The sequence below is a fragment of the Vulpes lagopus genome, chromosome 21 (genome assembly GCF_018345385.1).
Source record: "Vulpes lagopus strain Blue_001 chromosome 21, ASM1834538v1, whole genome shotgun sequence".
Taxonomy (NCBI): Eukaryota; Metazoa; Chordata; class Mammalia; order Carnivora; family Canidae; genus Vulpes; species Vulpes lagopus.
The window spans coordinates 29,461,784-29,587,218 of NC_054844.1; the positions used below are offsets into that span (position 1 = coordinate 29,461,784).

General features: G+C 39.2%; 2 protein-coding genes across 9 annotated transcripts; one reads left to right on the forward strand and one right to left on the reverse strand.

Moving 5' to 3' along the window:
* Nucleotides 1-19,927: 19,927 nt before the first annotated feature.
* On the forward strand, nt 19,928-72,711 carry DNM1L (dynamin 1 like). Of its 7 annotated transcripts, XM_041735976.1 has the most exons (21): nt 19,928-20,172; nt 44,539-44,686; nt 47,890-47,928; nt 49,427-49,473; nt 49,907-49,978; nt 52,887-52,973; nt 54,754-54,916; nt 55,728-55,848; nt 57,572-57,703; nt 58,677-58,883; nt 61,922-62,042; nt 62,260-62,415; nt 62,663-62,752; nt 64,370-64,462; nt 66,823-66,879; nt 67,788-67,865; nt 68,185-68,217; nt 69,862-70,038; nt 70,205-70,314; nt 70,444-70,603; nt 70,885-72,711. In XM_041735976.1, exons 1-21 carry the CDS (start codon nt 20,071-20,073, stop codon nt 70,939-70,941), a joined length of 2,250 nt encoding a protein of 749 aa, XP_041591910.1. In that variant the 5' UTR covers nt 19,928-20,070; the 3' UTR covers nt 70,942-72,711. The 7 variants fall into 7 exon arrangements, with proteins under 7 accessions (XP_041591910.1, XP_041591911.1, XP_041591912.1 ...); XM_041735977.1 differs by lacking the exon at nt 68,185-68,217; XM_041735978.1 differs by lacking the exon at nt 47,890-47,928.
* Nucleotides 71,862-95,545, reverse strand: YARS2 (tyrosyl-tRNA synthetase 2). 2 transcript variants are annotated; one of them, XM_041735983.1, is made up of 5 exons: nt 94,558-95,537; nt 92,952-93,119; nt 77,252-77,407; nt 76,780-76,950; nt 71,862-74,191 (listed from the first exon to the last, which is right to left on the reverse strand). In XM_041735983.1, exons 1-5 carry the CDS (start codon nt 95,334-95,336, stop codon nt 74,032-74,034), a joined length of 1,434 nt encoding a protein of 477 aa, XP_041591917.1. In that variant the 5' UTR covers nt 95,337-95,537; the 3' UTR covers nt 71,862-74,031. The 2 variants fall into 2 exon arrangements, with proteins under 2 accessions (XP_041591917.1, XP_041591918.1); XM_041735984.1 differs by lacking the exon at nt 76,780-76,950 and having other exon boundaries at nt 94,558-95,545.
* Between the last annotated feature and the right edge of the window lie 29,890 nt (nt 95,546-125,435).

The following is a 125,435-nucleotide window of genomic DNA, read 5'->3' on the forward strand; positions in this document are numbered from 1 at the left end:
AATCACTGAGCCACCCAGGCGTCCCGCAACCTTCCTTTTCTTTATCTCTTGTAACACAAGTAAAAATTGTTGCATAAAGATATATAAAGAAAAACAATTTCAAATTGTTCCAGGAAAAAGTCTTCAAGAAATAATTTATCTTGGGGCGCCTGGGTGGCTCAGTTAGCTAAGCCGCTGCGTTCGGCTCAGGTCATGATCTCAGGGTCCTGGGATAGAGCCAGCCCTGAGTTGGGCTCCCTGCTCAGTGGGGAATCTGCTTCTCCCTCTCCCTCTTCCCCTCCCCAACCCTTGTTTATGCTCTTTCTCTCAAATAAATAAAATCTTAAAAAGAAGAAATAGGGATGCCTGGGTGGCCCAGCGGTTGAGTGCTTTTGGCTCAGGTTGTGATCCTGCAGTGCCCAGATTCAGTCCCACATCAGGCTCCCCGCCTTGGGGATCCTGCTCTCCCTCTGCCTGTGTCTCTGCCTCTTTCTGTGTGTCTCTCATGAATAAATAAATAAAATCTTTAAAAAAGAAGAAGAAGAAATAGTTTGAGTCATTAATTTGACATTTAAATACTAATTGAATGCTTTCTATATGCTGGTTGGTTATTGTATCCATACTTAAGGTCTAGGATTACTCTGAATATACTGACAGTAGGCTTCTTTTAAAATTTCTCTAAGCCCATAAATAACTATCCCTATATTTTGTAATTCCTCTAATCAGAAGATGTGTTCTTTGTAAACAAAATGCCTTGGATTTTTTTTTTTTAAATACATAAGCTGTAGTGTCACAAAATGTGTATATGTCAACAAGGAAAATTACAAATACTACTTTCTGCTGTGGTTCAACCTAATGTAATATCTATAAAATGAAATAAAAACAGGGGAAGCATTCTATTTTACCTGCAGTGGAAATATGTACTAACCAATATCTGGAATGTTAGAAAATTACACATTATTTCTTTTTTCCTTTTTAAAGCAGACTCCATAGTAGGCTCAACATGGGGCTTGAACTCATGACCCTGAGATCAAGACCCGAGCCAAGACCAAGAGTGGGATGCCTAACCAACTGAGCCATGCAGGCACCCCAAATTGCACATTATTTCAAATAAAAGCAACTGGGGTTGATTACTTAAAAAAGTATCTCTTTGCTATTTATTAATGATTGGCTTGTTTATGAGACCCAAGAAATGGTAACAATTTTGGGAGGAAAAACTGTGAGAGTGAAAGAGTAACAGGCTGAGTAAATCTGTGACCTTTCTAACTTGTTGTGTGCATTTGGGCTTTTCACAGACACCAAGGGGCTGCATAAATGACATTCATTAATGTATTTCATTTACTTTTAAAATGCCAAATCCAGAGGATTCGGGCTTCTATTGTTTTCAAATGACATTAGAAAAAGTACAATAGAACAAGTTGTACATTTCAGGATTCAGAAACCAAAGCAAGAAAAACCATGAAACCAATATGGGATTAGAGCACAAAGTTGACTTCAAGGAGCCAACATAACGATCAATGTAAGTTTAAAGCCATGGGATCCTGGGTAATTTCATCTTAACTTTTCTTCTCTGTATCTTCCATTTTTTTTCTCAATTCTAAAAATATATTCAGGAATTAAGAAGAAACATGCCATTATTAAGGACCTGCTGACAGCCACCTAAGAACACACTACCACTAGTAGCAGTCACCTGCCAGCGTTTGCCAACAGTGGTGGCAGCCAGGCAGATCCAAGCTACCACTCACTTCAGGGTCTTATCTGGCAGTAACTTTGACTCAAAACAGAAGAGAGAGTCCCCAGCTCCCATACTTTGCATTAGTATTTGTCACCTCAGCCCCAGTAATAGGATAGGAGTTGCTCAGATCTTAGTATGCAACAGATTCCTTGGCCAACATAACAACCAAAATGCAACAAATAAAAATTCTTCAGCTTCTGCCAATAATTCTGTTCGTTATAAGCTCTGAAGAAGGCCAGAGGGACTGGCCTGGGATCAGGGCCAGACCGGACATGCAGGCTCCAGGGAAAGTAATAATTTGGTGCCTTTTAAAACTAATACTATTTAAATACTTGCTTACCACTGATTTAGAGAAACAAGGAAGGCAGAGAGGTAAGACTTCTGGGGGCAGCTGGCAATCTCTTTTATTGTATTCTGGGTTCTCCAATTTGGCAAGAGAGTTGCATTACTTACTATTCACAAAATGAAAAGATGAGAATCAGCTGGACCCAGTTTTCCACCAGAAAGCAGTGGAGGGATCATTTACTCACGAGTGCCTCCTGGGGGTTTCAAACTGTGACAAGTGACTTTAACCACATTCTATACTCTGAGAATTCTGGTAAATACAATTTTTCCGAAAACACTGTTTTCCACCACAACTAGTGCTCACTGATACTGTAGCATCCCCTGTTCAATGGCAACATGGATGGCTCACCTGCTTGCCCATCCCTTAGTCCAGCTCTGCTGGGAAGGACAGTCTGTAACACAGCTGCTTTGCGAGCCTCCCAGCTAGTTATCTTCACCCCCTCCACTCTGTTCTCTTATCCTATTTAACACCAGAGGAAACTCCTCATGCATGTCTCCCCACCAGTCATAATGATATCCAAGAGATAGACTGTCTCAGCTCAGTCTTGAGCTGAGATCCCCAACTTATAGGCATTTCTTTATAAAATAGGGACTTGTAGACTGAGGTCTTATGCCTTGCATTCAGTATCATACCCTAAGCACTTCTCTACCTCCAAAAGCAGTTTTCATAGTAATAGTTAGCATTTGAGGTCTCATTGTGTTCTCAGAACTTTATACGAACTATTTCATTTATATTCCACCACAATTTGTTTAGCAAATCTCCTATTTCCAATTTTTCACTAGTTTAGATAAGTTTTTTAAAGTTTATCTTTTTAAAAAAAGATTTTATTTATTTATTCATGAAAGACACAGAGAGAGGCAGAGACACAGGCAGAGGGAGAAGCAGGCTCCCTGTAGGAGCCTGATGTGGGACTCGATCCCGGGACTCCGGGATCACATCCTGGGCGGAAGGCAGATGCTCAACTGCTGAGCCACCCAGGGGTCCCAAGTCTATCTTTTTTAAAGTTTATTAATTTATTTTAGTAATCTTTACACCCAAAGTGGGCGGGAACTCAAATCCCAAGATCAAGCATTGCAGCTCTTCCAACTGAGGTAGCCAGACGCCCCCAAGGAATATCTTTAACTTGCTTCTGAAAGCCCACCTGTGACTGAGGTTAGACCGTGGTTCTTAGGGAGGAGAGAGTGGGAAGAAGTAACACCTGAGAACCGCGTGGGACGTGTTCAAAACATACATACCCAGCCCATGGGCACCCATTGAGCTTGCTGGGAGTTTGATGGGCCTCATGCTACAGGCCTGCAGGTGGCCATGGTTGTGTCATTTTCTCCCAGAGGATTCTGATTCATACCCTTCTTCCTCCACTTGCTCACCCCCATTTTTATGAACCACAGTGATAGTAAAAAATTGAGAAGATGGGCTCCCTGCATGGAGCCTACTTCTCCCCCTGCCTGTGTCTCTGCCTCTCTCTCTGTGTCTCTAATAAATAAATAAATAAATAAAATCTTAAACAAAATTGAGGTAAGAATGTTAGTGTTCAGTGTTGCGATCATGCCCAATACCACAAACCGTGTCCTGAGGAGACCTTGATGCTCCGACCTGTGCCCTGTGCCCTGAAGCCCTCCTGCTCTCTTCCCAGATGCCTGAGGGCTTCATCAAAGGTCTCTTGAGTAAGTCACAACTGGTTGTGGGAGGACTAGGATGAAAACAGAGCTAGCTCTCCAGCTGAAAGAGATCCATAGAGGGCCTTTTAAGGCACCCATAAAAAGCCTTTCTAAAAAGGCCAAAACATTTATAAAAGAGAAAGGACATTTTTATAAAAGGAGAATGGGGGGAGGCAGATGTCCAGGGTATGTTCCTTTTTTGGTTGTTGTTTCCTCACACCCAAGAACAACGGCTCTCAGCCTGGTTTTCATCTCCATTCTCCCTCGTCAGGGACATTTGGCAGAGTCTGGAGACCTTTTTGGTCTGTCACAACTGGGAGGCGAATGGTGCTACTGGCATCTAGTGCATAGAGGCCAGCGATGCCGCTATATATACATCCTGCAATGCACAGGACAGACCACACTCCACAATTATTCTCCAATCCAAAATGTCAATAGTGCCGAAGCGGAGAAGCCCTGCTCAAGAGCCTTTACTTCCCTGCAACCCTCTTCTCCTTTCTTCTGTCCCCCTGTCCAAGGCTCTACTTTCTTTGGGTCCAAATGGAAAGATGGGATCTAACCAGAAAGCTTTAGGGGCCTCAAGCAGTTTCCTTATGTCCTCAGTCTGTAGGTTGTATTGAGCAATAAGGTTCTTTTTTTTTTTTTAAGATTTTATTTATTTATGACAGACAGAGAGATAGAGACACAGGCAGAGGGAGAAGCAGGCTCCATGCAGGGAGCCCGACGTGGGACTCGATCCGGGGTCTCCAGGATCCGGCCCCGGGGTGGAGGCCGCGCTAAACTGCTGAGCCACCGGGGCTGCCCCGAGCAATAAGGTTCTTTTTTCAATTCCTTATCTCATCTATGGAAACTGGGAACTCATGGAAACACATGAATAGTCTAAATCCTAGTGGGCTGGGAAGGTGATCTATGACCAGCAGAATTTGAAAATTACTGTCCTTAAGTGGCCTTTAACTGTGATTGCTAAACTTTTCTTTTTCGGAGCTATCTTTAGTTCTCTACCTTCACATCTTTTTAGGATGTTTCTCAGCTTTGCATTCTTTGGGCTATGATGTAGTCACCTATAATCACCCCCCACCCCCCCATGTTGTTATAGTTTGTGTTTCTATTGAACTTGTAAATTCAACAGAGAAATAGAACTGGGATTAGTTGTTATTTGATAACTTAAGAAATTAAATTGCTGAGAAAATCTATGCCTTGAAGGAAAAAGAATCCTCTGTGGATTTTTTTTTTTCTTAAATGATTAACATTCTGATTGAATACATTTTATCGCTATTCACTACATCTCATTACATTTCTTTTGAGCTGTTGGGGAACACTGAGCCCAGTGTTTTATAAAAAGGACTTTATACAAAGGACTTTAAACAATTTAAAGGACTTTAACAATTACAAAAGGGTACAGGAGTTTTTACCTTTAAAAGTCATCTTCAATACAGCTACCCTAGAGGTTTTTTTTTTTTTTTAATGTTTAAAAGATTTTATTTACTTATTCATGAGAGAGACAGAGACATAGGCAGAGGGAGAAGCAGTCTCCCTGTGAGGAGCCCAAGGCAGGACTCGATCCCAGGACCGCAGGATTCTGCCCTGAACTGAAGGCAGACACTCAACCACTGAGCCACCCAGGCGTCCCTACCCTAGAGTTTAAATACATTTCATCTGGGGGCACCTGGCTGGCTCAGTTGTAAGTCTCAGGGTTGTGAGTTCAAGCCCCATGTTGGGTGTGGAGCCTACTTAAAAATAAACAAGTATACTTCACTTGTGTGTGACAGTGAAGGGAAGGACCTGATGTGTCCAAAGACCTGAACACAAGTGCTAAGTGCTGGTATGTACCATGTTTTGGGAATGATGCTAAGCATCTTATTTCATCCTCACAATCCTATAAGATAGGATGAGAAAAGTAAGGCTCAGAAACTTTAAGAGAACTCCTCAGGAACACAGATCTAAGGAATGCCAGAGGTGGACTTTAAGTCTAGAATTATCTAGCTTCAGCAGTCACACTTAACAGTAATTGAGCACATTTAATGAAAAAGACACTCTGTTAAGCCCTTTATCTGCATTATTATGTTTTGAATCACACAGCTATTTTTCATGTGTTTTTTAAAAGATTTTATTTATCTGAGAGTAAGCATGGGGAGGGGAAGCAGCAGGGAGAGGGAGAAGCAGAGTCCCCACTGAGCAGGGAGCCAGATGTGGGGCTCCATCCCAGACCCTGGGATCATGACCTGAGCCAAGGCAGCCGCTTAACCAACGGAACTACCAAGGCGCCCCTATTTTTCACATATTTTGTTGATGAGCAAATAGGCTCAGAGAGTGTACATCACTCACTCATTCCAGGTTAGAACTAGTAAACAAAACTGGGCTTCAAGCATGTTGTGTCTGCCTATAAAACCCATGCTTTGGGACACCTGCGTGGCTCAGTCGGTTGAGTGTCTGCCTTTGGTTCAGATCCTGATCCCCGGGTCCTGGGATGGAGTCCCGCGTGGGGCTCCCCACAGAGAGCCTGCTTCTCCCTTTGCATGTTTCTGCCTCTCTCTCTGGGTCTCTCATGAATAAATAAATAAAATCTAAAACAAAAACATGCTTTAAAGCATACAGTACTGCCCCCAAAACACTTTCCCCCTCACCAAGTTGCACTATGTGCATTATCTCATCAATGCTACCATTACCCTCTTGGCAAGAAACGGTCTGTTTATGCAGATGGAAAAATTGAAGTTCAGAAACTTAGGTAACCTATCAAGGCCACACATCTTTCCCCGTACATGGATTATATTAGGCAAGGAACATTTACTAGTACTCATTCCGCCAATAATTTTCAAATCTTCTCATTGTGGGTGCCTTTGAGGCACCAGTGCAATTTTAAAAAACAACCTAAATCATAAACAAATTGTGTTCCACATATATACATACATTTAAATATATTAAAAAGAATGAGATGTTGCTACATACATTGATTTGGAAAGATACCTACGAGATAGCAAGTAAAAACTAAAACAATTATTTTTTTAAACTTAATTATAAAACAGTGCAACTCTATTCCCCCATGTGTGGAAAGTTTCTGAAAGCACACACCAGAAACCTTTAATGGTGGTTATCTCTAGAGCAAGGGATTTGATGAGGTACCAAAAGAGTTTAGGTGACTTTTACCTTCCTCTTTATACCCTTCATTATTATTTTAAAAAGTATTACCATCCTTTCTTTGTGAGGTGGGGAAAAAAATCAAATCTAAAACAGCCTTTAGAGTATCTCTTAGCTTGAGAATGTACTCTAGTTTGGGTGTGATAAAAGTAATCCAAAGTTTGTCAACATGCTAGTGTTTCATAACAGGATCTGAAGACTGACACGTGCCAACACACAGTTGGCAAGATGGGTAAGAGGAGGGCAGGAAAGTGGCTTTTAGAGAACCTAGAGATTAGGTACCAGGCCACAGTTGCTGATCCTAGGAGTTGATTCTCAAGAATGCTACCTCTTGAGGCTTTGAGTTGGCTTCAGGGCTTGGGTTTACCATCTACCAAACAGTGCAGCTAGGTGTTAGATGGGAACATAAAACATTTATGAAAGCCTGATAAGTAACTTATCAAATTTTAATTCTGCAAAAAGTCACGTTTTAAAATGTATGAGGTTTGCCATTGTCTGGTTTTAAATCCAGAAATATAAGAACTCCTTAATTAGGGAGTTTTTTTCAAATTGAGGGCCAAGAGAACTGAATTCTAATCCTGTCTTTGCTAGTAACTAGAGCCATGAACCTGGGCATATCATTTTACCTCTTTGACCCTTGCTTTTCTTATTTGTAAAATACTAAAGTTGAACTAAAATTTAAAATGATGAAAATTGCTGGGGCACCTGGGTGGCTTAGCTGGTTAAGCATCTGTCTTTGGCTCAAGTCATGATCTCAGGGTCTTGGGAGCAAGTGCCCACATTGGGCTGTCTGCTCAGTGGGGAGTCTGCTTCCCCTTCTCCCTCTGTTCTCTCTCTCATTCTTGCTCCTGCTCTCACCAGATAACTAAAATCTTAAAACAAATAAAATGATGAAAATTACTAATGTTCCTTTAGATTCTAGTACTGTAAGTTCTTTTCAAAGTCAGTTTTTAATTTTTTAAAGTTATTAATTAATTAATGAAATTCCAGTATAATTAGCATACAATTTTGTATTGGTTTCAGGTGTACAACACAGTGATTCAAATTCTGTACATTACTCAGTGCTCATCATGGTAAGTGTATTCTTTTTTTTCTTCCCTAAGATTTTTACTTACTTATTCATGAGAGAGACAGAGACATAGGCAGAGGGAGAAGCAGGCTTCCTGTGGGAAGCCGGATGCAGGACTCAATCCTAGGACCCCAGGATCCGTGAACAAAGAAGCCTGCTTCTCCTTCTGCCCTGCCCCACCTCCACCCCCTCCACCCTGCTCATGCTCTCTCACACTGTCACTCTCTTAAATAAATAAATAAATAAATAAATAAATAAATCCTTAAAAAAAATCAATGCAAAAAAAAAATCAATGCAATGGAAAAAGTGGACAAAGAATATGAATAATAACTCACAGAAAAAGAAATACCAAGGACTAATATGTGCAAAAATTCACTAATAATTACAAATAAAATGATTGCTATTTTACCTATTAAATTGTCGAAGCTAGAAATATTGATACCGCCCTAGGGTGGATATGGGGAAATGCTTTACTACATATGCTTTACTACATTTATAAACTAGTGTACAATACCTCCCATTTAAATTTTGACGGTATATAGCTGGGCAGCCCGGGTGGCTCAGTGGTTTAGCGCCGCCTTTGGCCCAGGGCATGATCCTGGAGACCTGGGATTGAGTCCTACGTCGGGCTCCCTGCATGGAGCCTGCTTTCCCTCTTGGAAATCCACACATAAATTTTGACTCCCCAAAAGTTAACTATTAATAGCCACTCTTGACCAGAAGCCTTACCAATAAATAAATAACATATTTTGTTATATATATATTATATAATGTATTATATAATGAATTCTTACAATGATACCTTATTTATGAATGAAAGTTTTCTTATTTTTTTCAGTATTTCTAGGCTATGTGGTTCATCTGTGAGTTTTTTTAAATTATCACAAATTTTCTGCAACACTGTCTATAATAAGAAATTTGAACTGATCTATTATCTATCAAGAAAAAAAACCTATGTAAATTATCACAATCTTTTTTTTTTAAGATTTATTCATTTATTCATGATAGACACAGAGAGAGAGAGAGAGAGGCAGAGACAGAGGAGGAGGGAGAAGCAGGATCCATGCTGGGAGCCCGACACAGGACTCGATCCTGAGACATATGTTAAGTCCCAACCCCCAATATGACTGTATTTGGAGATAGGGCCTGTAAAAGACAAACAGACCTTTAAATCTTAGTGTCTCTAAACCACAAAGATTTATTTCTTCCTTATGTTACGTGTCTAATACATTTTGGCAGAGGACTCTATTCTACATCAACACTCAGGGACCCAGGCTCACTAAAGGTTGACCATTTCAGTAAACCACTTTTTCAACATTTGTCTTCAGAGATTGCCAAATCAGAAGAAGGGAGCTAGAGGGCTGGACAAGGCTTTTCACTGACCCAGCTCAGAAGAAACACATGCCACTTTTATTCACAGTGATTTGGAGAAGTAGTCACATGCCCCCAACCATACTGCAAAGGAGGCTGGGAAATATAAGAACTATTAAATATTTTTAAAAAGATTTTATTTATATATTTATTCATGAGAGACACAAAGAGGGAGAAACAAAGGCAGAGGGAGAAGCAGTCTCCATACAGGGAGCCTGACATGGGACTCGATCCCGGGTCTCCAGGTTCAGGCCCTGGGCCGAAGGCAGTGCCAAACGGCTGAGCCACCGGGCTGCCCAGAACTATTGAATATTTAATGAATATCAAATGTTCCTGTCATATCCCTTGTTATGGATTGAACTGCATGCCCCCAAAAAGGTATATTCAAGTCCTAACTTGAGTACCTCAGAATATGATCTTATTTGGAAATAGGGTCTTTACTGAGGTAATCAAATTAAAATTTCTTTGAGTTAAAAATCCTTCCTCTGTCTTCTCTCTCTCTCTCTCTCTCTTTTTTTTAAGATTTTATTTATTTATTCATGAGAGACACACACACACACACAGAGGCAGAGACACAGGCAGAGGGAGAAGCAGGCTCCATGCAGGGAGCCCGTTGTGGGACTCGATCCTGGGTCTCCAGGATCACACCCTAGGCTGCAGGCGGCACTAAACCGCTGAGCCACCAGGGCTGCCCCTAAAGATTTTATTTTATTTTATTTATTTTTATTTTTTAAAATTTATCTTATGATAGAGAGAGAGAGAGAGAGAGAGAGAGAGAGAGGCAGAGACACAGGCAGAAGGAGAAGCAGGCTCCATGCACCGGGAGCCCGATGTGGGATTCGATCCCGGGTCTCCAGGATGGCGCCCTGGGCCTAAGGCAGGCGCCAAACCATCCAGGGATCCCTAAAGATTTTAGTTTTAAGTAATCTCTACACCCAACGTGGGGTTCGAACCTACAACCCCAAGATCAAGAGTCTCATGTCCCACCAACTGAGCCAGCCAGGCACCTCCTTCAGCCTTCTCTTAATATGAGATCATTAGAGTGAGACCTAATCCAACAATGACCGATGTCTTCATAAAAGGAGGACATATGGACACAGAGACAGACACGCACGGAAGAGGGATGGTGTGAATATATGCAGGGAGCAGACTGCCATGTGAACGTGAAGGCTGAGATCAGAATAATATTGCCATAATTACTTGCGGTCACTGAAAGCCAGAAAAAAGGCATGGAACAGATTCTCCCTCATGGCCCTCAAAAGGAATCAATCCTGCTGACAACTGGATTTTGGATTTCTAGCTTCTAGAATTTTAACAATACATTTCTATTTTTCTTTCTTTTTTTAGAAGTAGCCTCTACACCCAACATGGGGCTCAAACTTATGACTCTGAAATCAAGAGTCACACAGTCTACCACCTGAGCCAGCCAGGCTCTTTAAATTTCTATTTTTCTAAACCAAAGGGTTGGTGGTACTTTGCTACAGCAGCCCTAGGAAATGAATACACTCCTCTATCAAGTCTCTCTGCAGAAAGAAATTTAATGCATGGAATTACGTGTTTAAGAATCTGCTAGAATGACTTGAAAATGAGCTCTAGGTTATATATCCAGGAATTACCCCCAGAAAAATTGGGGCACCAAGAGTTCCCGAGACATTCACCACAATTAGAAGCTGGTTCTCAGGCTCTCCTCATCTTAGTCACTATCTGAGAATCAGAGGTATCATCAGAACTATTAGGTCTAGAACCACATCATGCCTCCTATACCTGCACAAGCAAAATGGATGTCTTGTGTAACTCGTCCATCTTCTCATAATTTAAAGATTCATTTACTCATTTATTTATTTATTAGAGAGAGAGAGAGAGCGTCAGATAGTGTGCACAAACAGGAGGGAGAGGGACAGACTCCCCACTGAACAGGGAGCCTGATGTGGGACTTGATCCTAGGACCCTGGGATCATGACCTGAGCTGAAGGCAGATGCTAAATGGACTGAGCCACCAGGTGCCCCCATCTTCTCATAATTTAGATAAAAAATTAAGCCTTGAATGAATGCACCTGTGTTATGGAACTAAAATTATATATGGAACATTTAGTTGTAAAGATATTGAGAAATGTAGTTTTTAGCTTCTGAAGCAAAGAAAAGCCCAGAAGAAGTAGGTTAAAATACATTTTGAACAAGCCATTCTTTTTTATTTTTCCTTTTATGTTTTTTTGGTCACTATTTTATGGTTTCTTACTTTAACATCCTCCTTTCTTTTCTCAGATGTTCCTATTGCCCATTCTGCCCATGGCCATTTTTTTCTTTATATTATCTGGACAAGTTCTTCTAGTCCAAATTTTTCCAGTTCCACCAATCTATCTCCATTATTACCACCCTGGGATACATTACCATTGTCTCTGACTTGGATTACTGTTAACACTCCCTCTTTGGTTTCTCATTTTCCCTTACCTTGTCCCCATCCAGTGGGATGTGGCTGACCTTTATAAAACTCATAAGATAATGTGTCTCTTTGCTCACTCTTTTGATTTTCTCCCTCAGGATCCATCCCTAGCTCCTCACTCTCATGAGCTCACTTCTGACTGAGGAGCTATTAGTCTAACCACTCAGGACTCCTGCATAGACCCTCATGTTCTATATTTAGCAACACTAAACTATTTAAAGCATCTAGAATGCATCATGCGCTTTCCTTCCCCTTCACTTTTGTACAAGTTGCTCCTTCTGCTTGGTTTGGAAGTCCTTTCTCTTCCTCTTTGGTCAACTTCTATTCATCCTTTAATCCAGAAAACCTAGACGAGTTCTCTTTCCTAAGTGCTGACTTAGATTAATTCTGGCCACTTGCCTTTTCTCGAGAAAGGGGAAAGAGAAAAAAGAAGTTTTGAGGGATGCCTGGGTGGCTCAGTGGTTGAGTGGCTGCCTTTGGCTCAAGGCGTGATCCTGGAGTTCTGGAAGTGAAACCCATGTTGGGCTCTCTGCATGGAGCCTGTTTCTCCCTCTGCCTATGTCTCTGCCTTCTCTCTGTGTCTTTCATGAATAAATAAATAAAATAAATAAAAAGAAGTTTTGAGAAATGACAGTGGATGTGTTTTGTTTACTTTTGTATCTTTAGTAGCTAATACAGTATATTTAATAGCTCTTTTTTGTTTTCATTTTTATTTTGTTTTTGTGTTTACTACTGGTGTGAATAGTGACACGCATTTGAAACTGCTGTCTGGGTTTTGGGTACAACATTTTCTCTCTTTCATTTTCTATCTTTCCAGTAACTTACCATTACTACTAATTCTGTTTAAAAATTCACTTCTGTTTTTGTAGTAGGTCACACCCTTAGTAGTTACATTATTACTCCTATTTCATAGATCAGGGGTTGGGAGTAAGACTTTTTTTTTTTTAATTTTATGTATTTATTCATAGAGACAAACACACACAGAGAGAGAGAGAGAGAGAGGCAGAGGGAGAAGCAGGCTCCATGCAGGGAGTCCGATGTGGGACTCGATCCCTGGTCTCCAGGATCAAGCCCTGGGCTGCAGGCGGCGCTAAACCGCTGCGCCACCTTAAAGAGGTTGATTAATTCAGAACTTTCCCCCTCATTCTGTATTAGTTCTAAAATAACTTGTTAGTCTCTCAGTAGCCCAGATGAAGTATATTTAATATACAAAACATTTATTCAATCATTTATTCATCCATCCATCCATCTATTCATTCATTTAGTCAAAATTCAGTAACTGAAGAAAAATTAGAATAAAATCCATCAGGGGCAGCCCCAGTGGCTCAGTGGTTTAGCGCCACCTTCAGCCCAGGGTGTGATCCTGAAGACGCAGGATCAAGTCCCAAGTCAGGCTCCCTGCATGGAGCCTGCTTCTCCCTCTGCCTGTGTCTCTGCCTCTCTCTCTCTCTCTTTGTCTCTTATGAATAAATAAATAAAATATTTTAAAAAAGAATAAAATCCATCAGAAAAAAACGAAGTCAACTGTTGGATAAACTTTATACATATCATATATACTGTACTTAGTACTTTATGATATACTGTCCTATTCACTAATTTTACTAGTCACGTCACTGATGTGTAAGTTTTATCATCCATCACAACTGTGTGGCAGTTTTAGAAAATTGGTTCTTATAAACTCAGATTGACTCAGGCTACCCAGTACTGGTTAGATGAACTGGTTGGGCAATTAGAAAGGAAAGATGTTCAAAGTCTATATTAGGCCTGGCTACTAAAGGAAAAAATTCAGAATAGATATCCCTTTTGTTTACCACGGTGTCTTAGTGAGCCTTCGGATATGCAAAGGTAGCTAACCAAAGCCTGAAAAGCTAGATTTCTCTTCATCAAAAAGTGTGAGCTAATCGAGTTGGTGTAGGGAAGACACAAAGGAAGCCTGAAATCTAGAGGACCAAGGAGATTTTCAGAGCTTCTAAGAATACCAGACAACATTTTGGGAACCTGGAATGTAGGTGTAAAGAGGCCAATGAGAAATTCCCAGAGACAAGGTAAGGTAGTTCAAGAATGGGGATATCTAACGTGTAATTTTCAGTTGTTGGCATTACTGCGATGGGAAGTCCCTTTATATCTCAAATAGCTAGTGAAATACACCTGTTTTTAGGATATGAGGATTAAAAAAATGGCCAAGTTCCATTGGTGTATGGGTATGGAGAAAGAGAAGAAAATCAGCTAAATAGAGGAGGTGGCTCTATTCCTCTTAATTGTGTTGTCATACTGCCCCCTACTGGGCTGCCAGTATCTCCCCAGATTTACCTGCTGGCTGCTGTTAACCCGCCCCACCATCTGTGGACAATTTTCTGCACCTGCTGACAAAGTATGTGTTAAGCTTGAGGCCTAGGGAGTAGTGCAAATTGATTAAAGCTGTTAACTTACCGTCTTTGCAAAATACAGGTAGTTTCCAAAATATAACAAAGAGGTTTCCCTATTAGAGTTGTGTATTTTATGTTAACGTTAGATCTGTGTGTTCTAGTATGATTTGAAGGCATGGATAGCGGCAGCTTGGCTATGATTGATGATCAAAATGTTAGCATAAAACAACACTGGAAAAGTATGCTAGAAGTAGTCTGTGTGATTTGTAAGAGCTATTAAAATAATTTCTAGCTATTAATGTAATTCAAAATCAACTTTTTCTCATTAGGGATATTAAGTTAGAACAAAGCCAGCCTATCCCTAGCAAAATAATTTGGCAGCTATTCTGATGAGTCCTATGCCAAGGCCAGCCTCGTATGTTTTGGCTGGGTTTAAGTGCAAATCCTAGTTGCAATTCAGACATGCTTAAATCCTTGTAATTCCAGACTTTCCAAGTAAAACAAAAGGAATCCCCCTCCTTCCCCACTACATTGTAACAAGCATCATACTTGGTAGTGGAGATAAATAGCCACACAAGACATCACTTATGCCTCCTTGAGCTCACTATTGACTGGGGGGGAAGGGCATACTATCGTCATGGCCACAGTACCCCTTCCCTTTAGCAAGCACACTGCCTGGCTAAGACCCATATGTCTTGTCTAATAGGTACTTGATAAATATGTGTTGAATAAATGAGGGAATGAATGAAGAAGCTAGGCAGTATGTGTAAAGGTTAGGAGTTGGCCCAATAGCCTGTTTTGATGACAGCTCTGCTACATACAAGCTATGTAAAAGTATCACTTTATAAATAAACCCCTAAAGCTTCAGTTGCACATCTATACACCTACCCCACAAAGCAACTGTAAAATGCTTAGCACACTGCCTCATCTCCAGAAAGCATGCCATTGAATGTTTAATCATATAATGTGAAGAGGGCAAGGAGAAAAAGGAGTGATTAAATATGGGGATTAGAATTCCTAGTTATGTCTGTATATGTACATTTAGAAGTATGGGACAGTGTTGGACTTGGGAAAATTTTTTATGGTGAATAAGGGATTTATTTTCCAAAACCAATTTATCCCATGTGGTAGGAAATATGATCTCTGGAGACAGTGACTCACATCCTTATAATTCCATAACCAGAGAGAGAAAATTCTTGGGTTAACTCAGGTTAAAAAATTCAGAGCGTGGGCACCTGGGTGGCTCAGTTAAGTGTTTGCCTTCAGCTCAGGTCATGATCCCAGGATCCTGAGAGCAAGCCCAACATTGGGCTCCTGGGTCAGCGGGAAGTCTCCTTCTTTCTCTTCCACTGCCCCTCCCCCCACTCGTGCTCTCTTTCTCCCTGCTCTGTTTCATATAAATAAAATCTTTGAGAAAGAAGAGAAAAAATTCAGAAGGAAGGCTTCTAAATGGCACTACATGGGTCAGTCCATCCCCAGAGCAATCACCTTAACATGATGTGGTGGGCAGAACAGTGGCCCCTCAACCCTGTCCATGCCCTCATCCCTGGAACCTGTGAATTGTCCATGGCAAAAGAAACTTTGTGGATATGATGAAAGGTATAGACTTTGTGATGGGAGATTGTTTTGGGATGTCCAGGTGGACCAAACTAATCATGGGTTCTTTTTTTTTTTTTTAGATTTTATTTACTTATGAGAGACACAGAGACAGAGACACAGGCAGAGAGAAGCAGGCTCCATGTAGGGAGCCTGACATGGGACTCGATCCCGGGTCTCCAGGATCACACCCTGGGCTGAAGTTGGCACCAAACCACTGAGCCATCTGGGCTGCCCTAATCATGGGTTCTTATAAGCAGAGAAAACTTTCTTGGCTGTAGTCAGAGAGGTGATGACAGAAGCAGGCTCAAAGACATGGGACGTTGCTAGTTGTGAAGATGTTGGAAGGGGGATAAGAGCTAGGAATGTATTCTCAAATCTGCTAAAGGCAAGGAGATGGATTTTTGTTGTTTTAAGCCACTATGTCTGTGGTAATTTGTTAAGGCAGCAATAGGAAACTCATACACCAGAGAAATAGGGTGGAAACCTAGTTGCAGTTCCTCTCCAGATTTGCTCAACAACATCTGCCCTAAGGAGGCCTGCTCAGTGAGATCCCTATAGCTGCTACCACTGTCTGCTCATCCGTAGGGGTATATTGATTTGAGAGAATGAAGTAGATTATGCAGACAGAATCAGAAATAGGAGGTAGAAAGATTTTTTAAAATTTATTCATGAGAGACAGAGAGAGGCACAGACACGACACAGGCAGAGGGAGAAGCAGGCTCCATGCAGGGAGCCCAATGTGGGACTTGATCCTGGGTCTCCAGGATCACACCCTGGGCTGAAGGCAGAGCTAAACCACTGAGCCACCCGGGTTGCCCAAGGTAGAAGGACTTCTGATTCCATGTGAGCCCCCAGCTCCAGTTATTTTTGCGGCCAAGGTCATGCCAGCCCTTTGGTTATATAAGCTAATCAATTCCTCTGTTTGAGCTAGTTGGTTTGAGTTAAATGTCTGTGACTTGCAACCAAATGATCCTGCCTAAATCATAAACCTATGGTAAGGGAGGGATGGCTAAAGGAGAAGAGTTGTTTTTTGTTTTGTTTTGTTTTTGTTTTTTGAAACCCTTTGAGACAGGAGCTGAAAATGACTTAATGTGATTTCATAACAACCCACTGACCACTGAGAAACACTTTATTCTACTTTAGATGAGAAAAGTCTTATTTATTGGCTACGTGGCTTTCCTACAAACAAGAATATTCTGAATTTAAAATATTAAGACCCATATTGGTTTGCTTTGTCTCCAGTGAAACACATTGCACATAGAGCATCCTATGTTTTTTTTTTTTTATTATTATCAAAATAGAGCCACACTTTTTCAAGGCCTCACCATTTCCTGTTTCTGCAGCCTCAAACACTTTTCTTTTCCTCTGTACCTGATAAACTCAATGCTCTAGAGTTTAGAAAGTACTGGACAAAGCTGCTTAAACCTAACCAGGGGTGGTGGTGATAGGAGGACTTTTGAGCACTGGCCATGTAGTCATTTCTCCTAGAAAAAGATAGAATTAAAAAGCAGTCACTATTATTCCTAAAGTATGTATAAGGCTCTGGATGTTCCTGCCCAAGAGATATTTCATAATTTTTTAAAAAAGATTTTATTTATTTATTTGACACAGAGAGTGAGAGCACAAGCAGAGGGAGTAGCAGGCAGATGGAGAGGGAGAAGCAGTTTCCCCCGTAGAACTGGGAGCCCAATAGTGGGGAGCCCGACAGTGGGGCTCAATGTGGGGCTCAATCCCAGCACCAGGGGTCATGACCTGAACCGAAGGCAGATGGTTAACCGACTGAGCCATCCAGGTGCCCCAAGATGTTTCATAATTAAATTGGAAATATATAATGTCACAAAAAATCTGTGACATTTGTCTTTCTTGAATATATGTATACTTGTTCTTTTAATTTTTCAAATAGAGAAAGACTATATCTATTAGTGCCACAAATAAGGTAAAAACATTTGGAGTTGCACCATTCTTGCCCTCGGGCATCTTGCCCCTATGAAACCGTTACTGATTATGCCCATGGAGCTTCACCATGAGCCTACCCTCTCTATCTGCTTTTTCTTCTTAGAAGGAATACAGACTACTCAGAGGAAAAGAAGAGATAGAAACCTCTATCAGTAGAGGGCTGAGAAGCAAAGTGGGTAAAATCTATTATATTGCCTTTGGTAGAAAATAAAGGGATTTGGAATTTATATCTTATCTCATCTTCATTTTTTGGGCTTCTGAAATTTTTGTCTTGCTCTGTTTCTGAAGCTTTTGTTTTTGAAAAGAGAAGGGAATGTTCATAATACTTGGTAAGATGCCAAAATACTACTAGTGGACCTTCAGCTTTTAGCTTACATGATATTTTATTCATCTGTCCAAAAATATTCAGCACTTACCATGTATCTTGCTGAACAAATTGAGCATGTTCTCAGGGCTACTGTGTAGGGCTGTGCAGGTGAATGGTACCCAGTCCGGTTGTATAGTGCACAACTTCCATTGCAGGTGGTCCTTACCCTCCTGGGGATTAAATCTGGTGACTTCTAGAAAGTCTTGCTTGAATTTTCATTCTTTCCCCTCAGAGTAGAGAAAGTGCTATTATGTGTTCTATAGTCCACCCAGTCACAGCACTTTACCCATTTATAATGGTGTCATCCTGTGAGACTGTAAACCCAGATGGGACTGGGATTGGACCTATCTTGTTTGTCACTTTCTAGGGGCTAGGGATACATCCATAAATAAACCCAAATCCCTGGCTTCTAGGAGTTGATAATTTAGCAAGAGCAGAGAGTCAACCAATTCAATATGTAGCATGTGAGATGGACACAAATACTATGGAGAAAAAAAAAAATAAAGGAATGGGGCTTTTTCCTCACCTATTTTAAGATTATTTGAGAGAGAGAGAGAGAGAGAGAGAGAGAGAGAGAGCAGGAACTGGGGGAGGGGCAGAGGGAGAAGCCAACTCTTGGCTGAACAGGGAGCCCCACTGGGCCTCCATCCCAGGTCCCCAGGATCATGATCTCAGCCCAAGGCAGGTGCTTTACGGACTGCGCCACCCAGGCACACCTCTTATCAACTACTTTAGATCTTTGCTCAAATGTCACCTTTTTTTTTTTTTTTTGAGATAAATCTTTGGAGGTTTGGAGTAGAGGAGAGGTATCTGTCTAAAAAGCAAGGCAGGGATCCGTGGGTGGCTCAGCGGTTTAGCACCTGCCTATGACCCAGGGCATGATCCTGGAGTCCCGGGATCAAGTCCCACGACGGGATCCCTGCATGCAGCCTGCTTCTCTCTCTGTCTCTGTGTGTCTCTCATGAATGAATAAATAAAATCTTTTTAAAAAATTAAAAAATAGGGATCCCTGGGTGGCGCAGCGGTTTGGCGCCTGCCTTTGGCCCAGGGCGCGATCCTGGAGACCCGGGATCGAATCCCACATCAGGCTCCCGGTGCATGGAGCCTGCTTCTCCCTCCGCCTGTGTCTCTGCCTCTCTCTCTCTCTCTGTGACTATCATAAATAAATAAAAAATTTAAAAAATAAATTAAAAAATAAATATAAAAAGGCAAATTTTGACTACTACCGTAGGTGCACTTAGCAAAAAAAAAAAAAAAAAAAAAAAAAAAAGGCAAGCAAGGCAGTTATCAGATCGATTTCCACTTTGCCAGGAGTCAGGGCAAAATAAAATTCTATACAGAATATAGAGAACAAGGGCTTAGCCCTTTCCCCTCCAAAAACTCTTCACCTAAGATTCTTTCTGAACATGTTATTTTGAAGACGTTTTTACAAAAATCTTGGGAGAACCCGCGTGTTCTAACTGGGACCGATGTTCTGTTTGTTTTGTTTTGCAAAAGAGCAGCGCACGCCCTCTGCACAATCAGCCTACACACCCCCAGCACCTGGTTGGGGAGCCAGAGGCGATGAGCTATTCCTTTAAGTCTCTTCAACCCGTCCCTGGTAAGCAAGCTTCTGCATAAGGAAATGGCATCTGGGATCATCAGGATACTCCGCTGTACTTAACACATATTCCTTGCGCCCCGAAAACGGGCGTAAATGGGTCTCTTCCTTCCTGCCCTCGGGGCCTGGCTCCCCAGCCTTCCGACGGGAGCCCGTGCAGCCCGCCCTCCCAGCTCCCCCTTCCGCCCGGCGCCGCACAGCCTTCTGGAAGCCGTAGGCCCCCGCGGTCCTCCGCCCCCCAGAACTACAACTCCCGGCAGACCTTGCTCCCCTCCACCTTCCTCTTAGCGCACGGCCCGCCGGGAGGGGGCAGGTAGCGGGCGGGCGGGGTCCAATGGGTGCCGGCTCCCGAGGAGAGGGCGGAGGAGAGGAGGAAGGAGGCGGACTCTGGGCCCCGGCCCCATTCATTGCCGCGGCCGGCCGGGCGAGGGTCCCGCGTTCTCGGAGTCATGGAGGCGCTCATTCCTGTTATCAACAAGCTCCAGGATGTCTTCAACACGGTGGGCGCCGACATCATCCAGCTGCCTCAGATCGTCGTGGTGGGGACGCAGGTAAGCGACGAGGGCGGTGTCCGCTCAGGCCGGAGTCCGGGCGCGGGCCCGGTGGGGGGCTTGCGGCGGCGCCCGCTCCCGGCTGGCCTTTGCGGCCTTTGCTGGCGGCGCCGGGGCTCCCCGGGCTCGGCCGCGCCTCTCCGCCGGGGGCTGCGTTGCTCCGGGCCTGGGAATCCGGGCCCGGTCGGGAGGCGAGGGGCGGAGCCGGCGCGGCGGGCCCCGCGGGTCTCGGGGGCGGGCTGGGGGAGGGGCCCGCCGGCGGGCGGAACTGGAGCCCGTGGGGACCGGGCGCGGCTGGGCCGGCGGCGGCTGCTTGCAAGGGCACCTGGGGGACGCGCGGGGCACGCGGGGCCACCCTGGGCTCGTGGTGGGCCAGCTGGCCCCTCCTCGGGTAGTTTTAGGGAGCGTGGCTTTTTTTATTCCTCTCCTTGGCTTGCTCCGGGGATGCGGAGTCAGTTTTGGAGCCGCCGGGTCGGGGCCGAGAAGGCCGCAGCTGTCTGACAACCTGAGTGTTTGCCTGCAGTGCAATCCCTTCAGGGTTCGAGATCGCCGAAGCAATTACAAAAAAACAAACAACAACAACAACAACAAAAACCCAAAAAGCAAAAGAAGCCCTCCAAAACAAACAAACAAACAAACAAACAAACAAAAACATCCCCCTCGAAACCACCTGTACTTGGGAAGGAATAACCAGTTTTTCTGCATAGGCTGTGGTTTTTGTATTCCATCCAAATTGGGCATCAAGGGTCTCAGATCTTTTCGTTTTTGGGTCTCCTAGATAGCATCATAATTAATAGGCAGAAATGTTGAAGAAATAAATTATTTCTAGAGTGACAGAGAAGTAGTACAAGTTTCATTTTTTTCTGCCTGCTGTGTTTCTTGGTTTAAGAATCATAGGACTCAGAGAAACACATTATAGAGATTACTTGATATATTGATTTTAAGTGTTTTCATTTCTTAATCTATTCGGTTGAGAAGGGGACGGTTTACTCATTTTCTGTTGCTGTATCTTGCTACAGCATTTTAGAGTGTAAATATTACGAAAGGGAATTTAATGGTCAAAGTACTATAGAATATTTTCAAACACTTGGAGACCATAGACATTCTGCACTTTTTCTTGCTTTTAAATCAAGTGATAGAAATTATTTCAGAAACACATTTGCTTGGTCTGCTGTAGGATTACTATAGGTCCTGGTTTCTCCTGCCTATATATATTGTAATATTTGTAACTCGATATTGGTAATGATTGGACACTGAATCATCAATATAATTTTGTGAGAGGTATTTTTATTTAGCATAGTTTTTCACTGCCATATTCCTGTTCCTAGCTCTGAAATAGTCTGGGGGTATGTAGTGAATGCTCCGTAAATACTTTAAATGAATGAATATTGCTTCAGTAATTAGATAATATTTTAAAACACTGGGGCTTTTATTTTCAAAACGTATCTGCTTTTGAAAATAGAATTAAATAGATGAAATAAATCTTCTTTGGTAGTAATTTCTAGATGTTTCCTGTCTGTGGGCCAGAAACTTTCCATTTACTTTTAAGAGATTCTCCATGCTTTTTAAGCTTGAAGCAGTAACAGAATCAGGGCTATTGTGTATCAACATAAATAGTTTAAAATCAAGGACTTTTCTTACACAAATTTGAGTTTATTTCAGTGAATAAACCTGTTGGCAGAATTGGGAGGGTCAGAGTAGAAAAGTGAAGACTGTTAAGGAAAGTCATTAACATAATGCTAGGAAGAACCGTCCTAGTAGTGACAGATGTATGCTGCGTCTGTATGTTGTTTGAAATTACTTGGAAATTTTGTTGTTTTTTTAAAGATTTATTTATTTATGATAGAGAGAGAGAGAGACAGGCAGAGGGAGAAGCGGGCTCCATCCTGGGAGCCCGTTGTGGGATTCGATCCCGGGACTCCAGGATTGCGCCCTGGGCCAAAGGTAGGCATCAAACCACTACGCCACCCAGGGATCCCCTGTTGTTTTTAAGTATGCTCTATAAGACACCCAGCATGCTTTTTTTTTCTTTTCTTTTTTAAGATTTTATTTATTTATTCTTGAGAGAGGGAGAGAGAGAGAGAGAGAGGGAGGGAGGGAGGAGAGACACAGGCAGAGGGAGGAGCAGGCTCCGTGCAGGGAGCTCGACGTGGGACTCGATCCCGGGTCTCCAGGATCACGCCCTGGGCCAAAGGCAGGCACTAAACTGCTGAGCCATCCAGGCGTCCCCCAGCATGGGGTTTGAACTTAAAACCCTGAGATCAAGAGTCACATGCTCTACTGAGTGAGCCAGCCAGGCAACCTGGGGAAACTAGTTTTTAAAGACTTGATTCAGTGAAGTTTCTCTCCGTTTAGGTCTTTATTAGTTGAAATTCAATGCTTTAGGGATCCCTGGGTGGCGCAGCGGTTTAGCGCTTGCCTTTGCCCCAGGGCGCGATCCTGGAGACCCGAGATCGAATCCCACGTCGGGCTCCCGGTGCATGGAGCCTTCTTCTCCCTCTGCCTGTGTCTCTGCCTCTCTCTCTCTCTGTGTGACTATCGTAAATAAATAAAAATTTTAAAAAAAATTCAATCCTTTATTATTCAGGTACAGAAGAGATAAGATTAGAAAGTGTCTTCCTTTTTTTTTAATAGTATTTTCTTTCTTTAAAAAATTTTTTTTTATTTATTCATGAGAGGCACAGAGAGAGAGAGAGAGAGAGAGAGAGAAACACAGGCAAAGGGAGAAGTAGGCACCATGCCGGGAGCCCGATGTGGGACTCGATCCCAGGTCTCCAGGATCACACACTGGCTGCAGGCGGCACTAAACCGCTGCGCCACCGGGGCTGCCCAGTGTCGTCGTCTTTTCCATGTTTTTCTCAGTATGTTGAAAAAAATCTGGTCATCTACTTTATATCTATGCCATTTAATGTTTTGCAGCATGCAACACATGCATTACATTCATATTTAACAGAGTAGTGTATCGTGAATGGGTTCCAGACATAGTGTTCTGATAGGTGAACTTCTCAGGGCAGTGATGACGTCTTCATAACACAGGTAGTCTCTATCCTACACATTATCTATACCTTAAATGGCTGTTGGTCCCATTTTGTCGAACTTTTTAGAACAGTGATTTGCAATCTTAGTGTATGTAAGAATAACTTTGAAAATAAGTTCATGGATTCTGTCCCCAGAGATTATGATTTTCTAAGTCTTCGTTGGCCCAGACACCGCAGATGGTTCCTAGAGCCTAATTGAAAAGAATTTTAGTGCATGTTTGATTTTAAAATGCACGAAGCTGGAAAAGACAGGGAAGCTGAGCCCAAGGGCATATCACCATCCAGTATAGCATGTTCATCTTGGTGGCATTCTTGCTAATCCTTTATATTTTGATTTCTTAAATTGCCCAAGTAATATTTATTTCAATCCAGAGAGTTGGAGGAGTTGAGGAGAGGGAATCATGTTTATAGCTGTAGATCATTCACAGCTTTTATGATTTAGCTAAATAGTTTTCTTTTTTCTCCGATCCGTGTGGAAAAAACAGAAGAGGGGAAAGAAAAGGTTGATACTTGTAGACTATAGTGTACTTTTCAGGTGGAGAAGGAGATAAGACTTAAATAACTTTTGTGACTCAATTTGGGAAATTTAGCCACTCTTTTTAAAGTTGAGAATTAGAAGGGGGAGCCCTCCCACGTATGTAATCCAAACCACCACCTACTATAGGAATCCCAGTGCTAATGACATTAACCTGAGACTCTGGCTCAGTTGTTAGTAAGGAACTTTTTACTTTACCTTTTATTTCAGTGATTTAAGCACTCCAACTTTAGTAATTCAGAAAGGAATCTTGTGTTTTAAAGGACCAATTTGCAGACCTTTTTTTTTAATTTAACATTTAAAAAATTAAAATATAATTCATATAACAAAATTCACCTTTTTAAAGTGTATAGTTTGGTGGTTTTTAGTATACTCACCAGGTTATCCCATATCACCACTATATAATTCCAGAACATATTTTTTAAAAGGAATTTTTAAAAAAGATTTTGAGTGAGAGAGAAAGAGAAAACATGCAAGTATGTATGCAAATGAAGAGGGAGAAGCAGACTCTCTGCTGAGCAGAGAGCCTGACTCAGGGTTTGATCCAAGGGCCCTGTGATCATGACCTGAGCTGAAGGCAGAAGCTTAAAGGCCCACTCAGGTGCCCCTAGAACATTTTTTTCCCCTCAAAACATTTTTATGCAGGAAAGAAACCGTACCCATTAGTAGTCTCCCCACTTCCACCCTTCTGCCTTCAGATCCTCTGGTAGTCACCAATCTACTTTCTGTCTTCTATGGATTTGCCTGTTCTGGACATTTAAATATAAATGAAATCAAAAATATGTGGCCCTTTGTGTCTGGCTTCTTTTGCTCTGCATGTTTTTTAAGTTCATCCATGTATTCATTACTTTTTATTGCTAACTAATATTCCATTGTATAGATATGCCACAGCTTGTTTATTCGTCATTAGTTGATGAATCTTGGGTTGTTTCTGTTTCACTTTTTGGCTCTGATGAATAATGCTCTGAACATTGTTTACAAGTTTTCAGTGGACATGTTTTCATTTGTCTTGGGTACATACCTATGAGTAGAATTGGTCTGTCATTTGGTAACTTGTTTAACTTTGAGGAACTGCCACATTGTTTTTCATTGTGGCTGTACCATTTTACATTGCCTCCATCAATGCATGAGGGTTTCAGTTTCAGCACATTCTCACCAACTCTTGTTATTATCTTTTTAAACAAGTGCTAAATCGGGGTATCAGGATGGCTCAGTGAGTTAAGTATCTGGCATGATCTTGGGGTCCTGGGATGGAGCCCCACATCTGGCTTCCTGCTCAGTGGGAAGTCTACTTCTTCCTCTCCCTTTGCCCCTCCCCCTGCTCATGTGTGTACTCTTTAAATCTTTTTTTTTTTTTTTTTTTTTTAAGATTTTATTTACTCATGAGAGGCACACAGAGAGAGGTAGAAACATAGGCAGAAGGAAAGGCAGGCTCCCCACAGGGAGCCCAGTGCGGGACTCCATTCCAGGATCTTGGCATCACCACCTGAGCCAAAGGCAGACACTCAACCACTGAGCCACAAAGGTGCCCCATCAAATAAATAAAATATTTTTTTAAAAATGCCAAATTATTGTATAATTCTTTATCTTTTTTTAAAAAATACCCCCCTCCCCACACTGCTGTCTACATTTTAGTTCCTGAAATTTTGTCTTCTCCTGCTGGATAGGCCTTCATTTGTCTTTTTTTTTTTTTAAGTTTATTTATTTATTTATTCATGAGAGACACAGAGAGAGAGGGCAGAGACGTAGGCAGAGGGAGAAGCAGGCTCCATGCAGGGAGCCAGATGTGGGACCCAAACCCAGACATAGGATCACGACTTGAGCCAAAGGCAGACGTCCAACTGCTGAGCCACTCAGGTGTCCCATAGGTCTTCATTTGTCTTGTGTTCATAGAGGTGATGACTTCAGTTTAGTAATTTGGTGCCAAATATTGATCATAGTTTTCATTCCTATACTGATTTCTTATGAATGTTCTTAGGTAAACTTATATATATATTTTTCTAGTTTCTTTATAGAGTTTATATGCTGCTTCCTTTTTTTTTTTTAAACTTAAAAGTGAGGTGAAATTGGGATGCCTGGGTGGCTCAGTTGCTTAAGTGTCTACCTTCAGCTTCAGATCATGATCCCAGGGCAGTGGGAAGTCTGGTCCTCCCTCTCCCTCTGCCTCTCCCCTTCTGATTATGCTCTGTCTCTTGCTTTCTCTCAAACAAGCAAATAAATAAAATCTTTTTAAAAAATGAGGTGAAATTTATATAACCTAAAACTTGTCAGAGTGTACAGTTCATTGGCATTCAGTATTTTCATGATGTTGTGCAATCACCACCTCTTTCTACATCCAAAACATTTTATCACTCCAAAAGCAAACTCCGTGCCTATTAAGCAATCACTTTTTGTTGTCCCTCCAGTCTTCTGGCAACCACCAATCTTCTTTCTTCTTTCTTTCAACCACCAATCTCTATGGATTTACCTATTCTGGATATTTCATAGAAATGGTGTCATAAAACGTGATCATTTATGTCTGGCTTCTTTCATTACAAATTAAAAGTTTAAAAATTAAAAATACATTTTTATCTGTTATATTAATATCAAAATAAGTAAGAAGTCTGTTTTATACATGAAGAAAAGCTTAGTAGTTAAAAACTGAATCAGTTTTGGGTAATGTGTTATGAATGAATATTTACTATTACCTATTTCCAACTGATGGTAGTTATCAGAGAGAAAAAGCTAAAAATATGACAGTCTTTTCAGTGAAAGACTCAGTTTCAAAATATAAATCGAAAGCACTATAAATTTCAATACAGTACATTTTGTAAGAAACTAAAAGACACTGAGACCAGGCACACAAATCTCTAACCCTTCAATAACCCTCTAACCCAATCAACCCTTCAATTGATTTTGTTTTGTTTTTTGTTTGTTTTTTTTTTTATTTATGATAGTCACAGAGAGAGAGAGAGAGAGGCAGAGACACAGGCGGAGGGAGAAGCAGGCTCCATGCACCGGGAGCCTGATGTGGGATTCGATCCCGGGTCTCCAGGATCGCGCCCTGGGCCAAAGGCAGGCGCCAAACCGCTGCGCCACCCAGGGATCCCCCCTTCAATTGATTTTGAATCAATTTGGGAGTATGTGAATCTGTTGACAGAATTTCTTATAATTGAGATATAATTGAAATACAGCATTTTATTAGTTTCATGAGTACAACATAATGGTATGGTTTGTTTTGCTTTTTAAAATATTTTATTTATTCATGAGGGACACCGAGAGAGAGAGAGGCACAGAGACACAGGCAGAGGGAGAAGCAGGCTCCATGCAGGGAGCCTGACATGGGACTCGATCCTGGTACTCCAGGGTCACATCCCAAACCGAAGGCGGCGCTATACCACTGAGCCACCCAGGCTGCCCTAATGATTTGATGTACATATATACAGTGATCACACTAAGTCTAATTAATATTCATTATCACACATAGTTGCATTTTTTCTTTATGAAAACTTAAGATTTATAGTCTTAGCAACTTTCAAATATACAGTATTATTATCTGTAGTCACCATATTGTATATTACATCCACAGGACTTAATCTATTGGAAGTTTTTACCTTGACCACCTTCACTCATTTCACCTAACCCTGCTTCTGACAGCCAGTAGTTCTCTATATCTATGACCTTTTTGTTTTTTAGTTTTCATGTGTAAGTAAGACCATATGGAAATAAGTCTTTCTCTGACTTATTTCAGTTAGTTTAATGCTGTCACGATCCATTTATGTTGTTGGAAATAGCAGGATTGCTTTCCTTTTTTATGGCCAAATAGTATTCCATTGTGTGTGCGTGCATGTGCTTGTATGTATATTAGCATATATTAGAGTAGTCTTTTAAGGTCTTTTGTATTTCTGTGATCATAGTTGTAACATCTCTTTTATTTCTTTCTCATTTTGAGTCCTTTTTTTTGGGGGGGGCAAACTTAGCTAAAGGTTTGTGTATTTTATCTTTCCAAAAAGACCTTAGTTTCTTAGTTTGATTTTTTTTTTTTACTGTTGTCTTTTTATTTAGTCTCATTTCATTTATATCTGCTTTGCTCTTTGATATATTTCATTCTTTTACTACTAATTTTGGGCTTAATTTTTCTAGTTCCTTGAGGTGTAGTGTTGATATGTTTTTAGAGGTTTTTTTTGTTTATTAACATAGGCACTTATCACTATGAGATTCTCTGTTAGAACTGCTTGTGCTGCAATCCTGTAAGTTTTGGTATGTTTTATTTTCATTCATTTCAAGCTATTGTTTTTAAAGATTTTTATTTATTTATTCATGAGAGAGAGAGAGAGAGAGATACATTGACAGAGACACAGGCAGAGGGAGAAGCAGGCTCCATGCAGGGAGTCTGACATGGGACTCGATCCCAGAACCCCAGGACCACACCGTGAGCCAAAGGCAGATGCTCAACTCCTGAGCCACCCAGACTTCCCAATTTCAAGCTATCTTTTAATTTCTTTGTTCATTTATTGGTTGTTTAGTAGTATGTTGTCTAATCTCCACATTTTCACAAATTTTTCAGTGTTCTTTAATTAATTTCTGGTTTCATACCATTGTGATTAGAAAAGATGCTTGTTATCATTTCAGTATTCTTTTTTTTTTTTTAAAATTTTTTTTAACTTATTATTTACGATGGTCACACACACACACACACAGAGAGAGAGAGGCAGAGACACAGGCAGAGGGAGAAGCAGGCTCCATGCACCGGGAGCCTGATGTGGGATTCGATCCCGGGTCTCCAGGATCGCGCCCTGGGCCAAAGGCAGGCGCCAAACCGCTGCGCCACCCAGGGATCCCTCATTTCAGTATTCTTAAACTTATTAAGATTTGTTTTGTAGCCTGGTATATGATCTATGCTGGAGAGTGCTCCATGTGCACTTGAGAATGATGTGTATTCTGTTAGTTTTGAATAGAATAGTCTATGTATATCGCTTGAGTCCATCTGGTCTAATGTGTTTTTCTTAATTTTAAATACAGTTCACTTAAGATACAGTGTTATATTAGTTTCAGGTGTACAATATATTGATTCCACAATTCTATACATTACTCAGTGCTCATCATAAGTGTACTCTTAAATCCCTTCACTTATTTCACCCCTCCCCCCACCAATCTAATAACCATTAGTTCTCTGTATTTAAGAGTCTGTTTTTGTCTCTTTTCTTCATTTCATTTAGCCACATATGAGTAAAATCATAGGGCATTTTTTTCTTTTTCTGACCTACTTCACTTAACATTATACTCTCTAGATCTATCTATGTTATTACAAATGACATGATTTCATTTTTTTGTGGCTGAGTAATATTCCTTAGTGTGTGTGTATATATGTGTGTGTGTGTGTGTGTGTGTGTGTGTCTGTCCTTTTATTTTTTTATTTTATTTTATTTTTTTGTTTCTATCCTTCTATTCTGTGTATACTCACCATCCTTTCTTTGTCGATTTATCTGTCACTGGAAACTTGGGCTGCTTCCATAATTTGGCTATTGTAAATAATGCTGCAGAAACCAAAAGGGTGCATATATCTTTTCAAGTTAGCATTTTTCTATTCCTTGGGTAAATACCCAGTAGTGGAATTATTGGATAATATGGTAATTCTGTTTTTAATTTTTTGAGGACCCTCCATATGGTTTTCCAAAGTGGCTGCACCAGTATGCATTCCCACCAAGAGTGGGAGGGTTCCTTTTTCTCCACATTTTTGCCAATACTAGTTTCTTAAATTTTTAATTTTAGCCATTCTGAAAGGTGTGAGATAGTATCTCATTGTGTGTGTGTGTTTTTTTTTAAAGATTTATTTATTTATTCAGAGAGAGAAAGAGAGAGAGAGAGAGAGAGAGAGGCAGAGGCAGAGACGCAGGCAGAGGGAGAAGCAGGCTCCATGCAGGGAGCCTGATGTGGGACTCGATCCCGGGTCTCCAGGATCACACCCCGGGCTGCAGACAAGGCTAAACCGCTCTGCCACCGGGGCTGCCCCTCATTGTGGTTTTGATTTGCTTTTCCCTAATGAGTATGTTGAGCATCTTTTCATGTGTCTGTTGGTCATCCATATGTCTTCTCTGGAGAAATATCTGTTCATGTCTTTTGCTCATTTTTTTTAATTTTTTTTTTTTTATTCATTTATGATAGTCACAGAGAGAGAGAGAGGGGCAGAGACACAGGCAGAGGGAGAAGCAGGCTCCATGCACCGGGAGCCCGACGTGGGATTCGATCCCGGGTCTCCAGGATCGCGCCCTGGGCCAAAGGCAGGCGCCAAACCGCTGCGCCACCCAGGGATCCCCTCTTTTGCTCATTTTTATTGGATTGTTTGTTTTTTGGTGTTGTATAAGTTCCTTATATATTTTGGATACTAACCATACTAACCCTTTATTAGATATGTCATTTGCAATTATCTTCTCCCACTCAGTAAGTAGACTGGCTTTTAGTTTTGTCAATTGTTTTATTTGCTGTGCAGATAATCTCAATAGTTTATTTTTGCTTGTTTCCCCTGCCTTAGGAGATTTGTCTAGAAAAATCTTACTCTGACACATGTCAAAGAAATTACTGCCTGTGCTCTGTTCTAGGATTTCTGGGTCTCCGGTCTTACTTTTAGGTCCTTAATCCATTTTGAGTTTATTTTTGTGTACAATGTAAGAAAGTTGTCCAGTTTCATTCTTTTGCATGCAGCTGTCCAGTTTTCCTAGTGCCATTTGTTGAAGAGACTATCTTTTTCCCATTGTATATTCTTGCCTCCTTTGCCATAGATTAATTGACCATTGTGGATTTATTTCTGGGCTCTCTATTCTGTTCCATTGATCAGTGTGTCTATTTTTTGTGCCAGTACTATACTGTCTGGATTACGATAGCTTTGTAGTATATCTTGAAATCTGGGATTGTTTTTTCTCTTTTTTTCCAGATTACTTTGATTATTTGGGGTCTTTTGTGGTTCATACACATTTTAGGATTATTTGTTCTATTTCTGTGAAAAGTGGTGGTATATTTTTTAAGAGTTAAAAAAAATTTATTTATTTCATGAGAGACAGAGAGAGAGGGAGAGGCAGAGAGACAGAGAGAGAGAGAGGCACAGAGACACAGGCAGAGGAGAAGAAGGCTCCATGCAGGGAGCCTGATGTGGGACTCGATCCCGGGTCTCCAGGATCACACCCGGGCTGCAGACAAGGCTAAACCGCTCTGCCAACGGGGCTGCCCCCTCTCCTCATTGTGGTTTTGATTTGCTTTTCCCTAATGAGTAGTTGAGCATCTTTTCATGTGTCTGTTGGTCATCCATATGTCTTCTCTGGAGAAATATCTGTTCATGTCTTTTGCTCATTTTTTTTAATTTTTTTTTTTTTTATTCATTTATGATAGTCACAGAGAGAGAGAGAGGGGCAGAGACACAGGCAGAGGGAGAAGCAGGCTCCATGCACCGGGAGCCCGACGTGGGATTCGATCCCGGGTCTCCAGGATCGCGCCCTGGGCCAAAGGCAGGCGCCAAACCGCTGCGCCACCCAGGGATCCCCTCTTTTGCTCATTTTTATTGGATTGTTTGTTTTTTGGTGTTGTATAAGTTCCTTATATATTTTGGATACTAACCATACTAACCCTTTATTAGATATGTCATTTGCAATTATCTTCTCCCACTCAGTAAGTAGACTGGCTTTTAGTTTTGTCAATTGTTTTATTTGCTGTGCAGATAATCTCAATAGTTTATTTTTGCTTGTTTCCCCTGCCTTAGGAGATTTGTCTAGAAAAATCTTACTCTGACACATGTCAAAGAAATTACTGCCTGTGCTCTGTTCTAGGATTTCTGGGTCTCCGGTCTTACTTTTAGGTCCTTAATCCATTTTGAGTTTATTTTTGTGTACAATGTAAGAAAGTTGTCCAGTTTCATTCTTTTGCATGCAGCTGTCCAGTTTTCCTAGTGCCATTTGTTGAAGAGACTATCTTTTTCCCATTGTATATTCTTGCCTCCTTTGCCATAGATTAATTGACCATTGTGGATTTATTTCTGGGCTCTCTATTCTGTTCCATTGATCAGTGTGTCTATTTTTGTGCCAGTACTATACTGTCTGGATTACGATAGCTTTGTAGTATATCTTGAAATCTGGGATTGTTTTTTCTCTTTTTTTCCAGATTACTTTGATTATTTGGGGTCTTTTGTGGTTCATACACATTTTAGGATTATTTGTTCTATTTCTGTGAAAAGTGGTGGTATATTTTTTAAGAGTTAAAAAAAATTTATTTATTTCATGAGAGACAGAGAGAGAGGGAGAGGCAGAGAGACAGAGAGAGAGAGAGGCACAGAGACACAGGCAGAGGGAGAAGAAGGCTCCATGCAGGGAGCCCGACATGGGACTCGATCCCGGGTCTCCAGGATCACACCCTGGCGACGCTAAACCACAGAGCCACCGGGCTGCCCAAAAGTGTTGGTATTTTGATAGGGATTGCACTAAATCTGTACATGGCTTTGGGTAGTACGGACATTTTAACTATTTGTTCTCCCAGTCCATGACCATGGAATGTCTTTCTATTTTGTTTGTGTTATCTTTATTTTCTTTCATTAGCGTTTTATAATTTTCAGAGTAAAGGTCTGTCACTTCCTTGATTATATTGATTCTTAGGTATTTTATTATTTTTGATACACAATTGTAAAGTGGACTATTCATCTTTTTCGACTGCTTCATTGTTAGTGTATAGAAATACAATGGATAACTGTGTATTGCCTTTAAATTTTGCAAATTTCCTGAATTCATTTATCTGTTCTAGTAGTTTTTTGGTGGAATTTTTAGAGTTTTTTATATATAGTATCATGTAATCTGCAAATAATGGAAGTTTTACTTTTTCCTTACCAATTTGAATGTCTTTTATTTCTTTTTCTTGTCTGACTGCTGTGGCTAGGACTTCCAGTACTGTGTTGAATAAAAGTGGGGAGAGTGGACATCCTTGTCTTATTCCTGATCTTAGGGGAAAAGCTCACAGTTTTTCCCCATTGAGGATAATGTTAGCTTTGGATTTTTCACCTAGGGCCTTTATTATGTTGAGATATGTTTCCTCTAAACCTACTTTGTTGAGGTTTTTCTTTTTTTAACCATGAATGGATATTTTAAAAAAGATCTTATTTATTTTAGAGAGAGGAAGAGGGAGAGTGAGAATCGCAAGTAGACTGCCTTCTGAGCATGGAGGCCCACATCATGACCTGAGCTAAACTAAGAGTTGGTTGCTTAAGCAACTGAGCCACCCAGGTGCCCTGATGAATGAATTTTTTTACTTTGTCAGATGTTTTTTCTGCATCTTTTGAAATGATCATATGGTTCTTATTTGTTTTGTTGATGTGATGTAGCATGTTGATTGATTTGTGGATATTGAACCACCCTTGTATCCTGGGAATAAATCCTACTTGATGGTAGTGAATGATTTTTTTAATGTATTGTTGGATTCAGTTTGCTAATATTTTATTGAGCATTTTTGCATCTCTATGTTCATCAAAGATACTGGTCTGTAGTTTTCTCTTTTTTTGTAGTGTCTTTATCTGGTTTTGATATCAGGGTAATGCTGGCCTCATAGGATGAATTTGGAAATTTTCCTTCCTTTTCTATTTTTTGGAATAGTTTGAGAAGAATAAATATTAACTCTTCTTTACATGTTTGGTAGAATTTTCCTGTGAAGCCATCTGGTCTTGGACATTTATTTTTTGGGAGGTTTTTTGTTTGTTTTTTACCAATTCAGTTTTATTATGAGCAATTGGTCTATTCAGATTTTTTCTTCCTGATTCAGTTTTGGAAGATTGCGTGTTTCTAGGAATTTATCCATGTCTTGTAGGTTGTCAATTTGCTGGCATATAATTTTTTTGTAGTATACTCTGTATAGTATTCCTTTTATTTCTGTGGTATTGGTTGTTCCCTTTCATTTCTGATTTTGTGTCCTCTCTTTTTTTCTTGATGATTCTGGCTAAAAGCTTATCCATCTTCTTTATTTTCACAGAACCAGCTCTTGATTTCATTGATTTTTTTTGGTACTATTTCATTTATTATTCTATAATTTTTAATATTTCCTTCTATTCATTCTGGGCTTTGTTCTTGTTCCAGTTATTTTAGATGTAAGAGTATATGAGATTTTTATTTCTTGACGAGGCATGTATCACTGTAAATTTTCCTTTTAGAATTGCTTTTCCTGCATTTAAAAACTTGGACCACTATGTTCTCATTTATCTCCATGTATGTTTTGATTTTTTTCATTGACCAATTGGGTGTTTATTACCATGTTGCTTAACCTCCATGTGTTTGTGTTTTTTTCCAGTTTGTTTTTCCCTCATAATTCATTTTTAGCTTCATACTGTTGTAGTCAGAAAAGATGCATGATATGATTTTGGTCTTCTTAACTTTATTGAGACTTGTTTTTATAACCTAACATGTGATCTATACTGGTGAATGTTCCAACAAAAGAATGTGTATTCTGTTTTTGGATGGAATGTTCTGTGTATATTTAAGTCCATCTGGTCTAACATGTCATTCAAACACACTGTTCCGGGGGGTGCCTGGGTAGCTCAGTTGGTTAAGTGCCTTACTCTTGATCTTAACTCAGGTCTTGATCTCAGAGTTGTATGTTCAAGCTCCAAAGACACTGTTCCTTTAATGAATTTCTGCCTGGATGATCTGTCCATTGATGTAAGTGGGGTGTAAAAGTCCCCTACTATTATTTTATTACTATTATTTTTTCCTTTTGTGTCTTAATATTTGCTATATGTATTTAGGTGCTCTGATTTTGGGTATGTAGATAAGTTATAATTGTGATATCCTCTTGTGGGATTGACCTGTTTATCATTATGTAATGCCCTTCTTTGTTGTTTGTTACAGTCTTTGTTTTAAAGTCCATTTTTTTTTTTTAAATCTTTATTTATGATAGTCACAGAGAGAGAGAGAGAGGCAGAGACATAGGCAGAGGGAGAAGCAGGCTCCATGCACCGGGAGCCTGATGTGGGATTTGATCCCGAGTCTCCAGGATTGCGCCCTGGGCCAAAGGCAGGCGCTAAACCGCTGTGCCACCCAGGGATCCCAAAGTCCATTTTTTTCTGATAGAAGTATTGCTACTCCAGCATTTTTTTTTAAATTTCTATTTGCATGGTCTGTCATTTTCCATACTTTCACTTTCAGTTTTTATGTATCTAGGTCTGAAGGGAGTTTATTGTAGGTAGTGTATAAATGAGTTCTTTTTTTTTTTTAATTTATTCATGAGAAACACAGAAAGAGAGAGAGACACAGACACAGGCAGAGGGAGAACCAGGCTCCATGCAGGGAGCCTGACATGGGATTTGATCTCAGGTCTCCAGGATCACACCCTGGGCTGAAGGCAGTGCTCAACCCCTGAGCCACCTGGGCTGCCCCCAGAGTAATTTCTTTATAAAGTCCATTTCAACACCCTGTCTTTTGATTGGAGTGTTTGGTCTATTTACATTTAAAATAAGTATTGGTAAGTGTGTACTTTTTGCCATTTTGTTAATTTTCTGTTTGTTTTTGTGGTTCTTCTCTGTTCCTTTCCTTTTCTCTTTTTCCTTGTTATTGATGACTTTGTATTGTTATGCTTGATCTTCTTTCTCTTCATTTTTTGTGTATTTATCATAGGTTTTGGGTTTGTAGTTACCATGAGATTCATGTGTAGGATCCTAAGTATATAGCAGTCTTTATTAGGTTGATGGTTATTTACATTTGAATACATTCTAAAAAAGTCTCTTTTATTCCCTCCTTCATGTTTTATGTATATATTTTACATCTCTTTTTTCATAATTTTATTATTTCTGAGTATGGCTTTTTCCTCCTCAGAGAAGTCACTTTATTACTTTTTGTAAGGCTAGTTTAGTTTGATGAACTTCTGTAGCTTTTGTTTGAGAAACTCTTTATCTTTCCTTCAATTCTGAGTGATAATCTTGCCAAGCATAGTAGTTTTGGTTATAGATTTTTTTCCTTTTAGCACTTTGAATATATCATGCCATTCTCTTCTGGCTGTAAAGTTTCTGCTGAAAAATCTACTGATAACCTTATGAGGTTTCTCTGCTATGTAACTTTTTTCCTTTCTCTTGCTAATTTTTAAATTCTCTTTTTGGGACTCAGTGGTGGAGCATCTGCCTTTGGCTCAAGTCATGATCCTGGAGTTCTGGGATCAAGTCCCACATCAGTCTCCCTGCATGGAGCCTGCTTCTCCTCCCTCTGCCTATGTCTCTGCCTCTCTCTGTGTCTCTCATGAATAAATAAGATCTTTAAAAAAATAAAAATTCTCTCTTTAACTTTTGCCATTTAAATTATTATGTTGTCTTGGTGTGTGCCTCCTGTGTTCCTCTTGTTCGCAATTCTTTGTGCTTTCTGAACTTGGATGTTTTTGCTTCCGTCCCTTGGTCAGGGACATTTTCAGCTATTATTTCTTCATATCATTTTCTGCCTTTTTTTTTTTTAAATTTATGATAGTCCCACACACTAGAGTATATGAGAGACACACACACAGAGAGAGAGAGAGAGAGAGAGAGGCAGAGACACAGGCAGAGGGAGAAGCAGGCTCCATGCACCAGGAGCCCGACATGGGACTCGATCCGGGTCTCCAGGATTGCGCCCTGGGCCAAAGGCAGGTGCCAAACTGCTGAGCCACCCAGGGATCCCCATTTTCTGCCTTTTTCTTTCTCTCTTCTCCTTCTGGGACCCCATACTGTGACTGTTAATTCGCTTGATGTTTTCCGGGAGATCTCTTAGTCTAATTGCCACCTTAAAAAATTCTTTCTTTGTGCTTTTCAGCTTGGGTGCTTTCCATTACCCTGTTTTCCAGATCACTGATCCAGTTTTCTGTATTCTCTAATGTGGTGTTGATTCTCTCTAGTGTATTTTCTATTTAAGTTATTGTTCTTTTCAAATGTGATTACATCTTTTCAGTATTTGCTATTTCTTCATTGAAGGTCTCACTGAGTTCTCCCACTCTTTTCTGCAGTCTGGTGAACATCTTTTGATCATTACTTTAAACTCTATCAGGCTTATTGCTTATCTCTGTTTCATATAGTTGTTACTCTGAGGGTTTGTTCTTTTGTTTGAAGCATATTCTTTGGTGCCCCATATTGCTTGACTTTCTTTGTATGAATTGGATAGGACAGCTACTTCTACTAAACTTGAAAGTGTGGTCTTGGGTATAATCATCTCTTGTATAGATTGTGTGTGCTTGGTGACTTTGGTTGGCTGGAGCTGTGTCTGGAGTAGGGTCCTGGGACACTCTGCTGGGGCTGCCCCAGTGGGATAGCCAATGCAGAAATGGGCATGGGCCAGAGTGGTCTAGGGGCTTTCCATTCAGAGGGTGCTCTGGCAGCACAGCTGAAGATGAAGTGGGTGCAAACGTGGGGTCCCTGGGTTCTCCACACAGAGGATTCCCTGGCAGGATTGCTGAAGCTGAAATGGGTGCAAGTTGGTATGTCTGGGGGTACTCAGTGCAAGGGGTGCCCTGCCAGGGTGTCCTAGAGCACCCATGCAAGGGATGCCCTTTTGGGGTGACTGCAGCCAGGATGTGGTACAGGACGGAGGATCTGAAGTGCTCTACTTAGGAGATTCCCTGGTGGGGTAGCTGGAACTGAGGCAGGCATGGGCCAGGGGCTCCTGGGGTGCTCTCTTCAGGAGGTGCATTGGCAGAGTGGCTGGATCCAGGAAGATATAAGCCAGGTAATCCTGGAGTGTTCTGTGCCAGGAGTCAAAGTGGTGTGGGTCTGTAGTGTTCTGGGGTACTTTGTGCCTATGCCACCTTGACATGACAGCTGGAGCTATACTGACTGCTGAGCAAGGGTGTTTTGGTGCGTGCCACACTGGTGCTCTCTTAATGGTATGGCTGTGACTGGTGTGGGCTAGGGACCCAGTACTCTCGGAGGTGGCAGGTTGACTATGACACCTGGAACCCTGCACCCATCATCTGCACTGTCAAGGTAGAAGTTGAATGTAAACTGTGGCACTTGCCAGCCTCTCCAACCTGGAGGGAGTTCCAGCAGCTCCCTCACTGTTTGGTGGAGTTGTGTGGCTGGATCTTTTATATGCTAATTGCTTTTTTAAACCAGAGCTTTTTTCTGTGCTCCAGGGCAGATGAATCTGCGCATTGTTCCTTTGTACTATCCTTTTCTACTGCAGTTCACAGAGTTGGAGGTAGAGGTTCCCTTCCTTATAGTGTCTAGTTTCTTTGTCTCTCTTGCTGATGTGGCCTTTCTGTGTTTTGTCATGTAGAAGCTATTTAGGCAGCCCTCAGTTCTTCAGAGGAAGTGGTATATAATTAGGTGTAGATTTGATGTGTCTGTGGAGGAGGTGAGTTCAGCATCTTCTTAAGCTGCCATCGTGGACAGGACTCTTGTTTATTGTCATGTTTTAAATTTATGGTATTTAATGGTGATTCTTATTATACCTCCCTAATTATTGAGTGTGGGCATCTTTTCTCTTGTCCCTTTGTAGTTCTACTTTTGTGAGTTTCTGTTCCTATCTCAGCACATTATTTTCTACTAGATTATCTTTTTTTTTTATTGGTTTGTAGACATTGTTTTGGCATTTTGCTTACTAGTTCTTTTTTTTTTTTAATTTTTTTTAAAAATTTATTTATGATAGTCACACATTGAGAGAGAGAGAGAGAGGCGGAGACACAGGCAGAGGGAGAAGCAGGCTCCATGCACTGGGAGCCCGACGTGGGACTTGATCCCGAGTCTGCAGGATCGCGCTCTGGGCCGAAGGCAGGCGCCAAACCGCTGCGCCACCCAGGGATCCCCTTGCTTACTAGTTCTTGTCAGTTATGGGGATCACAAATATTTTCCTCTAGTTCTTTTGTATGAGTAAAAGAAATTTCAATTTTACTGTGTTGAATTATCAAGTTTTTCCCCCTAGTTTATACATTTTACATAATAGGGAGTAGTCATTCCCTATCTTAAAGTCAGAAAAGTATACTTTAATGTTTTTCAGTACTTTTAAAAATATGTAATTCATCTGAAATTATTTTCTCCTTTGTTTTGTCATAGCTTTATTGATGTTGAGGTTTATATACCATAAAGTTCACCCACTTGAAATGTATAATCAGTAGTTTTTAGTATGTTTGTAGAATTGCAGCCATCACCATAATCTAGTTTTAGGTATTTCATCATCCTAAAAAGAAACCTTGTATCCATTAGCTATCACTCCCCATTTCCCTCCATCTCCAGTGATTGGCAGTCACTTCATCTATTTTCTTGCCTGTTCTGAACATTTCATATAAATAGGATCAAATAAATACGTGACCTTTTGTGACTTACTTTCACTTAGCAGAATGTTTTTGAGGTTAATCCATAGTATAGTAGGTATCAGTACTTTATTTTTTTCATGATTGAATATTGATTGTAAAAAAACATAATACTAAGCATTAGTCTCAATATTTCCAAGTGGGCTAAATTTCCCAATTATGGTTTCTGAGATGACAGCAGTGATAGAATGGTTTCCTAATCTCTATTTGACTTTCCCATAAAAATGGGACAAATGGAATAGGAAACCCAAAACCCATGATTGTTTACAGCATTTTTTAAAAAGATTTATTTATTTATTTTAGAGAGAGAGAGAGAGAGAGAGAAAGCACACACAAGCAGAAGGGAGAGGGAGAGAGAATCTCAAGCAGGCTCTGCAGTCCGCATATGTGGGGCTCAATCCCAGGACCCTGAGATCATGACCTGAACTGAAACTGAGAGTTGGACACTTAACTGACTGTGCCACTCAGGTGCGCCTACAACATTTACAAGAAAATTAGTTGACTGTGTTTCTTTGTAAATCCCCCATGCCACTAGGTTGGGGACAAACCACAAACAGCTGCAAGACCTGTGTATTATTATCTATTCAAGAAGAAGAAGAGGGAAGCAGTGGAACATCAGATGAATCTGGGAATCGTAAAATAGGCAAAAGGCAGTCACTGGAAATCTTGGAGGGCCAGTTTAAGAATACCAGCTGAAACTGGGTGGCATTTTGCACACACAGATAATGGATGAGTGAGAGAGTCTGTGGTGAAGTCTTAAGGGACTTAAGTCTTTGCACCTTTGTGAAACTTTGAAAACTATCCAACCAAAGCTTCTTTCCAGGACCAATTCTCACAGTGCAAAGGAACTGAGAATATAACTGAGCTTCCCTTGAAGAATACAGACAAAGGAAGAGAAGATCCTGATAAAAATTATTGTCAAATCTCACAAAGTATTTAAAGAAGAATGAGGCTCAGAATAGCCCTGTAGACAAGAAAGGACACCAGGAAGACATATCCAGATGAAAATAATTAGATATTAATATTAAGGCAAGACAAGACATTATAATCACAACAAGGCATTAAAAAACAAGTTTGCATAAAAGAAAAAACCTAGGTGATAGAACTTATTAATAAAATAATAGAAATGAAGAAAATTTTGGAAATGAAGAAAATGGAAGGAATACAAGAGCAAAAAAAAAAATGACAGTACCCTAAGAGAGGAAGATGAAAAGGAACAAGATGTTAAGAATAAGGGTTAGATAGAGTTATAAAAATAATTTGAAAGAAGCTAACAGGGCAGCCTGGGTAGCTCAGCAGTTTAGCGCCACCTTCAGCCCAGGGCCTGGTCCTGGAGACCCAGGATCGAGTCCTACATCAGGTTCCCTGCATGGAACCTGCTTCTCCCTCTGCCTGTGTCTCTGCCTCTCTCTCTGTGTGTGCGTCTCTCATGAATAAATAAATAAAATCTTAAAAAGAAAAAAAAGAAAAGAAGCTAACATATTGAATACAGGTAAAGAAGATCCAACATGTGTATAATGGGAGTCCTTCAAAGAAGAAAAAAAGATAGTAAGGTAACAAACAGCTACTAAACATTTAACTGAATTAAAAACACATTTGGAATTCCATTTTTTAAAAAGACTATCTATTCATGAGAGACACACAGAGTGAGAAGCAGGCTTCTGGCAGGGCACCTGATGCAGAACTCTATCCCAGTGCCCTGGGATCATGACCTGAGCCAAAGGCAGATGCGCAACTACTGAGCCACCCAGGCATCCCTGGGATTTCATTTTGAAAAAGCACATCACATACCTGAGGGCATTGACACAGAAAGACCAACCCTGAGACAAACATAGTCTAGTAAAATTATTGGACTTTAAAGGAAAAATAAAAAGTCCTTAGATGTGCAGGCAGAAGTCACAAAGTCTCTTGGAAGGAAAATCAGATTATTGTCATAACCTTTCAACAGTAACCATTCATGAGAGAAGATATGTTCATAAAATTTATGAAGGAAGATACAATTCATTGTGGAATTTTATACCTAAGATATTGAAGAGTATATGGGCCCAAGCTTTATATGTAATCCAGCTGATTTTCAGGTAGAAAAGTCACAAACTTACATGTATGCTAGAATTTGAAGAATATTAGCTCTTTCTGAGGAATCTATTAGAGAACAACTTCAGAGAATCAAAATGACTAAAGGCATTAATGTAATGACTGATGTTAACATGATACATACTTGCAGAGCCAAATGATGGTTAAAAAAGGGGAAAACATGGTCTGTAAAGAGGTGGGAAAGAATGGAGATATCATTTGCAAAATATATAAAAAATTATTCTCAGCTATCTTATTGGTAGTGGTAGCATTGGTAATATTTGGAGCTTAAGCAAATAAGTAATTGTGAATTAGAATACACAATTGTTAGAATATACATTCTTGGTATAGAAGAAAAGATAGAGACAACTCAGTTTGAGAAATGTATGTATGTGTGTATGGGATGGATGAGGCAAATGTTGGTAGCTGAGATAGAGAAATAAGCTAAATGTTTAACTTCAGGAGTTTGAAAAGAAAAGCTAAATAACTCCTTTTATCAGGAGGGGGGGTAAGAAGAAGTAGAAATGAACAGTATTAGAAAGATGACTACAAGATGAAATCAGTAAAAGATTTGACCAATAAAATCAATTTAATAATCAACTGGAAAATCTGATTATAAGAAACTACAAAGACAAAATATTAAAATAAAAATAAACTATCCTAAGAATATTATAAGCAGTTACGCCTGTAAATTTGAAAATGCAAGGAGTTAGATGGTTCATTTTGTTTAACAGACAGGTTCTATCAAAATGCATAAATTAAAGAACAGGAAATTTACATTTTGCTCAAAGTGAGTACAGAAATGATGGAAATCACTTTATTTTTCTTAATGAGAGGAATAAACTGAGACCCTAAAATCTGGCAATACCAAGTGTGACATGTAATCTTCAGTTTGACCATTCCAGTCAACATTCCTGTTCTTTCTGAGATGAGACCGTTCTGGACAACATGAATGGGACTCCATGTCCTCTGGCATCAGATTGGATTTGGAAATGGAGAGCCCTGGATATTTATTCCTGTGGCTCAGGCTCTGTATGTGGTTTCCTTGGGCTGGCTCTCCCTCTTTTCAAAGTTCTAGTCTTCAGGGCCTTTAGGTGGTAACAGCTTCTTTGTTGTTATTACTCTGGGTTATAGTACTATCCCTTGTGATTTCCGAGAGTCTTATTCACAGTTTTATAAACAGTCTGCTCATAAATAAACCCTTCTTAAATTAACCTAATTTGAGTGGACCATCTGCTTTCTGTAGACTCTTTCTGATTCAATAGATGAATTTAGGATTTTTGCCTTTGTAGAAAATATGAAAGTAATAGTTATACTAGTTTTGACTAAGAAGTATAGCACAGAGAAAATGTGCAGAAAATATTTACTATGAACTAAAGAAAATTATAAACATTTAAGATGCATAGGTTAGGGATTTATATATTATTTGATAATCTACTGTTTTTTAGTATTCTCTTTATGCTTAGTTTCCGGAGTATGATCATTGAATATGGTTGTATAGAAGAATGACCTTATGGATCTTCTTAGAGACAGATACGCTACAATATTTAGGGATGAAGCATCATGATATATATAATTAATTCTCAAGTAGAACAGAAAAAAAAGTGTGTGTGTTTAAGAACAGACATAAAGCACATATGTCAAAATGTTAATTGGTGCATCTTTGTTAAGATACGAATATTTCACTGTTAATATTCTCAAAACTCTTGTGGCTTTGAAATTTTCAAAATGAAAAGTTGGGAGATACAACAAAAAATGAAATACATGGATAAAGAGCTGTGTAAGCTAATAAGAAACATAAAGTGCCAGCATTTGAATAATCACTGAAAAATATAAAAAGCCTTTAAACAAAATGATCTTTGACTTCAGTAATAAAGAAATGTAAATTTATTTCTATTTATTTATTTATTTTTTAGGTTTTATTTATTTATTTGAGAGGGAGTGCATGCCCAAGAGCAGGGGGCAGGGGAAGCAGACTCCCTGCAGAGCATGGAGCCTGTTGGGGGTGAGGGGGGTGGACCCTAGGATCCAGTACCCCAGGATCTCGACCTTATCCAAAGGCAGATGCTTAACTGACTGAGCCACCCAGGCACCGCAGAAATGTACATTTAAATGAGCTATCAGTGTGTTCATCTATCAAAGTAGTAAAGGTTCAAAAAAGCGATAATGCCCAGTGCTGATGGGGTTGCAGAAAATTACAAGGGGAGTATAGTAAAATTACATGGGATCCTGCCATCTTGTGTGCAGTCTGACAGTATCTGTGAATGCTTAAGATCTCTATGCTCTTTAATCACAGCCATTCCTTTAATGAAATAAATCTAATAAGAGAATAAAATAAGTGAGTAAGGTTATATGTATAAAGCACATGTACTGCAGCATTGTTTTTTTCTGTTTTTGTTTTAAAAGATTCTATTTATTTATTCATGAGAGACATACAGAGAGAGGCAGAGACACAGGCAGTGGGAGAAGCAGGCTCCCCAGAAGCTCCCCAGCATTGTTAATAGTAGCAAAAACCATTTAAATGTCCAAGTCAGTGTTTGATTTGACTTTACAAATAATAGAATACTACTTAACTATTAAACACAGAAATTACTATATTGATATGAAATAATCCATTTGCTACATTAAAAATCATGTTAGAGAAAAATACATATAAAACTACCCTATTTAAAGTAATTACTTTCATAGGCCTAATGTTATGTACCAATATTATACAGGCTTTGAAAACCTGGTTGAGAGAGTATCAGAAAAAGTGGGAAAGTTATAGGGGAGTGGGACTTTATTTTTTATTTTAAAAATTTTTGCAGGGGGGATCCCTGGGTGGCACAGTGGTTTGGTGCCTGCCTTTGGCCCAGGGCGCGATCCTGGAGACCCGGGATCGAATCCCACGTCGGGCTCCCGGTGCATGGAGCCTGCTTCTCCCTCTACCTGTGTCTCTGCCTCTCTTTCTCTGTGTGACTATCATAAATAAAAATAAATAAATAAATAAAATAAAATAAATAAAAATTTTTGCAGGGGAGTGAGATTTTTGATATTCTCTCTTGGGAGTTTTTTTATTCTAAAGATACAAAGATGACATAGTAGAAAATGTAACTAAACTTTGATTTTAAACATCTTTGCAATAATTTTCCCTTTAATTTATTCGTATGGTGCTTTCTTAGTATAGTCTTACTGAGTTACAAAAAAGTCTGTGGAGGGGTGCCTGGGTGGTTCAGTTGCTTGTGTCCAGGTTTCCACTCAGGTTGTTGTCTCAGGGTCACGGGTGAGCCCTGTGTTAGGCTCTGCACTCAGCGGAGAGTCTGATTGAGATTCTTTCTCCCTCTCCCTCTCCCTCTGACCCTTCTCTTACTGAACCATGCTCGTGCTTGTTTCTCTGTCTCTCTCCCAAATGAATAAATCTTAAAAAAAAAAAAAAAAAGTCTGTGGACACACTAATTTTGCTCCTGTGTATTCTGTTTTCAGAGCAGTGGAAAGAGCTCAGTGCTAGAAAGCCTAGTGGGGAGGGACCTGCTTCCCAGAGGCACTGGTATTGTCACCCGGAGACCTCTCATTCTGCAGCTAGTCCATGTTTCACCCGAAGATAAGCGAAAAACAACAGGAGAAGAAAATGGTAAATTTTAGAATTGGAATAAAAACTATTTAAAAATTCTTCATATTTGCTTGAAAAATTTGCTTAAAAAAATACATGAATTGATTAGACAGAAATCAGTGGCTATAACAAAAGCAGAAGTCCTGTGAAGAGAAGTGGAATGAATGCGTCATTTCTCTTGTGGAAAAAGAGTAAGTTTTGTTTTGAGGACCATGAGTAGACATGTTTGGAATAGTACCTTTTTCATGATTCAGCTTATTAGTATACTGTCTTTAATACTTATGGAGGATTTAGTGAGATACTTGATAACAGGAATCAGTTATTTTAAAGAAGTTTTTGTATCTTTTGGAGGTTTTTAATAAGCTTTTCTCACTTGTGTTGAAAATAATTTTATTTTTTAACTTTGATTTAGAAATTTAATCATTTTAGATATCTAGTTTAAAGATTTTAAATACAATTAAAATGACTTGCTTTTCAGTACAGCGGTGTTACCTCACCTTCCCTTTTCTGGTCTCACCATGTACCTGCTAATTTTGAAATCTTTTGCCCTTCAAGCTAATAAAATATTATTTTTAGAAAGAGTTTTAAATTTTTATTTTTTTATATCCTTCTCTTGCTAAGGCTTACTTACATCTACGTAGCACATACTATTCTGATTTTTAAGATCCACCCACTCTTACAATAGTAAATGTAGGACATTAAGATAAGAAAATATGTACTGTCCTTTATAGCAGTCCTCCTTTGGTTAAACTGAAAATATTTTGAGAAATGCTGTGTCTATAAACAGATATTAAATTGCTTTGTAAATATGTGTCCTATTTATATGAGTGGAGTTGAAATGTTTGGTGAAAATATATTTAATCTTCCTTGTTCAGTGTTTGACTCAGACTTTCTTATTTATGTAAGTCTGTAAAATGCTCTAATTATCACTGCAGCAGAGTACCATGTTTGTTACTTATCTGTAGAGATCTGTTTTTAGTGCAGTTTCATTCTACTTCTTAGATTCTGATCTAAGAAAGGATGATAGTATTAATGATATTGAAGTTCCTTTAATTTGTATCTTATTTTCCATTATTATAGGAGCATTGGTGGTGATGACCTGATTTATTTTTTTTTAGGGAAATTAAAAAAACCTATCATGATGTAGAAAGTTAATTACTGAAGCAAGTTAATGGAGTTGTACATGTTAACAAGTAGTATTTTTGGATAGACTGCCAGAGGATAGGTAGGAGCCTCTTAATTATATTAGGTAGTGTGTCTGGGTATATTTTTCATCACTTTCCATTTCTGTAATATTTCTTAATTATTGAAATTCTGAGCCTGGAATTTAATCATTTTGTACTAACCTATGGTTCAACTTCATATATGTAGAATAACGCTTAAAATTTCATTCCCACTAACTTAGTTATCAGATCCCTTAAACTAAGACTTTAAGAAACTATATGGCATTAATTAGGTCTCTCTCGTTTAACTTTTTATTTTCTTCAGTCACCATGAAAAGGACAGATGATAGATATCCTGCATGTCAGAAACTATTTGCAGAGGTGGGCAGTGTTTTTAGAAAAGACTATACATTCCAACTACGGAAGTGTCAATTCCTCAGTATCTCTGCTTATATGGTCACTATGTTTCGTTGATGTGTCTCCTCTTGGTGGTGGTCAGCAAATCTGCATATCTTAACGGATATTTATATTTTTTTTTCAAAGCTTAGTACTTATATTTTATGTAAAAAACATAAAACCTCACTTAAAATGACAACTCAGCTACCGAGAACACAAAATAGATTTCATAAGTTTTCAGTATTAAATTTCGTATGTCCTATTAATAACTAGCATAGTTCTTCAGTTTCTCATCAGAGCCTCTTTATCCTCAGGATAAACAGTCTATCTCATAAATCATTGTAATTCAGAGAAAATCAGAAACAATGAAGCAGATAAATATTTAGTTAGCCAGAAGAGTATGAGCTCCTTGACACTCTGACAACTAGAGGGGAGAAAGGGAAGAAAACATAACCAGATGGAAGAACTTTCAAAAAAGAAAAAATCAGTCTCTAACCATCTTGTATAGGGATTTATAACCTCAGAGGGCTTTGTTATGTAAGAAAGGCCCAAGTTATCAATAGTAGGTTAATTTAAGAGCAGTATATTTTAGGATGACATGAAGTAGTATAATCCATTTTAGATATGGGTTCATCAAAACAGACTAAAATAAAGTATTTAATGTTTAATATGTATAATTATCAGGAAATTTTATTCAATGTGGAATCCTTCATTCTGCCAACCAGATAGGATAATTAATAATTGTCAATATGTAGAATTTCTCAGCTTGCACCCCTTTGGCCAGTTAAAAAGAATTTTCTGATAAAATCTTTTTTTTTCTTTAAAGATTTTATTTATTCATGAGAGACACAGAGAAAGAGAGGCAGAGACACAGGCAGAGGAAGAAGCAGGCTCCATTCAGAGAGCCTTGACGTGGGACTTTATCATGCCCTGGGCTGAAGGCAGCTTGAGCCACCCGGGCTGCCCTTTTCTGATAAAACGTTATTAAAAACATATTCACACTGTTTTAGAATAAGATGGTGGTTTAATTTGAAATTTGAACTTCATAATTATCTTTCATATATTTTAAAGAAATAAATCAAGCTTTCCTTAGATTTCTTTTTAGGTGAAATCCAAAAGTAGCATGCTGATTAAAAACCAAAATTGTTTTTATGGTGTTCTTTTAAATTGAGTATATATTTCAAAGAATATAATAATCCCTTATAAATCTTAATTTTTATGAATAGGGTAAAAACTTGTATATATTTACTTTCAAGGTTTTGAAAGATATGTTTGGTATGGTTTGTAGATTTTTTATACCAGGCAATTTCTCTTTCCCCATAGTCATAGATCAAATATATTAATACTTAAGGCAAATTTTTGGAGAGTGAATTAATTTTAATACAGTTGTGTTAGAACTAGAAACCAGAAGTAAAACAATTAGTTGTAATGGAAAATAAGTAAATTATGACACATAGTATGCTTTATTCATATCATTAAAATCTATACATCCCTTTAATTATAATTAATTATAATGGGAATTATAGTCATAAATTTTTAATAATTGAATGCTCTGTGCATTTGAAATGTGTTCAGGTTTCTACACATTTGATTTTTTAAAAAGGTTTAAAATATTAGGGATAAGCATTAAACTTATCATTCTGTGCTGTTTCTCTTTAACTACAGACCCTGCTACATGGAAAAACTCAAGACACCTTTCTAAAGGTTTCCTTTATCCATTTGTTTTTGGCCCTTCTTTTTCTAGTATGCCTGCATGTGTGCTATGTACTCTTACAGGCTGTGTGCATTATTTTTCTTCCATTTTTATTTGCCTATCCACATTGATTGATTGCAGGTGGTTCTTGTTCCCTTTTGGCATTGCATCAGAATGCAGGCTTTTTTTGGTGGTGAATGTATTTTATTTTTATTTTCAAAAACATGCTTGTTAAGCCAGGCCTCCTTTATACGATAAGGTAAATTTAAAACACCCCTTTGGTATGTAGTACCTCCTCTTTGAGTTCTGTTCACCTAGATTACTCCAGTCCTCCAATGAGACTTCTTGGAAGAAGGTACTAAGCTTCAAGTAGGTGAGCATTTTACTTGCAAAAAGGATCCAGTTTTATTTACCTTATTTCCACCAAAGATCAAATCACCTTTTCTTCAATATTTATTTGAATATCTTTAGTCATTTTTATTTTGATTTCAGTGGCTGATATGCATTATTCATAAACTCAGTCATTAAGATATTTAAAACTCTAAATTTGGCAAAAGCAGAATAGCTGTGCTTAGGGAAGGCAATTAGGTTATCTTTCTACAATTAAACATGTCCAGTTTCTCTGAGAAAACTAGAACAAAATTTGCTCACCAAGATTTAGACACCTTGAAAACAGTGGCTACAGTGAATATATTTTCCTTTTTTTCAGCAAGTGCAGGAAGGACAGACCTATTATTGGAAACTCATGTAGAGTAGCGATTTCATACAATAGTTATGATAGGTCTGTCTCTACCCGCCTCCCTCTCCCCCCAACCTACATTCATTTCATTTCTTTCCAACCTTCACTTCCAGGGGAAAACATAGTCTTGGCCCCGGGGGTGTGGGGTGGGAAATCACCTTGAAAGTGCATATAAATTACATAATGCACTACTGAGAGAGTTCTTTAAAGGAACAATAAATTGTGACTTATAGGTAACCAGTAGGAAACCAAATTAAAAACAAAATGGATTTTTTTTTTAACAAAATGGATTTAATATCTGTTTCATTCACATATTGCAAATTTTTACCTTGAATTACATGTGGAAATCTACTATATGTGCTTTTCGCATTACTCAGTAGGATTCTTAGTTTTTCTTCTTTTAGCCATTTGCTTGAGTTACTTTCCTCATATAAACTGCTTTATGTGTAAGATATTTAAAAACAAAGCATATATTTTTACTATGATATAATTACATACAGAATATGAAGAGAAGTGAACAATTTTATTTGTAGAATCTAGGTTTCAGATCTAGATTTCAAAAGGAAGACCTGTGAGTAACTCTGAAAATAGTCACTTTTTGAAATATAGGATAGAGTTTTTAAAATACGAAAATATAATTTAGTAGATCCTAAAAAATACTGTTTATCAGTGGCAAAAAGAAACAAATGATACTATGTTGCCTTTTTGAATTCCTAAGATAAAAAGGTAATTGCCATAGTTTCCAATAAATGGAATTTTTCTTTTTCCAGGGGTTGAAGCAGAAGAATGGGGTAAATTTCTTCACACCAAAAATAAGGTAATCAGTCACACAAGAATATTATGAAGAAATAACATGTTGAAAAATTTTTTTTGTACAGATAGTTGATCATTTCTTATCATTGGTGATGTAGTATGTTAACTTGAAGCAACTGCTCCTTGTAAAATAAATATTATCTTGGTAACATGTCTAACCATAGCAGTTTATTTGGAAAACACATTAAGTTGAGTCTTACTGTAATTTGGAAATTAATTGTTGTGGGATCAAGCAGCTTTGAAAAGCTCATATAAAACTCCTTGGCTCAAAAAAAAAAAAAAATAAAACTCCTTGGCTCAGCAAATACATGTGTATATTAGTATTTACTAATTCTTTTAAGCAGATCCATGGGCCTACTTGAAATTTATTGACTCCTTGCTTAAGAACTGTTGATCTTACTATGAGTTTTGTGCTTTTTTGTTTCAATAATTTTCAGCTTTACACGGATTTTGATGAAATTCGACAAGAAATTGAAAATGAAACAGAAAGGATTTCAGGAAATAATAAGGTAGGCATTTTTTAGAGCTAGAACATATAAACGTTGTAAATATATCATTCAGAGTATTCTGTATATAATGTATGATGGGCATTGTAAATTCATAGTCTTGGTATTTGAAATTAATGGAGATTTTCACAAAGACATAAAAACTTAAATCCCTTTTGTTTCTTAGAGCTTTTATGTTCTACCAGATATTTCATTTAGATGCTTATTCTTGATCTTGTGATGTACATACCACTTACATAATTTTTCTATTTAATACTGCTATAATAAGTTACCTTTTCCTAACAGATTGATTGTACTCTAACTCAAGAGGCATTGTGTAGCTTCTGAGAGTTTGAAGAACCTTCTTCTTTTTTTTAAAATTTATTTTTATTTTTATTTTTTTAAAGATTTTATTTATTTATTTATGAGAAACACAGAGAGAGGCAGACACACAGGCAGAGGGAGAAGCAGGTGCCATGCAGGGAGCCTGATGTGGGATTCCATCCGAGGACCTGGGGATCAGCCCTGGGCCGAAGGCAGACGCTCAACTGCTGAGCCACCCCGGCATCCCTCTTTTTTTTTTTTTTTTAACATTTTATTTATTTAACCATGAGAGACAGAGAGAGAGATCGGCAGAGGCACAGGCAGAGGGAGAAGCAGGCTCCATTCAGGGAGCCTGACGTGGTGGGACTTGATCCCGGGTCTCCAGGATCATGCCCTGGGCTGAAGTCGGTGCTAAACCGCTGAGCCACCCGGGCTGCCCCAAGAACTTTCTTTCTTACCTGAATAATAAGGATAGAGGTAGTTATGAAAGCAAAGAGAGACTGGCTTTTTTTCAGTGAAAATGAAAACCAGTGTTAGCAGCTTAATTATTTTCCTGTTTTCTAACATTGTGAGAATTTAAAGTAAATTTGGTGTCTAAGATGCCATTAACCTGACACAGGCACTGTCACTGCTTCCTATAAATGCTTCTGTTTTCTCTTTTTTTATTCTTGCTACCATTCTCTGTTCCCTTCCCCCCTTTTTAAAAATCTCCATTCTTGTATTATCCAGAGGCTCTTTATTTTTTATTTTTTTAATGATTTAATTTATTCATGAGAGATGGGGCTGCTGGAGGGGCGGACACTGACACAGGCAGAGGGAGAAGCAGGCTCCATTCCATGCAGGGAGCCTGATGGACTGAATCCTGGGTTTCCAGGACCATACCCTGGGCTGAAGGCAGCACTAAACCACTGAGCCACCGGGGCTGCCCTCCAGAGGCCCTTTAATCCCACAAGTGGGCCATAACCCAGAATATTCAACAAGTATTCATTGAGCCCTTTAATCTGCCAGATGCTGTGCTAGAGAGGTTGTCCTGACAGGCGTTTTTGGAGCCGTATCAATTCTTTATGCCTAGTAAGGAGATTATCTCTCTGACTAAGCTTTGTTCGTTATTAAACTGGTAACTGAGTTACTGCTGCTGCTGCTACCATACTTTCCTGAATTTCTAACAATTGTGTTGTAAAAAGAAGTAGAAGAAGTGGCAAGAAACTAGATTAGCTTCTCCTTGGTCCTGTTTTCAGGGATAATTTTGACTTTGGGGGTATTATTAATCATAATACGAATCTGAATTCTCCTGCATCCCCATGGATTTACTGAACTTAGGAATTGGTGGTAATTTCACATAGGGCTAGAATTGAGTGGATGTGACTAATGTTTCAGAAAGTTTTAGTTACATTAAACTGAATGTCATGAAAGATAGAGCCTGGATACCAACAAGATGTTTAATTTATGGTGGGGATGTGATATACTTACCTAGCAGGTTTTCTTACCCAGTGTCCAAAGGATGAGAAGTCCCCTACCCCCAAATCTGTGAAAAGTCTCTTCTTTCCTAAGTCATATTTGTAATGAAGTAAATACTTTGATCTTATGTAAGTAATATGTAAAAATATCTGTATTATATGTACAAATATCTCAGTGATTTCATATGCCTAACATAAAACCCTGAAGGATTTAAAATATCTGTGAGATTGGAATTACAGAAGCAGTTGAGGAAAGCTTTGTATTAAACATGATAAGGGAATGCCTAAGAAGCACACAACCTAGGTAGGTATGCTGAATATCAGCATATGACTTTGAACACTGGTGTATTTGAAGTAGAAAAGTAGTTTGGAGTAACCCAATATATCTCAGAGTAAAGGATGTTCCAGAAAAGCTTTCTGGGAAGTTAGAATTTTCAATGGATTAATGAAAGAAGATAGAAAGTAGGTAAGAGAAAAGGACATTTAAGGGCATGTGCAAAGACAAGTTATGCATATTTTCTGTATGCCCTTTAACTTGTAGCTGGCTCAGCTTCAAAATTTTTAGAGGGCTAATGGTGAAGAGAAGGCAGTCTGTGTAATAAATAATCTCAGTCCAGGGGAGAGAAAATAGAGGTATCTCTCATTATCCAAATTCTTACTACTTGGATTCAGGGATCTGAAGATTTAGGTAAATTTTCTGAAGAATCTCTTAAAATACACACTCTTGCTACTTGATAGTCAAAGATTAGGAACCAAGTTGAAATGGATAACTTGTTTGCCCATGCCTCACTGTCTGCTCAACCTCATAAATTTGGATAGTGATACAGTTTTCTTTAGTTCAGCACTAAGTCTGTTAAACATATTTAAGAAGTTGTATCTATTCAGAATCAAGAGACAAGAATGTAAAATAATGCAAGGGAAATAAATTTTTGTATATCGATGTTACAGAATTGGATAAGATTATCACCTGCTATATGGCTGGCTGCCTTACTTGATGTGTTTCCTCAAGTTTTGATTGTTTAAATGTTCATAGTTTAATTCATACTTAAAAGCGTCTAATGTCTATCTGCTTGAAGTGAGGTATACTTTAGCAGTTTATATTTCACTGAAATTTTAATGTGATTTTAATATATTTTAAAACTTATTTTTAGGGAGTAAGCCCTGAGCCAATTCATCTTAAGATTTTTTCACCCAATGTTGTCAATCTGACACTTGTGGATTTGCCAGGAATGACCAAGGTAAAGATTAGTTGTTACTCATTGTGGATTTGGCCATATTTGTTTTCAATTGTGGTCGTTTTTGCTTGACCTTATGAGAATAATCAGCTTTTTTTTTTTTTCCCCAGTTGATCTATTAGCAGCATTGAATATAGTCGAGCCCTCCGTTCTCATTGAAATACTTTCTTTACTTGGCTTCCAGGATACCATACTCTGCAGGTTTCTCTCCAGTCTTACTGGCCACTCCTTCTCTGTCTCTTTTGCTGGTTTCTTATCTTCCCAGTGTTTCCACAGTGAGTGCCCAGAGCTATTTTTAGACCTCTTGTCAGTTGGGTACACTACCCTCTCCCCCACACCATTGATTTCCTCCAAACTATGGCTTTAAAAATATGAATGTCTATGCTGACAGCATTTAAACATCTCCAGACTTGTATATCCCAACTCTCTATTTGGCACGTACACTGAAGTGTCTAATAGGCGAACTTTATGTGTCTCATGTTAAATTTCTTACCTATTCCCTCAATCTTACTTAATACTTCTGTAGTCTCCACCACCTCAATAAATGGCAACTTTCTTCTTTCTTAGGCCAAAAAGTTTGTAGTCATCCTTGACATGACACGTTTTATTCCACACCCTACTTTCTCAGAAGATCCTTTTGGTTTTCTTTTCTTTTTTTTAAATATTTTTATTTATTTTTTCATGATAGACAGAGAGAGAGAGGCAGAGACATAGGCAAAGGGAGAAGCAGGCTCCATGCAGGGATCCCGATGTGGGACTTGATCCCCGGACTCCAGGATCACACCCTGGGCCAAAGGAAGGCGCTGAACCACTGAGCCACCCAGGGATCCCCTCCTTTTGGTTTTCCTTACATTTAAAATCTGTCCAGAACTCCATTTTATCTTACAAATTTGTAGCTACCATCCTGACCTAACCACTATCCTATCAGCTGGATTACTACAATAGCCCTCCTAATAGGTCTTCCTCATAATCTTATTCTCAAGCAGCCAGAATGATGCTATTAAGGTGAAAATTAGATTATGTCATGCCTTGGCTCAAAATCTCCAGTGGGTTTTCATTTCATTTACAATAAAAGCTTAAGTTCTTAAAAGTGATTTAAAATATCCCTGTTATTCTGACTCTTTCTGTTCGAGTTTTCTGCTCTTACTATTCATTGTGCTGGAATATTCTTCCCTCAGATATCTGCATGTACTTCTCCCTTATCTCCTTTAGTTTCTGCTCATTCTCTTAAATGTCATTATCTGAGTGACTTTTTCCCTCATTTCTCTTTTTAAAAGCATAATCCTAAAGTAATTATTTAAAAGTATAACCTTATCTGATCACTCCCTAGCTCCTTGTTCTGCTTAATGTTTTCCATAGCTCTGCCACCACCTAGATAATATATATATGTATTTGCTTATTAGCTACTTCTCATCACTAAAATATAAACTTAATGAAGACAGGAATCTTGGTCTTTTTTTTTTTTAAATCACTACTGTGACATCTGATGTATAATGGTGCCTGAATTATAGTAGGTTGCCAATAAATACTTGCTAATTGAATGAACGAATGGATTTGCCTCTGGGCATTGACCAATCCTTTACACGGTAAACTTTTGATATTTGCAAGAAATATGTTTTGAGACTTTAATACTACCAAATTCATATATAATGCTAGTACTATATACGTTCTTCATTTTAACTATCTGTGAATGGAGTAATACCTATATTCTGTAGATTAAATTGGCAGGGGGGAAGTTGAGTTGATTTTTATTATTAGTTCCTTGCTCATCTGTTCGGTTCAGGTGCCTGTAGGTGATCAACCTAAGGATATCGAGCTTCAAATCAGAGAGCTCATTCTTCGGTTCATCAGTAATCCAAATTCCATCATCCTTGCTGTCACTGCTGCTAATACAGATATGGCAACATCAGAGGCACTTAAGATTTCAAGAGAAGTAGATCCAGATGGTAAGGACAGATATTAATGTTTAATGAGATCCTTGATTAACAGTGGTAAATCTACCCTCAAGAAAGGAGTATCTATTTTTAAAAGTAATTTCTCTAGCTATTAATAAAGATTTTAAAAATAATGCATTCCTATTTTGCTTATAATTACAAATAGAAATTCTGATGGAAATTAAACTTTAATGGGTTAGTTGCTGTATAGACAAGGCAAAAGCACTTGACATAATATCCATATTTGTAATGGTTGCCTAATGATTTTAAAATTATAAGATGGTTTTGTAAAGAGGACTTGTTTTGTATCAATAAAATGATTTAGATTTTTAAATGGTTGACTTCTATGAATAATTAACTCTCATAATCAATGTAGATGATTGTGTTACCTACATTCTGCAGAGGTAGAAAACATTTAGAAAGGGCAGAGGAAATTCTTAGAAATAAAGGTAAAATCCTTTTAAGAAGCATTTATAACTCCAAGGATTATGTTTGTAAGTCCTAATTTAGTTCATACTGTGGGTCAGTGTATGATATTTGACTAATGCTGTGGTGTGCATTTCTTTATATAAAATGGCAGCTTGCAGGGATTAGTTATTATTGCTGCTAATAAATGTAGCTTTGCTTCATACAGGAGCACCCAGGTACCCCTATAATTAGGTTTTAAAAAGTATTTGTAAGCAAAGGTCAGAAAAGCATTACTAAAATGACAGAGATAATGTTAAGGAGGAATTATAGATGAGGATTTTTCCTTATTAATACCTAATAGCTTTATTTAATGGATCATTTTCTTCTTTTGTTTTTTGTTTTTTGCATTTACCAGGTCGCAGAACCTTAGCTGTAATCACTAAACTTGACCTCATGGATGCGGGTACTGATGCCATGGATGTATTGATGGGAAGGGTTATACCAGTCAAACTTGGGATAATTGGAGTAGTTAACAGGTTAGCAATCAAGAATGGGATAAGAATTGCAGCATTCCCATTTCAAAGGAAATCTGAATTTTATTTTTATTTTTTTAAAAAGATTTTATTTATTTATTTGACACGGAGAAAGAGCACAAGCAGGGGGAGTGGCAGGCAGAGGAAGAGAGAGAAGCAGGCTCTCCATTGAACAGGGACCTTGGGATCATGACCTGAACCGAAGGCAGATGCTTAACCGACTGAGTCACCCAGGCACCTGCAAATCTGAATTTTAAAAGCAGTTTTTTAAAAAACGAAAAACTTTTTTTTTCCCTTTTATATAATCTTGGTATTGCTAGGAATTTATTACTCTGAAGAGAGGAGAGAGATTCACATTAGCCTCCTATGGGCATTTGTAATGGAAAGTGTTTTTAAAGTAAGCAGTCCATAAAATGAAAGAAAATTTAATAGCCAGGGTGGAAAATTTCTGCCTATTATGTTATATATGAGGAGTGCACTGGAAGAGAAAAAAAAAAAGTATTATTTAGTTTGTTCACATTCGAGACAGAGTCTGTAAATAAGGTGGTAGGATTTTAATAAACTGGTTTAACACCTCTCGTATTAGTGATCCTTTTTAATTGCCAGGATGACTTGGAGAAATTTTATTAAAGGTATCCTAATCATAAATAGCTGGTATTAAAAATTATAGAAAAGAAACTCCTGTTGAGTGTCTAATTATATTTTAGATCCTCTTCTGTTAGCAGTTTCCAAATGGTAGCTCTTTGAATCCTTATAACAGCTCTGTGAGGTAGGGGATGATGTTTATTTTATAATCAGAAGACTCAAGCTATACATCCACCAAAGTCACATGTGAAAGATTTCAAATGAAGATCTTTAGTCCAAAGCCTTTATATATATATATATTTTTTTTCCAAAGCCTTTATAAAGTAGGAAGCATTGAAATGAACATGAGATCTGGGTTCTACTCCTGGTTTGTCCATAAACTAGATATGTAATGTGGATTTAAATTTTTTAAAGATTTATTTATTTGTTTGAAAGAGGAAGAGGGAGACTGAGATCATGAGTCTGAGCCAAAGTCAGACAGACACTTAACCAACTGAGCCACCCAGATACCCCTTTAATGTGGATTTAAATGCCAGCTAACATCTTTAAATCTCAGGCCTTTTAAAATGAAACTGTTTTTACTAAAGTGATACCCAGGGTCCATTACAATTAAGTTGTCTGCTTTGTATGTCCTATCTTATCCATACTTTGGCTTTTTTTTTTTTAATTTGCCCCCTCCCATTTCATGGCGTAAGACTTGCATCTATAAATGACTGCTCTTGAAGTTAATTATTTTTGATAGAAATTAGATACCTGTATATGGATAAAATATACTGCTGGTTATCATATTTATACTTTTTTTTTTTTTCACTTGTCTACCCTGTTACTTCAGACTGCTGCTTTTGGCAGTAGTTAATGGTAACAGTGAGGCCTAAACTATTCAGGTATTACTTACAGGTCACAGGTTGAATCTTGGTGGAAGTACTTAACATGTGATCTTGCGTAGGTTAATGTCCCTGGGCATCAATTCCTTTGCTGTAAAATGGGATAATACCTACTGCAAGAATTACTGCAAAAATTAGATAACACAATCCATATCAGGCACTACAAGCAATGTCTGGTGCTACTACCATCATCATCTAAGGTATGTAGAGGACCACAATTGACTTTAGTTAAACAGTTTGTTATTTTTCAACCTTAGGAGCCAACTAGACATTAACAATAAGAAGAGTGTAACTGATTCAATCCGTGATGAATATGCTTTCCTTCAAAAGAAATACCCATCTCTGGCTAACAGAAATGGAACAAAGTATCTTGCTAGGACTTTAAACAGGTAACGTTTTTACTCTTGGAAAATATGGTCTTTTGGTTTGGCAATAGGTGTCTGTGAGCTCTCATTTTTAGTTCCTTTTCATAACATTTTTGTGTGTACAGTTTCATGTTTTGTTTCTTGTACAGTAGGTTCTTGTAATGTAGATAGATGTCTTTTTGTTCAGGTGACTGGCATTAAATTATGTAGTCTAGGAGTGCTCAAGGGAATTTTAAAATGTCTTAATTATGAAGTTCTTGACAGTCTACTCTTTTGATAATAGAACTAAATAGCAGATGACTAATTTCCCCTTGGGGTTTCAGGAACTAAATTAAAATGTCTATTTTTTACATAACCAATTGTTATTTTCGGATGTCTTCTGTTCTTATCCACAAAAAGAATTTAAAGTATATACCTTGAATCCTTAATACCCACTGATGGTAGAGGGACTGGAAAAGCTTTCTAGATGATTTTTAAATGACTGAAATGAAAGTTGTTTTCTCTTACTTTTGTCGTATTCCTTAAATAAAGGCTCATGGACTTGGATCTTAATAAGATGGGGTTGAAGGCAAATTTAAAAAGTGTTGACTAAATTCTTTGTTCGTGTTCAACCCATCAAATTGTAGCGATTGCTAGAGAGCCAGATATAAATTGAAAAAATTATTTTTATATTAATTACAATTACCTCATAGAAAGTAAGCTACTCAGTATAATTCTATCTACATAATTTTGATTTCTGACTTCTGTTTTACTGTGGATACTCAGCACAGTGAAAATGATTACTTAGTCTGAAAAATGTAAAAAGTGTGGGCTCAAGTATCATCGTGTCTTTTTTTCACACTAAGCATTTACTTCCAGCCTAATATTGCTTTATTTCCTGCCAGGACAAATTATTTGACAGCTTTTACCATTATTGGCACATTAAAAATTTGACCTGTTTGGGTCTTCAGAATACACAGCTTTACTGTAAGAATCCTTTCTTTCTGACCTTTGTTAGGTTACTGATGCATCACATCAGAGATTGCTTACCAGAGCTGAAAACCAGGATAAATGTTCTAGCTGCCCAGTATCAGTCTCTCCTCAATAGCTATGGTGAGCCGGTCGACGATAAAAGTGCTACTCTGCTCCAGCTTATCACCAAATTTGCCACAGAATATTGTAACACTATTGAAGGAACTGCAAAATATATCGAAACTTCAGAGCTGTAAGTAAAAAATTTCTCTATGGGTTTGCTTATCTGAATTGCTGGGTTACTTTTGCTTTCGTAACAGTGACTTTAACTCTGAGATTTTCTGATCATGATTTGTTATTTGCAGAATAGTGTTTTGCAGAAACAATAGGATGCTGTCTGACATATGTGTTAATAAAATGCTTTGTAAACTAGGTAAAGCACAGTAAATTTGTTTTTTTTAGACAAGACTTTGATAAGCATTTAAATATAATTGATAATTTAACTTTTTAAATATTTGTCTCTTTAATAGACACACTATGATTTTTCATGGAAAAAAAAAAAGAAAATGCAGATAAAAAGAACAGAAGGACAAAATGACTTAATTCCACTATCCAGAAATAATCCCTGCTAATTTTGGCATGAACTTAGACGTTTTTCAATGCAATGATAAAATATTATAAATGCCTGTATTACACATCTTCAAAAATCAGATCAGAACACTATCATGCTGTTTTGGATGATTTCCTTTAAATCATTGTGTCACAAACAACTAATATTAATTTTATACATTTCTATTATCAATCTTAAAATTTACATAGTATTTTGCTTTTTATTTTATTTTATTTATTTTTTTTTTAAATTTTTATTTATTTATGATAGTCACAGAGAGAGAGAGAGAGAGAGAGGCAGAGACATAGGCAGAGGGAGAAGCAGGCTCCATGCACTGGGAGCCTGATGTGGGATTCGATCCCGGGTCTCCAGGATCACGCCCTGGGCCAAAGGCAAGCGCCAAACCACTGCGCCACCCAGGGATCCCAGTATTTTGCTTTTTAGATACACCCTCATGTCTTGAACCAGTACCCTACTATTGATAGTTTCATTTAAATATAAACAGTGTTTTGATCGACTATTTTGGGGGCATGAATCTGAGTAAACCCTTAGGCTAAATTCTTAGGATGGAATTACTATATCAAAGGGAGAACATCCTAAAAATCCCTTCCTGTTATCATACTGTTAGTGGATTATATTGTTTTACTGTTAGCAATATATAAGAATGTTCATTTCTCTGAACTCTCACTTTAAAAAAAAGTTTTTAATTTTGAAATAATTATAGACTTCCAGGAAGTTGCAAATAAATATGCCTTCCTAGGTCCTGTTAATCTTTCCACCCCATCTTCCCTAGTGTTGACATCTTGCATAACTGTAGTACAAAAACAAAATGAGAAAATGGACCAAGGGTACAGCCCACAGAGCTTATTCAGATTTTACCACTTGTGAAATTATACACACATTGGTATGTGTATTCTGTGTACTTTTGTGTGACACAGGTGGCCTGTTATGTGAGTTAATTCTATAAAGACAGTATTTAACTAATTGGTGAATGGTTAGTCATATTATAATATATAATATTAATATATAATATTAATATATATTATATATATAAACATATGGCATATTGAGGGGAAATACAGATTACTAAGATGAGCCTTTGAAGCACTTAGTGGGTAAGGTAGAACAAGATAACACAAGGCATGATTCGGTGGCAAACAGGTGTATAATCAAGTATTTTTATTTAAATACTTATTTAATATACTGCATATCTAGAAAAGTGCTTATATATGGGGAATTTTATAAGTAGTTAATAAAGCAGATATCTATCTGTGTAATCATTTAAGCCTTAAAACATTGAGGAGAGATCATTTACATTTCTCTGAGAGACTGGGTAAGTGCCATAGTTAAGAATGTGTTAAGGTTGGGCTCTGAATAGGATTTGGGAAGCAATAAGTAGAAGAGTGTTTTAGGCTTTGGGGGACAGCAAAGAATAATGCAAAAGGTGTATTTGGGGAATGGCATGTACGGTGGCAGGACATAGCAGGCGGTTAGGCAGCAAAGGCATCTGAGAACAAGATTGTGGAAAGTCAGATATCTTCAGAATTTAGAGAACTTCCTGCCATAGAAAATAAAACACTTTCAGTCAGAGGAGTACCCATTTTAGAAGGATAATTTTAATCATTATGGAAAATTATTTGGAGAAAGGATCTGTTGGAGGCAAATGGATAATTTAACCATTTTTAAATGTGGTTTAATAGCATTTGGTTACAGTCACAATATTGTCTAAGCATCAGATGGTGTCTATTTCTAAAATTTTCCTCACCCCAACAGAAACTCTGTAACCATTAAGCAGTATTTCTTTGTTCCCTCCTCCTCCAGTCTCTGGTAACCTCTAATTTACTTTCTGTCTCTATGAATTTGCTAATTCTAGATATTTTATATGAGGGGAATCATATAATCTTTGTCCTTTTGTGTCTGGCTTATTTCACTTAACATAATGTAGGTTGGTACCTTCTTCTTAGACTATGGTAAGAAAGTAGTGGATAGTAGAGATTTAATTTGTTTAAAGCAGAAGAAAACTGTAGCCCATCGGCCAAGAAGGATTTTTACATTTTTAAATGGTTGAAAAATATTCAAAGAATATTTCATGACATGTTAAAATCCAAATTTTAGTGTGCATAAGTTTACTGGAACACAGCTACACTTATTTGTTTGTATTTTTGTCTATAGCTGCTTTTGTGCTCAGTAATTGAATGGAGTTGTCGTGGCAGGGACCGTATGGCCTGAAAAGCCTAAACTATTTACTATCTGGCCCTTTACAGGAAAAGTTTGCCTATCTTTTCTCTAAATTGTGAATAAACAGAAATAAACAAGATATCATTTCTTGTCTTTTAAAAAGCTCATAGTCAAGGAAACTAAGGGCAGAGAAAAGATGTTTAATATTTCTTAGTTACCTGATGTTTTTGGACAGACCATTATTCTGTATGTGTGTCTGTGTGCATGCAAATACACACATGTGATGGATGCCTTTTGTGGAATGACTCTTGTTCATTAAAAGAAAAAAATTACAGAAACTGGTTCATAAGGGAGTTGAGAACACATGGAAATGATCTAAAAGTAATTGCTTATCTGAGACTTTATCAGACAATAAGACCTTAAAAGCTTATAGAAAGGCTTCTAACTTGTAGCTTCTTTCCCTTTTAATAATAATAGAAACCATATACTTCGTTGCCTTTCAGATGCGGTGGTGCTAGGATATGTTATATTTTCCATGAGACTTTTGGGCGAACTTTAGAATCTGTTGACCCACTAGGTGGCCTTAACACCATTGACATTTTGACTGCCATCAGAAATGCTACTGTGAGTATGCTCAATTTTTAGAAATTTTTTAAAAAGTTAAGGGTTTATTATAATTTTTAACCCATTAGCTATATCTTTAAAGGAATTGTATTTTTGCCCTCATACTTAATATCAGGAAGCACTTTTCATGAAAAATAACAAAAAACATGATTTATTTTAACTTAGGGAAGAATTAAAATTTAATATAGCTATAATAAGAGCTCAAAAATTTTTTTAGGGTCCTCGTCCTGCTTTGTTTGTGCCTGAAGTTTCATTTGAGCTATTGGTGAAGCGGCAAATCAAACGTCTGGAAGAACCCAGCCTGCGTTGTGTGGAACTGGTTCATGAGGAAATGCAAAGGATTATTCAGCACTGTAGCAATTATAGTACACAGGTAACTGAGAAATGTAACGTGTCAGATTAAGTAGTAAATAGACGTGAAGCGGTGGTTTTGTGGATTGGGAGGAAGTATGTAAGATGGGCTAAAAATAAGTTAAAAATCTGCATTTTTCCTTATCTGAAAGTGATTTGAAGTGTAATGCTATCTGTTGCTTAAAATCTAATTCAGTATTTTGGTGATTATTTAATTTTCCTTTAAACAAAGTAGACTGTTAAATTTTTCTTTCTTCTATCATTTATAGGAATTGTTGCGGTTTCCTAAACTTCATGATGCCATAGTTGAAGTAGTGACTTGTCTTCTTCGTAAGCGGTTACCTGTTACAAATGAAATGGTGAGCTGCTATTTTCACAAATCATCATGGTAACCACTAAAGAAATTTTTTTGTATAACAATAGGAGTACTTTAGAGTTTAAGCCATGTTTCCCAGTGTATTGGGAAGAAAAAGAAGTAAACTTCACTCTTATTTCAAAGGACACAAGTAATTCTGGCATGAAGTATAGTTTTCTTCATATTTTAATCACTGTTAGCCTACAGTTCTAGGTTTTCATAAGAATGGAGTTAGTGTTGACGATTGTGAATAGCTTTGCTATACTATATAGCACCACTGATCTAATGGAAAATTAGTTTAATAATCAGGCCCGGTAAACTGAGCTTTTATATAGCAAACTATTTTAGCTCTAGTACATCAGGGTAATTTGGCCACTTGTAGTTTTCTTGTTTGATGATGCAACACTGCAATATCATGGTTGCTTGCTGCTCTTTTCTGGGTTACTGCTATCCTTAAAAATGCTGAAATTGGCAAAAATAGGGGATAAGCATTTGAAATTGCCTTATGTCTCTATTTGTTGGCTGCGTGTTTTGTTTCCCTTTCTGGTCACTAGAAGTGCATTTGGATCCTTGGCTCAGGATGGTGGCGAGTCCCCGTGGAGGTTTACAAAGAGTACAAAACCATCCCTGGAAGTATAGAATGTGAGCGCTGCTATTTGGCGGTTTCCCTAGCGAGTGGAACCCCCAGACTGAGAGGAGCAGGATATAGTTAGCCTGATCTCAGTGTCTACCCAGTGACAGCACAGAATCATTGGAATTTCATTTGAATAGATGCTTTTCACCTTGGTTCTTGATGTTTTAGTACTCATCTAATACCCAATTTGTTAAGGCAGACAGCTGAAGGAGTTAATCTCTCTGCAATGCTGGGGAAATGAATTTCAACTTTCCTTTTTGATTATTGTCCTGTTTTGATTATTGTTATTAGGATTTCAGACCACATACAATATTTAAACTGTGTGTCTAAGGCTAATCAGTCATTATCTCAGGTCTTTCAATGTATCCTTTGCTCAAAGTTAACAGCTTTTATATCTGATTATGAAATGTTTTCGTATTGAAACTGAACTGAAACTTTGAAATGGATTAGCAGGTCATCTGAGGTTTTATTATTTTTAAAAGATTTTATTTATTCATGAGAGATACAGAGAGGCGGAGGCAGAGGCAGAGGGAGAAGCAGGGTCCCCCCCGAAGGGAGCCCGATGTGGGACTGGAACCCAGGACCCCAGGATCATGACCAGAGCCAAAGGCAGACGCTCAACCACTGGGCTGCCCAGGTGCCCCTGAACCTGAGTTTAGTAGCAAAATTATGTAAAGTCTTGGAACTTTAGGTTTGCATCAGGGAATTTTTTTTTTCCTCTAGCAAAGTACTTCTAACTACCTTAAGGTCACTTCCTCCCCTCCCTCTAAAGGGGGAAATGCATTCTTAGATGCTGAGATGTAAATTATTCAAAAGATAGAGCAAATTATATGGCATAACATGTATCAGTTGGAGTATAATTATTGACTATTAATTTAGGCATCAGTTTCCCATACTGTCTTTTTAAAAACTGTTTACTAAGTTTTGTTTCCTAAAGTAGTTAGGTCGCTGTATTTTTGTATACGGTCTAATTTTGTTTTTTTCTAGGTCCATAACTTAGTGGCGATTGAATTGGCTTATATCAACACAAAACATCCAGACTTTGCTGATGCATGTGGGCTAATGAACAATAATACAGAGGTAAATACCATTTGAATTGTCTCTTTAGAGAGAAAAAAATCTGTTGTAAATCAGTTGTATCAAATTTACCAAGCATGGGATAACTATAAAACATACATAGGCTATGTCATTTATTGTCTGTCATATCCCAGGAAGTATGACAGCATTACATTGTTACATAACTTTAATTGTCAAAACCACCTGGAGGCATTTTTCTCATTTTCTGTTTACACAATTGTAATTCAGAGGGGACCTGGGATTCACTGATTTAGTGTTGAAGGACTGCCTGCCTGATCCCTTTCAGTAACTGTTGTAGTTTATTCAGGTTGAAGAGTGCAAAACTAAGTGTGTTTAAAATAGTTTTCATTTGGCTCTGAAAGCTGAGAAGGAAACATTCCAAGAATTACCTAAATTAATTAATAGTAAATTTTCATCAGTGCTGGGGTGGTTGCATTTCATAGCTCTTTTTTTTTTTCCCATTTGAGTTGAATGTTGCAATGTTGTTTAAGATCTCACACAGCCAAGGCTAGTGGATAAAGCAATTTATCCAGATGCTGTTTTTTTCTTTCTTGGCTACTTTTATCCAAGAACAGTAAATTTTTCTGCTTACTCGTTAATCCAGTAAGACCTTAAGAGCCCTCTTCTTTATAAAATTTCCTTTTATGCATATGGATGGACAGAAAATTCTAAGCATGTAATTTGGAAACTGGAAGGGACCCTGGGGTCATCCGCTTCAGTCTTGGTTAAACAGATGAGGAGTCTGAGGCCCAGTATTGGTAACAGTATTTTTTTAGTGCTTATTTTGCTGGGCACTGTTGGAGGAAACAAGCACCTCTTTGTAACAGGTATAGGGAACTATTTTATAGCTATTTAGCAGAGGTGACTCAGTGTCAGAAAAGAAAAATTCAAAATGGACACTTTAAAGCACTTGGAAAGGGCACTGGGTAACCATTATGTAAAAATTAGCATGTAGACACTTAGAATAAAGATTTAGTTCTTGTAACATTGAAACCTCCTTCCATGGAAAACTAATGTATGGGACTTTGTGATACTGACAAGGTCATTTATGATGATTTCAGCTAAGTTTTTTTTTTTTTTTTTTAACAAATGAGCATGTCCCTGTTTTTAATGATTCATGACAAAGAACATTATTTGGATATTCTCAGTAATCTTTACAACAGCCTTTTAAGGTTAGATAATGTTAACAGACTACAAAACTGAGGGCTTGAAAGAGTTGGTAACCTGTCCAGTTAACAAAGTTAAATAAACGAGGACCATTGTCCAGGGCCAGCTGAGGTCATAACTGGTTGGTAATGGACTAGGATGAGAATTTCTGGGCTTTAGATTTTCCTGTGTTTTGCTTTGTGTCCTGTCCCTCTTCAATATGTACAATATGTAACAACCTTATTCTGAAGGTTGTTAAATCCCCATATTTTTCTTGTCTGCTCTATTTTTTTTATCACTGGATTCTCCCCATGAGAAAAATGAAAATCAGCCAAGTATCTGTCAAAAGAAAATCTTAAGTATAAAAGATCACAGTGGAAGCTTTGTTAACGTCTTTTTTGCAGGTTTGAGAGTGCTCATAAAATGGTTGCTCCTTAGGAGCAATTTTGACTTTATTTAACCTAAATGCTTTCCTAGGTCTTTGTCGCTCCCTGGGAAAGAGCTGTGAACACCTCCATCTTTCTGTTTGCACTCTTGCACCGGTCATGGTGCTTGACATACAGTAGGTGTTCACTACCTGTTGATTTGAACTTAACACTGTTTCTTAAGCTTTGTACCAGTTACCTGATATTAGCAAGTTAGAAGAGTGGGTGGTCATTCTGTTAAATTAGGTTTTTCTCTACTTTTATTCTGGGAGAGTTTAGAATAAAGGAAATGGAACATCCTGAAAGGATAATCTCTACCACAGTATTCAGGGTTTTGTGGGTGGGAATTGTGTGAATTTAACACAGAGGTGTGCAGGGTAGAGTGATTTTTAAAGGCTTACGTTTTCTGTCATTTGTGCGCTTAGAAGATTCCGCATGGTGTGCTAAAGGCTTATGCACACGTTTATGTGGGGACAGCTGAAACCATGGACGCCTAGTGGGAAAGGCAGAGATGTCGGCCCATTGCCCCTCAATTGAGAATCCCTGGTACAGGGAGCCACTATAACTGACGTTATATTGTATCCTTCAGGTGTGTTGGGCAGAAAAAAAGATTGAGAAGCATTGGGTTAAATGATTTGTTTGTTTTAAAATAAAATTGTGGCATGAGTCCCAACAGTGAGAGGATATACTGTAAGTTATTCCACACTTTTCAATTCAGCTGAACATTTTTTAGTAGGCTTCTATCTCAGTGCTCTGATAATCACTTTGGTTTGGTTTGGTTGTGTTTTATAGGAACAAAGGAGAAACAGGCTAGCAAGAGAATTACCTTCAGCTGTATCACGAGACAAGGTAAAAAAAAACTATTTTAAAAGTATATTCCCAATATGCAAAGGATTGATTGGTAAGCCTTACTACTACTCAGTTCTAGGAACAGTCTTTTCTTCATCTCCCTTTACTATTTCATTGGAACTGTTTCATTGTTTGAGTGAAGATATGCAAGTTTATTTAAAAATAGGTTGAAGTAAAAGATGATGGTATCTTGAAAACATTAGAAAAAATGCTTAAAGGTGAATTTTAAATACCAAGCTTTTATTTATTTTTAAAAAGATTTATTTTAGAAGAGAGTGACAGTGCACACAAGAGAGGGGGAGCGGGATCAAGGGAGAATGAGAGAGAGAATCTCAAGCAAACTCCAGGCTGAGAAGAGCCCAACACGGCTCCATATCAAGACCCCCAGATCATGACCTGAGCTGAAACTGGGAGTAGTCAGAGGCTTAACCAGCTGAGCCACCCAGGCACCCCAAAATATTGAGCTTTTAAAACAAAGCTTATGGTGACTTTATCAACTTTGTAAAATTAGTTGAAATGACTTTACTGTAACAAGGCATTTTGGAGAGAAGATAATGTGCACATAATAGGTTTTGGTTTTCTGTAACAGTTGCATAGATTAAAATGTATGTATACAAATGTGTTATCTTGAATTCTTTACCAGAAAAGATCTTACCAGATTCCAAAAGTAAAAATGAAGTTTTTGAATTTGGATTTTTCTTAGGTATTCATCTGAAGAAGGTTTTTTAACGAAGGTGACAATAATATAAGAAATACGAATAAGCCATAATTCTATATCCCATAATTACTTTTATTTCTCATGTTACTTTACTATTTTGATACAGAGCAGAAAAATTTACATTTATAGAACGTTTCTGAATGCACTTTTGGCATCCTTGATTTTCTTTCCCTGCATTTTTTGCCTTTAGTCTTATAAAGTTCCAAGTGCTTTGGCACCTGCCTCCCAGGAGCCCTCCCCTGCTGCTTCTGCTGAGGCTGATGGCAAGGTCTGTTCTGATTCTTAATCTAAGCCTGCATGCCTAGTTGTTTGGTGCAACATAATCATCTGGAGACACCACACTGTACAGTAATAGCAGAACATTAATGTGGGTTGTTGTGCTAAGGTTAGATCATTTCATTCTAATAGGAATCTTAAATTATGTAACAGCGTATACTTTATAAATTATTGTTGACATGCCTTTGCTTGTAATAAAGATGCACACAAAAATAATTTAAAGAGGAAATTATCCTGCATTTTTGAAATTCAGGCTATTGGTATTTAAATTTTGCTTGTTAAACTGCATGTTTTAACATATCTTTTAACAGTTAATTCAGGACAGCAGAAGAGAAACTAAAAATGTGAGTCTCTTGCTTCAGAATGGAAATGTACCTTTGGTTCTCATTGAAACACTGTCTTCAAAACCATTGGAGAAGCTGTTTGTACCATAGCATCTGCCCCTTGTCTGTGTTCCATTTTTTGTTTCTCTTACCTAACTAACCCTTCTAAGATGGCATTAGTTCTAGTTTTAACATTTCCTTAAATAACAACTACAGGCTTTCTCCTAGTTTTGATTTTAATATTGTGGTAGGGAATTGAGATTCCAGAGATGAAAATTAATACTTTTGAACATTTCCTCTTTAAAGGCTCTGAGCTCTGTCCAGTACTAATGGATAACCCTCTCCTGCTTTCTTGTGCTTCCATGCGGTTTGCCTTGTCACCCTAAACACCTAGCTTATTAACATGTGCCTTGGCAGCTTAAGCAAATTCAAAACAGGGACTGCGAGCGCTTGAGACTGTCAATTTTTGATCATCTTTTTTTGGGGAAGATGAAATCATCAATGACTCATTCAGACCCATCCTTATTTCTGGTTTTTCTGCCTTTGGCTCCTTTCCTCACTTAATTGTCCAGATGTAAGGTTCTGAACCTCAAAAGTTTATAAAGGTCTTACCTTCTCTCAGCCCACTGTGCTGAGGATTTATTGCTTTAAGTTTTATTTCACTCCTCGCATCACTCTGAATTTGCTGACTTTTTTTTTTAATCGTTCACTGGTGTTTAAAGATACAGTTACTCATTTTAACATTAGTGTATAAATATACTGCCTGTATTGAGCTATGGCATATCTTAACTAGCATATTTGAGGCAATCTGGGCCAGTATTTTGATTCAGAATGATACCCCAAACTGACTTTTGGAAAAATTAATTAACCATTCATCACCCTATAATTGACCCCCAGTTCTTTTTGTTTTGAAAGCTGATTTTTTTAACAATTGCCATAACACTCTGTAAGATCTTTTTAAGGAGCATCTAAAACTATTCTTATATGTTGATGAGTTACTGTTTTTTCCATTTTCCTAAACATTCTTTCTTGTATAAACTAACAGCTATCCTAGAAAAGAAGGTGCAGAAGTACTTGTGATTACTAGATTTCTTTCCACATTTTAGGCAGCTTCAAAGTCACTGCCAGCCTAAGAATTGTGAGTGTATCCTTGTTTTATTATTAGTTTTATTCTATGGTATTTTGTTGACCAGTAAAGATGTAAGCTAACTTAGAAAACTCTGAAGTTTTGGAGACATGAGTTCATAGAACTTTTGGAGAGATCATAGGTCAATAGTGTGTGAGATTACTTTGAAAAAATTAGGCTAAATGGCAGCTGTTTTTCCTTGTGCTTTTAATAAGTACTCTTGTTTTTAAGGGCAGTTTATGCTTTTCCCACAATCTGCTGTTAGAGGGGTTGGAGAAGAGGAAGAATATTAAAGTTAGCAAACGATAAAGAAAAATTAAATCTGTTGGCTGAGGCTTGCAAAGAAATGACAACAAAACCTCTTGTTTATGATAGCTCAGGGTTCCAGTTATACATGCCACCTACCATCTTTTTGAATAGAGGAAATTCCAGATGGGTACTGGATGTGTGTTCTCCTTGACTGCTGTCAAAGAAAATGAACTTTAGGTAATGTCAGGTATGATACAGTGGGAATAGGTTTTGGAATGTGTTTTTTTCAGGTTGCGGCTGGTGGTGGTGGGGTTGGAGATGGTGGTCAAGAACCAACAACAGGCAACTGGAGAGGAATGCTGAAAACTTCCAAAGCTGAAGAGTTACTGGCTGAGGAAAAATCAAAACCAATTCCAATTATGCCAGCGAGTCCACAAAAAGGCCACGCTGTAAATCTGCTGGATGTGGTAAGCCATGCAAATGGGTGAACACCGCTAAGATAACCAGATTGCTAGGAAAACACCTCAAAAGACAAAAGGAACTGAAAGTCACAAAAACTTCTGGAACTTTTAAATGTTGCTGATTCAAAATGGCACACAAGTAAAAATTTTTTCTTCCCCTCACTCTGTTTAGCCAGTGCCTGTTGCACGAAAACTATCTGCCCGTGAACAGCGAGATTGTGAGGTCATTGAACGACTCATCAAATCGTATTTTCTTATCGTCAGAAAGAACATTCAGGACAGGTTAGTACTATAGTATGAAATCAGATTAATATTGCTTGATGATTCCATTATCTGTTTTGAAAATACGTGTTTTAAAACTTAGGCTTTTATTCTAAATTAATGGATCATCTGTTGTGTTTTGTTTTGCAGTGTGCCAAAGGCAGTAATGCATTTTTTGGTTAATCATGTGAAAGATACTCTTCAGAGTGAGTTAGTAGGACAGCTGTATAAGTCATCCTTATTGGATGATCTTCTGACTGAATCTGAGGACATGGCACAGCGCAGGAAGGAAGCAGCTGACATGCTAAAGGTACTGTAAAGGGTTTTGAATTGTCACACTTGGGTGGTAGATGTAAACATTACACTGTTAAAAATGCATTCAGATCCTTGGGAGGTCTGTAGTCTTCATATGATGGCTGATCTTTTTCCGGGGGTTGGTAGTTGATTAGATTTTTAGATTCAAATTCCAGAGAAGAAAGGGATTAGTATAAATCTACCCCATACCAAGTGGAGAGATTACCCCCTCCTAATTCAGATTCTTTGATATTATAACTGAATAAGCATCTATATTTTTTTTCTTTTTTAATACAGGCATTACAAGGAGCCAGTCAAATAATTGCGGAAATCCGAGAGACTCATCTTTGGTGAAGAGAATTATATAGTACACTGAGACTTTGTTGACTCAAAACTTGCTAGTTACTGCCTACTTGAGTAGAATTTTATTTATGAACTGTGTATTGCAATGGTATGAATCTGCTCATGTGAAGAGACTGGCTGGCTATAAACTGAAAATTTCACTCTGTATTGCAGAACAAATCATACATTTATCCAAATAATAAATGGATGTTTCTAAAGTTGCCCAGTACATATAAAATACATCAAGTCTTTCTTGTGACAGTTTCATTTGAACTTAAAAAGAACTGTTAATGTTCTAGTTGTACAAGCAGTTTGCCTGTGGACAAGATGACCTGTGTAATCTGTTAGTAGTCTTACAGCTGCTGCCATAGTCCTTCGAGAAGAACGCACCGAGACAATGTTTCATACAACTGTAATGCATGCACAATATAAACGGGTCTGGCTTTGAAAGATGTGAGTTGACAAGTTACTCACAGTCACTGTACTCCACCTGTCCTTCGAGTTATAGTTTATTGAGCTTCTCTGCAACGCCTTTGACGTGTTAGTAGGCAAGTTGAAGGCACAAGATCTGACATTGACGGTGAGGCGGTGTGCATAACATGTAGCTGTGTAGCCCTTCCATTTCTGGGTCCACATTGGCCTCGTGCGTTAACATATCTTTGATCCTTTCTTAAACCCGGAAGTATGAATTATAGTTTCCTGCATTAAAAACAACCATCTAGACTTGATTTTCAAATATCAAGTAATTCAGATACATCTTTTTTTTTTTTTTTTTGGTGAGATACATCTTTAAATTAGGTCGTTTACATCATGTTCCAAGATTCACTTGGAGGTGAAACCAAATCCTGTGCTGATCATTGAAGTATATCTTCTCTATTATTGGTAGTAGTTACTTTTGCTTCACACCAATAAGACACATTAGAATAGAGGTATGAAAATACTGGCGGAACTTTATTAACTAAAGAAAAACACCTGGACACAGCTACACACCTGAAGGCTTACACTACTAAAATGTATTCAGAGGTTGGGGGTGAGGTTTAGAACATATTCACATTTTATTAAGATTCCCCAGATGATCTTTGATAGGAATTACATTATAAATTTTAAGATACAGGTCAAAATCTTTAAGGCCTCTAGCTCCATCTCTTAACAGATACTATATCTGCGATACATAATTTACTCAACATGTTAACATTTCTCTTAAGTTATGACATTGATGAAGGAGGACTCCTGGCAGGACAATGTGTCTGTTGACTTGAGCTTCCAGCACCCATTGACTAGCAAGAAACAGGCTCAGCAACTGATCTCAAACATAAGAAAACAGATTCAATCTCACAAGATACGGTACTGTTCTAAATCTGTTAATAGTACCATCTGGATAGAATGCACACTACCTAGATGTTTGTTAGCACACACTTTAGAGTCACTTTGCCATCATCCGTCAGTACAGCCATCCATGATTTACTTCAGATGCTGTCAGAGGACTATCATCTCAGCCTTCTGAATCTGTAACGGGGGAAAAACAGCACCATTCTCCACCATATCCAACCTATTTCAAATCGAAAAGGTTACTTTTAAAAATAGGCTACGGTCATGTACTTGCTGGCACTACACACCTTGTACAAGAAAAGCAGAGGCAAGAAAGGTATGGGAAGTTAGAGAACCTTCCTTTACTGGCTCTCAAACTGAGGGAAGCTCTATGTTGAGATGATCTCTGACATTTACAGTGGACTGCTGTATGTTCTCGCTATGTAAATAAAATTGCTGGTATGAAATGACAAAGTTTTGTCAATAAATGAATTCTTCCTAACTTTGCTCCCAGAGAAAGGTTTAGATAAACTATAGTTTTTTAACATACACACCTCATTGGAACATAGTATAGCTTCTACTATATAAAGGTTTTACAAATTTTTTCCTATTCTCACAATTCACAAAGGTATTTATTAGTCCATCTCCAGTTTTACACATAAGAATGGCGATCCTGTTTCACATAATCCAGGTGGTAAATGCCTAGGATCTGAACACTAAAGCCATGCCTTGCTCCCTGTAAGGTTTTCTAGGAGGAACTGGATCATGAACCATTCTGTATTTGTGTTTCACTTGGTCCTCAAGGAAAGAGGGTGATATTACCTTGATTTTTCAGATGAGGAAACAGTTCTGAGAACTGGAACTTGCCCAACGTATATAGTGCTTAATTAGGTCTTGATTCTAAATCCTGAAAACTACCCTTAGCTTAACAAAACCTTTAGATATTCTCATATGATTAGATATTTGGTATAATGTTTGCTTCTATTTTCTCTCTAGTTACTTTTCAGTTTATCTCAAGTTGCAATCTGCTTGGGGACAAGAGTTGAAACTTAGTTACTGTTAAATATTACTAATAATATTAAACTAATGTAAGTTTCCAGATTTATAAAATACTGCTACCTTAGTAATCTGGCACAGCAAGGCTGTGAGTAAATTTAATTATACCGAGACACAGGCAAGGGACTGGAAAACTGGGTTAGAAATTTTATGAAAAGTACTGAGTTTTATTCTTTGAAAGGAAACTCTCTATAACTTCTTCTGCCAACCATGCCTTAATGTATGTAATACTTTTCTTCCTAAGGGGAAATGTTTGCTTCATAAACCACAAAACATCCAGAAATTTACGTTTCCAGTATTTTTCGCATTTCCGATGTGGACACGAGAGGGCGCTGCTGGGGTTGGTGAGTGCGATCAGGGAGCGACCCCTCCTCCCAGAGGAAGGAGCCCTTCGCTGCCCTCTTCCCCCTTCGCTGTTCTTCCTCACCTCTACAAGGACTGAGAAGCATAGGACAGCTCTTTCACGAAACAATTTTTAAAGGAGAGATGATCCTTCGCAATCACGGTTTTCTTGGTAGTCGTTACGCCTGCGACTCAGGAGATCAACCCCCTCAGTACACAAGCCCTTAGTCTTAACCATCCTGTGGAAATAATGGAATTACTCACGCTCGGAGGCCTAGGGCCTACTCCGTTCTCTCTGGTTTGACTTGCAGAGCGAAGCAGAAGTTCTGGAGCCAACCTCTGGTACATCTTGAGAATGTGATGGACAAGTCCGTCGAACCACCAGAGGATTTGTCATCATAGCTGAAGCCATTTTATAATGTAGAAATTCCTTTTTCCTATTTTAAGTAATGAAAGTCCGTTCTTAAGAATATGTTGTCCAACAACCAAAACACTCTCAGGATTTGTTACTTGTCTGTGATTTATGCTGACTCCACCTTCTGTTATCATCCGATACCTAAAAATAGAAATGTTTAATCAGAATCATCATTCCACTTACATTTCAGAGGTTCTCCAACTAAAACCACTTAGCACTGAATTGTTACCTCATGCTCACCCTACTGGGTTCTGCCCCCCCCCCCCAAAGGCTCTTCTAAAAGGAGTGGATTTAAGCCCTAGTAATCTTGTTCAGTGGAGAAAAAACCGGCGATTTCACAGCTCTACTTGGAACTGTTCAGTTAGTAATGGTTTAAAAATGAGAGGCAGAATCGCTTTCTGGCGAGTGACTCCCCAGTCAGAGCAAAGAAGCTTCCAAAAAGACAAGAGAGCAATGCTGCTTTTAATGAGCTCCCAGGAGATACAAGTAACAACTATGTAGTGCTATTACAGAAATCTTTAGGAAACTTGCTTACAAAACTAGAAAATCCTTGGAAACTATATTCTGAGGCTATGCAAATAATTACAAATTTTGTTAAAATTTTAAGAATTTTTTAAAAAGTGAAATTGGCTGACCTCAGAAATGGAAAATCAATAGCTTATCTAATTCCTGTTTAATAACAATTTTCTCATGGTTTATGTGAACAGGTTTTATTTATTGCCCAGTCCATTCAAACAACATTTCTAGAGCCTTGACTATGCACTAAATACAAACAGTACTGCAAACCAGTGGAGAGCCAGACAAACAATGACACAGTGACTCAATGCTAGCAAGCGCTAGGAAAGGCTGCTCTGGGTACACACTGGGTTGGTGGGGTAGGGAATCTTCTTGAAAGAAGACACATGGAAACTGGGAGGGGGAGGAGCAGTTATTCCCACAAACGGCGAGGAAACCTGGGGAATAGCTAGAAAGAAGCGAACTCAAGAAAAGAGGTCTAGAACATGAAAGGCCTTGGAAGCCCTTGTGAAAAGCAAATGTTCATTTTCTCTTATCTGAATGTTACCAAACGACATCAAGAAACTGCTACTACACATGGTTTTATAAAACTCAACAGTAAAACATGTTCTTTTTAAGGACGGATTTCTTTCTCTCAGAATGTGTTATTTTGGGCTATTTGCTATACTTTCCAGACCATGTTCTACATTTTGTTTAAATGCACAAACCAATCTTATTTAGCTTATACAATCTAAAAGTTAAACAATTTCAGTATTAGTTAAGAACTCTAAATTGGATATGGTGACATCTTAAGTTGTGGCAAAATTTCTAATCAGTAAATAAATATAAACCACTAGAAAAGGTCAGAAGAAAATAAAAATGCTTCTACTTCTATAGTAAGGAAAATTCTTAGAACCAGTGACTCACGGTGTGGAGGTATATGGTGCCACCCCCAATTCAGTGTACATTAAATGAACATATTAGGGAATCTATAAGATAGAATGGCAGGTGATACAAAGACAATGCATATTTTCTCTACATAGAATACTCTAGGGCTCTTTAGGATAAAGGCAAATAATCCACAACAAGGGGAAAAAAACAGCAACTATGACAAATGTCATTTATAATCATGAATATGGGGGCAGCCTGGGTGGCTCAGCGGTTTAGCGCCACCTTCAGCCCAGGACGTGATCCTGGAGTCCCGGGATCGAGTCCCACGTCAGGCTCCCTGCATGGAGCCTGCTTCTCCCTCTGCCTGTGTCTCTGCCTCTCTCTCTCTCTCTCTCTCGTTCTGTGTTTCTCATGAATAAATAAAATCTAAAAAAAAAAAAAAAAAAAAAAAATCACGAATATGGGCTCACAAGCATTTGACTTATGCTCAAACTCCAGAACTGGTTAGCACCCAGTTGTCTGGCTAACTAATGCTTTTCCTTCTAGGTCCCTGTTTCATAAGCATCAAGTATATGCCAGATTACCTTTTTGTAGAATACTTTATTCCCTCATACTACTATTCTACAAACATCCTACCTACTTCTTAAATAAGAAAACTGGAATTATCAACAGGAATAGTATGTAGTAATTTATAATACTAGTCTTAGGAAGTAACATCATATGCTTGCTTCATTTTCAGAAATTTAACTACTATTTTAAATAGGTTGGGCAATGCCTCGACTCCCTAAAATACCATGTAGACTGAATATGAGAGGGGTCATGTGAATCTGTTCATTTCCTTTTTTTATTAAAGATTTTATTTATTCATGAGAGAGGGGGGAGGAGAGCAGAAAGAGGCAGAGGGAGAAACAGGCTCCATGCAGGGAGCCTGACGTGGGACTTGATCCCAGGTCTCCAGGATCCGGCCCTAGGGTGGGTGAAGGCGGCGCTAAACCGCTGAGCCACCCGAGCTGCCCAAATCTGTTCCCTTTTGATCTCAAATTGTGACCATCCCTGAGCTGACTAATTGCAGTGCATTTACTAACCACAGGGGTCTCTTCAATACAGGCCTGCTGGAGGGAAAAGGGAGTTAGACTTACTGAGAGACAGGAGAGTTGGACTGGATTTTATTGAAAATTTATGGTATTTTCAACCATAAGTCAGTTTTCACTTTATTCTTGGACTAACCCAACTTCTGCCAGGAAGGAGATACCATTATGTTACTATCAGGAAAACACCCTCGGGAAACATATGCTGTGAAGATTTAATGTTGAGTTAACTGACTAGAAGTTAAATAATCTTACCCCCGGGGACCATCTGGAATGGCATTTGCTTTGCGGCATATATCTAGGACACTTGTTCCTGGGTCAAGAACTAATTCAGAAAATGATGCTTCTTTAAACAACTCTTTTAACTCTTGATCCGACATGACCTCCAGTGCATCTATGCTACTGTGATAGAGCGCTTGTGTACACCTGAAAAACACATTGAGAACCACGTCATGTGAGTGCCTGTCCACAAACACGTCCTAATAGCCAGTTCTGAAACAGCACCGTTTATCCTGTATAATTCACACTTCACTCAAGGTGATTTTTCTTTCCAACAGAGGCTATTCTAAAGCACCTAAGTCGAACACTGACAATCCTTGTTAGTGGTAAGTGACAAGGAAACACAAATGAATTTTCTCACACCTATTAACTACATGACTTTATCCAGTGCTATTCTAAAAGGCCACCTTTAAAAAAAAAAAATAAATAAAAAAAAATAAAAGGCCACCTTTGAGCAGAATCCAGCCCTTCTTGTCCATGAACAAGCTTTGTAACTTCGGCAGCAAGTCGTTTCTGAGGACCCCGCTTTTCTGGCTCTTTGTCGTGTAGCTGCATTATGTGGTCAATCTCTGGAAGGGGCAGAAAAGTGAAGAGCTTCAGGTACCTGAGGGACAAAAAATACAGTGCTCGTATATATGACATACCTAATTTTTGTCTCCAACTCCCTTACCTTTTAAAAAATATCCTGCCTACTTTTATTTTTATTTATTTTTAAAGATTTACTTATTTACTTTATCTATTTCTTTATTTATTTATGAGAGAGAGAGAGAGAGAGAGAGAGAGAGAGAGAGAGAGAGAGGCAGAGACACAGGAGGAGGGAGAAACAGGCTCCATGCTGGGAGCCTGACACAGGACTCGATCCCAGGAGTCCAGGATCGTGCCCTGGCCAAAAGGCAGGCACCAAACCGCTGAGCCACCCAGGGATCCCCTATCCTGCCTACTTTTAAATTTAAGATTTATTTATTTTAGAAAAAGAGAGAGAGACAGCACACGAAGGGGCAGAGGGAGACCGAGAGAATCCCAAGCAGGCTCCCCGCTGAGCACAGAGCCCAACATCGACATGGGGCTTGATACCACAACCCTAAAATCATGACCTGAGCCAAAACCAAGAGTGGGCTGCTTAGCCAAATGAGCTACCCAGGTACCTCTAAATTTATTTTTTATTATGAAAAATAAGCATGCACAAATGCACCAAAAATAAGATACCCATGCACATACCACCCAGACTAAAGGTGTTATTATTTTGCCATCTTTGTTTCAGATGATTTCTTTTTGAAAAGGCACAAAATAGTATAGCTCTAGATGTCAGCACCATCATATTCCCTTCTTTGCCCAGAGATAAGCTAATCTAAATTTGTACATGTCCTTCTTAAGCAGTTTTTTTTTTTAAAGATTTTATTTATTTATTCATGAGAGACCCAGAGAGAGGGAGAGAGAGAGAGAGAGAGAGAGAGAGAGGCGCAGAGACACAGGCAGAGGGGGAAGCAGGCTCCACGGACGGAGCCCGATGCGGGACTTGATCCTGGGACTCCAGGATCACACCCTGGGCCGAAGGGGGTGCTAAACCGCTGAGCTACCTGGGCTGCCCTTAAGCAGGTTTTAATACTTTTGTTTTACCTAGATGTATCCTTTAAAAAAATCTTTTCTTGGTAAAAAACATGTAGAAAAATATACAAATCACAAATACGCTTTAATGCATGAGAAAGCCAACATCTATGTAACCATCCTCTGTTTAGAAATACATTGTTGCCTCAACCCAAGAAAGCCCAGACTTAGCACATCTCTTCCCCCTCCAAATTAACCACTCTTTTGCCTTTCAAGCTAATTATTTTCTTGTTTTTCTTTACACTTTTACTATTCTGGTATCCCTTGGTAAATAGTATTGCTTTGTTTTGCCAGTTTTTAGGCTTTATAAGTAAACAGAATCACATAGGATATATGTGAGTTTGGCTACTCTGCTACGTCATTATGCTTGGTAGGAGAGCCACCCATGTTGCTGTGTGAACAGCTGGCATGTACGGCATTCTGTAAGTGACCATTTCTCATAATGTATTTATTTGGTCTACTCTGGATATTCGTGTTGTTTCTGCTCTTGGACAACTGCTAATAATGCTATAAATATTCCCATGTATTTCTCTCAGTGCATATGTGCACCAATTTATCTTGGGGATATACCCAGGAGAGGAACTGCTGGGTCATGGATTTATATGCATATTCAGGTTTGGTAAGCACAGACACGTACTCTTCCCAAGTGGTTCTGTAAATGTGGCACCCGTGCCGGACATTAAGCTCTTGATTGCCAAGGCACCATTTTGCAGAGACACTTACACCTCCCATAAACACACTGCTGGTTGTAGGCCAAAGCTAGAGGCAAATCAACCAGACAAAGCATCAGGCCACTGCCACACACGAAGTTTCCTTTTTAGAAAGCTCTGGGTAACTCAGATAACTGACCACTTGACTGACCCTGTTTCTCCCTTCCCACTCCCTAATTTCTGCTCTTATGTTTTAAATTTGCCAATAAAGAATGAACTCCCAGCCCCAGGAACTTCACCCTTCTTCCAAGGGCCACGCTCTCTTCCCCTCTCCCTAACCGAGACCTCAGAGTGCCACATACCCTCCAGGACTTGTAGGCTGTAAAATCTTGTTTTTCGAAGTTCCCTGATGGTTGTTGCTGAGGTGCATCCTGCAATTGTAAGAAGGCCAGTCCAGCCGCAAAACGGACTCAGGTCAGGGAAACGTCTGTAGGAGCTCACCATAAGTAGTACAGACTCGGCAGGTGCCCCCAGGCATTCCGAACTGCTAGCACCACTGTCAATAGGCTGCGACTGAACGGCCCGGCAGAAGGTACAGTCAGCAGGACTGCCTGAGAGCGCTTGCAGTTAACTGCAGGGAATGTCTTTGGCTTCCACTATCTCACTAACTTTAAGTGGCTCACCTACACAGGTGACACACACCATTTGGGAATGCAGCACCACTTGCTGGAGGCCCATCCCACTGGCTGTGCTTCTGCATATTGCCTCTGCTGTGGGTTGCCTGTGGGATCTATCCTAAAATGTCACTGCTACCATAAAAATTCAGTCTTTCCGGAGCCAACGTGATAGAGGCCATATGGACTACTGAGATGATTAGATCACTAATTATAAAGGCCTTCAATGACTACTATGTAAACGAGGGTCCTGCAGGCCTTGAGCCCAGGAGAGCAAATGTATGCAGACTGGATCCCAAGGCTGTTATTATGGGCCCAGGTGAGGCTTTGGGCTAATGGTACTGAGGAAAGGCTATTCCAGTAGGTAAGGAGGGAGAACACCCCAGCGACCACTAAATAGTGGGTCATAGTGGGACTATGGGTCCTAACCCAGACGAACAGAAGAGCCTTGCAATGGGAAACTAATGGCACCACGAAAGGAGAAATACAGCTGAGACTTGCTGTCCCCACATGGCCACTATGCTCCCTGCTGTCGCTCTATCTCCCTAACTCAATGAGATATCACAAGTCCAGTTCCTGGTGTGAGGTTGCTAAATAATTAATGGACAAAAAAAAAAAAAAAAAAAAATGTCCTGAATATCTTAAGCCAGTGCTTCCTAAGACCCCAGAGAAGGTATACCAGCTCCTAAGAAATACAAAACTTCTGTGAAAGCTTCCTGGACGTTGCTTAGTGCCACTGTGTACCAACACGCTAAGGCTCCAGTATGTGCTCCGGAGGCCTTGGGCTTTCCCAAAGATCCTGTACATATTGTGCTAGTGGAGGCAGACCCTAATCCTGGACCCTGGGAAGGAAGTCGGTCACCCATGAAGCGCGCTCACAGGGACATTTTCCAGAAACTACTTCTGGTAACAACATGTAAGATCATGGTAACAAAGAAAATCAGCAGGTAAAAATTGCAGTAAGTAATTACACCTTAACTGAAATTCTAACCTTCAAGATTTTGTGCAGAGGAAGGACAGAAGGGAGCTAATTGGCTATCATAGATTTTTGGCCTGTGCTCTAAAATGTTACGGCTGCTGAAATGTGCAACTAGTCAGAAGCTCTAGGGACCCGAGGATCTATAATCTGCTCAGAAAACGATCCAGGCTACATGTCTGTTTCCTCTGACATACCACAGATCCTGAGTCTCCTAGGCTTTCCTCTGAATGGGGCAGGACAGAGCAACATGTCTCAGGGGGTGCCTCTGCTACCAAAGGAAAAGTTGACGGGATTATTGAAGCCACTGATGAGGATGAAGAGATAAATGAAGACCGAGGCCCTCAGACCCACTGACATTTGCACGGCTCTCCCTCTCCTCTGGATATCTACTGCCTGGTGCTGTGCCCATCCTCTCATGACAGAGATCACTAAAGCCAAGGCTCACAGTGAATGGAAAATATTAGATTAGGCTCATTTCCTGCTGCACCAAGTTGGCATGGTCCAATACAATATGTTTATCATTTGTATGACCATAGTGATCCAAATGACCCCCTCTTCATTTCTAAAGCTGAAGAGGCCCCAAATGATCCTGAGTCCAGAGAATTCTTTTCATAAGGCACTCCCCCGAATTATAGAGCAGCCTTATTACATTTTAATGGGACTGCTGAAACCTTTAAAAGGCATTGGGGGGCCCTTGACATGGTTGCTAGACATCCAGGCACCCAGATACTTCGGACCTATGCCTTTCCACACCCACTGTCCCAGAGAAGGTTTCCCCTTGAGCAAATTTCCCTCAACAAAAAGGGCTCCCCACACCCTCCCTAAAAAATCCCCAACTTAATTTTGCCCCTTATGAACATACACAGGTTAACCTCTCCTAGAAGTTACAAAATCTCAGCGTTCTTAGTATTTAGACAGCCAGTCTCTAAGCTCTAGGCCCTAATACTAGCATTCTCCCAGCCACAGGCCCCTTCGGTCATCCATCCTCTTGTCACACAGCTGCCATCTATCCCCTGACTCTGACCCAGTCCCCTCAATGACCTCTGCCCTCTTCTCTAACCTCCAGGGTTGGCAGCCACCAAAGCCTCTACCATAGGAAATGGGTAGCTCCCCAGGACCCATCCCACCTCTCAGAGACAATGGCCCCATGCCACTTTGGTAGTCCACTGGGACAATAAAAATGCACAGTCCTCTCTGGCCCTATTAGGCATCAGGGCCCAAGTCACTCATTCTAGACAATACTTCTAAATTCTCAAAAGGTAAGTCCTTCTACTTATAGGGCATTACCAGTAAAACAATCAAAAGTGTACAAATCCATTCAGATGCAACTAACCACAGGGACCATTTACTTTAAACAGGTTCTTCTGGTGGTGGCCTCCTTGGCCCTTTCTCTCCCTATTTTGGGCATGGATGCACTGACCCAATGCCATGCCACAGAGAACCAGCCCAAGTTCTTAGTCATCTTGGTGGGATTTACCAAGTGGATGCCAGTGACTCTTCCTCCTGTGGGCAAGATGGTGAACAGCCCCCCAATACCAATTTAAACAGGGCACCAAGGGTCAATACCTTGTTATTAAAGATGTTGAGATGGAGTCATTAAGCCCTCAGTCTTCCCTTTCAATGGCTCCATTTGGTTGGTACAGAGGTAGCCACTAGTGAATGGTACCTCACCATTTACCTTCAAAACCTTAATATTAAGGTTCCTCCAATTAAGCTACAATTCCTAGTATTAGAGAGTTAATTAAGGACACATAACTCTGGGACAAGAAGCATACCAGCATTCACATTACATGGCTCCTAAAAAGAAAACAGACTGAGTAAGGGGCAGAAAACTCTTTTTTTTTTTTTTAGATTTTATTTATTTATTCATGAGTGACAGAGAGACAGAGAGACAGAGAGACAGAGAGAGAGAGAGAGAGAGAGAGAGGGGCAGAGAAATAGGCAGAGGGAGAAGCAGGCTCCAGGCAGGGAGCCTGACATGGGACTCAATCCTGGGACTCCAGGACCACGCCCTGGGCAGCAGGCAGGCACGACACTGCTGAGCCATCCAGGGATCCCAAGGGGCAGAAAACTTAACTGAAGAAACAATAGCTGAAAACTTCCCTAACCTGGGAAAGGAAACAGACACTTAGGTCCAGGAAGCACAGAGAGCCCCAAATAGAAGAACCCAAAGAGGTCCACACCAAGACACATGATCATTAAAATGTCAAAAATTAAAGAGAGAATCTTAAAAGTGGGGAGAGAAAAGCAAACAGTGATGCGTGAGGCAACTCTTATGAAGCTATCAGCTGATTTTTCAGCAGAAACTTTGCAGGCCAGAAGAAACAGGAGCAGCACAGTGTATTCAGAATGATGAAAGGAAAAAAACTAAAACCAAAACCCTTCCTAGCAATGGTATCATTCAGAATTGAAAGATAAAGAATTCCCCAAAAGTTAAAGGTGTTCATCACCACAAACTGGCCTTACAAGAAATGTTCAAAGGACTTTTTTAAGTGAGAAAGAAACTGTAACTAGGACTTAGAAAATTATGAAAGAAAGAAATTTCAGTGGTGAAACCAGATATATAGTAAACGTACCAGATCAATCACAAAGCCAGCATGAAGGTTAAAAGACAATAGTAGGAAAATCACTTATATTTACAATAATTAATTAAGCAATAAAAAAGATAAAAAGATATAAAATATGACATCAAATACATAAAGCATAGAGTGAATAAAAATGTATGCTTTTTGAATGTGTTGAAACTTAAGTGACCATCAACTTAAAACAAACTGCTCTACCCATAGGGTGTTATATATGAGCCTCATAGTAACCACAAACCAAAAATGTATAATAGGTATAGAAAAAATAAGAAGAACCCAAGCCTAACACTAAAGAGAGTTATCAAATCACAAGGGAAGAGAGCAAGCAAGAAAGAAAGGGATAGAGAACTATAAAAACAAGCAATTAACAAAATAGCAAAAAGCACATTACTATCAATCATTACTTTAAATACAATGGAATAGGGATGCCTGGGTGGCTCAGTCAGTTAAGTGGCTGGCTCTTGATTTTGGCTCAGGTCATGATCTCAGGGTCCTGGGACTGAGTCCCACTCAGGCTCTATGTTCAGGGGGAGTTGGCTTGAGGATTTTCCCTCTCCCTTTACCCCTCCCCCCCTTGCATGCTCTCTCTCTTTCTAAAATAAAATTTTAAATGTAAATGGACTAAATGCTCCAATCAAAAGACACAGGCTGACTGAATAGCTGAAAAAATACAAGACCCATCTATATGCTGCCTACAATAGAGACTCCTTCAGACCTAAAGACACAAATTGCAAGTGAAGAGATGGAAAAAGGTATTCCATGAAAACAGAAACAAAAAAGCTGAGGTAGTAATACTTATATCAGACAAAATAAACTTCAAAACAAAGACTGTAGCAAGAAACAAAGAAGAGCATTAATATAATGATAAAGAGATCAAACAATCATAAATACCTAAGCACCCAACATGGAAGCACCTAAGTACATAAAGCAAATATTAACAGACATAAAGGGAGAAATCAAAGGGCATCTGGGTGGCTCAGTCCGTTAAGTGTCTGCCTTCAGCTCAGGACATGATGCTGGGCTTCTGGGATCAAGTCCCACATCAGGCTCCCTGCATGGAGCCTGCTTTTCCCTCTGCCTGTGTGTCTGCCTCTCTCTCTGTGTCTCTCATGAATAAATAAATAAAATCTTAAAGAAAAAAAAAAGTGGGAGAAATCAACAATAAAGATAGTACAAGGGAACTTTAACACCCCACTGATAGAAACAGTTCATTCAGGCAGAAAATCAAGGAAACAGTGGCTCTGAACAACCTATTTGACCAGATGGACTTAAGAAGTATGTGTGTGTGTGTGTATATATATATATATACATACATATATATATATATACACACACAATACACATTCTTTTTAAGTGCACACAGAACATTCTCCACAACAGATTGCATGTTAAGCCACAGATCAAGTCTCAATAAATTTAAGAAAACTGAATCATATCAAGCCTCTTTTTTGGTATGAAATTATAAATCAATTACAAGAAAAAACTAGAAGAAAACCAGACATGCGGAGGCGAAACAATATGTTACTAAACAACTAATGGGTCAACAAAGAAATCAGAGAGTAAATTAAAAAATACCTCGAGACATATGAAAATGGAAACACGATGTTCTAAAATCTTTGGGACACAGCAAAAGGAGTTCTAAGGGGGAAATTTATAGCAATGAAGGCTTGCCTCAAGAAACAAGAGAAATCTAAAATAAACACCTAAAAGATTTAGAAAAAGAACAAAGCCCAAAGCTAGCAGAAGCAAAGAAATGCTAAAGATCAGAGCAGGTAAAAACAGAAACTTAAAAAAAAAAAAAAAATAGAGAAGATAAATGAAACTATGAGTTGGTTCTTTGAAAAGAAACAAAATTGGTAAGCCTTTCACCAGATTAATCAAGAAAAAGAGAGGACTCATATACATAAAATCAGAAATGAGAGAAGGTACAACTCATATACATAAAATCAGAAATGAGAGAAGGTACAACTGACACCTTAGAAATAAAAAGGATTATAAAAGACTACCATGCTTAGGGGTGCCTGGCTGGTTCAGTTGGTAGAGTGCATGACTGTTGATCTCAGAATTATGGGCTTCAGCCCCATGTTAAGTCTAGAGATTACTTGAAAAAAATAAAATCTTAAAAAAATAAAAGACGACTACCATGCTTAACCAAGGAGGTAGAAGATCTGTGATGTGAAAACTATAAAACATTGATGAAATAAATTAAAGATGACACAAACAACCCATGGATTGGAAAAATGAATATTGTTAAAATGTCCATACTACCCAAACAAACAGATTCAATGCAATCTCAAAATACCAACAGCCATTTTTTACAGAACTAGAATAATCCTTTTTTTTTCAAAGGTTTTATTTATGTATTCATTTGAGACACACAGAGAGAGGCAGAGACATAGGCAGAGGGAGAAGCAGACTCCCCGCTTAGAGGGAGCACGAGGCAGGACTCAATCCCAGGACCCTGGGATCACGCCCTGAGCCAAAGGCAGACTCTCAACCACTGAGCTACCCAGGTGCAAATAATCCTAAAATTTGTATGGAATCACAAAAGACCCTGAATAGCCAAAGTAATCATGAGAAAGGATAACAAAGCTGGAGGTATCACACTTTCATGTTTCAAGATATATTACAAAACCACAGTAATCAAACAGAATGATACTGGCACAAAAACAGACCCATAGATCAGTGGAACAGAATAGAGCAGAGATATAAATCAGATGTATGTGGTCAATTAATCTGTGACAAAGGAGGCAAGAAAATGCAATGGAGAAGAGTCCCTTTAACAAACGGTGCTGGGAAAACCAGACAGCTACACACAAAAGCATGAAACAGGACCACTTTCTTACACTATACATAAAAATAAACTCAAAATGGATTAAAGACTTAAATATTGGGATCCCTGGGTGGCGCAGCGGTTTAGCGCCTGCCTTTGGCCCAGGGCGCGATCCTGGAGACCCAGGATCGAATCCCACGTCGGGCTCCCGGTGCGTGGAGCCTGCTTCTCCCTCTGCCTGTGTCTCTGCCTCTCTCTCTCTCTGTCTGTGACTATCATAAATAAATAAAAATTAAAAAAAAAAAAAAAAAGACTTAAATATTGAGACCCGAAACCATAAAACGCCTAGAAGAAAACATAGGCAATGATCTGTTTGACATGGCCCTTAGCAACATTTTCCTAGATATGGCTTTTCAGACAAGGAAAAGTAAAAATATACTATTGGGACTACACCAAAATAAAAAGCTTTCACACAGTGAAGGAAAGCATCAACCAAACATAAAGGAGAAAAAACAAACAAACAAAACAACAACAACAACAAAAAAAACAAATAGGAGACCCACTGAGAGAAGATATTTGCAAATGATATATCCAACAAGGGATTAATATCCAAGACATACAGAACTCACAGAAGTAACAGTAACAATCCAATTAAAAGTGGGCAGAGGACCTGAACAGACATTTCTCCAAAGACAACACACAGATGGTAGACACATAACAAGATGCTCAATATCACTAACCACAGAGAAATGGAAATCAAGACCACAATGAGGTATTACTTTACATCTGTCACAATGGTTACTATTAAAGACAAGACACAAGTGTTGGTGAGGATATGGAGAAAAGGAAACCCTTGTGCACTGTTGATGGGAATGTAAATTGATGCAGCCACTGTAGAAAACAGTGTGGAGGTTCTTCAAAAAATTAAAAGTAGATATATCACAGGATCCAGTAATTCTACTAATGGTATTTGCTAAAAGTAAATGAAAACACTAATTCAAAAAGATATGCATCCTTATGTTTACTGCACATTATTTGCAATAGCTAAGATATGGAAGCAACCCAAGGGGCCATCAATAGATGAATGGATAGGGATGCCTGGGTGGCTCAAGCGGTTGAGAGTCTGCCTTTGGCCCAGGGCGTGATCTTGGAGTCCCAGGATGGAGACCTGCATTGGGCTTCTTGTGTGAAGCCTGCTTCTCCCTTTGCCTGTGTCTGTCTGTGTCTCATGAATAAATAAAATCTTAACAACAACAACAAAAAGACAGAAGAAAGAAAGGATAAAGAGGTATACATACAATGAAAAATCACTCAGCAATAAAAAATAATGTATCTTGCCATTTGTGACAACTCTGATGGATCTAGAGGATATTATGCTAAGTGAAATAACTCCAACAGAAAGAAATTCCACATGATTTCATTTATATGTGGAATCTAAAAAACAAAAATAATCAAAAACCAAAAAAGTAGAAACAGACCCACAAATCCAGAGGACAAACTAATGGTTGCCAGAGGGAAGGAGGGGTGGGGGGTGGGAAAGATGGATGATAGAGAGGAGATAGAGGCTTCCAGTTAAGGGATGAATAATCATATAATCAATGATTTTGTTTTAAAAGGACTATTATGGAAAATTATTATATGACCAATACATTGGACAATTTAGAAGGAATGAAAAATTCTTAGAAACATACAATCTTCAAGACAATCAGAAAGAAATAGAAAATCTGAACAGATTAATGATTAATTACTTGGAATGAAACTGAGTCAGTAATCAAAACCTCCCAAGAAACAAAAGTCTAGGACCAGATGGCTTCACACACGAATTCTACCAAATATTTAAAGACTTAATACGTATTCTCAAACTATTAAAAAACTGAAGAGGAAGGAATGCTTCCAAATAAACTGTATAAGGCCAGCATTACCCTGACACCAAAACCAGACAAAGACACTTAAAAAAAAAAAAAAAAAAAAAGAGTATTGCAGGCTACATCCTTGATGAACACAGATGCAAAAATCCTCACATATATTATCAGATTGAATCCAAAAATATATTAAAAGGATCATTCCCCACGATCAAGTGGGATTTATTCCAAGGATGCAAGGATGGTTCAATTTATGCAAATCAATTAACATGACACGCCACATTAACAAAAGATAAAAACTATATGATTATCTCAACAGAAGTAGAAAAAAAAATTTGACAAAATCCAACATCCATTTAGGATAAACACTCTCAACAGAGTGGGTTTACAGTGAACGTACCCCAAAATCCAAGTATGAAAATCCCACAACTGGGGTGCCTGTGTGGCTCAGTTGGTTAAGTGTCTGCCTTTGGCTCAGGTCATGATTCTGGGGTTCTGGGATTGAGCCCTGAGTTGGGCTCCCTGCTCAGCTGGAAATCTGCTTTTCTTTGTCCTTCTGCCCCCTCCTCTCTGCTTGTTCTTTCTCTCTCTCTCCCCTTCTCAAATAAATAAAATCATAAAAAAAAAAAAAGAAAAAAAAACCCACAACTAATATCATACTCATGGTGAAAATTTCAAGGCTTTTCCTCTAATATCAGGAACAAGACAGCAATGCCCATTTGCCACTTTAATTAAATATAGTACTGGAAGTCCTACTACAGCCAACAGAAGAGATAAAAAGCACCCAAACTGGTATGGAAGAAGTAAAATTGTTGCTATTTGCAAATGACTTGATACTGTATAAGAAAATCCTCAAGACTCCACCAAAAAACTACTGGAAGTATATCCAGTAAGGTTACAGAATGTACAGAATTAATATACAGAAAACTGTTCCTTTTTTATATACTAATAACAAGCTAGGAGACGAGGAAATTAAGAAAACAATCCCATTTACAATTGCAACAAAAAGAGTAAAATACCTAGAAGTAAATTTAACAAAGGAGAAACCTGTACTCTAAAAACTATAGAACACTAATGAAAGAAAGTGAAGATGTCACAAATAAATGAAAAAAAAAAATATATACCATGCTTATAGGCTAGAATAATACTGTTAAAATGTCCATATTACCCAAAGCAAACTACAGATTCAACGCTATCCCTATCAAAATATCAACAGTATTTTTCACAGATCTAGGAACAAACAATCCTAAAATCTGTATGGAACCATGAAAGACCTCAAATAACCAAAGCAATCTTGAGAAATAAAAGGCAATCTGGGAGTATCACACTCCCAGATTTCAAGATACAGTACAAAACCATAACAATCAAAACACTATGGAACTGGCACAAAAATATATACATAGACCAACGGAAGAGAATAGCGATCAGAGAAATAAACCTACACCTGTATGTTCAATTAATCTATGACTAAGAAAGCAAGAATATACAATGGGGAGAAGACAGTCTCTTAAATAAGTGGTGCTGGGAAAACTGGACAGCTACATGCAAAAAAATAAAACTTGACCATTTTCTCACACCAGACACAAAATAAACTCAAAATAGATTAAAGACCAAAATGTAAGACCTGAATCCATAAAATTCCTAAAAGGAAACATAGGCAGGAAACTCTTGGACATCTACCTTAGCATTATTTTTTGGATTTTCCCCCTCAGGCAAGAGGAACAATAGCAAAAATAAACTACTGGGAATATACCAAACTAAAAAGCTTTTGTACCACAAAGGAAACTATCAACAAAGCAAAAAAGGAACCTACCGACTGGGAGGAGATATTTGCAAATGATATATCCCAATAAAGGGTTAATATCCAAAATATATAAAGAACCCATACAACTCAACACCAGAAAACAATCTGATTAAAAAATAGTCAGAAGACCTGAAAAGACATTTTTTCCAAAAAAGACAGATGGTGAGAATACACATGAAAAGACGCTCAACATCACTCAGGGAAACGCAAATCAAAACTGCAATGATATCCTGCCTCATACCTGGCAAAACTACAATGATATTCTGCCTCATACCTGGCAAAATGGCTAGTATCAAAATAAGTTTTGGCAAGAATGTGGAGAAAGGGAACCCTCATGCACTGTTGGAGGTAAACTGGTACAGCCACTATGAAAAAGAGTAGGGAGGTCTTCAAAAAATTAAAAATTTGATACCATTCAGCAATTCCCCTTTCGAGTATTTACCTGTAGAAAACAGGAACACTAATTCAAAAAGATATGTGCACACCTATTTTCACTGCACTATTATTTACAATAGCCATGATATGGAAGCAACCTAAGTGTCCACTGATAGATGAATGGCTGAAGAAGAATGGAATATTCCTCAGTCATAAAAAAAGAAATCTTGTCATCTGCAATATGGATAGACCTTGAGGGTATTATGCTAAGTGAAATAACTCAGTAAAAGACAAATACTAGGACCTCACTTACATGTGGAATCTAAGAAACAAATGAACAGACAAATCAGAAACAGACTTATAAATACAGAGAACTGGTGTTTGCCAGAGGAGAGTGGATGGGTGAACAGATGAAGGGGATTAAGATAAACAAATGTCCAGTTATAAAATAAGTCACAGGATGAAAAGTACAGCACAGGGAATAGTCAATAATATTGTAATAATTTTGCATGGTGGCAGCCAGTGAATACAATTATTGTGGTGAGCATGTCATAACGTTTATGAATATCAAATCACTATGTTGCACACATAATATAATACAGTAATGTTAACTATACTTCATTTAGAAAAAAGGCACAAAAATTCTGATGCCTCTGAGTGCCTGACACTTAAGCTTTTAATTGCCAAATTATCCATTTTAAAGACATCCATTTTTAATAAATATACTGCCAGCTGTTATGATATAGCTAGTAGCAAACCAACTACATAAGTAACCAGGCCACCTTAACTCAGGAAGTTCCTCTTTTGAGAAAACTCTGGGTGATACAGATACCTGACCCTTAGAGTGCCCTGTTTCTCCCCTTCTTGTTCCCTGATTCCTGCTTTTGTTTTAGATTTCCCAATAAAGGGTGAACCTGCAAAACTCTAGGCACCTTACCCTTTGTCTCCAATAAGGCCAAGCCCTAGGTCCATGCTCCCTTCTTCTTTCTACCCAGGACCTTTCTATGTGGCCCTCTAAGACTAGTAAGAAATCTTGTTTTTCAAATTTCCCTGATGGTTGCTGCTAAGGTACATCTTGCAATCACAAGAACCACTAAGGTCAGTCCAGCCACAACACTGATTCTGGTCAGGGAAATGTCTGGGGCAGGGGGGGCAGGGGGGGGGGGGTTGGAGCTTGCCACAAGTGGCAGGTGTCCAAGCGAGTTCCTCAAGCATTTCTGGCCAATAGCATCACTAGCTATCAGCTGAGACTGATACAACAGTTAAGTTTATTCTCCCACCACCTTGGAATATTCTCATCAACACTTGGTATTACCAATTCTATGTTTATCCATTCTGGAAGGTGTGTCACAGTATTTAGTTGTGGTTTTATTTTGCATTTTTCTCGTCGTTATAAAGGCTGAGCAACTTTTCATGTTTTTGGCCTTTTGGATAGAATATTCCTAAAGTGCATGTTCAACTTTCTACTCCTGTTTCTACTGGGTTGTCTTATTCTTACTGGTTTATGGAACTTGAGTATAAGCTTTCTACACTTTTAGTACATGTAACTGATATTCTTCTGATATTCTTCTACTCTTAATGGTGACTTTCGATCTTAATTGTAACTTAGTCTAATCTACCAATATTTTCTTTGTTTCTCATTTAAGAATACCAATTAGGGATCTTTATCCCAGTTAGGAAGTTATTTTCCTATATATCTTCTGAACACATGATATCTTTTGTTACAGTTAGGCTGATATCTACCTGGAACTGATTTTTTTACACTGTGTGAGATTAAGTTTCATTATTTCCCCCACATAAGACATCTAATTATCCAAGTGGCATTTATTGAAAAGCTTGTTTTATCCTGCTGTTCTGTGGTGCCACAGAGATCAAGTGACCATAGATGCTGTAGTCTGGCTGGATTCTCTGATCTTTTCCATTAGTCTCTTTACCTTGCATTTAAGATTGTGCTTTAAAATCCAAAGATTGTTATTAGAATTAATAAGAATTGTCAGATACACAGTTAATCAAAGAAATTAACTGTATTTTTATACATTAGGGCCAAACAGAAAATGAAAATTTCAAAAAGATGTCAGTTCTTGATACATCAAAACCCTTAACTGTATAATCAAATACATTTGAAATAAATCTAAAGGAAAAAAACTTTATTGTAGTTTTATAAGGTATATTTTCCACGCTGGAAAAGTTATTTTTGGGAAAATTCACCTTTTCTGTTTGCAGGTGTATTTTTCTCATTAATATATATTCTTTGAAGAATTTAAGATAATATGAATAAGAAAATAATTTTTTAAAAAGGATTAAAAAAAATTTTTTTTTTTTAAGATTTTATTTATTTACTCATGAGAGAGAGAGAGGGAGAGAGACAGAGACACAGGTAGAGAGAGAAGCAGGCTCCATGCAGGGAGCCTGATGTGGGACTCGATCCCGGGGTCTCCAGGATCACACCCTGGGCTGAAGGCGGTGCTAAACCACTGAACCACTGGGGCCGCCCTAAAAAGGATTTTCAAAAGATGTTTAAAAGAAAAACTTTAGAAACAAAGGTGAAATCAAGTTTAGCCAAGTTGATAAAAGGAGTGAAAAAACTAAAATTGGCAAGTGATAATGTCTTAAGTACTTGCTAGATGTAGATCACAAACTTGGCTCTAAATTTTTCAGCAACCAAGAGGTTTTCTGCTCTAACAAAAAACTGCTTAGAACAGTTAGAATTACAATGTTCTACATCTTAAATAGAATCTAAACGAAAACACAAAAAACTATAAAGGGTACATAAAGATTGAATGGCTGAAATTATATCATGAGCTTATAAACTTAATTTTTCTCAGCACACTATTAGGAACTTACCTTTCTACCAAATTGTCCTGCTGTCTGACAAAGAACTGATACAATTCAAATGGAGAGGTCTTCTCTCTGTTTAGCCAAACAGCATTACCAGCGGATTTTCCCAGTTTTGCTCCGGTTGTACTTGTAACTAGAGGCACAGTGATTCCAAATACATCCTCTCCAGTCAACCTAAGCATAAAGAAAAACTTCATTAGGTGCTTCAAGCACAAGTGGTGGTAGGTTCTGCTAATCATTCTTCAGATTTCATTCTGGTGTCTTGCTTTAAGAAAACTTTTACTTTCTAAATCTTACTTTTTGTCCCTCTTAATTTTCACGGCCCTCACTCTGTTTTGGCATTTGTCATCCTAAAGTGCAATGGAACCAGTGATTCTGTGGTAGTTTCTGCAAAACCAGGGCCTAGGAAAAAAAAATTTTTTTTTTAGATTTTTATTTATTTACTCATGAGAGACAGAGAGAGGAAGAGACACAGGTAGAGGGAGAAGCAGGCTCCCCGCAGGCCTGATATGGGACTCGATCCCGGACCCCAAGATCACGCCCTGGGCTGAAGGCGGCGCTAGACCACTGAGCCACCCGGGCTGCCTCCTAGGAATTCTTTTTTTTTTTTAAGATTTATTTTTTTATTTATTAACTTTTTTTTTTTTTTTTTAAGATTTAGTTATTCGTGAGAGATACAGAGAGAGAGAGAGAGAGACAGAGAGAGAGGCAGAGACACAGGCAGAGGGAGAAGCAGCCCGATGTGGGACTCGATCCGGGGTCTCCAGGATCACACCCTGGGCCAAAGGCAGGCGCTAAACCGCTGAGCCACCCAGGGATTCCTCCCCCTAGGAAACTTTAAAGGCCAAGGAATAAGAGAGAAGCTGTGTAAGGGGAAGTGAGCTAGAGACACTAAGCATATTTTAAGGGATTTAAAAAAATGAGTACCACACGGCCCTGTAGAGTTCATCTCCCTCAAGAAAATGCGATCAAAAAATCTCCATTATTTGCCAAATTTTTGGAGCTGAAAAGAGTTTTGAGATGCCAACCCAAAAACTAACACTAGCTTTACGGAACCTGCCAGAGCCAAAGCAGAAACTCCAAGGAGACAACACGGCGGCGTTCACGCTCCAACAACGAAAAGGCAGTTTCTCAAGTCAAGAAACACAGCGGTCCTCCGGGGAAGCCGGATCTGAATCCCGACGCGTGGCCTGCTGCCTGCTGAGCTCTAAGAATGCGTTCCAGGCCTAGTGCCGTCAAATGCAGCCCTTTAGCTCCCGGTAGCCAATCACATTAACACCACTACAGGTGTAGTGGGGGTAAAACCCAAGAGGACGCCGAAAGGGCGTCATTCCCTGTTCCTGATAGTGGATTACAGGCTACTCGTGAGTGAATTATTTGGACACAAAATTTCGCCTGGGGCTAGATGCGCTTACCTTTTTTTTTTTTTTTGATTCATGAGACACACACACACACACAAAGAGGCAGAGACACAGGCCACAGGCAGAGGGAGAAGCAGGCTCCGTGCAGGGAGCCCGACGCGGGACTCGATCCCGGGACCCCAGCATCGCGCCCCGGGCCGCAGGCGGGCGCTGAACCGCAGAGCCACCCGGGGGTCCCGAAAGGCGCTTACTTGTGGATAAACTCGTATCCGGACATGATGTTGCCCAGCTGGTCGGACCCACCCAGCTGGACCCGGCATCCGTACTGCTGGAACAGGTAGTAGAAGTCGTAAGCCTGCAGCACCTGGTATAAAAACTCGGCCAGGCTCATCCCGCCGGCGCTCTGGAGCCGGGCTTGCACGCTCACGCGGCTCAGGAGCGTGCCCATGCGGAAGTGGCCGCCCACGGCCGCCAGGAAGTCCACCAGGTGCCGCTTCTGGTACCAGGCCGCGTTGTCCAGGACCGTGAAGCTTCCCCAGGGCCGCCCGTTGGCGAAGAGCCGCTGGTGATTAGCCACCACGGCCTCGAGGCCTCGGCGGAGGGCGCGCGCGTTCCCCCGCACCTGCTCGGGCGCCAGCGCCTCGCGCTCCTTGGTGCGGCCGCTGGGGTCTCCGAGGCGCGCGGTGGCCCCCCCGACCAGGGCGATCACGTTGTGGCCCGCTCGCTGGAAGTGAAACAGGCCCAGCAGCGCCAGCAGGTGCCCCACGTGAAGCGAGTCGGCCGTGGGGTCGAAGCCGCAGTAGACGGTCTGGGGAAAGCTGCCCGAGCCACGGTCCAAGAGCTCGGGCAGCTCCACCTTCGTCCCCTTCTCGGGGAAGAACTCCTTGAACAGACCCCGGGCCTTCTGCACCGCCAGCAACCCCTGAGCGCCCGAATGGGCCTCACGCTGTCCCAGGAGCAAGACTCCCGACAGGCCCGGGGTCCCAAACCGTCGGCCCCGGAGAAGGCGCCGCAACATGGAGGCCGCCATGTTGGACTCGGCACGAAGGGAATGCTGGGATATCAGAGCCCTCGCCACGCCCCTCGGCGCCAGCCTCTTGCAGTTTCTACGCAAGTTACTTCCGTCTTTTTCTGCGCATGCCCCGGCGGGGCGGTCACTTAGTTACGGAGCTTGAGTTCTCTGCAGTGGTTGGAGTTCTGACGACTCAAGCGAGGGTTCCGCTTACCCTGCAGTCACCTTGAATTAGCTAAAAGTTTTACTTCCTCATTCGTAACGTAGGTGTGTCTGTGATAATAGTTCCTATGCCAGGGGGGCTCTTGCGGGGACTAAGAGAGCGCTTGGCACCTCGTAAGCGCTCTTACAAATGCTAGGTTTTGTTGAAATTTTCGGGTAAAAAAATAAAAATTGTGATGCGCCGCAGGTTCCTGTGAATTCTTGGTTCCATGCAAAAACTTGTGCAGAGAGGCGGCGATGGGCTGGAAACCGGTTTAACTGAATGGAGAGATGCAAAGTTGGCGTTGGAACCCAAACTCCCAGTAGGGATTCCCCTAGGGGACGACAGCGCCTCAACCACGTGTATGCATCAGCTTCTCCAGGAGGTGGCAGGCTTGTCCGAGCTCTGGGGAGAGCGAGGTCACTACAACGAATGCAGAAAACCCCGTGTTCCATTTATCCGTTTAACAATTACAGGTAACCAGGCGGGACACAGCTTAGTGTAAGCGGGTTCAAATTAGTCATCACATTGCCACAGCATGACAGGTGCTATCGGTACTCCACTCACCCAGGATGGGGTTCTCCTTGCCACTTGGCTAGCGAGGAATCCAGCTCCAAAACCCGGTTTTAGGGTCCATTTCTGGGACCACTTTCAACACTAACTGTGTAAGGTCGAGTTGGAGATCTGCGTGCAGAAGGACCGTGGGGTGTACACTTGGAACAACATCTGTAATAGAGTGATGGAGGCAGGGCTGGGCTGAGGGAGAGAGTGAACTGTCAACAGTTTGCAGCAGCAGCCTCAAATAATCAATCCCATGCGGGCTCTGGAGCTAGGATTTCCTTTCAGATTCATTCTAAGTTGAAACAAGGGGCAGACCTTGTTTCTTGTCCAGCCATTCAATGTGGGATGCCCCTGGAGAGGAGGCAAAACCTTGGGCAAGGCTTTGGCAGAGAGCGGGATGCAGAAATGGTCTCAGCTGTGAACCATTAGCAACTTGATAAGCTCAGCAGCTGGGAGATTGGTTGCCCGGATCCTGAAGCAGGCTAAATTATTCCCTACAGGACCTTTCCATTACATAACATTATAAAGTCATTTAACATAATGAAATCTTCCTTAAAAAATTAGTTTCGGGCAGCCCCGGTGGCGCAGCGGTTTAGCGCCGCCTGCAGCCTGGGGCGTGATACTGGAGACCCTGGATTGAGTCCCACGTCGGGCTCTCTGCATGGAGCCTGCTTCTCCCCCTGCCTGTGTCTTTGCCTCTCTCTCTCTCTCTCTCTCTCCCCCTCTGTGTGTGTGTCTCTATGAATAAATAAATAATCTTTAAAAAAAATAAAAATAAAAAATTAGTTTCTTTGCATATATGATCATCAGTGAAGTGAGATTCTCATTCCCAAATGGTAACTGTGATAAGATTTGAGATGCTTATTTAACAGGCCATGCAACAGAATCCCAAATTCTGAAGAAAATAAGCAGGATGTGTTCTCTCATGTTCCTATTCAAAATATCTTAAAATTTGCAATCGTAACTTGCTTACCTCCAACCTTATTTCCTGCCACTTTAATCAGAGACATATTTAAATATGTGTAGCAGGAAATTTTCCTGAGCACACACAGCAGATAGTGTTTTCTGTTTCAGGAAGATTTGAACGTTTTTAGAAGGCATCTTTCTTTCCTGAAGTTTCTGGTTAATGTGACAGGTAACTATCTGTGGTTTTTACAGGTATGTTAGTAACCTTACACCCGAAAGTATGACTTCATATTGTGGTTTACTTAGTCACATCAGGAAATCATGCTTCTCCCAAAAGATAGGAGCAATAGAAGAAGATGGGACATTTAAACCTTTGGAATTATATACATGGCTAAAATTTTATGGGCCTGGACCTATGACTTGAGCTTGCCATGAGAAGAGGTGCCTAAGTTGATTCTTGCGGTTTTTATTGGCTTAAAAAGGAAATAAATAATGTTAAAAAGTATTTTAGCGTGACTTATCTCAGGTATGATAAAGTTAGCTGACCTTGAATTAGGGTCACATCAATTTTGCAATTACCCCTTCCTGCAACAGAATGCCACATAAATATTCACTTTGAGAGCACCCCTATTTTATACGGTTTGGTTTCAAAATGTAAAAAAAAAATGTAATAGCATTCAAAAGGCACAGGAAGAGTAAAGATTAATAGTGTTTTAATTGGCTTCTCACAGGTTATGCCCAACAGTTTAAAGTTAGGCGGTCATACTGAATTCTGAAGCTTTTCTCTATCTGTAGCATGGAACATACTCAAATTACAGCAGAGATCAGGCTTGGGCTAAAATATACTCTGCCTAAAGGTCACAGCAAAATCACAGCAGAAAGGACTCTAAAGAATTCTGATCATTATAATCAGTATAAAAGGTTATTCCCGGATGCGGGGTGACTCAGCGGTTTGGCGCCTGCCTTTGGCCCAGGGCATGATCCTGGAGTCCGGGATCGAGTCCCACATGGAGCTCCCTGCATGGAGCCTGCTTCTCTCTCTGCCTGTGTCTCTGCCTCTCTCTCTCTCTTGCTGTCTCGCATGAATAAATAAATAAAATCTTAATTTAAAAAATGAAAGATTATTCCTACTTGTATTTTTTTTCTCTTGAAGACAGGTGGCATAGGTTTCTTCTGAAACATATGTGGTGACCCAGGATGGGATGCAAAAGGGAGTGGATAGCAACAAGAAATAGAAATTGGAAGTCACTTCACGGATTTAGCCATAGCCTCCCAAATATTCCAGATGAAGTATTTCTTCAGTATTCCTATTTCTTACTACTTGAGAAAAGATCCAGAATCACTTTTAAAGGCCAGTTTCAAACCTTTGTTGTCTATGTAGGTAACAAATCAATCTTCCTCATAATTTCATCCTGCCTCCTGACTTCATGGTTGCCAATATTTTTGAAACGCACACCACAAATCATAAAGAATCCTCCCATTCTGCTTGTCCCTATCTGCCAGATAGTCATTCCCTCTTTGTTCCAAATGAATTTCTTCCAGGAAATTTTTTCTAGACTAGGTGGGATAGGAGAAAGATGCTTTTACAATCCAAGTTCAACACACTCCCAAGATATATTAAAATGTGAAATTAATAATGTTCCTCCTCCTCACAAGAAAAGAAAGCCCATTAAATTCGATTCAAATATAAATTTATAAAAAAAACAAAAACAAATATAAATTTATGTCAGTCAATGCCTTGAAACCTAGTCTGTCTCCTCCTATTGAGGTGTCTCTGTTGCTTTTTGAGCTGGTAGTAATCTTAAAATCCAAACAATTTTTGGAAGAAATTAGTTCCTTCTTTTTTTTTTTAAGATTTTTTTTTTTTTTTTGACAGAGAGCGTGCACACACACAAGCAGGGGGAAGTAGCAGGCAGAAGGAGAGGGAGAAGCAGGCTCCCCACTGAACAGGAAGCCTGATGAAGGGACCTCAGGGCCGGACCCTGAGATCATGACCTGAGCTGAAGGCAGACGCTTAACCGACCGAGCCACACAGGTGCCTCAGAAATCAGTTTCTTTAAAGTTGTTGGTTATAGGAGGATATTAAACCAAAAAACAAAACAAAGCCAAACCAAGTGTTCTTTTCTTTCTATATTGGTAATGGCAGAGAAAAATACAACTGTTCTTTCTTTTAAAGTGCTTTTGGAGTCCAGGGAATAACCTGTAGGGCTCACAGTTGCCAAAACTATGTGCATCCGGTCCCATGTACATATGGCTGGGTAATATTTTGAGATATTTACAGGTTGTTGTTTTGTTTTTCCACCCTTCATTTTCCCCTTTCCATTCTACGATTTAAGCTGACAGTAAGCTTGTGTGTCAGTGCCTGGGGGGAAGTAAGGGAAGAATGCAGAGCAAGTCCAGAAATTTTATCTGCTTTTGTTTCCAAAAGTTAAAAACCTAGAGACAGGATAAAGTTTGAGAAAACAAGCTTGGAGAAGCAGAAGAGAAAGACATGACTCTCCTTATTAATGAGGGTTCCAACCTGAGCAAGGGAGCCCCAGCTGTTGGCCTCTTTTGCAAGAGGAGCTGTGCATTGCTCCCTGGCCTCAGATACCTGGTCTCCTGATGCACTTTGGGCCTGGGGTTCCTGGCCTCACAGAAGGTTTTGCTCCATTTGAGGCAGCGCAGTGCCTGAGTGCCAGCTGGAGGCCTCAGAACAGCAGTGTGGGCTTGGCCACCAAGGATGGCTAGTCACCAGAATAGACTGGTGATTATTTCCTGGACATCATGTAAGATGACTAAATTTTAGAAATCCTGGAGAAGGGAAGGAGCCCAATAATAAAGGAGAAGTAATTTGCTACCATTACAGTGGGTTAAAGACTCAGAAGTTGGTTCATTCATTTAAAAATTTAACAAGTATTTATTAAAAGTAATCAGTAAGTCAGGCACTGTTCTAATGGCTTAGACACACTCATGAACGAAAGGAAGATCCCTGCCCTTATGGAAATAAAATTGTTTTCTAAAGTCCTATTGCTTAGAGCAGCTCTATTCTTCACCGACTTCCTCCTTCTGACCCGGGGCCCTTTGCCACCCTCAGCCTTGGGGCAGAGAGAGGGAATGAGTTCATGAACATGCAGGTTGAGATGGGGCTGAGGGAGAGAAACACTGTGGAGGATGATGAGGAAGGCCTCCCCTTGAGGAAGAGTGCTGATAGAGGCATCCAGCTAATGGGATCCCAGGACACAGAACTCACACAATTCTTCCCCTTTAGATCTGCAATTTTGTCTTCTTTTAACCATTGCTGCACCTTTTTGTTCCCTCAGGTGACTCTTTCCCCAACACCTTCCCTTTCTGCCCTGGGTTTGGCGATAGCTGGTGCAGTCCACATCAATATCTTGTTTCACAGGCTCTTTGCCAGGTTTACTTCACAAGCTGCTTGTCTATGTGCTAATGTCATGAGAACAAGCACGTTTGTCTCCTAGAAACAGAATCTTGGAGACATCAGTTATGATTGTATTTTGAAAAGCTGAAAAAAAAAAAAAAAAGAAAAGCTTAGTTCAAAAGGATAATGTCTTTGGCTAGATAATTTCAGAATTTACCTATTCCTCAAGCCACTTTAGGACTTTTCTGGTCTCTCTGACATAGCACACAAGTGGACCAATCAACTCATCATTCTCCTTCCATTAAGGCCAACTGATTGTATGTCTCCATTGAAGAAGTAAAACAATAAGCAATTAATCTACATTTTGTAGAGTATTTCTACTTTTATTCAATTTATTTTTGTCTTTTTTTTCCAGTGTCTCCCATATAGGCTTTATGTACTCCTGTTGTAAGCCCTGTATGAAAGTGACTAATGGGGAGCAAGTCCAGAAATATCTCCTAATTATTCTTTTATAACACTGTCATGGGGAAAAATACCTTCCATTTATTTGGTCCATACAGAAAAGTCAGGCTTTATTCCTTCATCCTCATAACAGCAACAAAATGTGGTTTTGAGTTGTGATATAGGTGCATTGGAGCAGAAGTCATAGACCTGGTTAGTTGTCTCAGCTCAGACGCCACTAGCTGTATTCCTTAGGTAACTCATTTAACACTCTTGGCCTAGTGTCCTCATTTTACAGATTAAAGCGTTAGGGTGCCTGACTGGCTCAGTCAGAAGAGCATGATATATTTATATATTTTGGTCCTCATCATATGAAATGTGGAAAAGACAGGCACAAGGATGCATATCAGGTTATTATGGGGAAAATTAAATATCCAAAGATTGAGAACTGATTTAATATAATATGGTATAACCTGTACTGGCATATTTTGTAGCTATTAAAATTGTGGTTATAGGGCAGCCCGGGTGGCTCAGCGGTTTACCTCTGCAGTCTTCGGCCCAGGGCCTGATCCTGGACCCAGGATCGAGTCCCATGTCGGGCTCCCTGCCTGGAGCCTGCTTCTCCCTCTGCCTGTGTCTCTGCCTCTCTCTCTCTGTCTCTCATAAATAAATAAAATCTTAAAAAAAATAAAATAAAATTGTGGTTATAAAATGTTTAGGAAAATCAGAAACCAAAGTGTACATGTGTACATATTTCACATTGAGGTGGAATAGGATTCTCTAAAATAAAAAAAAATGGGATCATACATGAAGAGATTAAGAATTTCTGGAATTGAGCCCCAAGTCAGGCTCCCCACTCAGCAGGGAGTCTGCTTTTCCCTCTCCCTCTGCTTCTTCTCCCATTCATGCTCCCTCTCTCTCTCATTAAAATAAATAAAGTATCAAAAAAAGATGTAAAGCATACATCTATACAAATAGGTCGATGATACCACTCAAATGAAGAGCTGGGCAGGCTTAGAAGCACAGGGAAGATCCACAAGGAGAACCCTTGGTAATCCTTGCCCAGCCACTGTCCAGGTAAGAGATGGAGATGTAGGTCTCCGAGTTGGAATACATTCATGGTGACAACTGGCAGGTTGGTCCCTAATGAAGAGTTAGATACAAGGGCAGGAATAATAATAACACAATAACAAAAAAACCATTATTGAATGCTATGTACGAGGCACTGTGATATGTGTTTTACACAATTATTTAATTCTCACTAAAAACTCTTAAGGGAAATTTTATTTTATTTTGTTATTATTATTTTTTTAAAGAGTTTATTTATTCATTCATTCATGAGAGACACAGAGAGAGAGAGGCACAGACAGGCAGAGGGAGAAGCAGGCTCCATGCAGGGAGCCTGATGTAGGACTTGATCCCGGGTCTCCAGGATCACACCCTGGGCCGAAGGCAGCGCTAAACCGCTGAGCCACCCGGGCTGCCCAATTTTACTATTTTTATCTAGTTCGCATAGGAGGAAACATCAATACCTGAATTCAGATTTTTCTGACAATGAACATCTTAGCCATTCTTTACAAGACTTTTTAAAGTAGTTTTTCACTCAAGAGATATGTACTGGGCCTGTAATGGGTTCTGAAAATTTAATTGATAGATATACAGATGTCTCTTGTCCTTACAGAGCTTACAATTTAGCAGGACCCCATGGTCTGGTGGTGCTGCTGACAAGCTCAGGCTTGCTGTGAGATGAACACATTAGGCTCTCTTAGCCTGATGCCATTGGTGCTGATTACGTTGGCTCGACATGTACTGCAAAGTTCCTCCCTGTGCCTTCCTGTGCAGCAGGGGCTGGAAAGCTGAAAGCCGTCTTTCCAAGAATCACTTGTAGCTAGGGTTCTAAATGAAAGTGGGATTCCTCCAATCAGATACACTCAGGGTGCGATGGAGGCAGCTCAGGTGGAGGCCATCAGTCTTCCTTCCTTCCTTGCTCCCTCCCTGCCTACATCCCTCCCTTTCTTTTTTCTTTTTTTTTTTTTTTTGATGATAATATTGAAGTTCTACTCTTTGAGCAATTTCAAGTATACATTACAGTGTTATCCACCAACTACAGTTACCATGTTATACATTAGATCCTTAGAACTTACTCATCTTTTAACTGAAAATTTGTACCCTTTACCAACCTCTTCTCATTTGCCTCACTTCTGAGTCCTGGAAACCACTTTTCTACTCTGTTTCCAGGAGTTTGACTTTTTTGGAGTCATTTCACATGAGGCGTCTGAGTGGCTCTGTGGGTTAAGAGTGTCGACCTTCGCTCAGGTCACGATCCCAGGGTTCTGGGGTCCAGCTCCCTGCTCAGCGGGAAGTCTGCTTCTCCTTCTCCCTGCCACTCCCCCTGCTTGTGCTCTCTCGCTCACTCACTCTCTCTCTCTCAAATAAATAAATAAAATATTTTTTTTTTTAATAAAATATTTTTTAAAAAAACAAACCTTTTACCTTTAGTCAGTAATCCTGGACACCAGTAATGCACGATCCTTCCATTCTAGTTTCTCTCACTCTTAGCCTGGAGGTCCTGAGGTCTCCAAATCTTTTTGGTCATGCACCCCTAAGAAAGTTTGAACATCCAATATCTTAGTGTGGGTGTCTATGTGTATGTATACATATATGCAAAACATATACTACTGATATAATATATTATATACATCATAAAACATCCACGAATTGAATTAAAACATAAAAATAAAAACTCTGGTTTTTCATCTTGTATCCCATTGTGTGCATTTGCGCCCTCCACTGGGGTACACACACTACATTTTAAGATGAATGCCTTGAAGTTCAGAACAAAGTTCAAAGGAGCCAACCTCCTGCAGTGATAAATCTACCCTGGCTCCTCCCACAGGAATATTTTAAAACTAGTTTTTAATGGCTTTTTAGTTTCTTAATGCCCACAAGTAGTCCTTACATCAAGCCAGAACTATTTTTTTAAAGCCAGAACTAATTTATTATCTTTGATTTTTCTTGTTCTTTTCTGATTTGTTATATTTCTTTTTTTTTTCTTACTCTATTTGCAGTCTTGTTTTCTCTCAAGCAATCTATTTCCAACATAGTTTTAACATTTACACCGTATGCATTTATACTGACTTTACAAAATATTGTTTTTAGCAATATTGACAGGATATGCACGCAAAAAAGGAGGGAGGGAATTTCCTTTAGGTTCTGCTTGGATTCTGCCCAAGATGGAAAGGACCTGGAAGCCATTCAGAGACTGGATAAATTGCCAATTGGATGAAAAATTGTACCTTGGGATTTTCCACATTTTTGTAAAAAATATATAAAATAGACATGAATAGAAATAAAACCTGTACTACTTTTCACTAGAAATAACTATCAAATACATAATAAGAGCTGTGATCTCAGCAATTTGGCTGTTATATCAGCCAAATATGGCCTTTTGACATAGGATTGAGGTCAAAAGACTATAGGTTGGCCAGTAAAAAGCAGTATATTGTATATAAGTATAAAAAAAGCCTTAGGGGTCCAATTTGAGGCATTTAAAGATACACTCAGTTTTCTTTCAGAAGACAACCACTGTTACCAGTTCTTTTGCATCTTTTCAAATATATCGTATACAACACGAATAATAATGTACTATATAGACCTTCCTGCAACTTCCCTGTTTTGATTTAAAATTATATCTTGCTAAAGGCAGAGAACCCTCATTCTTTTTTATAGTTTCATGAAAAGCTGTAACATAGTTTATTTAGCCAATTATTTATTTAACCAATATTGATGATCAATAGCACTAGCTATTACAAATATTGCTATAGAATAATCTTACACATGACATTTTATGTATGTACTAGCAACTGTAGTATTAATTCCTACAAATTCAACTGCTGGTCAAAGAGTATGTGATTTTAACATTTATAGGTTTTGGCAATTATTGAGTAATATGTTTCTTATGATGCTAGCTATAGTGCTTTATAGTCAGTAAGCACTCACATATTCATTTGGAGATTCAATTAATTGTTGTAAAATCAAAGCACCATATATGATGGAAATGGGAAATACATAATCTCCAAGACTAAACATCATGATTCAACATCAGCTCAGGTAAGACAAAGGTGTTTCTGAGTTTATTGTTTCCTTGTCCTGGGCTGGAAACAGCGAGAGAACTCAGAGGTAAGCTTTCCATCTAAACTCTACCCTAAGCCTATAAACTTGCATCATTTACCTGCCATGGATGGCTCTGATTTAAGAAACTTTCACTTTAAGAAAGAAGGGTAATGTCATGCTTTATAAACCAAAAGGCAAGACTAAATCATTTTATAGGACTGTGTAGATGAGGAACAAAGCTTGCTTTGTTCTTCCAAACGTGCTTCTTTGGATAAAAAGATATTTCTGTTAATGCCTCAATTGAAGTTAACCTACTGTGCAGAGAATACCGTGCAGCATTATCTCCAGTTGAAAGCACACAGTGTATAAATGAAATCCTACTGGAAGGAAATATGGCATCAACATGTCCACACCTCTGAACTGAAAATAGACTAAGACCAAGGAGTGAATAGCAGATGCAAATGTTGGGCAAGATGGTTGGTGCTCTGGCACTTGGGTTTGCATCTATATATGTCGGTTGGCACCATTTGTATCTTTACCTCAAATAGTGCAGATTATAAGTGTCATTGCCTTTATGGTTACATTAGCTCTGTTAGAAATGCAAAAGCTCTGCAGAGAACCAAGCCTTCCTCTCTTAAGGACACACATGCAACCTTGCCTTGCTTTGTGAGCTAAACACACTGACTCAGCTGTATTCGCTGATATATAAATGCAACTTAAGGGGAAAGCAGAGCACAGACAAACCCTTTCCTGGGATAAAGAGTCAGTCTGGCCCAGTGTTCCTGCTCTGTGATTCTGGGATGCTGACCCAATCCAAACAGGTCTAAACTCAGTTCTACTCCTATTTTTTCCACAGATGGCTTAAGCCTTGAATCAGCCAAGACTATGCACTCCACAATGCTTAGCTAAGGCCATTGCACGCTGACCTCTTATCCATGATCTTAGTCCTAGGGCCTTTTTCACTTTGATCTGCTCACCCACAGTTTGAATTTTGCAGAGGGCCTCTGGCAAGGGGTTGCATCTTAATATCCGCTTTGCTGTTGCAAGTCATGATAACCATGTGCTTCCTCTCTCTGAGAGTTGGAGCATGCTAACCCCCGCAGCCTTTGTCCTGGTCTAGCAGCTTCACTAGCCTTCTGAGGGTCCTGATTAGAGTCTCTCTGAGTCAGGGGAGCCACAGAGTGCAGTAAAAATACAGGCTTTGGAGTAAGACAAATATAGTCTTGAATCACAGTTTGATTCTTTCTGGCTGTCACATTGAGCAAGTTCCTTTGCCATATTGTTTCAGCTTTCTCATCTTGAACAGGGTGACAGCAGTGTCAACGTCATGAGGTTTTATTGATAGGAGTGGAAGCAATAATAAAGTGCATAACACTTTTGGCAAAGGCTGACAGATTCTATGCACTTTATTTTTATTTTTTATTGCTCTATCCTGCAGCTGCTTTTAACCAGAGGCTTTTCCTTTCCAATCTATGAGGACTGCGATGATCTGGATGACTTGTATATTAAAGAGTTGAGGGGGAAACATTCCTTTTAATTTTCTTCCCATACGACAGTTACGTAGACTCTTCCTCTTCATGATCCTGAATAAAAGACAGAAGTATTCTTAGGCCTGCTGTTGGAGTATGCCCAAGTAACCACCCCCTCAATCGAGAGGAAGGGTCTCCTCTGGGAGGTCCCAGCTTGAATTCTTCTTTTAGTGCTAGAAATGGTGTTTAACAGGGGTCCTGCTGGCTGTGAAAATGCAGCCTTTCAGCATAGAGCTCACACAACCACGATCTTCATAATTATCTTTGGACTTAATAATAGTGTAAGAAGAAAGTGCATTAGAAATTACTCTTTCGTCATGTATATCCTTACCTCGAGAAGGTCAATAAATGTTAGTTAATGTACAGACCAATAAAACTATTGATAAGGAAATCAGACTATTTTGTGCACAAGGTCATGAGGAAAAGTAACAGGTGCAATTATTGACACTAAGCCCTCCAAAGAGGAGTCTTCTTACTCTGTGCAGAAGAGAGAATAAAATTGTTACTATTCTTGTGCAAAAACTTTTTGAGTCTGAAGATCATTACTGAGTTTGTCTTCTGGCACTTCTTACCAGGTTTAAAGATTCTAATTTTTAAAAAAGTTTTTAAATATTCTGTTTTTCCATTGCTTGATTCTACTTTGAATTCTTCTTTAACAATCTCCATATTTTTGAGTAGAATAACCTAATGATCACAGTTTTCCAGTGAGATTTAAACCATTGCTGGGGGCAGCCCGGGTGGTTCAGCGGTTTAGTGCTGACTTCAGCCCAGGGCCTGATCCTGGAGACCAGGGATCGAGTCCCACATGGGGCTCCCTGCATGTAGCCTGCTTCTCCCTCTACCTGTCTCTGCCTCTCTCTTTCTCTCTGTGTCTCTCATGAATAAATGAATAAAATCTTAAAAAAAAAATAAACCACTGCTGATTACAGTTGTAGTTATCTTGTCTGATGCTTTATCATCTGGAAGACTAGAAAACCTGCTTCTGGGCAGCCTGGGTGGCTCAGCGGTTAAGCGCCTGCCTTTGGTCCAGGTCCTGATCATGGAGACCCCGGATTGGGTCCCACATCGGGCTCCCTGCAAGGAGCCTGCTTCTCCCTCTGCCTGTGTCTCTGCCTCTCTCTCTTTCTCTCTGTGTCTCTCTCATGAATAAATAAATAAAATCTTAAAAAACAAACAAACAACATGTTTCTGATATACTACAATTTTCTATCTAAACTTGGATCTAGCAACCCCCCCTGGCCAAGAGAAAGCAGTTTAGCTGCTTTGAGAGTTGTTGTAAGCCTATAACTAGTTCCTGTGTATGTACCTGTGGAGACTTGGAGTTTGGGGAGAAAGGGAAATGTCAATCAATGGCAAATTCAAAAGGCTGGCAATAAACAATGATAGGTAGCTCCTTTTCTCATATAAATCTAAGAAAGGAACCAAGAGAAGAAAATACAGAAACATGCGAGGCAGCAAAATCACAGGATAATTTAGACTTGGAAGAAACTTGCTGTTCTTCTGGTTTGAATGCTTTAACTCAACAGGTGATGATCCAAGACCATGATGCTAAAAATTGGCACAACTCTTTGCCATAAGTTGAATTTTAATACCAATTTTATGGATGATGAAATTGAGGTAGCTCAGACAGTAAATGTAGAGCTGGAATTTGGACCCAGGTTTGGTTGACTTTGGGGCCTAAGTTTTAGCATCTGTGCTACCTCCTACACATACATCTATGAGGTGTTTTCTTTTCTCTCTCTCTCTTTTTAAAAGATTTCATTTATTTATTCATAAGAGACACAGAGAGAGGCAGAGAGAGAAGCAGGCTCCTCACGGGGAGCCTGACGTGGGACTTGATCCCGAGACCCCAGGATCACGACTGGAGCCAAAAGCAGATGCTCAACCACTGAGCCGCCCAGGGCACCCTAGGTGTTTTCTTGCATTGGTTCATAATGAATCAATGTGTTTATTCATAATGAGTAACTGTATTTGCCCCCTTGTGTTTTGCTTATACTCTCTAAAGAAATTAGATGTTTTTAGCATAAAGAATTTAAGAGACTGTATTAACACTTGTGCTTTTCCTCTCTGGAGAATTTATTTTCCATGGTATCCCAGGAGATAAAATTGGCAGAGGAAAAAGGGCCAGGGAGGCAGGAAAGGGCACAGAAAGGCCAAGCTGAGGATCCTACAAACAAAAAACTGGGGGTAAAATGTGGGGAATAATGACCAAAGGACATACCTAGTAAATTAAAATGCTGAAAATAATCATAGTCATGCTTTAAAATTGGAAATTAATGTTGATAAAGGAGATAAATCAAGTTGAGGGGATGAGGCAAAAGGATGCCCCTATGAAGGGAAAAAAAGGACTTACTGTTTTCTCACAGCCTGGCTTGAAGTTTTACACATTTCATACATTTTTACATGGCAAATAGACGGGAGGATAAAGGAAAGTAGCAGGTCCCTACATAGGACACACAGCAAAAGACTTATTTATCTCAAAATATAAGTATTAAATCTCCACCACTTCACTCATTCAATAATTAAAACTTACTGAGCACCTATTCTGTGCCAAGCCTTGCACGAGATGCTACATATCAATAGATGAATAAGACACCACTCCTGATCTCAATCAATTTATTGGCTGGCAGGGGAGATGGCAAACAGATGTCTGCAATATAATGGGCAAGTAATAGGACCATAAGACTTTAATACAACAATTTGAGCAAGCAATTCAGCTTAGAGTATCTGGGATATAATCACAAAAACTCCTTTTGAGTTGTAGGATCCTTTTAAAGGATGAGAGGAAGTTTGCCAGATGAAAACAAAAGGGAGAAGATATTTCAGGTGAATGGCTTTGCATGAACAAAGACACAGAATTATGAAAGTACATGCATGGAGGGGCTGGAGAACTGTGCAAAGTTAGCATGACTCCACCTAGAGGACCAAGGGTGGTGGCTATCACATTTGACCCTTAAACAATGGAGGGGTTAGGGGTGTGGTCCCCCTGAGCAGCTGAAAATTCACATCTAAATCTGACTCCTTAAAAACTACTAAGAGGCTACCATTGACCAGAAGCCTTACCAATAACATAGTCAATTAACACATATTTTGTATTATATACTCTGTTCTTACAATCAAGCTAGGCAAAAGAAAACGTTAAGAAAATCACAAGGAAAATACATTTATACCACCATACTGTGGATATAGAAAAAAAAATCTACATTGAGGGTGGACCTGCAGCTCCTATCCATATGGTTTAGCTGTATTATACTGGCTAGTTGTAATGAAATTGTTAATAGCTATTCTAACAAGTTAGTTCCACTTATGCTAATGCCAGACTGGAATGCAAGCTGAGCAAGTCTGGGTCTAAGAGAATGACAGTTTCTCTATATGATAGAGATTATTAAAGATAAGATAAAAAGCAGCTTCATATCAGAATGATGGACAATATGACTAAACTTATCATTTCCAGAGTTTAAGGACATCTTGACAACACAGAGATTTAGCCAAGCAGACCGCTTCACCCTGAGACAGTGGTGATAAGTGCTTTCTTTTTTTTTTTTTTTTAAAGATTTTATTTATTTATTCATGAGAGACACACACACAGAGAGAGAGAGGCAGAGACAGGCAGAGAGAGAAGCAGGCTCCATGCAAGGAGCTCGATGTGGGACTCGATCCTGGGACTCCAGGATCATGCCCTGGGCGGAAAGCAGGTGCTCAACCACTGAGCCACCTTCAGTGGTTACCAGCTGATTCTTCAAGTGCTTTCTTGAAGACATATGAAACTGAGCAAAACATCATAGAACAAACAGAATGAATAAACAGAAAAATCTGCGCAATCCTCTTGGATTTCCTTTTACAGAACACGTCTAGAGAAAAGAGTATGGCATTTGGAGTCTCAAAGTCTGAGGTTTGAATTCTGGCTCTGCCATTTACTAGCTATGTGGCTGGGAAAAAAGTAACCTCCAAAACTCTCAGCTACCTCTTGTGGAAAAGGGAGGCGTGGAGAAGTGCCTTGCAGAGACGCTGCAGTGAAAGCCCTAGCACAATGCCTGGCGCCCAGTGTGAACATCACAGTTACCCTTGCTGTGCACTCAGGGGGCTGGCTTTGAACATGTAATTAAAGTTGCTGCCTTCTTTGGAACAACTCTAGAGTGAGTCCTTTGAAATAAGCTACATTCCACGAACCATCTGTGTGGGAGGTTGTATGTGGCGGCGGTATATCCATGGATAGGTGAGCAGTTTTTGAAATAGTTTTAGAGCAAAGAAAAAAGATTCCAATTTAAACAGTGGGTGAAAGATAACTACATAAAGCTTTTTACCAGTCAATATTATACAGAGACCACCAATTCTCGATGAAGCCATAGACCTCACAAAACCGAAGTTCCACAAGGTCAGGGTCATCTTTATGTTGCTCATATCCCTGGTGCTGAGCACTGTATTTGATACATAGCAGGCACCAAATAAGTATCTGTTAAATGAAAGAAGAAAGAAAAGAGTGGTATTGAAAGGGTTTGGCCATGCTCAAAAATGGCATAAACTTAACATAATCCAAGGGCAAGTTGATACGTATTTTGGGGATATGTTGGCTTATGTTGACACTGAGATAACCAACTGTCATATTTTCCTACAAAATATTCTTTATTTTTTATTTTTTAAAATATTTTATTTATTTATTCATGAGAGGCACAGACTGAGAGAGAGAGAGGCAGAGACACAGGCAGAGGGAGAAGCAGGCTCCATGCAGGGAACCAGATGTGGGACTCGATCCCAGGGTCTCCAGGATCACGCCCTGGACCAAAGGCAGGCACTAAACCGCTGAGCCACCCAGGGATCCCCCCTACAAAATATTCTTAGTACAGGGGTGCCTGGGTGGCTCAGTTGGTTGAGCAGCTGACTCTTGGTTTCTGCTGGGGTCCCGATCTCAGAGTCAAGATCAAGTCCAGCCTTGGGGTCCACGCTCAGCAGAGAGAGTCTGCTTGAGATTCTTTCCCCCTCCCTCTCCCTCCTCCTCTGCTTGTGCGCTCCCCCTCTCTCTAAAAATAAATAAAATCGTGAACAAATAAATCTTTAAAAAATATTCCTTAGTACCATTTTCAAAGAGGAATATTCACTGGATAAATCCTTGAGCAGGTGAAGTTCTTAGAAATTCCAGATGGGTAGGTTTACAGAGTTCAGATCTAAACGGACATTGGTATACAAAAAGATGGAAGGAACCCAAATGATAATGCAGTTTTACATTATTTCTTTACATGAAACCCAGGAGCCCTCAGATGATTTCTGTACTCTTTTCCATTTTCAACCAAAATAGATTCTTTCTGCCTCTCTCAAACTTTTCCACTATTGCATAATCTAGGAGGTCCCCGCAGAGCTCCCCTTGTTGTTAAGCAGAACTCACAGAAGAGTGATATTTTCTATTTAAGGCAGAGCTTGGAAGTTACCAGCTGATTCTCAAATAGCACTGAAAAACAAATGCTGGTATCATGCACAAGATGTTTTGTCCCTTGGACTTTTACTTTCTTGCCTCTAAATATCAACTCTTAAACAGCAGGCTGGTGATGACTGACATGGGACCATTGGCATTGCTATTAGTTCTTTAGAAGGCAAAATTTCGGCTTTTATATTTTGTTTTCAATACATTTAAGAGAGAATGCCTCACAGCCACATAAACAAACCTGGAAATTCCATCTTGGAGTATCATATTCAGAATGTTATATTACCTTTGTTCCATAAGAGGCCTCTGATAAAAAGTACCTCAAAACAAACAAAACAAAACAAAAATAACCCACCACCTCACAAGCTGAAGAGGTTCTGGACAGTACGCAATTTGGATAATAAATATGCCATTTTATAGAGTGAGATCTGTTTTCAATATCTGACTGGCATTTTTTTCTCAACCTAAATGATTTCTAATATTTTTCATAATTATTTAAAACATATTTGTGTCACCACATTTAAGTCCTATGAAGGGCAAAGGGACTAGACCTTTATGTAAGCATATCTCTGAGTACTGCAGGTTCAGTTCCAGACCACCACGGTAGAATGAATTTTGCAACAGAGCAAGTCAAACCAAATTTTTTGTTTCCCAGTACGTACAAAAGGTAGGTTTACACTATATGGTAGTCTATTAAGTATGCAACAACATTATGTCTAAAAAACCAATTTAAATACCTAAATTTAAGAATACTTTATTGCTAAAACCTGCTAACGATCATCTGAGCATTCAAGAGGGGTCATCTTCCTGGTCATCTTTTTCTCTTTCTTGCCTCAGTGTTCATGGCCGCTGATTGATCAGGGTGGTGGTTGTTGAAGGTTGGGGTGGTTGTGGCAATTTCTTTTTTTTTTTAAGACTTTATTCATTTATTCATCACACACACACACACACACACACACACGAGAGAGAGAGAGAGAGAGAGAGAGAGGGAGAGGCAGGGACACAGGCAGAGGGAGAAGCAGGCTCCATGCAGGGACCCCGATGCGGGACTCGATCCTGGGTCTCCAGGATCAGGCCCTGGGCTGAAGGCAGGCGCCAAAATGCTGAGCCACCCAGGGATCCCCCGGCTATTTCTTAAAGTAAGACAACAATGGAGTTTGTCACAACATTTGACAATTTTTTTTTCATGTATGATTTCTCTGCAGCATGTGTGCACGGCAGAACTTCTTTCCAAATTGGAATCATTCCTCCCAAACCCTGCTGCTGCTTTACCAGCTAAGTTGATTTCTAAATCCTTTGTCGTCATTTCCACAATCTTCACAGCATCTTCACCCGGAGTAGATTCCATCTCAAAAAATCACTTTCTTTGCTCATCCATAAGAAGCAACTCCTCTTCCACCAAAGTTTTATCATGAGATGGCAGCAATTCAGTTCCATCTTGAGTCTCCACTTCCAATTCTAGTTCTCTGGCTGTTTCCACCACATCTGCAGTTACTTCCTCCACTGAAGTCCTGAACCCCTCAAAGTCATCTGTGAGGGTTGGAATCGATTTCTTCCAAACTCTTGTTCATGTTGATACTTTGATCTCTTCCCATGAATCATGAATGTTCCTGATGGCATCTAGAGTGGTGAATCCTTTCCAGAAGGTTTTCAGTTTACTTTGCCCAGATCCCTCAGTGGAGTCACTATCTGTGGCAGCCATGGCCTTATGCAATGTACTTTTTATTTTTTTATTTTTATTTTTTTAATAAATTAATTTTTATTGGTGTTCAATTTACCAACATACAGAAAAACACCCAGTGCTCATCCCGTCAAGTGTCCCCCTCAGTGCCCGTCACCCATTCCTCCCCCACCCCCCGCCCTCCTCCCCTTCCACCACCCCTAGTTCGTTTCCCAGAGTTAGGAGTCTTTATGTTCTGTCTCCCTTCCTGATATTTCCCAACATTTCTTCTCCCTTCCCTTATATTCCCTTTCACTATTATTTATATTCCCCAAATGAATGAGAACATACACTGTTTGTCCTTCTCCGATTGACTTACTTCACTCAGCATAATACCCTCCAGTTCCATCCACGTTGAAGCAAATGGTGGGTATTTGTCGTTTCTAATGGCTGAGGAATATTCCATTGTATACATAAACCACATCTTCTTTATCCATTCATCTTCCGATGGACACCGAGGCTCCTTCCAATGCAATGAAACGCCGGGACACCTGCACCCGGATGTTTCTAGCAATGTACTTTTTAAATAATAAGACTTGAAAGTCAAAATTACTCCTTGGTCCATGGGCTGCAGAATAAATGTGTTAGCAGGTACGAAAGCAACATTAATCTTATGTCTTCACCAGACCTGTTGGGTGATCAGATGCACTGTCAAATGAACAGTAATATTTTGAATCTTTTTTTTCCTTGAGATCTCAACAGTGAGCTTAAAATATTCAGTAAACCATGTTGCAAACAAATGTGCTATCACCCAGGGTTTGTTGTTCCATTGATAGAGCACAGGCAAAGTAAATTTAGCATAACTCTTAAGGGCCCTAGGATTTTGGAAATGGTCAGTGAGAATTGGCTTCAACTTAGTCACCAGCTGCATTAGCTCCTAACAAAAGAGCCTGTTTTTTGAAGCCAGGCATTGGATTCTCCTCTTTAATGATGAAAATCCTAGCTGGCATCTTCTTCTGATATAAAGCTGCTTTGTCTGCATTAAAATTCTATTGTTTAGTGTAGCTTTCATTACTTATCTTAGCTATATCTTAGTTTTTTAAAGATTTTATTTATTTATTCATGAGAGACAGAGAGAGAGAGAGACAGAGATACAGGCAGAGGGAGAAGAAGGCTCCCTGGAGGGAGCCTGATGTGGGACTCGATCCTGGAACTCTGGGATCATGCTCTGAGCTGAAGGCAGATGCTCAACTGCTGAGCCACCCAGGTGTCTCACTGTATCTTATTTTTTTTTAATATTTCATTTATTTATTTGAAAAAGAGAGAGAGAGAACAAGAGCAGGGAGGAGGGGCAGGGAGCCTGATTTGGGGCTCAATTCCAGGACCCCAAGATAATGACCTGAGCCAAAGTCAGATGCTTAACCTACTGAGCCATCCAGGTGCCCCTTAGGTAGATCTTCTTGATATCTTGCTGCTTCACCTTACACTGCTATGCTATGGAGATCGCTTTTTTCCTTAAACCTCATTAATCAAAGTCTTCCAACTTTTCTTCTGTAGGTTCCTCACCTCTCTCAGCCTTCACAGGATTGAAGAGAATTAGGGACTTCCTATGGATTAGGCTTTGGCTACAGGGAATGCTGTGACTGATCATCTATCCAGACCACTGAAGCTTTCTCCATATCCGCCATAAGGCTGTTTTGCTTTCTTATCATTTGTGTGTTCACTGGAGTGAACTTTCAATTTCCTTCAAGACCTTTTCCTTTGTGTTCACAATTTGGCTAACGGGTGTGAGAGGCCTGGCTTTCAGCCTGTCTTGGCTTTTGACATGCCTTTCTCATTGAGCTTAAAAATGTCTAGCTTTTGATTTAAAGTGAGAGACATGCAACTCTTCCTTTCACTTGAACACTGAGAGGCCATTGTAGGGTTATTAACTGGCCCAATTTCAATCTGTGACTCAAGAAATAAGGAGGCCGCGAGGAGGAGGAGAGAGGTGGAGGAAATAGCCAGTGGTGGAACAGTCTGAACACACACACTTATCAATTAAGTTTGCTGTCTTAGGTGGGAGTGGTTCATAGGGCCCTAAAAACAACTACAGTAGTAACATCAAAGATCCCTGATCACAGATCACTGCAACAAGTATAATAAAAGCCTTGAAATATTGTGAGAATTATCAAAATATGGCACAGAGGCATGAAATGAACAGAATGCTGTTGAAAAAAAAAAACGGTGCCGATAGACTTGCTTGATGCAGGGTTGCCAAAAGCTTCAATTTGTAAAAAAATGCAGTATCTGGAAAATGCAATAAAAGCAGAGTGCAAAGAAGGAGGTATGCCTATAATCTCAGTTTGACCAGTCTGTGGATATGGACTATTCCAGGGACGGGGGTGCTATCTAGGGTCTAAGGCTGTCTATGTCCAAAAACAAGTCCCAGAGAGGACCTCAGCTCAGAGACAGCGATTGCTAACACTCCCAGAAGCTGGAAGGGTGTGCTCTGACCCTGAGGTAGGGGATCCTGGTTCCAAGTAGAGATGGAAGTGGGACAAGCATATGCAACTCTGCTCAGAGTTCCCAGCTTCCAGCTTGTTCATTTTTTAAGCATGGCAGCTCATTTTTAATCTTTAAATTAGTTTTGAACTTTTAAATCATGACCTATATCGCACTAGAGAACTCACAATATAGGTTTACCAAATAGACCATTTCCAATACCTTGGATGTTCCCACATAAATCTCCTTAATTGTATCCTCTCCAGAGGTAACCACTGACCTAAGTGTGGTGTTAACCATTTACTGGCTACCTTTTACAGTTTTGTTTGGTTTTTTAAATTAAGACACTAGTCAGATTGGGTTAGAGGACACAACTCAACTTACAACATGATTCTTTTCCCTTGCAAACATCTTATTTCCAGTGTTCTTAAATACATCTCTATATGCATTACAGAATGGTTGTCACATTCATTCACCGACATAGCACTGTTCTCGACATAGCAAGCAAGGAGCACCCCTACAATTATCTTCTTTACACATGTTCTTAAATACTTCTCTCATGCATTCTTTTTATGGCTTTTTAATGACACATAAGTAGCTTTTCCTAATCAATATTGTTTAGTTTTTGAACTTTTATATAAGTAGAATCATCCTACTTTAGTCTCTTCCTGCTTAACATGATCTAAAAAAAGGTTTCTTTTTTACCTATGCTTATAGCTATAGCTTATTTTTCTTAACTATATATTATTCCATCATGTGATGAGTTACTACGCAATGCCATTGATTTATTTTATATTGTCTGATGTCGTTGGTTGGAACTTTTGGTGTTGTCTATGAGAGTTTGTTTTTTAAAAGAGGTTCTTTTTTTAAAGATTTTATTTTTTTATTCATGATAGAGAGAGAAAGAGAGAGAGAGAGGCAGAGACACAGGTGGAGGGAGAAGCAGGCCCCATGCCGGGAGCCTGATGTGGGACTCAATTCCGGGACTCCAGGATCACGCCCTGGGCCAAAGGCAGGCGCTGAACCCCTGAGGCACCCAGGGATCCCCAGAGGTTCTATTTTTAACCAAAGCCTTAAGCTCTAGTTGTTGACTTCCAGACAATGGCACAAAACAGATATAAATATCCTATGCTGTTGAAAAAATGCTGCTGATCAACTTGCTTGATGCAGGGTTGCCAGAAGCTTCAATTTGTAGGAACTTTTTGGTTTGATAGATATATCTTCCACTTAATCAGATTCTGTTGACCTATGATGGCTGGTTTTAGTTAGAGCATAACTGACAAAATATTTTTTTTCAAAAATAAAATCAGTTTTATAATTGTTTGATAAACTGTGATTCTATAGTAGAAAGAGTATATGAGGAAATACTGTCTTTAAAAATAATGAGGATAAAAGACTAAGCAAAATCCGTAATAACTGTGGTATACAGAAACAAATTTTATATATGAGCATCTCATGAATAACTCTTATCATTTCGGTTTTATTGCTGCAATTATCAACATGGGGCCTTGGCCCAGAATACACCTATTCAAAATAATGAATCATGGGTAGTGAATTAAAAAATGTTGAACAGCCTACAACTCTAACAATAAGGAATTTGGCTAATTGCTTGGGTTTTTACAGTACTAGAGTGAATAGTTTTTCAAAAAAAGATTAATTTGCCAAGGATAGCATTGCTGGAAATGAGTTTCTCTAATGGTTTTCCTGATGAAGAAGAAATTCTTACAAGACTCTTTGACCCTCAATATAATTTCAAGTAGCTAAAGACAGAACAAATCGAAAGCTTTAATTATCTGCCTGCCAAAATTAAACTAAACTCTTGAAAGCAAAAACCCCAGCAGGGGTTTGCTCAAAAATGATTCTAAAACATCTAAATCTGCTAAGTATTCTTGGTTCAGAAAAAAACTTCTTTGAAGTAGGATATAAATTCAAGACTTGGAAGTGCCTTTCATCTCCCATGAGTTTAGATCTATTAAGCTCTCAGGGGCAATGGTTTTCTTCCCCAGGAGGGAAAAAAGAAGTTGTGTGTGTGTGTGTGTTTTGTGTGTTTTTCCCCCCAAAGGAATGCTGTTCTCTAATTTTTAATTATTGTAGACTTTTTGTATCAGGGCCAAAAGTCAATTTATGATGTTTAAAAAATGGTGGCTTTATGGGTAATAAAGTAACGCATAAAAACATTAATTACTCTGTGTGCTTGCAGGACTCCATTAACTCTACTCAGGCAGGAGAGATTTGTTGCGATCTTTCTTGGTGCGTGAGATTGTGTGTGTATGAGTAAGGAGTTCACCCTACCCAAGTAGGTCAATAAAATGTTGTTAGAGATTGGGTAAGGGGATCGGTAGCAGAAAAAGCATGTGCTTCCAAAGTCCTAGCACTTGAAGAAGGATAGTCTGTGAGAAAGGGCAGAGAGGTCATCTGTGGTTTGCATGGCTCGGGTAGCATCAAATGGAATTAGCATCTAGACCCCTTGTCTATGTCTGCAATCTCTGGCTATAATCACACTCAAAATAGCATTCTGGTCTTGGATTTCATACTGATGAACTTAGCCATCCTGAGATGGTACATCTGCTTTATTTTTATTTCTATAACTTATTTTATATCTAAAGATTTTGAGAGAGACAGAGATAGTGACAGAAATAGCTAGAGAGAGCACAAATGAGGAGAGGGAGAAGCAGACTTCCCACTGAGCAGGGAGCCCCATGTAGGGCTCGATCCCAGGACTCCAGGATCATAACCTGAGCTGAAGGCAGATGCTTAACCGACTGAGCCAGGTAGGTACCCTTAGATAACTTATTATTTCTTAAAATTCCAGTATAGTTAAATACAGTGTTATATTAGTTTCAGGCGTACTGTTTTCTTTAGTTATACAAGTGACTTTGTAATTCTGCAAAGACTCTAGCTATCAAAGAAATGACATAAAAATAAAAATTTTAATACTTCTATGTACACATAGAGGTAAGTTTTAGAATCGTCATTATAATTTGCCTCCATTTGTTATTTAATACATTTGATAAAATTGAGGAGATCTGGCACTTTTACTTGTGGTTTTATTTTTTTAACTTTTATTTATTTTTTTGGTAATCTTTACACCCAACGTGGGCTTGAACTCATGACCCTCAGATCAAGACTCCCATGCTCTTCTGAGCCAGCCAGAGGCCCCTCTACTTGTGATTTTAATTTGATATGTTTAATTAATATCAGTCTTGTGACTTTTATGAGGAAAGTATTTGATTTAGTTTGAAAATAGTATTTGTGTAAAGGAATTGGATATTTCAGGTCAAGATGCTCAGGTCTCTCAGCACCATTTAACTACTTAGGAAAGTTTAAATATCTGGATCTAACATGACGGGTGTACAGAAGGCCTTGAGATACACTGAAATTCTGTGATTATTATTTAACATGCTTAACTGAAATATAATTAACTAAAGTATTAGCTATTTGGAGTAAATTACTCTGTTAAACTTATTACAATATTAATCGAAGATTAAGTAAAATTTTTATAGAAAAATTACATTTGTATTGAAAACAACCAAATCTTTTTTTTTTTAGTTCAAATATCCACTTTATAAAATAGGATTTTCAAATACTAGTCATATATCTCTATCCCCCATTTTTCTATACCCCATGACTTAAGTTACACAATTTCCAGTTACTTGGTGTTTTACAGAAATTTACTCCCTATGTCACATGGGGCTCCACTATTCTTTGCTTAACAATTTGTTTTTTTCTCTTTAACATTTCTGAATATTCTCTCCTTTATTTTTTTTAATAAATTAATTTTTTATTGGTGTTCAATTTACCAACATACAGAATAACACCCAGTGCTCATCCCGTCAAGTGTCCCCCTCAGAGCCCATCACCCACTCACCCCCACCCCCCACCTTCGAAAACAACCAAATCTTTAAGTTGAGCTCAATGCTTAAGAAACACAAATCTTGGGATGCCTGGGTGGTTCAGCGGTTGAGCGTCAGTCTTTGGCTAAGGGCGTGATCCTGGGGTCTGGGGATCGAGTCTCACACTGGGCTCCCTGTGGACAGCCTGCTTCTCCCTCTGCGTGTGTCCCTGCCTTTCTCTCTCTCTCTCTCTCTGTGTCTCCCATGAATAAATAAATCATTTTTTTTTTTTTTTTAAAAGGCCACAAATCCACACAGGTTCATTATGACCTGGGTGCCTTTCTATCAAATAGAGTTCCTGTGGGACACCGTGTGTTAGTCAACTGTAGATGGTTTTGCAGTAGAAGTTTTAGAAATGTTCGTGACCTAAATTAGGCTACTTAATGGCTCTTTTCATTTTGTCCAACTATTTCCTCTTGACATTTGTCAGGAAATACATTGCAGAAAACATGTTCCTCTAGTCACACAGTTTTACAAGGATTATATTTCAGGTATTACATTTTACCCCCCTAGGCAATATGCCTCAGAGTGTGCTTCCCAGAGGAAATATGACACCATTAGGTCAAACCTGTGCCTTCCAGTTCCCTCTTGGAAATTTATGTATTTTTCTATTGAGAATTAATTTTATGATGTGGCTGGAGACTTTGTAAAGAGTCTTATCAACAGAATAAATGGATTTGAAGACCATAATTAACTTACCAAATTTACTTCTCTTTTTCTATATTCTTGCTAGCAGTTTAATCTTCCAGTTGGCATTTTGATTTAGGACAAAAGCACTGTATCTTCGGGTTTGGGAATTTTCTTAATTTGATTTTGCTTTATATAATAGTATCAAGAAGTGATGGTTAGAATTAAGCTTGATTATGAGATATAAAAACTAAAATAATCATAGCTTACATCCAATGAAGTTTTCTCTCTCATGTTTGTGGTGACTGAAGGTAGGTGGCCCAGAACTGGCATGACCAGGTTCCACTGAGATCACTGTTCCATCATACCAGACGGAGGCCTTCATCCTTGTGGTCCAGGCAGGTAGTGTCATCATCCCAGGCAGAATGGAGAAAGGGGGAAAGTGAGGGCAAAGGGCATGCGGCCACTGTCTTAAGGAAGGTTTTGAGAGGCTGTGGGATTACCCTTTACTTACATGCTGCTGGCGAGCATTTACTCATGTGCCTTCAACTCAAGCTCCAGGCAGGCAAGGCAGGGAAATGCAGTCTTTACACTGGGCACCCTGTGTCCCGTCAAAAATTTTATTGTGTTGGGGGAAAGTGAGAAAGGATGTAGTGGGGGCAATGAGCCGTTTATGCCACACCGAACTTTCATGCACACATCAAAATTCACTTTGGAAAAGTATCAGAACACTCTAAAAAAAAATCACTTTTTTTTCAGAAAAGGAAAAAATTTTAAAGATTTTATTTATTTATTCATGAGAGACACAGAGAGAGGAAGAGAGAGAAGCAGGCTCCTTGTGGGGAGTCTGACATGGGACTCGATCCCAGGACCCCATGAGCCAAAGGCAGATGCTCAACTACTGAGCCACCCAGGTGTCCCAGAAAAGAAAACTAAGCTCTACTGTTTGATTGACCTGATGCAATATTTAAATAATAGCACAAATGCCCTAAAGAGCACAAATACCCTTCTTGAATAGAAAAACATAATTAATATTTCCACATGGCTTAGCAAGAACATGTCATCTCCTGCTGCAACTCTAGCAGCAAGGGGAGTCCTTTCACTTTGTGCTCCTAGTAGGTTTCCCTGATTTGAGTTCTTCAGGAGAATAGAGTCTGGAGTGGAAACGGGCAGGTCTAGAGACCGTGGGGTTGTGGATTACCGAGCAGCAGAAGAAAAGTGAGCAGGACTAGAAAGCATGAAGCTGGAGGGGGCAGGGAGATTCAGCAGGGAAGTTTCCCTCTGTCTCTCATCACTTCGTTTCATCACCATGAAATGTGCTTTCTGCTCTAAATGATTCCTGGGCCACTGTGAAAAGCAGGGGAATGAAACCAGAGGCAGAAGCTGAAGGCTAGGGAACCCCTGGTGGCAGCCAGATCCACAGGAGGTTGAGTGCCCAGGCACCAAGCGTAATGAACATATCAGCTCATTGTATTCCCTGAACAATCCTATGAAGCAGGAATTGTCAACTCCATTTTACCAATGACTCAGAAAGTTAAACTCCCCGGAGTCACACAGCCAGTAAGAGCTAAAGTCAGAATTCAAATCCATGTTGTGTCTACTGGCTAAACTGATGTCTCACTGAGGAGATGAGATTATCCAAACACCTCAGGCTCAGGCCCCATGTTCTTCTAAGATGATCTGGTCAATGAAGGTATCACTTGGGATCCGTAATTACTAAAGGCGAGGAATGGTAGATGTCAGGAAAAGGAGATTGAAAAAGAGGCACAGTACTTCTGAAATAATTTTATTCCACCTCTGCTGTTCTGCTGAGCATCAGTTTTATCAGCTTCTTTCATTATTCTCCTTGAAATCATGATTATTGGTTTAACTGCAGTTGCCAGCTCTTCCATCATTCTTTAGCTACAAACCCTCCTGGACTTTGTCCCAAATGTGATGCAACAGCTGTGCAAGACAAACTTATTCTTTCCCCGGCATTGTTTGAGACAATACTTCTTTTATAGGCCAAATGATGTCTGGTTGCTAAAAATGTTTAATTCTTTAAAAAAAAATTGAATTTTTTCTTCTCTGAGTGTCCCTACAGATGGCAGGCAATGTTGGTTGACTACTCTGCAGCCCCTTTTGTCCTTGCTCATTAAAACCTTGATTTTGTTCAAGTATTCCCCATCCATGCATCTTGGTTCAGCCTTAGGTGAAATGTAACTGGTTTGAAAAAAGGAACAGTAGTTTCATTTTTCTCACCAGGAATTGATTTCAGAATGGACAGCTGATAGAATTCTGGGTAATATGAAATGGGGGATATCTGATGGAAGCCTCTGGGAAATTTTTCTTTACTTATTAAAAAAATGGATGTGAATGCTTGCTCTTCTGGCCTTTAATTTTTTTTTTTAATTTTTATTTTTTTATGATAGTCACAGAGAGAGAGAGAGAGAGGCAGAGACATAGGCAGAGGGAGAAGCAGGCTCCATGCACCGGGAGCCTCACGTGGGATTCAATCCCGGGTCTCCAGGATTGCGCCCTGGGCCAAAGGCAAGCGCCAAACCACTGCGCCACCCAGGGATCCCTCTTCTGGCCTTTAGACATGGTCCTATAAAGATGACATGTGTGGAGATGTCGTAACCATTTTGTCAACATGGAGAAATCAACTAGGTGACAAAAGCAAAGGTGCTGAGGATGGCAGAGCAGAGAGATTGAAGGAATCTAGATTCTTGATGACTTCAATGAGTTGCTGAAATAACCAAACCTGTGCCTAAACTTGGTCTTCTTGTTAATGGAATAAATAGGTTTATTGTGTAAGCCACTTGAGTTGAACTTTTTTGTTACTCAAATGCAAATGAAACATCATCTTAAGTGAGAAACTAGAGCAGGAGAAATAGAACCTTGACATGAGGAAGTGGGTCACTTTAGGTATGAGCCACCAGAAGAAGTAGGAATGTGCTACTTAATACGTTCACACATAATTCTTATAAAAAGCTGTTCAGGCAATGCCACAAAAATAGACTACTTCTATTTTTTATATTAGGAACTGTAAAAATCTCCAATTAGAGCAAGAGGTAAAACAGATTCCTGAGAAAAAAATTTTTTGTCAATTTTCTAAACATTAAAATTTTCACACATTCTTATTAAAGGATATCAATTCTGACAACTCCTTCTGGCTAAAAATGCAGGTATCTTCTTAATAATCCTCTGCCTCTCAGGTTAACCATTTCTTGTTTTCTAAGAGACCTATTCCAGAAGTTCTATATGGGTCTAGTGCTTCCCAACTCCCACCCTATAGGATGCTGAGATTCACTTCCCAGGAAATGAAATGTCATCATTTCATCATTCATCATTTCCTGATAATGCAAAGGATACTGTAAATTGTAAGTGTGTCCATCACAGAGAATTCATTTCACTCAGATCGGTGAGCACTTTCCCATGAAGATGCATCTCATTGGTCTTCAGCTCCAGAATAAATAAATGTTCAAATACATGTATGTTGAAAGATAATTAAAAGGGGAACCACATCCCCCTTTCTCTTCTAAAACAAACTCCCAAAGGATTACTTGTTACTGGGGAGAACATATTACAGTTATAGGAAAATCTACAAGTTTGAACTTGTTTTTTATTCCTTGCCAGATGCACTGTATGTTAGCTTACAGGTGAAATCCAGGCCTTGGAGACATTTAACTGGTTCTGGATGTGAGTTTTATGACAAGGTTTGATCAGCTGGATGTAGGAATGTCTGTCGCTGCCTCAACCTGCTCCTCTAGGTGAATAACTGCCTTCTGAGTTGCCTTCCTGCCTGCAGATTAGCATACTACGGTGGGAATGAAATAAAATATTCGAGAACTAGTCCTCAATCTCTTGAAATCATTGATTTTCAGGTTTTACTAAATCATGACTAACCCCAGCTATGGTTTCTGAGGATGCTTTCCCTTTCACTCATATTTTAAACAGCTCTTTTACCAACTTAAATGCATTTTGATCTCTTTCCCAAATATGTCATAAAAAGAGAGCTTTTCTTTCTCATATAGTTAGAAGGTTGAAGTTTACTTAAAGAGATGATAACTCTTGGTGCCACTGTCAACTAAAACATTAAATCTAAAGCAGTATTTTATTTTGAAAAGTTTGTTTCCTTATTTATTTTCTCTTCCACAACAAATACTCTAATGCAACAGTTACTGACTCTTAAAATGACTGAATTACAGGGTCATGTTGAGCATTAACTCAATGAATGACTGCGTATTTTTCTCCTCTGTTACTTTAACAAGACCTGCGTCTTTTCTGATGCAAGATGATACTTTAAGGAGGACTTGACCAGATGTCCTCTAAATTCCCCCCTAATCCTCAGATCCGACGGTTAGAGGTTTCTGTGATTTTGTTGAAAGTACAAACATACTGAAGTCATCCTCATTCCAAAGCATAATAAGTTCATTACAGATTTTAGAGGAAATGTCATTTATAACTATATTACAAATAAAGTATATGTATATAAAGATAGATTTAAATATATATATATTTCCTATTTCCTTTTTTTATTCTAAGAAATTGCTTTTTCAGAGGGTGATTAAGCTCACTTTAAAGTGGTTTATCTACTCATGCTGCTTAATTTTCTATTTGACATGTTAATACCCTATCTTGCCAGATAACCCTTTGATTATTTCCATCAGGTATAAAGAAATGTTTCCAGTGATAGAAATCCAGGCAGCGACCTCCCATATGCCAGAAAACCATTAAGAATTCTTGACAAGGTAGCAGCCCTTTGGAACAGATAGACAAAATGACCCTGCTCAGCCCGTCAATTCCCTTGGTGACATGGGCAAGGTCGGAACACATATTCAGAAAAGGGCTTTTTGTGTGGACCTGTGGTCAAAACTGATACTCAACACAAGAACCTCCTTCAGAAATACCCACAGATAGTAAAGTGGTGAGGTTTTTGGTA

Bases quoted from the DNA above. Each gene is read 5' to 3' on its own strand.
- YARS2 (XM_041735983.1), bottom strand. From the start codon at position 95,336: ATGGCGGCCTCCATGTTGCGGCGCCTTCTCCGGGGCCGACGGTTTGGG. The intron at 93,120-94,557 runs GTAAGCGCCTTT...CTTTATGCTTAG, and splicing joins GGATACGAGTTTATCCACAA to GTTGACTGGAGAGGATGTAT. The intron at 77,408-92,951 runs GTAAGTTCCTAA...TTTGTCCCTCAG, and splicing joins CAGGACAATTTGGTAGAAAG to GTACCTGAAGCTCTTCACTT.
- DNM1L (XM_041735976.1), top strand. From the start codon at position 20,071: ATGGAGGCGCTCATTCCTGTTATCAACAAGCTCCAGGATGTCTTCAAC. The intron at 52,974-54,753 runs GTAAAGATTAGT...TGTTCGGTTCAG, and splicing joins ATTTGCCAGGAATGACCAAG to GTGCCTGTAGGTGATCAACC. The intron at 64,463-66,822 runs GTAAATACCATT...TGTGTTTTATAG, and splicing joins TAATGAACAATAATACAGAG to GAACAAAGGAGAAACAGGCT.